The following is a 122,110-nucleotide window of genomic DNA, read 5'->3' on the forward strand; positions in this document are numbered from 1 at the left end:
CAATCACAGGTAGGAACTGACGTGAAAGCACCTGAAATAAAACACACTGTCAACATCCCTGGGATAATGCTTTTATAAAGATTTCATCTTAGAAAAAACAGGTCAAAGTGACTCCTGACAAAAGAAAACAGGAAACACGATGACACTGAAACGTCCAGAGAGCAGTCTGTCCGCGGGGTCTATAGTGGGCTGACTAATGGAAGGACAGGCCTGCTGAGGTAAACGCTGATGGCCTTGTGCTGATAAGAGTGGTGGGGGGGCGAGGGGCGGGGGGTCGGTGACAGCAAGACTGAGAGCACTGTAAAGGTCGATACTCGCTGGACAACTGAGGGAGGGGCTGGTGATCATAAAGGCACAGTAGGAGGGAGCAGTGAGTCATTTGAGTCATTTTTGAACAACAACATTTATTATATTTCTGGATGTTAGATAATCAAGAATAACACACCAGAAGTCTAAAGTGTAGGTTGAGCCTGAAGACGATATTACTGATATAATTTAATAGGTACAGAGATAATTGGCTCTTCACGATCCTCCTGTAAAGGTTGAGGTTGTTACTCCTCATGAATAATGATTGGCCGCTTGCAGGGGGCTTTAACTGGCTAATCAGATCTCTGTACCACAGGGGGGCTATCAGGCGGTGGGCTCTGAGCTCCATCGATCTCCAGCAGCAGCTGTGGAGGACGGATACAGCAGCCACGTCAATGATGGCCGAGTTCAAAGCCATCTTGGAGTGACAGTACAGACTGAACTTCTGTATAAGAGGTTGATGTTTTACACAATAACAGGATTACAATCATCATGACGAATCCAGATTTATTATAAAAACCTGCATGTTAATGTAAAACTCTGCATATAGCTGTCAATCAATCAGACCAGAAGCTGCAGCAGGAACAGCTGGAGGCTCTTCATCTCTTCTGCCAGAGAACACAGAGACCACCTGATGGGAACAAACACGTCCACCTGCATCGTCTGCAATCAGTCACCCTCAGAAACGACTTTTCTATCTCCATTTATTAACCGTTATTTAACCAGGAAGTGCCCCAAGATTACATTCTGAGGGAGACCAAGACCGCACTGCATTTTAAAAACTAAATACACAAGACAGAGAACACAGGCAGCACGCAACAAGGGAAAACTAAGTGCAGATAAGGTACTTGCATTTCTGAGATAGCCTACGTGTCATTTGAACACAGACCAAATGTTTTCCAAGGGGACTAAATGGGGTTTAAATGTAGAATGAAAACAAGCCTGTCGAATCAGACCAATTTAGAGTTTGCATTTTCGTTGCTTAGATGGTTCTTTTTGTCACCTCACCAGCTAATCGCCTGACAGATACAGTGATCAGATTTGACTATTTTACTAATCCAAACAGTTGCATATCATGCACACCGTCTGCTGTCTGTCCTTAAGGAGCTTATTTAGGCTGTGTGCAGTCACTAATGATATGTACCACTCCTGATTAAAGACAAAATCACATTGACAAACAAACAGCAGTCAGAGCGGGTTTATTATCACAGCAGGGATTATTAAAGTGAGGTCTATTTATAGTAAAGTGTTCTTATGGACAGAATAAGTTGTAGGCTGTGTGAGGCTGCAGCAGTGGAAGCTGTAGTTTCAGCCATGCACCGGTGTAACCTACTTACACTACCAGAGTCATTATCACAGCCTGATCCTCCTGAAACACGACGCAAATGGGCTCCCTTCACCATCTCGTCCTCCTTTGAACCCACACCCCCCTCCTCCCTTAAAATGAAGAGACTTTTTCCTCTGTATGTGCTGTTATGAAGGCTTCTGCGGCAAAAGACACTCACCTCTAGCAGACATGCCCGGTAGGTAGAGCCTCTCTTTCTTTCTTTGCGGAGATGAGCAGGAGGAGATGGTCCGGTGCAGCTCTGACAGAGAGAAAAAGACCGGTTGACAGCCTGATATTATCTGAACCCGAAGTTTCAGCTGTCATTTAGCGGGATTAAACGCAGGGAAACATTCAGCCTGTGGTTTGGTAGACTAGACTAGACTGCGCGATGGAGAGAGCACTTTCCAGCGACAGGGCGTGTCCTGGAACAGACAGCATCCTCCTGATTTTACAACAAGTTTATGTCCATATTTGAGCATAATGTCACAGAAATACGGAGATATAAAAAATCCTTCCCGGAATTCCCTGTTTGCAGAGCTGCTGTCGGCTCACCTAAACGTTAAACCGGCTAACCCACTTTTTGTCTGGGATGACTCTGCTGTTCTGCGCGCGCTAGTTGGGCTAAATCATAAAGTTGACAGGCACTAAGGACTCATTTTTTATCCATTAATCCGGCTACTTCAAAAAATAAAATACGTGGTAATCTCTTCATCACGTGGTTTAATCTTTATCCTAAAAGCAGGGGCACTTTGCAGAAGCAAACCTCAGAGAAAAAGCCAGCATCGGGGTTTTATTTGGGAGCATAATCGATTGATTTGACTATTTTTCCATAAAACACATATTGCTTTCTAATTGGATTCCAATACTTGCTTTTATATTTCAAGTTAACTTATTGATTGCTGTTTCCAAGCTGAAAATATATCGATCATCGCCCCTCTGCATGTATTGGTTGCTGCCTGTCTTCATCTGTATGCATTGATCGTTTTCAGTAATTATAATGCTGCATTCATGTGCGCCTCGGTGGTCCCAGTTACCGATCAGGGAAGTCGTTTTTCAGATTTCGGTGTGTTTACGAGTTTAAAGTCAAAATGTGGAAACAGCATGGGCGTTACAAATAAAATGTGTTGTATTTTATGGCAACCAAGGTAGGTCACTGCACGGAAAACAACTAATGGTTACAGCCTAATACTTCATTACAAATTAAAAAATGAGCCAAACATTGTTATTTCAGTATGTGAAGTTTTAGACCATCAAGCACAATTAGGGGTGACTGAATAGTTGCAAAAAGGGACGGTTATAGCAAGTCTTTGATGGAGAATTAATGCAGAATAAATACATGTGTAATAAAAGTTTGTTAAAATTATAATTCTTCTATCCTTCCTGTGTCTCATTTAAATATAAAAAGATTGAACAACATCTGTAGGCCTGTATTAATTTTAGGTAGGCCTATATTCAAAGCAAAAACCCCTAAAAATAAATAATTGATTAATTTTACTTAATGGATTAAAATGTATTTATCTTTTAATAATAAATCATACCGTAATACTATTCTAAAAACTGCCCCTTTTAAGACCTTTCAACCGTCCCTTTTCAAGGTTGCAACAACAGACTAATGCCATTTGAATCAATATTGTGAGCAATATGAATAGAACAGCAAAAAGTGTTGTAACCCCCCCCCTCCCAAAAAAATTCCTCTGATTTTCCGAGTTTGACGAGAATTTTCCCAATCCAAAACTATTTTTTCCTATATCCGATACCACGTAAATGCAGCCTACGCCTGTGTGAAGTCTCCTGCGCCCCCTGGTGGATGAAAACAGTAGCGTTTGGCGAAGGAAGTGCCACCGTGTCCAAAGTGAGCATACGTTACCTGAGCCTGTAGACGTCTTGTTTACAGTGGTTGTGCCAGGCCTGTGAGGTCGTGTGGCCAACAACGTGTTACGGTTTTATTGCTTACACCTTTTCTTTCGTTACAAGGGTCAGTATATGAAACCTCCAATCTGGATCGAGGCGGCAACAACAGGAAGAAGAAGATAGAGGAATTCTCTAGGTCTTCTCGGGAGAAAATAGTCCAGTCGAAGAACAAAATGTTCTCCAAATTTACGTCCATTCTGCAGCACGCTGTGGAAGCGGTGAGTTTTTAAACCAGACTGTATGTTGATCCATTGGCTTGCTGTTTTGTGTCGTTTATTTTGGTTAAAAAGGCCTCAGGTCGCTGAGACATCTCACCGTAACGTCAGCATTAGGGACACGGTACTAAGTAGCGAGCTAGCTAATTAGCGTTTTGTGTTTGTGTTGTCAATTTGTTTGTTTGATAGTTTATCTGTGGCTCTGTTTGTTTGTCTATACGCTCACGTTAACAACCAACGCGAATGCTTATGGTCGTTTACTTCATATACCAGGAATACTGTTTTTTCAAACGTAGTTCGGTAAGCTGAGGTAGTTAGCCGCTAATGTTAGCTGGTAATAGCATCAAGAAGCTAAGCTAATGTCGTAACGTTAGCTGGCTCTCGTTTCAAACAGCAGTCTAATCGTGATGCGTTATGTCGAAATGATTGCACAGCCTTGTTTGATGTTACCCAAGTGTTTTTTATCGGTGATGTTAAAGGGATAGTCTGTGGGTTATGCCACACAGATTTCTTAAAAAAAAAACCTTAGCTTTAGCTCACGCGTTAGCCAGCCAACCAGCTAGCCTTTACAGCCAGAATCCAATAGTACTTGCCTAAAACCTGTTCGCAGGATGCTTCATGTGAAGAGTTTCCAAAGTTGGTGTAGATGTTAGTTTGTAGGGAAATGCCTAACATTAGCTTGTTGGCTTCCTCGGTCCTGCAAGTTTGTTAGTGTGTATGAAGACAAAATCCATGACAAACCTTTATGTCACGAAAAAGTCAAATGTTTACCTCTTTGTTAATCATTTTGAGAACAGACATTAGAACAAGTGAAACAGATAATACATTTTTGAAAAGTTCAATCTTTTGCTAGAAGGAACCCATTTCCCCAGAACAAACTAGTCTCGTTCTCTTTCTAATTCTACCAGTTTTTATGCACGTAGTACCAAATCACAACAAACGTCTCAGGAGACTTTAAACACAGAGCACGTCTAGACTGCACTCTTCGTGATTTTATTTACAGAGACCAAATTTACTCTATGTGTTTGAGCTCTGAAAGTGTGTTAAACATGTTGTCATGCTGCACTGATTATTAGTTGTGTCTCACTTGGACACCAGTGTAAACATACGATATAATAATGTTTGCAATGATCTTTTTCAGCTTGCCCCGTCGCTGCCCTTGCAGGAGGACTTTGTCTATCACTGGAAGGCCATCACGCATTATTACATTGAGACTTCTGGTAAGAAACATCTGAGACTACGTGAACCTTTATCACAGTCATGATATCTGCAGAGGAAGCTTGTTGTGCAGGTTAACTTCAAAGCCACGTCTTTTGTACAGATGTCACATGTCTAATGCTTTAGCACAATGGCGGGAAATAAGGGTGTTCATACGTTTTGTAGCCTCCGATAATGCTTTATTCATTGTTTATGATTTTGCATATTTTTGTCAACAATCTGTATTAAAATAAAATGCTAAGTGCATTTTAACGTACAAGATCCAAAATAGTTGTCTTAGCTTGCTTTATTTTAAAGTAAGCAAGCGGCAAGATTTTTACGGTCTTAGCAGCCAGCAATTCAATATTTATTCTTTAACTACAAAAAGCAATCGATCTCAGTTGATAAACTAATTAATCGCTTGCTCGTGTGGCATCCAAAAATACAAAATGAACCATTCCCTTCACACAGCAGTGTGAAAGGAATCCAACCAAAGAGCATAAACGTAAAGTATGCTAAGAATGCCATACTAGTTGAGTTTGCAGTAGACTTCGACAACTCTGTCAGGGGCAAACGCAGCTTCAGATTATGATGTGTTTGCTCCGTGTTTGCCTGTGGGCTCTGAGTAAGTAGAGTCTGTCATCCTGCGTCTGTGTCAGATTGCATCTGAAATGTGCGTGTTCCCAGGCATGTCAAATTCTGACAGTTTTAGCTCGACCTACTGGTGCAGCTTCTTTTCAGCAGTTCTCCTTGTTAGGCCAGTTTAACTAAACTTTCTCTGAACAGCTGATGGGGGATTATCCGTGCTCGGATTATTATGCAGCTGAGCTTGTTTTCCAGGTGATTTAATCAATGCTTTTTGCAGACATGTGACTAAAAGGTTTTTGGGTGTTAAGAGTTTTTGTCTTCCTTTTTTTGAAAGCTGGTGTCTGATTGATCTGAAATATAAAGCCTCATTTCACTGACAATCATTTTTTGCCTTGTGTGCTTTCAGCAGAACAAGATGTATCCGACCTTGTTATTGAATTAAACTGTTTATGAGTGCGTAGTGGGTAACAAACAAGGCATTAATGTTTCTCATAACTGACCTGGGCTTCACCTGAAATGACTTTGAATAGACCTTTTCTTGTTTAGGGAAAAGCTTGCTGTAACATTCTTTCACTTGATGTGGCTCCAAATGTTTTATTTTGCATTGTCAGAATTCATGTCAAAGTACTGATAGGATTTTTCTGTGAAGCCATCTCGACCAGCAAGACGAAGCTAGTGCTTCCAGAACCTTGAAGATGAAATCAGTTATTACCTCTTGTGCAATGCACCAAAAGGCCAACAGGACAGATAAAAACATCAAATGTTGCATAGATGAAAAGGAACTTATAACAACTGGACTTACATGGATGCTGTGTTGTTTTAACTGTTGTGCCTTGGTTTGTCAGCAGAAAGAAAAAGCCTTGCAAAGAGGAAGTGGTTAGGCGAAGTGTGCAGAAGCTTTTAGTAGTATCAACCACAAGCTTCCAACATGATCTAAAGATGAGCAAGATCTTTTTCCTTCATGTTTCTTCTTATGGACATGCAGAGGTTCTGACAGGTGTTCTTCCCCTGTTAGATGACAAAGCTCCAGTTACAGACACAAACATCCCATCCCACCTGGAACAGATGCTGGACATCCTGACCCAGGAGGAAGCGGAGAGGGAGTCTGGCGAGACCGGACCCTGCATGGAGTATCTCCTACACCACAAGATCCTGGAGACTCTCTACACGCTGGGCAAGGCCGACGTAAGACTATTAGTAATTGTGAAGTATACCTGCAGGGAAAACTAACTCATTTTTAAATTGGATACGATCTAATTGAAATTGAAAATGAAAAGGAAGTTCAGGGGTTGGACACAGAAATCCGCTGCAGAACAACCACCGAATAAAAGCTTAACAATGATTGTATGTGATAAACTTTTCTGTTAACAGCACTTAATGGTAACAGCTGGATTTCCACACACAGTGGGGGCAGATATTTGGTGGACCACCCAAATAAATTCTAACGTGTTCTGTTTGTCTGATTTGCCGTCAGTGTCCTCCCGGGATGAAGCAGCAGGTGCTCACCTTTTACACGAAGCTGCTAGCACACATTCGTCAGCCTCTCCTGCCCCACATCAACGTCCACAGACCTGTACAGGTGGGAACAGTAGCACACTGGATTTCAGTCTATTTTTGGGGGTTCATCTAACTTCTGACGGTTATGTGACGTATTTCTCCCCTTTTCCATCCTGTGTCTGTCTCATCCGCGTGTCAGAAACTGATCCGGCTGTGCGGGGAGGTGCTGGCTGCTCCTACAGAGAACGAAGAGATTCAGTTCCTCTGTATAGTCTGTGCCAAACTGAAGCAGGACCCGTACCTTGTCAACTTCTTCCTCGAGGTGAGTTACTACGACTGAGTGAAAGTTGTGCAGCACATTCACAAATATTCATCTGTTTATTCTACGAGCATATGTTTGGAAAGCGTCCCTTACTTGTGATGTCATTTGCAGAACAAGTCAAAGCGGCCTGAGACAAAGAGTCCTGGAGGGACGGAGGGGGTGAAGGAGAACGTGCTGGCTCCAGACACCGGTCAGTCTCCGTCAGAGGATCACACAGAGGAGCCACCGGCTGCAGCTGCTGCCTCCACCTCCAGTCCAACCACCAACAATAACAACAACAACAATTACAATCTGGTCTCCTCCCTGCTCAACCTCACAAAGAGCCCTGTAAGTTACCCCCGTGCAAAGATGACTCACTGAAAGTTATGAATGCAATGTCTGGTCTTGATTTTATTTGAAAGTTTCTGTGAGTTGAATCTGTTTCTTGCTGCTCAGGATGGCAGGATCGTGGTGAAGGCATGCGAGGGTCTGATGCTGCTGGTCAGTTTACCGGAGCCTGCAGCTGCCAAGTGTTTAACTGAAAACACGGAGCTCTGTGACCTCCTGACCGACAGGCTGGTCTCCTTCTATAAAGCCCTGCCACAGTCCATGGACCCGCTGGACATCGAGACGGTGGAGTCGGTTAACTGGGGGTAAACACCTGACTTCACAGGGAGACCATAAAAGCATCTGTGAAATACTTTTAGTGGAAACATTGAAGGACAAACCTTTAACATCTCTCTCTCTCTCTCTGTGTCTCAGTCTGGATGTGTATAACCTGAAGGAGGACGCTGCTGTCTTCACAGGAAAGCGAGCTCTCATCTCCTTCCTGTCCTGGCTCGATTACTGTGACCAGCTCATCAAAGAAGCTCAGAAGGTCCTTAACAAACGCTGAGTCACTGTGATGTGATGCGTCACATTGTAGTCAGAATCAACATAACAAAAGAGCCGCTCTCAGAACAACTTGTTTTTGCATCTGAAAGCCACAGAAGGCTGAACGACATTTGTTTTTTCTTCTGTCTTCCAGTCAGCAGCTGCAGTGATGGCAAAGGCGGTGAGAGAGCGATTCTTCGTGTCTGTTATGGAACCACAGCTCATGCAGACGTGAGTCCTGCTTTGAATCATCGATCAATCATCCTTTTATTGAAACTCGTCTTAGGGCGTCCAGTTATTTAAAAACAGATTTTCTCCCCAAAGCTGCTGTAAGGACAGAGAGACAGCAATGATGAAACTAGCAGCGCTGATCTCTGCACAAACCTGCAGCCGCAGCGTCCCGTTTTATGTTCCATTGTGTTGATCTCTCTGCTTTGCTCTCCTTCAAACCTGCAGCTCTCAGACAGCCTCAACACAGCACACAGTTGTCATTCACAGGTCGACATGTACAGACGCTTTGTCTCGACCCTTTGGTGTCTTGTCCAGGAGGACGAGTTACCTTTTTAGTGTCTGTTACAGACAGACAAAAAGCAAGGGAGAGACGCAGTGTTGTTGAACCTGCAGGCTGTTGGCTGGGAGCTCAACACTCCGGCCCAGAAATGTCCCAAACACGGCAAAATAATGAGATAATACAGAGGAATGATTGTGTGCAGATATTGTGTTGTGACACTCCTTCTGCTCAGTAACTCGTGTTGTGTTTGTGGTGCACACAGGTCCGAGGTGGGCATCCTGACCTCCACCGCCCTGCTGAACAGGATCATCAGGCAGGTGACGTCGGAGGCTCTGCTGCAGGAGATGGTTTACTTCCTGCTGGGGGAGGAGAGGGGGCCTGAGACTGCAGCCACCATCGCTCAGAATCCACTCAGACACAGACTCATCGAGCATTGCGACCACCTGTCAGACGAGGTTCTTATCACTAAACTGTCATCACAGAGGAAGTTTAACTATCATCCAACAGAGGACATTTTAATCACACAAAACAGAGATGAATCATCCCTGTGAAGTTTGAAACTGTCACTCGTCAGTGAACAAACACTCTGCATGTTGCTCTGTGTGTAGAGTTTGAGTTGAGCCTCATCCTTCCTCCTCCTGTCCTCAGATCAGCATCATGACTCTGCGGCTGTTCGAACAGCTGATCCAGAAGCCCAACCAGCACATCCTCCACAGCCTGGTGCTGCGCGGCCTGGAGGAGAGGAACTACCTGGAGAACAAACCGCAGGAGGAGCGTGAGCCTCTGGAGAACGGGCAGCCTCATGATGCCGTGTAAGGAGCCGCCTCTGACCTTTGACCTCCCTGAGCTGCCTGAAAATAATCTGCACAAACACACCCAGTTGAAATAAAGTGAAGCAGGCTGTGTTTTTCAGAAGTGCAGTTCAACTTAAAGCGCTCCATAATGTTTCATGTGGGCTGATTTCTAAATGATGCTTGTGGAAAATGAACAGTTAGCTCGTTTGTTGATGATGTTACATGTTAAACACCAGCTCGCACAGCTGTGAAACTTGAAAGGTGAATTTGGTGCAGCCACAACAAAACTCGTGCACTCACTAATAAAGCAGTCCTCTGAATCAAACACGTTAGCAGCACGCTAACTGAAGCTTAACGCGGCTTCCAGCTGGACCACAATCATTGTTTTAGCAACAATAAATAAGAGGAGAACTTTATTTGTGAGTGTCAGTGTTTTGTACATCACACCAGTGTCCATGCAAAGGAATGAAGCCACCAAAGCAGCACTGCAATGATCAGTGAACAGTGAGATGAACATTTGAATATAAACGCATTCATTAATAGGACTGTTGAAAATGCATGTCCAAGTCATCTCTGAGCACACGTTCACTCACTTCACACACAAGAGAACTGGAAGAGACCATGAAGGCTCCAAGAAGCTCTCATCCCATATAAACTGTGACTTCCTCCTTTTTATCTACACACACACACGCCAACAAAGACAACGTCTCAAACTTCTAAACTTCTAAACTTCTAATGAACATGTGAACTTTCTGCAGAGACCTTGAGGAGGATCCTCTGTTCGGTGACGACGTCTCCCCTGACAGCCGCCTGTCTGGTTCTGATTGGCTCAGCTCGTCTCCACCTCAGAGTCCGGACCACTCAAAGTCTGACGGGAAGACTGAGGTCCACAAGATCGTCAACAGGTACGCAGTCTGCTCATGTTGAAACAAGTTGAGTACAGTCTGAACACTTAACCCTCTCAAACTTGACCAATATCAGGCGAGCAGTGCGAGAGTCCACGAGGGCTTTAAAGAGCACACAAAGAGGAATGTGATGCTCCGTTACCTGGAAACAATCCTCATTAAATACGAAGGAAAACTCCTCCATCGTGTGTTTGTGACGTGTTTCATTTTAGCAAAAGGTGGGAAAGCCATGAAAGTAGATCCCATGAAAGTAGATCCCATGAGGATGTTTGTGAAACATTTAAACAACAACAACAATAAATAAACAACAGACTGAAGCCAGAGGTTTTCACTTTAGCCGCGTTCCCACTGGTCCCAAAACCCACTAACAGCTGGCTGTATTGGTTAGTGGGACAGGCTACAATCTGCATTTAGACCTGGGTCAAATGACTCTGCAGTAGATCAGTCTCCGCCCCCTTTCCGGTGCGATGCTACTCTCCGTCGGTAACTTCTGCGACTCCTCGTCATCTGGGTCTGAAAAACCTGTGTCAACGCGCTGATTTCGGGGGGGAAAGGGGTGTTGCACACTTACAGACCTGTTTGTAGTAGTTCGTCCCCCCTTCACCTTCAATGCGTGCTTTGTGTTCATTTAGTGGGGAGCTGGACAACCTCGATTTTAACAGCACCAGTTTAGCTTTGAACTTTAGGCATGATTTACCACAGGACGCATCACACAGTATGTCATGTTTAACTGGAAAATGAATTTCCCTGCAGCTTCCTGTGTTTGGTTCCCGATGAGGCGAAGTCATCGTATCAAGTTGAAGGAACGGGTTATGACACCTACCTCAGAGACGCACACAGACAGGTGAGCATCATTCTTCATCATTAAACTAACTGCTGAGGGAGAGTCTCTTCTGATACTAATATTACACATGTTGATCTCCTCAGTTCAGGGACTACTGTGGGGTCTGTCAGCGGTGGGACTGGAGGGGAAATCCGAAGCCCTTTGAGAAGTGTAACCTGGACAGCCCGTTCTTTGAGGGGCACTTCCTCAAGGTGCTCTTTGACAGGATGGGCCGCATCCTCGATCAGGTCAGTCTCATTAATCAATCAGATCAGTTTCCTGCTGTAGGGATCAAACATCTGCTGCATTTTCCTCTCAGCAACACGGTACGTTTTCAAGGCATTGTTTTTGTTGATCCTAAATGTGTTCATTTAGCTTCACTTGTACTTGAAGTTGAAGTGAATAATTAAAGTGTTCTAAAAAAGAATCAGCACAGAAGTTTACTTCAGGTCAAACTTAATAAGATTCTTCACACCACAAACAGCAGATAGGTTTCAGCTGACTTCCACACATTAAATTCTCCCACGCACCCTGAAGCTGTTTACTGCTATGAAGCATGATGGAGGTCTTCTAATGGAAAGTGAGGAGATGAATGAGAGAATGCTAATGAGCTGCTGATCATGCAGAGGCCTTCAGTTTTTAAAAATAAAACAAATGATGAGCTCGAGCCGTAAAGTCACGTGACAGATGATGTTAGGTGCGTTTGTAAGGATGACGGATGGAGAGGCTGAAGTTTAATGCACTTTTTGGCAGCTCATGCGCTCCTCGTTGCATTTAGGGGATCAAATCCAAACAGGAGTTCTGTATTAATCCATCAGTCTGTTTATTCACAGCATCTCCTCTGCACACACACACACACACACACACACACACACACGTGTCTGTTCTGCTTAGTTTAACACCAGCTGTCCTCTCTGTCCTGCAGCCGTACGACGTGAACCTGCAGGTGACGGCTGTGCTGTCCAAGCTGTCTTTGTTACCACACCCCCACCTGCACGAGTACCTGCTGGACCCTTATATCAACCTGGCCCCCGGCTGCAGGTCTCTGTTCTCTGTCATCGTCAGGGTAAGTCTCCATACAGAGTTTACCTTTCAAAGAAAGCAGACGCTGCTCTGACCAAAGTTTACATCAGTGTTATTTGGGTGAGATTTCTCGCTCGTCTTGATTGATTTGTTTTTGTGTGCGTGGTATCTTAAAAGCTGAAGTGTGACTGACAGGGTCACTAGTTAGTCATATTTTAATATTAAATCTAATGTGAACATATGGATCTCACCCGACGCACACTCATTCACCTGTGATCACTTTCACACCTTCCTCTTTCTGCTCGTCTGTTCCTGTTTGTCTGCTCTCATCAGAAAGACTATGGACGTTTAGATGTATTAATGTAACCACAGTTAAACGTGTAGGGGACAAACCTACTTGGTAATGTTACCATATTACATCTTATTAGCTTCTATAAACTATGGTGTGATTAGGTCTCTGACTCCTCAGTTACAGGAGCTGCAGAACCAGAGAACATCTCTGCCTGTTTGTCTGCAGAGTTTCTGAGTGCAGCGAGGGAAGCTTGTTTGCTCGTTACGTAGCTGTAGATCGCAGATAGCCTCAGACTTTATACCATGAAAATGATTATTGACAAATAAAAAGTAAAGTCTGTGTGTTGCAAATAACAAATAATCTTGTTTAAGGCCGTTGTTTGGCCGCAGCTTTCTCAGTGAACCTCGAGCTGCTTCTTACGGGAGGAACTGCACCTGTGTTTGTTCTGTGCATCAGCACCTTTCTTTGCATGCTTCCCAGGTGCACATAAACGGCAGCTGGAAGGAGGGTAGAAGAAGCTGTGGAAGCTTATTTGTTTATGGAAACAACATTAATGTCTTCAATGAGTGTAGTAATGATATATATTAGTGTTGCACCTTCGCCCATTGATGGGAGCAGTGCAGTCCCGTTGTGCTTATTGCTTTGTGTTGTGTGTTTTAGGTGGTGGGAGATCTCATGTTGAGGATTCAGCGCATCCCAGACTTCACACCCAAACTGCTGCTCGTGAGGAAGAGGTTACTGGGACTGGAGCCAGAGGGCATCACGTACGTACTGAGACCTCTTTGTGTGTTTAACCTATATTTTATTTTAACTTGTTGGGTGGAGCGACCCAGAGGATGGAAGGCCTGAAAAGTAAATTTGCCACTCAAACTTTATAAAAACATAAAAGAACATTGTGACGGATTAAACCAACAACAAAGCTTTTCTATAAAGAGAGGAGGAAAAGGGACGCTGCTGTGTCAAATACAGAAACAGGGTCATCACGAGAATGCAAATGATGACACACGTTACTCACTCAGAAGAAACCGAGGTATTGATCCTGAATGTCAGTTAAATTGTTCATAATTTGTCCTTCCACATGTTTGTGTGCTCTTACTGAGTAAACTTTCTGCATGCACCTCTCCCCTCCGTCCTGCAGCATCGACCACATGACTCTCCTGGAGGGCGTCATCGTGCTGGAGGAGTTCTGCAAAGAGCTGGCAGCCATCGCCTTCGTCAAATACCACGCAGCTGCCTCCTCCTCGCCCTAATCCTCCTGCTGCTCGTCCATCTGCCTCGGCCTGCAGACAGGTCAGGATTTATCTGGGACGTTGGGGTGTGGTGACACCGGTGGCACGGGGTCGGAAAAACTTTACCACTAACTGCTCGTCCCCGACTGTTAGAGACCACCTGGGCGGGTTTCATCACTCCGCCTCCTCCGGCCTCTCAGGCTGAACCATTTAAAGTCTTTGGTCTGGTTTTATAGCAGGTCAGAGCGCAGACACTGCCCGGCCCTGAGAGGAGGAGGAGGAGGAGCAGGAGGAGGAGGAGGTGCAGAGAGACGATCACTGGACTCTTGAAAGTTTTCTCTCCCTCTCTTCCTCACCGGCCAAAAGACGACATCCTGTAATTATTCTGTCAAGGACAAAAAGATGTTTGTGTATTTATTTCCTGTCCTGTTATCACCCATTTGTAAAAGTCATTGCCTTAGTGTGGAGTCACACCTTTCAGTTACAGGACATCGTTTCCTTTTGAAACACTTTTATCCTCTCGTGTTGTCTGTTTGAAGACAAGAGGCTGCAGAGACAAAAGCCCACTACCTTCTCGTCCTGCCCCCCACGTACCTGTAGTTACACACATATTGCAGTGCAGTATTAACGATACTGCTCTCATGTTTTATATGCCAACTCCTCTTATTTATTTGCTTTCACGTTGCCTTTTAATGTCGTATTAAGATGAAAAGAATTTAAACGGTCCAATAAGGGCCGACTAAGCAGATCTATTTGTTGTCTTCGGTTCGTCTTTAAGTGTCTTCATCTGTAATCACCCAAAGATGTCACCATCATCACGCTCTGAATGACATGGTGAATTTGCACATAGTTACATTATTAAATTAATTAATGCTTTTTTTCTGTGGCTGTCGGGAATTTTCAAGTTGGCATTTGTGAAAAGAGACGTCTTGTTCTTCTGAAACGTTGTTCTCCAGACCCAGTGTTGCATTTCTCACGCACCAGTGTTCATGTGATCACAGAGATCGTGTTATTGTTTTTACACCATTTATACGTCTCAGTAATGTGTTTATTTTATGATGGGGGGGGTACAGAGGAGCAAACGGTGTGACTTTATTGACAGAGATTCTATAGATTTCAGCAAGTCACCATTTGACCTTTAGTTAGGCTCAGGGTGGGAGTGCAAACGCTGGCCTCATGTTTCACTGCTGTGTTCCTGGTGCCCGTCATTATACTGCTTCCACATAAGCATCAAGTAAAGAGAGAAAGGAAGTGAAAATCCAGACGGAGCTCTGGCCGTCTCTTACGGTCCTTTCTCAACTCACTAGCAAATGTTAGCTTTAGCAACACGTCCTAGCTAACATGCTCTTTGGTTGGTGTTACACATAGTGATAGGAAAGGTGCTTTTGTTAGCGGTTGTGACTCAGCGTTCAGAGCACAGTTTCCTCTGAACTGTCGTTTGAACTCGTAATGACGCAGAGCTTCCGTCTGAAACGCAGAGACGAGAGATCAGAATTGGACTTTCCCACCTCGAGTGTGACTTCAGAGAAAAATGGCCGCCATGTGAATGTTTCAGAACTTTGACTGTTGATCCCTCAAACAAAGCCGTCATCTTTGTTGTGCATCAACCAGGTGAACCAATATGTGATGTTTATCTCTCAGATCATATTTCAGATGATGAAAACTAAAAAACTTTTCAGTTGTGAAAAACCAATTCTTTCGCCCCCGGCTCAGAGTCTCCCCGTGTGTTGTCATGAATACCTCCTGAGGTGTTGTGTTTACCTGCAGTATTACCTTTTCATCCTTGAATAACAGAGATGTGCTCACGGTGCTGAACGGGTTGTTTGGATTCTGTAAAGTCTCTGAACGGTGAGCGTGTTCTGGGATGAGTTTGTTCATGTGTGAGTGTGACGGCTCCCTCCTCTTCCTCCTGCTCATCATCACTCGAGCACCTGAACTACATTATGCAACTGCCTGCATGGAGTCAGATTTGCACATTGTCTTTCTTCATCGTGTTCATCGTGTAAATACACAACAAAGCTTTTTCTTTAGTTTATAAAAAATGTTTTTGTTTCTAAACCAAAAAAAGAAAATCTAGGACGAACCAGGAGTTCGATTTTAACGGGAAACTTTTTTAAATCGTCGATCATGCACATTTTTTAATCAACTCTCTTTCTGTACATTTGTATATTTTAAGTGTACAATAGCAATAGAGATATACTACCTGGTGTAAATGCATGCTTCTACTTTATTTCTCATTGTTGAAGAGAAAGAAAAAAGGATGATTTCTCTGCTGTCAGCACTTTGAGACTGACAGGAGACTTGATGCCTTACTTCACACTGTGGATCTCTGAGGACTCCTGGAATCGACGTGTGAGCGCTTTCACTTTGCGTTGTGATCTTATTATGCCTCTCTTGTGTTACATACTCTGTTTGCTTTGTGAAGATGTACAGGACTCTGTCGTCAAAGATCTGATGCCAACTGCTTTCTTTTGTTGTGTCAGCTCAGACCGATCACTGTTTCTTTATGTCCGTCGCTGCTTCTCTCTGCTGGGACATGAGCAGAGGTTCATCCTTCATCAGTCTCACGGCCTGTTTGATTTTGTGATTGTGCGATGCATAATTTAAAGTTAAGTGCATGCTAGCTCTTCATGCCTCAGAGTAACTTCAGTGCAGTTCTCTCGGAGCCATTGGCTCTTTACTTCCCTCTCTGCTGTCTCCATTTGAACACTGTTGTTTCATTCAGGACTGAATGGTTTCCTTTAACATCCTCCGTCCCCATTAAAAGACAACATTCTTCAGCAGGAGATGTGCTCAGTTCATCGTGTTTCAACTGGTTTTTATTACAAAATGTCTGTACAACAAAACAAAAATACACAAAATAACCATTTCTCTCAATGACAAGGTGAAAAGCACAAATTCTGTTCAATATTCCCCTTTTAAAATATTAAAAATCACAGAATAATACGGGGAACTGAATGTCTTCAGCCTGTCCTCCTCCCTCTGCAAACAGCTCTGCAGGATGACATGAAATCATGTTCAGGACCAGACCAGAGTCAGGGAGCGTGACAGTGATGTCTTACCGCTGAACAGCAGTCGATAGACTATTCTCTTATCCTCCGTCAGGCTATCTTTGAGTCATCCTGCTCACCCTGCAGAAATTCATCTTAAATCTCACCCTCTCATCAGGTCCAGAGTCGTGTGAAGTGCTCTGGTTTTAGGTGAACTCCCTTGTCTTGCAGTGATTTAAAACCAGCCGTGGAGAAGAGGCACTACGGTGCAGAAAGAAGGCTCTCAGTCCGTCTCGTCCGTAACGACAGCTGAGGAACAAACCGAGTCAGCTCGGGTCTGAAGGACTAAATTCATATTAGAAAGCACCTGAAGTCACCGTTTTAAATGAAGACATCCTTCTTACAAAAATATGTTAAGAGCTTCCATGAAAGGAAAGTCTGGTGCTTTGATGACAGTATTTTAGTTGTCTTTACAGTGTCGTGTTAAATATGTGATTCATGTCGAATAGTCGGACTCGGGCAGAAGTAGAACCACAACTCAAAGTTCTGCAGTCCAGTGGAGGCAAATCAGAGCGACGGGTCCACATTTTGTTTTTTAGACTATTTTTAAAATGTGAGTTAATACGAATCAGTTTGGCACTCGAGGTTCATTAACCTGGAGGAGATTGAATCCAATTATTGTACAGCTTAAACAGAGTTTAAGGACAATAAGTCAAATGTTCAGTATTAGTACCAGGTACAAAAAAACAATAAATCAGAGGAGAAGGAAACATTAACTCGATTCTCACAATGAAGTATAAAAAAAGTCTGTTTCACTTCTTAATACTGAAAGTTTCTTTCCTAAAAATAAACAAAAGACTTTGTCCTGCTATTTTCTTAAAGCATGACAATGATTTGGATCCGGAGAGGAGGCCGATGGGGATTAGCGAGCGCTACATGAACACAAGCTGTCGCCTGATCAATCACAGCCGGGTCGCCTGGGCGAGGCTGTCAGGTGTTCGACCAGAAACATCCTACGACCCCGCGACACGTCACTGAAGATGTGTTCACGTGCGTCACAAGATGTCTTCTTATAATGCTCCTCTTTTTGTTCTTCCTGGTCCTAATAGGCTTCCGTACTTTAACAATATTAACTGTGTGTGACAGGTCATAATAAACTAATATTTATGTGCATAAACACACGAAATATACAGCTGACATTAATCAGATTGTCATTCTTTAACACAGCCATCAAAGAGCCACATCAGGCCTTCATTAGAAAAATCTCATGAGCACAATTCATACAGAAGCATCGTGACGTCAGCTGCTGCACTGAAGGAAAACCAAACGTTTACATCAATCAGAAAATGTTTTACACCCTTTGTGCGCCAGCTTCTCCATTCTGTTTAAAGGTCCGTCTGTGAAAACTCAAATCCAGCGTTCTCTCTCCGTCTGTGAAAACTCCAACAGCATTTCAAAATCAGATGGTGTATTAAATTAACTTACATATTCATGTAAATAATCCCTCAAATCATTTCATGTACATACAAAACCACGACGTAAAAAACAACTACATGCCGTCGCACAAACTAAACCAGGCTGAAAATACAATTAAAAAAAATATGTACATTTCCAAATGTCTCTTTTTTTTTTAAGTCAGAGTCTCCCCGCCCATTTACAAACCCCGCACACACACACACACACACACACGCGCTTGTGCACATGTCGCTCACACTGGAACATTCAGACACACACATGTCTCTTTGGCTGGTGTGAAGCTGTGGCACCTCGCAGTGTGTGTGTGTGTACACGTAATTACACATTTTCAAAAATCACACACGCACACGCAAAAAAATAACACCATCTAACGGCATAGAAAATATTCCGATGATGGATGTAGTGATATATTTCCTATGCATTTTCGAATATATATATATTTATATACCAAAAACATACCGTATAAGGGTCAGCCACACGTATGCCCTTGATTGTGTGTAAATATTCAAAGTCACATTCAGAAGAGTGAAGCTGTAGGAAGGCATCAATAAATAGAGATGTCTGTCTGTCCGTCTGTCTGTGGTTCTGTCTGTGGTTCTGTCTGTCCGTCCGTCTGTCTGTCTGTGGTTCTGTCTGTCTGTCCGTCTGTCTGTGGTTCTGTCTGTCTGTCCATGGTTCTGTCTGTCCGTCTGTCTGTGGTTCTGTCTGTCTGTCCATGGTTCTGTCTGTCCGTCTGTCTGTGGTTCTGTCTGTGGTTCTGTCTGCCCGTGTCTGTCTGTGGGTCTGTCTGTAGTTCTGTCTGTGGTTCTGTCTGTCTGTAGTTCTGTCTGTGGTTCTGTCTGTCTGTAGTTCTGTCTGTGGTTCTGTCTGTCTGTAGTTCTGTCTGCCCATGTCTGTCTGTAGTTCTGTCTGTGGTTCTGTCTGCCCGTGTCTGTCTGTAGTTCTGTCTGCCTGTGTCTGTCTGTGGTTCTGTCTGTAGTTCTGTCTGTGGTTCTGTCTGCCCGTGGTTCTGTCTGTGGTTCTGTCTGTGGTTCTGTCTGTGGTTCTGTCGTGTCACACAGCTCCAGCCGTCCGTCAGTCGCTCTTTGAGTTCTGTGTTGCGTCCAGGTTCACCACCTGCAGCTCCGTCAGGTTACTGCTGCTGCCGCTCGATTGCTGCCCAATCACCATCTGCAACACAACAGAGCGTCGTCAGGACGACAGATAGCCAATCACAGGCCGTCACACAACACCCAGCACAGACTGAAATCCTGCTTCACTGCATTCAGTTCATCGTGGAGGCTGTGATGCTGAAATGTTCTGTTGACTGACTGAGAATGAGTCACTAACTGTGACCTGAAGTTCTTCAAGATGTTTGCAGGTGAAAATAATCACAATATTTAAAAAAATGACAGCATGTCGCTGAAGCAGAAAATATTTTCAAATCCTGATCATTTACAGAAATCATTATAATCACACTCTCAGTAGATCATGGATCTTGTTTTAAAGCTAAATGTTTCAGGTTTTAATGTGACAGCTTCACGTTGATATAACGTGTAACCACCGTGGTGTGCAGACAGCAGCTACACCGAGTAATACGTTTGATTTCTTGTGTAAGTTAGTTTTATTAAATCCTTTCATGCTTGTGTTGACGATAGGCGTTTGGAAGAAGAATATTAAAATGCTCTGAAATAGAACTTCATCAGATTGTGACTGAGACAGTTTATCTTCACTTTAATGTCTCGCTTTATGAAAACATAAGTTTTTATATTAGAACACAATACGCTAATAAAAGAGTTAAAACTTTATAAGTTTGTCTGGTGTAATAACTTTGAAACGTTTCTTCAGTTCACTTCTGTAGGTTAGTTTTCTCTGACTGCTGTGGCAGAGACACATTTCTGTACTTGATAATAAAGTAATAAACATCATTCAGGTGCGGATCTTCATGCACGGCTACAGTGTGTTTTGTTAAATCTTTTGCACATGTTTTTTTTCTGCAAATCAAATTTAAAAAACTGCCAGCTCCTCGTTCACATTCATTCAAAGAGGCGGCAGGTGAAGCCCTGCAGCCTGGCTGTGCTGGTGCTCTGTTAGGATGCATTAGTGCAGTCAGGTGGCATGCTGGTTGCAGAGGGAATATGAGAGTTTCACTTGTAAAATGCAGATCTTGCCGTACTGGGTGAAGCTGCACCGCTGAGACGGGGATCTGCACCGTGCCGGGGGGTGCTGTGAGGAACACCTGAGGGACACCACCTGGGGAGAAAAGGTTTTTAGTTCTTAAGTATAATGTTAATTTAAAATAAGTAATTACAAATACATTGACCACACAGTGTCTCACCTGTGTCCTGGGCCTGTGCGTGGGACACCTGCATGGCCGAGGTGCCCTGTGAGAAGGCGTTAAGCACGGCTAGCCCCCCGTCAGCCAGCGTCGGCGTGGAGGCGTACATCACCGTGTGGGGGCTCGGGTACATCATGTGACCCGCCACAGACGTGGGCACTGACGAGGTGACGATGGTTGCTGGGAGACTCACTGTTGCTGGAGGGAGGAGGAGGAGGAGGAGCAGGAGGAGGAGGGAGGGAGAGAAAGCACATGTCACACTGAGGACAGAGGTATGTACACATGTTGGCCAGCAGATGGCGCTCAACATCCATCTATTTTCAACTGGTAAGTGACTACTCCAGTGTGTAGTGGAACAATAACTCCGTCCTTCAGGACTCGTTTAGAACAGAAAGAAAACGACATCATTTTTACAGGAATGTCGGTAAAAATCTACAAATGTTGTCAGGCACAAAGTGGGACACACGACAGGAGCGTTTCCACTCATTGAGATCGAGCAGAAACCTCCGAGGCTGAGCGATACATCCAAGAAACTGCAGTTCCTCTGGTGTCCACTTGAGGCTGCCTCCAGCAGTGAGTCAGTCCCCATAGAGCCCCATGTTAAACTTTACAGCAGAAATAAACATGTTTACAGCCTGGTACAAAAAACAGTTTGGGTCTCTATAGCTCATTTCTCTCTTCATGACAACTGTACGGGGAGAATCTTTATACAGCTCACCTGTTTACATTATATTAAGGCTTAAAGTGATGCAGCATTAGGGGCGTGGCCTCTTTGAGTGACAGCTGGGAGCTGCTAGCTGTCTGATAGGTGTCCCCTCAGTAACTCAGTTAATTGCCCTCTAAAAACACCTCATCATCCAGAGGGGTGTTAAGGAAACAAAGTTGAGCTGACGGAGACGACAGATGGGATTTGACCTACCGGTGGAGTTTGTGGAGGTGTGGGAGATCTCAGGGCTGCTGTCGCTGGAGGTGGACTGGGTGTTTGGGTGGACCTGGATAGCCTGAAGCTGCTGGGGAACCCCCGGACCTGTACACACACACGCGCGCACACACACACACACACACACAATGAAGCCACTACAGTGAGTCGTGAAACCTCCACACAGGGAAGAGCAGCAGCAGTAGGAGTGATGGAGTGCAGCAGTAGTACTCACAGTATTATATGCATGTTATTAGTCACAGCAGAAGAAGTAGCATTAGCAGTACAAGCAGCAGCAGCTCTATAACATCATATTCAGTATAAGCAGGCAGAGTGGTGCAGCGTGCAGCGCGGGTCACCTGTGAGAGAGACAGCAGCAGGGAAGCGGAACACAGCCTGCTGTCCCTGCTGAGGCTGCGGGGCGGCGGCCAGGGCCGGACCATGCTGCCCCTGAAGGGCCAGGGAGTGCTGCTGCAGCTGGCTCAGAGGAATGGTGGGGGTGCCGGGGGGGAGAGGAGTGCCTGCTGGAGGGGCACACATACAGGGAGGGGGGGTAAGACTAAACGCATAAGGATAGAGCAGTCTGACAAAGAGCTGATGTTCTGTCAGCAGGTTATTATTTGGATGATTTACAGGTCGGCGAGCATGTTGACATGTTTAATTTAAATACTTCCTGTATCATTTCCTTATTAAATGCTGCATGATAGTTCCCTCATCATGCGTCTTTAAAACGAGGCATCTCTTCAGACTTCACAACGTGACTGTGGAGCTCCTCGCTCACTTTCGGTCATATGCTCCACAGACAGTTGCTGCAGCGGGGTGGGCCGGCCCCGTCAAGCTGTCAGCTGAGGAGCTCTTACAGTGGGAGGGTGTGTTGTTCCACCTGGCACTGCTGCTATGTGCCAGACAGGTGGTGAAGAGGAGGGAGGGAGCGGGTGAGCAGAAGAGAGGGAGGAAAGAGAGGGAGGGCGAGAGAAGCGAGTCGAAGGAAGAGAGAGACAGAGAGAGAAAAAGGAGGCGTGGACAGAGAGACGTGTGTCCTTCAGCTGTCAGTCAGAATAACAGAGACGACCCTTCAGTGGGCATCGTGTGTGTCCTTTCAGCTGTCTGAAACAAAGACCTTCACTGGGCATGTGCAGAAGACGCTGGGGCACAGAGAGCATTTACAACTACAGAGGAAGCCATTTTCATTTAGCAATTTAATAACTTTAATATTTCCATTAAAGGTTTCATTTAACCACATTCTTTATGAGCAGAATTTAACTGAATGTTTTCTGTCCGTCACGTTTTTTTAATAAAAAAACAACTTTAGCTCTGAGCTAACACCGAGACGGAGAACCTGAGCGAAAGCTTTCATTGTGATTTTACATCTAACTTTGATATTTCAGGATGTTTCTTTATAAACACATCCGTCCCTCCACCAACAGCACTGGCTGCTCATGTGCAGTGAGAAATGAGCATTTTGTGGCCATGTACTTTTTGTCATGCAGTTTGTTCTCAGCTGTTTTGGCATCTTGACACAGAAATCAGCCGCAACAGAAGACAAACAGCTCGCTCGGCCAATAGATAATAGATAATATTATTGGAGTGATTGTCCCGGTCGATCACAGAGGGTGCGTCATGTGTTCACACCTTGCACTGTAACTTTAAAAAAACACCTGCTGTGAAATCGGACATTTTCGGAGGGATCATGTTTCCCTGTGACGTCATGTTGTTTTGGGATGTTTTTCACACGTGTGCATAAAGGTTTTATCATTAACTTAAACACATTAGTGTGTTTTATGAAGGTTTGTGTCATAAGGTCAAAGAAAGAATGAATTAGTTTTAATTTCACAAAGGAAGTGACAGATGTGATGAAACTGGATCTTGTATCTGCAGGTTTACTGATACGTATAATTGATTAGCATCTCCCATCCTCACATTACAGATCCATTCACTCCTAAAGTTTGTATTGATTATTGAAATTATTTCCAAACACTGCGAGTGTTCAGAATAACTGCTATGGCCTTTTACGCAGCTTCAAGCTCCAGTAGTTCGAGTGTTTAGCGTCACAGACGTCCCAAAGCACTGAGCTTCTTACATTATATCATATGACGTTAATGACGGTGAAATTCAAATATTCTTCCCGTCTGTAGGGGAATCGTGACCTCTGAACTTCCCCACATCCCTCTGAGACCTCAGATGTGTCCCCAGCAAAATCTACCAGGAGGAGGACGAGTGATGAAGGTGATTTAGAGACACTTTAGAGACCCGAACCTGCTTCCCCTCAGTCCTCACACAGTCTGTGTGGTAGAGATCCCCTGTGTTCAGAGCGAGTCCCCTTTAATGAAGGGTCATGTCTAGTTCAGGACCAAAGCTCTGACGCCTCAATTATAATTTCAGCACAAGCCACCGATCCCTCATTGAATATTCATGACTAATTACAGGCCGTGTTCGTCAGCCCTCATCGCCAGCTCCATTGTGTCCGTCTCACCTAATTATTCGTGTCCCCGAGTGACAATCAAAGGACGGGCCGGGCGCCAACAGACGTGACTCCCTGGATACGGGGGGCTTTGTAAAACCCGAGGGTGCTAAGTGTTGGGGACTTCTCTATGAAGAGCTGTTATGTGATGTAAACAGTTCGACGAAAAGAGGCTCGACCCCCCCGAGAGGACGGTGAGGTCACGCCGCGGGGCCATTCAAATTCTAATCAGCTAATAAGACAGACAACAGCGATATTAATGAAACATGAAGGCCTGCAGGAGGAGCGTCACCTCGATTCTGACGACAACAAACCAGAAAGAAAACAAAAGAAGAAGAAAGTAACACAGGAAGTCTGTCTCTCCTACGTACCGGGCATGAAGGTGAAGCCGCCGGGCAGCTGCATGACCCCCGTGGAGCCTCCGGCGGTCTTCAGGACGGTGCCGTTGGCGCTGATGTTGCTGCCCGAGGCGGGCGCCAGGTAGTTGGTGATGGGAAATGAGGATCCGCTGCTCACCTGCATGGTGGTGGAGGTGGTGGGCACGGTGGACTGGGCGGCGCTGGCGGTGCCGGGGAGGCTGGCTACCGTGAACGTCGGCTTCAGAGTGTCCTGAGGGAGAACAAGGAGAGTCAGGGAGTGTTGGATTCTGTCAAACAGGAGCTAAACTGCTCATGTTGATGAAGACACAGATACTAATGGATCCTGTCTATGTCTACTGATTCTTTCAGCTGCTCCCCTCGCTCTCCCCTTCCAAACGTGCAGGAGAAACTACGACGGACGCAACACTCACAAAAAACACAAAAGGCACAGTCCAAAGGCAGGGTTTGGTTTGTCTGCTCTGGGCTCCTGTAGAAACATGGCGGTGCAACATGGCTGACCTCATCCCTCTGTAGATATGAAGATCTTATTCTAATGTTCCATTTCAGCTAAGATGGCCGCTAACAGACCTCAGATCAGACACACAGATTTTAAACAGGATGGTGGAAACTGAAGCAGCAGAAGCTGAAACATCCAGAATTTATGTCTCTGGCATGAGTCAAGCTCCAGAAACACTGGCTCCTACAATTCCCACGATGCACCTGAAGTGTGTTTCCTTTGGCTTACCTTGACTAGATTAATAACGACACCTTTGGATCCCACAGATACGTTTTGTAACGGAGGCTTTCTAATAAAAAAGTCTCATGCTCACTCCAAAGAAAGTGATGACATCATCGGGGTCATCTTTACCCTGATGATGTCATCACTGCTCTACTCTGCTGCAACACGTTCAGAAACAGCTTTCTACACGGACACCTGAACAACACTACGAACGGGTCTCTTCCTCCTGAAGCAGCTGAACGCAGGATCATCAGGAGGTTTTAATATTTGTCGTATCGTCATGGATCAGTGGACGTGTGACAGAAACCAGAGATGGTTTTAATTGGCTGAGAGAAAACAACATTAACGAGGAGGAGAAACAAGCTGAGACCCTCCAACTGCATCCAAATGCTCAGCAGGAAGCAGAGCAGGGAGCGTCTATCACAACCAGTAAGATTCTTCAGTCTGACACATTCAGATGCATTTAGAGAGAAACACTCATTACATGATTTGTATTCTCATTAAAAGCTGTCTCTTCTGTTGAGTTAAACATGACATGAAATCATCAGGATCAGAAGCTCGTATTAAGCTCAGATGTGAGACGTAGCATCAAACAGAAGCTAACACGAGCTTCCATTGAGCACAGAGCAGGATGTGTTGCTGAGTGGGCTGCAGGATGAGAGCAGGGTGGGCGTTATAAAGCACATCAAACCCACCATGCCTGTTTCTACACACTTATACCCACACTTATCACATGATACTAATGATCTGTAATAGCAGAATAAGCCTACACATTCAGGAGGCATGGAAGAGCGTGCATGTCCCTGCAGGGTTTCATGTTCTACAACAAAGACAGAGACGGTTTGAGAAGCACTCATGGAGACGGAGTATTGTTCCATGTGAGTAAGAGGTGTGATCACACGCAGGGAAACAGAGACATGTAAGCATGTAACAGGATGTTCCTTTAAGAATGAATGGGAGCTACCCAGAAGCACATCCTCTGATTCAGCACATTCTGAAAGTAATGAGCGCATGAAAACATAAAATACAGCTTAGCACAAACTGACACAAGTAATGAAAGAAAATGAGCCTGAATGCAGCACAGGAACTGAAAGTGTTGATCTGTTTAAACATGAAAGTACGATAAAAAATGTTCCTCAGATTAATAAATAATCCTGATCAATACGAGAGCCCTGAACTCTGAACTCCATCTGACAGCAACTTCCTGGTGAAAATATTACATGTTGAAATATTAAAGTGCCAACAGCTGCAGTTCCTCTGGTGTCCACTTGAGGCTGCCTCCAGCAGTGAGTCAGTCCCCATAGAGCCCCATGTTAAACTTTACAGCAGAAATAAACATGTTTCACGTCCTCTGCAGGATAAACACACGCCGTCACACACACGAGAGAATCTGCAGCTCAGCCTTTTTCACGAGAACAGATTCAAACTCAGAAACCATATTTATTCACCAGCTCTGACTGTAACTTTCTTTTTATTCTAATCTTTTACACATTTTATTCTTCTGAGCAGATGCATTTATTTGACATTTTGTTTCCTTCATTATTAATTTGAGTTCTTGTTTTTACGGCACATTATTAGCTTCTATTCTTCTGTTCTTTTCTCCTGTATAGTAAAACACTTTGATTACTGCCCCTGTATGAAACATGCCGTATAAATAACTCTCATTAGGAGTAGTGTAGAAGCATGCTGGTCCAGCCCCTCTGAGCGGAGCACTGTTGGTTTTTATATGTGACTGATTACATGGGTGAGAGGTGGACGACGCAGCACTGATAAGACGTCCAACCACACAAACGTGAACGAGCTACAGGAAGGATTCAGCCTCATCACGGTGTGTTCGCATCTTAATGTTAAAGACCTGCTCTCGTGTGCGGACTACAGAGAAAGTCGATTTAATCAGAAGTAAAAAGTGTTTCAGAGGAGTCAGAGTGAACTCAGACTCTTCTGGGCCTCGTGTGCTGCAGATGGCTGAGCAGGTGGCGTCTTATACAAGCTGCTCTGATCCACGAGGACGACACACAAACCTCCACAGAGCTGAGCAGTCAGTGAGCCGCTCTGCTGCTCAGTTCTCGGCCCTGCTCGGGGTTTCTGACAGTCCAAGGTCCTTCGGCTCTTTAGTTAAACAGCAGCTGGAGCGTCAGAGGGGGAGGGACACACACAGTTGTTCTGCCCTTTCAACCTCAAAGAGAAACTGACGTAATTCACACAAGAGCGATCTGCAGGACGACGACGAGGCCTGTTGCTCATCTCAGAGTGATTTCTGACAGTCAGCTGTCAGCACGGCTTCAGAGGAGGCTTTCACATTCAGGTTTAAGGTGCAACAATGTTCACTAAATATAAACACGACTAATGGGAATCATTCTCTCTGCATCGGTGTCGAGCAGGACTATCGGAGGGACAGACATTTACATCCCTATGTCCGACCTGTAAAACACTTTGAATCTTAGAAGGGAAGCAGGATGTAGTTTTAATAAAACACGTAACTTCAATCCTTCTTTTAACCTGACAGAAGAACTGATGTTAGCCTGGTACGGCTGCAGAAGAGCGTGAGAGGTAACAGTGGTGTTGGCTGCTAGCACAGAGTGTGTGTGTGTGCAGGGGACCAGAGTCAGGACAGTGTGTGAGGTTCAGGACGGGGGGACGGGGGGACAGGGGACAGGGCGACGGGGCGAGAGGACAAACAGCTGAGGGCTCAGACAGCTGGAGGGAAACCTGAGCTCCTCTTAGGGGGAATTAACCCTTTGCAGGCCAGCTGAGGCAGCAGGAGGGCACGTGGAACGACGGACGCCATCTGACTTTCAGCAGGTCTCACCGTCAGGGGCGAAGAATGAGTAACTGTAACAGACTGAGACGCCTCACCGTGTTATATAAAAATCATTAATCATTATTTATTTGGGATCCTCATTAGTAATTAGCACACTAACAAGCGCTCTTCCCGAGGTCGTCACAGATCAAACCGTTTTCTGAAAGCGTGAGCCAGCTGACGATCAAAGTTTTAACCTGCGTGTCGACTCAAACCGACACTATCTCTGTGACCTACATACGAGCTTCCACTGACTCACTGCTTTGTTTGACCATCTCTGTGTCTCCTGCTCAACTGTTCGGTCTATAAACAGCGCTGGCTTTTAGTTCACAGTCAAGGCAGTGCATAGTAAACATAGGCAGCAGTGGTGTCATGCATTCCTGCAGAGAAGAAGTGAGAGCAGAATCCTCTCTGTGATCGTGTAACCACATTCAGCTCCGTCACCTCCGCTTCAGGTCCGTGTCCTGCTCACTCTGAAACATCAAAGCATCTCGAACAAAGTAAAGTAGCTCCTCTCCTGTGATGTTCACATGTGCAGGAGGTCTGAATAGTTAAGACACTACGATACATCAGAGCTGAAACTATTAAGCTGCATTTCCGCTGCAAGAACTTTCCACAAGGGTCAGGGACCTTTAGAGCGACTTCACCGCAGGCTCCAAATAAAGTCCTGTTTTAATCCCATAAAGGTTCCTGCTCCAGGGGTAGTTCTTCCTCAAAGTACAGGGACTTTGGGGTGAGCTTCTCAGCAGTGAACATGAACGATTGGTTGTGTCCTCGCAGCATTCAGAAGTCTAGATGTGTTGCCATACTGTGCTTACATATTTAAAACGCTCTGAGACAGTAGAAGCATCAGCGTCACTGCTTTCATGTGCTGGAGAAACATTTGAGTCCCATGGAGAGTAGCTCCTGAGAGTTGTGGTTACTTCTGGTGTAAACGCAGCCTCATTCGAGTAAACTGTTAATTAAAGTATCTTTAAGCAAAAGAGCCAAAAACTCTTTCTAGTTTTACATTTCTTTGTTGTCTCGTTGTGTCATTAGAATCGGATGTGCTGCTTTTCTTTGTCTAAAGATAAAGAAAATATTTAAAACGTCCCTCTGGGTTCAGATTAATAATCTTCATTACGACCACAGAGACTTATTTGCATCAGTCTGGGATAAAAGAAGAAGAGATGTTCTTTCTTAAAGACAAAAGTTAGTTTAAAATGTTCTTGCAGGATTCTCTGTTATCGTACCGCTCACATGTTACGAGATGTAACCCGAGTGTGACCTGGGGAAACACAGCACTCCGCATGATGAGGAACCAGAACGTTACGAATGAAGTCACAATTTATAGTCGTGCGAGCGGACGGCTGAGTCGTCTGAATGAGCAATGAATCCTCTGAACTGCACAGCCAGTGAGAGACGCCTACACAACCTGCTTACTGATCTATTGAATGAGAGACAGCGAGCTGTGAGGTGTCTGTCTCTTCTACCTGCACCATGGACAGAAGACAAATCCTGATATGAAACTGATCAGGAGGTTTAATAAACTGAACCACGCGAGACCACAGAAGTGTTGTTAAGATCTCAACAGGAGCGGCTAAACGTCTTCTCTGTAAGACTCCTTTCAATACGCTGGTTTCCAAAGTGTTCTGCTCCTAAATAGTTCTATATATGGTAAAAAAGAAAAGCCTCTTTGCCCTCCTTACATTCACCGACATGGGGCAGAAGACCTCTTTTAAAGGAAGAGGAAATGAGGGAGTGATTAAAAAGAGAAGGACACAAATGATGCCCTATTCATGAGGGATTAATCATTCCAAATTGAAGGTGACAACTGGCAGCCCGGTGCGGTGTTGGTTGGAGAGCCCATTGTGCAGTTTACTGGAGCCTGGTCCTCGTCTAATCTCCCATTTGCTGGCTCCCGTCTCCCAGTCTGTCACCCTGCCAGCAACATGGAATTTGCAGCTCCATTTGGGACTGCTAAAAAAGGCAAGGCAGCCCAAGTGGAGGAGGTGCAGCCAATGGCGGCTGACCTGTCCAGTTGCTTGCAGTAAAATAAGGGGGTGGAGGAGGGGTGGGGGGGTGGGGGTTGACATAACGTTGCTTTCCTCTGACACAGCCAACATGCTGCTCTGACACAGTCTGTGTGCGATAAGAGAGCAGCTCTGTGTAAATTCACTTTTCAGTATCTCATGTCGTCTCTTGTCACCTACCAACAGCCACAGCTCGGCCCGACGACACACTGAGACATCGATGCTGAACCTTTTACACTCACTGTTCCATGTTACTGTGTGGTGTGGCTGCACGAGGCGTTCATGGTCCTTTAAAAGCCTCTTTATACAGTGCAGCTAGCCACAGCCGTCTGAGGCTAATGTCACCCATGGGAACAATGAGAAATCTAAATGGTGACCAGAACTCTGTTTGTTTGAGCAGCCCAGAAAAACACAAGCAAACACCAACTTTAAAATACTTAGAAGTTTGATTTCAGTTGCAGTTGTTCCGGTACTTTCTGGCTCTGATCTACGGCGTGCCTCCGTGCGTGTGTAAGAACACAGACGTTTATAGTCACCTTGATGACTGGTGGAGAGAATAGATGTAGTAGACACTGTCGACAGAGCTACATAGCTGAGCTTCTGTGCCTCCTGTAGGTGATGCACCCTAAAACCCGTAACCCTATAGCTCATACAACCCCCTTCAAATAATCCAAACTATCCGTCTGTATATGACCAATATGAATTCACAATATGCACACATTATGTTGGACGAAGAGGCAAACAAAGAGCCACAATGCAGGAAAACAAACATGTCCGCTGGTGCGGGGCCGTGGCCTCAGTCTGGACCTTTTCTGCTCAGATGTGCCGTCACTACAAAGACCACACAGACAGTTAGATCTGAGCTAATGAGCAGAGCAACAAATACACTTCAGCAGGATCACAACACGCCAGCAGGGAAGAGAGCGATGATGGATGGAGTAAGGGAGGAAGGGGGAGAGAAAGTGAGGGAGCGAGGGGAGGAGGAGACATCGAGAACTGCATCCTAAAGCCAGATCCTCTGAGTAAACATGAGTCGTTCTCCTCCATCTCCTCCCAAAAATAACCAGAAAGCATAAAAACATGTGCGGTGAGGACGGGTCTAATATTAAGAAGCAGAAACAGAAGCTGGCTGAGGGACGCCACAGTGATGACACGGGTACCGTCTTCTTTGGGAAGTATTGACATTTAATTTAACACACGTCATGTCAGGCAGCACATTTCCCAGGATGCTTTTCTACAGACCAAAAGCTGCTGGTTAACTTCATGTCTGAGAGCGATGTAAAGAAAAGGTCGAGTCCCTCCACACAAAGAAAACCACACACCTTTAATTGAACGTCCTCTCTTCTGGTGGGCCTGATGAAGAGTCTGTGTTTGAGTCACTCTGATGACTGTGATCCTCTCACTTCATGATTACATCTTTGAGCTCAGGTTCCAGGAGCAGATTGAATCCGCCCATCAGCAGATGATTAGATGACAATAACATGACTCACTCTTTTCTCACAGCGTGAAACTTTAACAAACAATCAGCACCAAGTTGTTGGTGATACAAACTCACGACCCATTAATCACGTAAATCTATGCAGAAGCTGATTTTGATGAAGAGTGTTAAACTGTCGATCATTGAGCAGCTGAGAGGCTTTAATTCTGGTGGATTTGTTCCAGCGCCGATGCTGTTTAAGAACATTGTGTTTTGGTTTTTTTAAAGAGAATGTTTTTGGCTTTTTGCTTTTAATCGACAGGACAGCTGAAGACAGACAGGAAACGCCGAGAGGGGAGAGCGGGGGACGACATGCACCAAATGATCGGCAGACCGGGAGTCGAACCTGCGATCAGTGTGACGAGGACTGTAGCCTCTGTACGTGGGGCGCCCGCTCTACCAACGGAGCCAAACCAGAACATTGTGTTTTTAACTAAGTAAGGTATAGAAACTTCACTGTGCACTGATGTGATGACGTGATCAGAATCAGGAGAGAAGATGAGTGAACATTTTGACGCCACTGTGCTCGTGATGGGGTTTATTTATTTCACACCAGCAGAGTCGTATGGAAAGAGAACTTTCTGCTGTTACGTGATTTTATGAGCAAAGTTTCAGCACTAAATCACGTCTGCTTTCTCCTCAGCCTCTCTGTTGCTTTTCCAAAATGTCCTCCACTTCCCCCTCCAGCCTCTGCACTCTCCGCTCTGTTTAGACTAGCATGGACTATACGTCTGACAAACTGCACTCCTGATGAATCGTGTCCAGACGCTGCAGAGGTGCTCAGAGCGTCTACGGAGCAGACCTACTGCACAGACATGACGAGGCTGCAGCCATAGACTAACACAGAAAACAAGACTCGCGTTGATTAATGGATTAACATGATTAGAAAATACTTAAATATAAGCAAAGATGCTAAAAGGACAAGGCCACTATATTGATTTAGCACTGAAGGATAACTTCTCCCAGCTGCAGCTTAGTGACGAGCGGAGATACGAGGCAGGAGAGAGAGAGGCGGAGGCTGTTGCATTTAGCCAGAAGTCCTGTTTGTTATTTATCAGCTTTTATTTTAACAAGAATTTATACAGATTTACATTAAATGCTAAGGAGTCGTTAGCTTGTCCGCTGCATGAACTAAAAGCACAGACTGGTTTCGTGGTCAGCTAGCTGAGTTAGCGCAGTGTTACTAAAGAAACACTGCGCACAGTTGTTGTCGTGTTGTCGCTTCTTTCGATCACACGTCTTTCACATTGCTTTTTAAAGTTCAGCTTGTTGTGGGACAGTAATAACCTTCCATGCACAGAAGACAGAGCTCTGGAAACACTCATATGGATTAAACAGGTCTTCTAAAGTTATTATTCTCCTCGTGGAATCGTTAAAGCCCAAGAATCTAGAAACATCCTGTATCGTCTGTGTGCACCTGCCCTGTCCCGACCCAGCAGCACTGAACCCAACATGATGCACACAGGGACATGTTCGAGTGTGTCCCTCTGCGAGCTGTGTTCTCAGGGTCCATGCTGGTCTCCCACACTCAGAACTGCAGCGGGGTCAAAGGTCACCGCATCGTAAGCCAGCCACTTAAATAGACATCACATGAAACGGGAGTAAAGTATCGCTCATGTGTTTCCATTCCACCTGCCCGTATCTACATCCATACCTCCGCTCCATATCAATGCATGAGTGTGTTGTGTTGGGGGGGGGGGGGGGGGGGGTGGTAGGGGGGGGGGGGGTGGGGGGAATCACAGGACTCCAAAGACAGCTGCAGCTTATAAGGAATGTGAGGGGCCTCAGCCAAGAGAGCAGGCAGGGAAACCACACCATATATGGCAACAGAGGCCGAATCTAATTTTTATCAATGAGCAGAGCGGGCATGAAGAGCGGCTTAACAAGCAGAGGACCGTCTCCATCCCGACGCTGTGCGGAGCGTGTGAGAGGACGATTTATTAAACAGCACGCAGGCGAGCAGACCTCAAGCGTCCCGACGTAAGACGTGTAAACAGAGGACGACGTCTCTGCTGTCGGCACCAGATCGCACGAAAGGTGAGGACGGTGAAGCTTCTGATGACGAGCTGATCGCTTCACTTCAGAATCTCAAAGAGCAGAAGTTTAAGAGGAGTCACCGTGAGACATGAGAGACATTAAGGATATCTGAAGAAGGTAAAGCAGTTTGAAAACTGCGTGATATTCTGATGTTTTCAGAGCTGGATGTTCTGTTTAACTATCTCAGTGTTTCATCCATCCCAAAATCAAAGATAAACACCGGAGTCCTCCATATAGCCTGCTGCATGTTTCTCACCCTAACACAACCCAGACCTGCTGTGATTTATCTGCACCACAGTTACGAGGCTTTCCTGGATGAGAGGTCAGGGAGGTAAAGTGTAGACAGCTCCCTTCAGTCAGCGCGATAATACTCTGCTCAGTCCAGAGCCCTTTGAAGGACGAGTCCGTCTTTTAGGTTTAATTAAAAAAAGACTCGAAACACGCGGCCTCACATAAAGCAGGCGAAAGTTCAACACTGTGTTTACAATAGGAGAGATTATTTTCCACAACTGCTCCAGGATCTGATCTTCTGCTCTCCTTCGTGCCCGTCCGGCCTTTTTTGGAGCGATTTCCAGCTTTATTTATTGGTGACCAGAGGCTGAAGGTTCAACAGCACAACACAAATATCTGCACTTTCAAAACAGGCTCCTAACTTTAGCTTTAATGCATCTGAGGGGAATTAGTGATGACTTATTTTGCATCATTGTGCGTCTCCTTCCCAACACAGACTGACTTCAGCCTGAAGGTTTGAACAGTAACACACAGAAGAGCTGCTTCCTCGGCGTCTCCATCAGGTCACATCACACAGGACAGATTAACGTGAAGGAAAGGAGGTAACAGACGAGTGAAGACGAACACACAGAGAGGGAAACTGGAGCGTGGAGAAGAGGCGTCAGTGAAGCAGCCAACATGGCCGCCGAGCAGCAGCGACACATTCCCCATCCAACTGATTTACACACTGGAGCAAAGTTCATGTTCATTATTTTCACTGTGTTGTTCTTTGATCTGAAGGTCACATGATTTCAGTTTAATCGTCTCAAATATGAGGTTAGCTTCAGTTAGCTTAGCACAGAAACAGCTGCTCGAAATGTCCCTCAGAGGGACCCGTCTGACTTTATACTGAGAGGACGTTTCACAGCCTGGACGCTGCACTGATGCTGCAGGACAGAGACTCTACACACGCACCTGGACGTACACCTGAGCACACACTGTGTGTACTGTTGCTACCTCTGTTATTGACTCCACTGCGCTTTATCAGTTCTGCTTTTTTAAAAATTCCACTGCTTTCATGTCTCCATTAGAAAGCAGACAGTCGGTGAGTCACACATACTTTAACTGGAGCACCCTCGTTGCTGAAAGCAGGGAGACGGGCTGTTGGGGATTCACAGCTGCACCACGATCGTCCCGGAAGAGACGGAGCGTATTCTAAACTAATGTCGTTACTACCGTGAGGATGTTTATGATTCTCACCTTTGTGTCGCCCATGCTCTCCGACTCAGACACCTGGTAGGTGAGGTCCGTCTCCTCAAAGCCTGTTGCACTCATGCGCTGGTCCATGGAGGGATCAGTGCGTGGGGGCGAGTCTGGAGAGTTGAGGCATGTTTGGATCAGAGCTTTGCCCGTTTCGCTCGTGATCATGGGCTGGAGTTTACGGGTGGCGAAAGTGTAGACGTGGCCCGTTTCACTGGCCACAAGCAGCAGAACCTGCGTCCCCGTCAGGGTGGAGAGTTCATAGGCCTGGGAAGAGAAGAAGAAGAATCAAGTAGGGCTGCAGAACTTTCTTCATCCATTTATTTACCAATATTTTTTCATTTGACGGATCATTTAGTCCATGACATGTCAGAAAGTTGTGAAAATAAATAAATAAATAAATAAATTTCCCAGAGCTCACGGAAACAATCTAAAGAGCAGCTTTGGTGCCAAAATGTTACCTACACTTACATTTACTGAAGACAAACAGCTGCAAACACTCACATGGGAGAGGTTCAAACCATCCATCCATCATCCATCCATCATCCATCCATCCATCATCCATCCATCCATCATCCATCCATCATCCATCATCCATCCATCATCCATCCATCCATCATCCATCCATCATCCATCCATCATCCATCATCCATCCATCATCCATCATCCATCCATCGTCCATCCATCCATCATCTATCCATCATCCATCATCCATCATCCATCATCCATCATCCATCATCCATCATCCATCCGTCCATCATCCATCCATCCATCCATCCATCATCCATCCATCCATCATCCATCCATCCATCCATCCAGCTCACAATTGTTCAGGGCTGCACAGAGACAGAACCATTCTCGCTCACATTCACACCTACAGACAATTTTTCATCAAGTCGTCAGTGAACCGAGCATGTCTCCACACTCCACACAGAGAGACCCCCCGCTTCCAACCCTGGATTTGAACCAGGAACCTTCTAGCTGTCAAACAATAGTGCTAACCACTGCACCACCGTGCAGCACCCAGCAACGTCAGCAGCGACACGATTTACAGATCATAAAAATATGTAGTAATTAGTTTTCCTTCCATCGACCGGCAGCTCTGACTTCATGGATCAGACTTGAATTCAAACGTTCACCAAATCGTTGTTTGGATCAACTTCATGTCACAGAAAAAATCAGCTCTACTGAAAATAAGAGATTCCATAAGTGAACCAAGAAAACACTGGAATCTAAAAATACAGCTGTAGTGAGCTCTGACGTATAGCACGACTGGAGCTAGAGTAACTTCAGATAAGGTTCCCAGAATAGAGAGTGTGATATAGCTGAGAGACTGATTGCAGAGGGGGGGCTGGCTCTGTGTGAGGGGGGAGTGGCAGAGATCGAGACCTGACTGAAGACACAGGGAGTCGTTCTTAACACGCAGAGAGAGCCGGCGGTGAAACGTGAGGCCACTGTCACACTGTGCCGCCGTGTCATTCATTATACAGAATACACACACACACACACACACACACACACACACACACACACACACACACACACAGTGTAAAGGAGAACAATGACACACACACACACAGCGAGGCTGCACTCACAGTGAACCCCTGAGAAAGCCTTTTCATCTAAATGACTCATAAGTTATGTGGAGGATGCTCGAGGTGCTGTTCGGGCTCAGTGCCATCAGCGTCACCTTGGTGAACACAGAACAGCCGCAGCTCGCTGATGAATGTGTCATTGTGAGCCGGAGAGCAGCACAGAGCGGGACGAGACCAATCGCATTCAAATTAAAAGGTTTTATTGAGCTGCAACTAAACCACACATTCATGCTACAACACCGTGTTCATTATGTGCACTATCAGACCGACGCTCCATATCTGCACACGCTCATCACATAAGTGTCGTTTGTGTGGATTAACATGATGACAGGGCACGGAGAGGACACCACGAGCAGCTGCTGCTACAGCGGCTCAGTGCTACACAGCACGACTTTATCAAACCTTCATGACTGCGTACTGTAGGACTCACACAGGTGGAAACATCTGTAGGTAAGAAATAAAGCCAACACAGAAAAGCTGCAGTTCCTCTGGTGTCCACTTGAGGCTGTCTCCAGCAGTGAGTCAGTCCCCATAGAGCCCCATGTTAAACTTTACAGCAGAAATAAACATGTTTACAGCCTGGTACAAAAAACAACATGGCTGCAGCCAAAATGCAGAACTTCAGAAAGGCAGTTAACAATCCACATGGTGACGTCACCGTGCCCACATCCAGTTTTTATAGACGATGAATTCACCTCATCATGAACTGTTACTGCATCATTACAGCAGCAGGTAATGAACGCAGCTCCGGCTCTTCCACCACTACCTCCCTTCATTAGCTGTGCAGCAGCTGCAGAGGGTCTCCCACAGCACCGCCTGATGTTTGGCAGACGTCCAAAGGTAGAAACGAACTAATTTGTCAACTTAAGTGAGCGAGGTGGCAGAACAAACTAGAGCTACACTATGCTTTAATAAGTTTCTCTGCTCGGCTGATTGTCTCATAAATATTCATGACGGCTCCGGCTGTAATTGGCTCCTGTGCTGCACAAAACATCCTTACAGAGCCCATACATCACATACAGAGGGGGAACAAGATATCCTGCTGCATGCAAACATTTACATGTGTATTTGTGCCAATGAAAACTACAAACAGAGGCTTCTGTGGCCTTGTGATCAGTGCTTGCAGTCCAATCGAGCTTCTTCAAATGGCTCATTTTGCCCTAAAATACTAAATTCAAAATGATATAAAACAAAAATCAGCACGTAAAGATCCAGTGACTGTTTGACAATCACTCAGACATATAGACCTAATTTATTATCAATAAACTAATCAATTAATTGATGCATCATATCAGGAAAAGCTGAGGTGTAGGCCTAGACAATGAGATGAATAATGGCTGCCAGTTTTAGAGCCCTCCTACTGTGCATGTTAGCTCACTTACAGGCTTATTGAGCATCTAAATGGAATGGAGCTACGACATACGGGATGTTATCAGCACACCTGAGTTTACCTGCAAAGACAAGTCAAAATGTCCGCCGTGAAAAAACAAGATTAGAGTAGAAAAGGAAACAAATAAAAGATTTGCCAAATCTGAGCATCCCCTCGTTTGCCAAAGTAATGCATTCTGGGTATTTTCCAAGCAATTTTATCACTAAGAAAAGTGAAATACACACACTGATAAACGAGATCAGCTATGACAAACAATAACTATATCAATAACTATACGACGGAAAAGTGTGAACAAACTAAGTGCGACTCAATATATTAAAGGTTTAACAGGTACAGAAAAATAAAACAGGCTTTTACAAACAATATAAATCATCACGTCTGGGCCTCTATACGTGTGTGTGTGTGTGTGTGTGTGTGTGTGTGTGTGTGTGTGTGTGTGTGTGTGTGTGTGTGTGTGTGTGTGTGTGTGTGTGTGCAGACCCCTGTGAGACCCTTCCCTCTGTGTGTTGACAAAATGCAAGAAAAGTCCTCCTTGTTAAACCTTTAAGGATCCATCGACATGTTGAAGCTGGGAGTTTTTGTTAAAGGCTCGGGGGAGGGACACTGGGATAAAGATAATGAAGTGTAGCATTCATGTGATTTCTGCACCATGACATGACTAGAATCTGTATTTCCAGCAGTTTATTAACATGATGTTTGTTACGGTTTAAAAACATGAATAAAAATCGTTTTTGTTTTAAATAAAGAGCGAAAAATGAAACTGGATGTAACAGGGTCACGTTTGTAACTTCATCTCTCAGTCTCGTTAATGACACGAACTCATCCTGGTAGTAATCAAACTAATGCATTTATTTCTTCTTCTGTGGAACTTTTTATAAATTCATTTCGCCCACTCCCCCCACTTTAGTACCATTCCTCTGGTAGACTCCTACTCCCTCCCCTATTTATCATGTTGTTTTATGTATATCTTCACTTTCCACAATGTTATAATGTCTGTCCCAACCTGTTATTATATTAATATCATTTCATTTGCACGTTAAACTAGTCGTTTTAGGAGTGATTGCTGCTAGCTTAAAGTTATGGCAAACTAAGCTAACTGGAGTCATGTTGATGTATTCTATTGTGTAGGAGCGGCAGCAGACTGAACATGGAGGATCTGTTTCTTTATGTGTTGCTCATCTTTCCTGCATCGTACATCTTTAACAAACACAGAAGTCCACGATGACACGGACGTGTAGCGAACCACGGACGTGTAGCGAACCACGGACAAGTAGCGAACCACGGACGTGTGGCGAACCACGGACAAGTAGTGAACCACGGACAAGTAGGGAACCACGGACGTGTAGCGAACCACGGACAAGTAGTGAACCACGGACGTGTAGTGAACCACGGACAAGTAGTGAACCACGGACGTGTAGTGAACCACGGACAAGTAGTGAACCACGGACAAGTAGTGAACCACGGACGTGTAGTGAACCACGGACAAGTAGTGAACCACGGACAAGTAGGGAACCACGGACGTGTGGCGAACCACGGACAAGTAGTGAACCACGGACAAGTAGGGAACCACGGACGTGTAGCGAACCACGGACGTGTGGCGAACCACGGACGTGTGGCGAACCACGGACGTGTGGCGAACCACGGACAAGTAGTGAACCACGGACAAGTAGTGAACCACGGACGTGTAGTGAACCACGGACAAGTAGTGAACCACGGACAAGTAGTGAACCACGGACGTGTAGTGAACCACGGACAAGTAGTGAACCACGGACGTGTAGTGAACCACGGACAAGTAGTGAACCACGGACGTGTGGCGAACCACGGACAAGTAGTGAACCACGGACGTGTAGTGAAACACGGACAAGTAGCGAACCACGGACAAGTAGCGAACCACGGACGTGTAGCGAACCACGGACAAGTAGTGAAACACGGACAAGTAGTGAACCTCGGACAAGTAGTGAACCTCGGACGTGTAGTGAAACACGGACAAGTAGTGAAACACGGACAAGTAGTGAACCACGGACAAGTAGTGAACCACGGACGTGTAGTGAACCACGGACAAGTAGTGAACCACGGACGTGTAGTGAAACACGGACAAGTAGTGAACCACGGACGTGTAGCGAAACACGGACAAGTAGTGAAACACGGACGTGTGGCGAACCACGGACAAGTAGTGAACCACGGACAAGTAGTGAACCACGGACGTGTAGTGAACCACGGACAAGTAGTGAACCACGGACGTGTAGCGAACCACGGACAAGTAGTGAACCACGGACGTGTAGTGAAACACGGACAAGTAGTGAAACACGGACAAGTAGTGAACCACGGACGTGTAGTGAAACACGGACAAGTAGTGAACCACGGACAAGTAGTGAACCACGGACAAGTAGTGAACCACGGACGTGTAGTGAAACACGGACAAGTAGTGAAACACGGACAAGTAGTGAACCACGGACAAGTAGTGAACCACGGACGTGTAGCGAAACACTGACAAGTAGTGAAACATGGACAAGTAGTGAACCACGGACGTGTAGTGAACCACGGACAAGTAGTGAACCACGGACGTGTAGTGAAACACGGACAAGTAGTGAAACACGGACAAGTAGTGAACCACGGACGTGTAGTGAAACACGGACAAGTAGTGAAACACGGACAAGTAGTGAACCACGGACGTGTAGTGAACCACGGACGTGTAGCGAAACACGGACAAGTAGTGAACCACGGACGTGTAGCGAAACACTGACAAGTAGTGAAACATGGACAAGTAGTGAACCACGGACGTGTAGTGAACCACGGACAAGTAGTGAACCACGGACAAGTAGTGAACCACGGACGTGTAGCGAAACACTGACAAGTAGTGAAACATGGACAAGTAGTGAACCACGGACGTGTAGCGAAACACGGACAAGTAGTGAACCACGGACAAGTAGTGAAACACGGACAAGTAGTGAACCACGGACAAGTAGTGAACCACGGACGTGTAGCGAACCACGGACAAGTAGTGAACCACGGACGTGTAGCGAAACACGGACAAGTAGTGAACCACGGACGTGTAGCGAAACACGGACAAGTAGTGAACCACGGACGTGTGGCGAACCACGGACAAGTAGTGAACCACGGACGTGTGGCGAACCACGGACAAGTAGTGAAACATGGACAAGTAGTGAAACATGGACAAAAAGGAACCCAGAGCAGAAACTGTGCTGCAACAAACGGAGGTAACAGTTTGAGTTGTGTAAGTTTCTGCACGTAATCAAATCACTTCTAAGAGAGAACAAACAGGCCTTTTCTTCACTCACCACATGCTTCAATCTGAAACCAGTTTGAGACCAGTCTACTATGAGTCCTCCCACTCCACCCACCTGTCAGTTTGTGATGGCTGACACAGTGTGGGCAACAGTTTCTGAAAATCTCCATCCGCACACTTTGTCAAATAGTGCTCGTGTTGCCAAGAACCTACATAAAGACACCTCAGTTTCCACGACAACAGTCTGGGACACACACACACTCAAATAAGATAAATACTGCAGAGTACACATAACAGGCAAAATGAAGTAACACAAGGACAGATCCAAACTCCTGCACTGCAATAAAGAGCCGCTAATAACTGTTGATAGAGTCAGAATGAAAACACCTGCAGCGTTTCTGCTCATCAGCCGACCTCGTCCGCAAATCAACGACTTTAAACGTCTTAATACCAAACGTTACACAGCACTACTTTAATATGGAAGCAATACTGAGCTTAGGTTGTTGAGCAAACTTATTAAAGAGTAATGGAGGCAATCAGGACGTCCATGGAGAAAGACTGCTCATCTTTGATGTCAGTTGCTTTTGTCCAAAGACGCTGGCTGCTCCTATCAAAAAATAGTGTGATACAGAGCTGCATGAACTTTATCGCTAAGTATTTTGATAACTGACGAATCTTTTAAGTTGTTTTTTAAGCAGAACAACTGCAGGTTACAGCTCAGCCTGCACGATGAGAGAACAATCTGCAGAGTGGAAGCATTTCTCAACACTGTGATGACGACATGAAACAAACAACTGAAGCATGCAGATGAGCTGAAATATAAAGTTCCTCCGTCTTTCTGCAGCTCGGCATGTTTTCACTGTTTTGTTTGCAACATCTCTTCCATTTATTTCAAAATAAGTCAAAATTTCACAAGTTCTGTTCTTTGCACAACAACATCTGTATCGTCCACGTTTCTCTGGCTCTTAAGATAAGAGAACTCTTTATTGATCCCAGGGGAACATCTAGGTGTTGCAGCAGAACAAAGACCGAATAGCAAGCACATAAATACAGTATAAAAAAACAAAATAAATAAAAATAAAAATACAACTTCTCTCCTTCCTCAGATATCATGCTAGCTAACCTAGCAGTCGCCACACCAAATAACCGTAGAAGTATTCGTAGCTGACAGCTAGCAGGGGCTCCATCTGACTGGTGAATGCATGGTCCATGTATCCAAGCCTCCATCTGACAGTTCAAAGGTCAAATGTTTGCATGCTGAGGGTGAATGCATGGCAGGTGAACATCAAGAGTTTTCCTTGTCATGTTGTTTCAGGCAGGCTTTTGTGATGTGGTCATTGTGCATGTTTGCATCAGGAGAAGGTAAAAATGTGATTTATGGTGCAGCTCTAATTCCAGCTGCATAAATGTGAGATTATAAAAGAAGAAGAGCTTTTTTGGATTCTGACTGCTGGTTGGACAAAAGAAGGGCGTCAGAGACATCGCGTCGTCTCTGGGAAACTGTGAGGAGAATCTTATACAAAATGTTTACTACGTTATAGAAGATAAATCGATTAATCATTAAAACATTCAGCAGATAAATCGATGATGAAAATAATGGTTGGTTGCAGCATTGGTGCCATATTGTGTGCACAGACACCCCCCTGCTCCTCTCTTCTGTGTGACTGCTCTCTGACTGTCCTCTGATGCGTCTCCCTGAGGTTTAGTCAGCTGTTGGCACCTCCAGGCCGGCTGCCGCTCACCAACACATGGCTGCAGCCTGCAAGCAGAGTCCTGCTTCACACTGACAGAGAAACAGCCTGAGCACCGAGGGCTGCTGGGAGCCATGTCCAACAGTTCTAGGCCTGCTAGTGTGTGTGTGTGTGTGTGTGTGTGTGTGTCAGTTTATCTGGATATCTGTGTGTGTTTGTGTGTCAGGCCATGTGTGTGTGATAGTTGGGGGGGGGGCATGGTCATAAATAGAATAGTCATTTGCTCAGGTCTATTTAAAGCTCTTTGCCATCATGAACGTTCTGACTTCCTCTCATCCACTGAGTCAGTTTGTGTCACAATTGTGTCATGTCTTTAAAACTCAACAGTCAGTAGTAAACTGTAACTTAGGCCCAGTATTGAAAACATGTAACTGTAACTTAGGCAAACATGTAACTGTAACATGTCACTGTTGTAGGTATTCGCTGCAGCACTTTCCCCTATCAAGGTGTTACCTAATAATTTCGATGATTGACAGCACAGTTACCTGCAGCACATTCAGGCTAACAACATGTGTGACTCTGATCAAATGTTCCTGTCGCTGGATGAGCTCCAAACACGATCACCTGACTCACCTTTTTCATGATCCCCGTCTTCCTCTTGCTGAAGGTGGTGTAACGTCTCAACTTGTTGTCAATAAATTCCATCTTAATCTTCACGCGCCCACGTGTCTTCTTCCCCGGCTTTGCCCCGGCGACCCCTCCGGGCACCATGCCGTAACCTCCGGGAGGGACCCCCACCTCCTGCCCGGTCACTGCCGCCTCCATCTCCCCTCTCTCCCGCTTTACCCCTCTCCTGCTGTCCCCGAGTGAACCCACCGGGTCGTCATCATCCCCCGAGTCCGAGTCATTCTCTGAGCCGCTGCACAGCGGAGCGCTCTCTCTGTCCGGGTCGAACCGGGCTCCGTGAGGCAGCACAACTCCCGCGTTTAACGCCACCATGCCGCCCTGGACCGCGGTCTGCAGAGCCGTCACCCCGGTGCCGTTCCCCGGTCTCACACCTCTGGGACCACCTGGACCGTTCGCTCCCAGCATCCCGACCGCGTCCCTGTCCCCCTGTCGCCCCGCAGCCCCGGCGCTGTCGCTGCCCCCCGGTAAAACCTGCCCTGCTCGCACCAGCACGGGACGGATCCCGCTGCCGACAACCCCCGCCCCGTGTCCTGTGGTTCCTCTGCCTGAAGCGGACCCGTTTCCTGGTGGTGCCGATCCGACCCGGCTCGGTAACATTCTATTTACTGGACCGAGTCTGTGAACACCAGCTGAACCAGCCGGAGCGCGCTGCCAAATGAAACGCCGTTAAAACGCATGCGCCTGTGACACAAAATGTAAACAAACCGGGCAGGTCGATGGTTCGGAGACTCCAGGAAATAACCGAGACAAACTTTGGAAAGTGATGCTGCCCCCGAGACCCTTCAACCCCGCTCAGCGTGTTCACCCTCCTCCTCTATTTCCAAAACTCCGAGCACTTTCTCAAAAAGGAAAACGCGGAGAGCGCCCTCCATGTTGCTCCGCCGCGTCAAATAGTCCGCGGTATGACCCGAAAACGCAGCTGTTTCCGTTCTGTTGACATCCGTGTGCGCATAATTACTGCAACATTAACGCAAAAGGTCTCTCTTCGTGGTTCATGGACGCGTTCAAATGTCTTTTTTAAAAACAGCGTTCACGGCCGCGGAGTGATATTACAACACAGGAACTACTTTCCTCCTTATAAAGAGATACAATGTTTCCTTATTTGGTGCTGTCTCTCCTTATTTGGTGAGTCACAGCGTCGCCTATTGATTGGCCGAGGATTATCTGAGCAGCGCTGTCATTGGTCGATGAGGCGGGCTCATTGGAATAAATACCAAAATGGTTGCGCTACCGACAACGTCACTGAGGACAGGCTGAGGCACCAAAATAACAAAACATCCAACTTTTTATTCCCCTCAGGTTGTACCGTAACACACCTCAACACATTTAAACAGAGGTTTTACATCACGGTATCTCTTTACTGATCTGTTTGGGCCGAAAGACCTGAAATTATTCTGTCAGAGGAATTACATTTTAAGTGATAGTGGATTTTGTGCATCATAGCATTTAACTTAAGGAGTACACAGTATCTAATCAGGCTGTCAAATATTAATCCACAACATCCCTTCTTTTAAAATCAGTTTACAGCTTATATTTTTAGGTGGTTGGAGATTGTTTACTCGTCTCTTTCCTCTAAAAATAAATCTGAATAAACTCTCCTGTGGGAAATAATGACCTCTCTCAGCATGCAACTCTACAGTTCACTGAATGAGGCCTGTAAGTATTTCTACTTTGCAAACTGTATTCAACATGTAACAGTGCAACATACTAATGTAACCCTAGTTTTGCAGTGGATTTTTTTAACGTGCTATTTTAGGAAAAGCACAGGCGTCATTAATAACATTACAGGTGAATAAATAACATTAATGATTACTATTTTATATTTCTCAATAAGCTATGAAAGTGAGCCATTAGTCACAATAACAGACTCTAAAACTGATAGAGGTGAGTAGAAGTCAGCCATAATTAATAATGTTGTTTTGTAGTCTGTGTAAAAGCACTTTGGTATATTGTCAGTGTTTGTAGTGACGCAGCAAGCCCCACCCGTCTGGTGCTGCAGGCAGGTTAAAACAAACGCATCACAGTATTTGAAGACTCCTCATCCATTTGTCAGCAAGCTGCTGGGGGACTTTTATCGGTAAATTTGTCACAATATCTCCAGTTTAGCGAAGGGTGCCAAATTTAACATATTAAAAAAATGCATTAAACACTTGATACTGCGTCATTTATGGACTTTGAGGAACATGCTTCTCTGCGCAAGTCTGACGAGCCTCTGTATCCATCACAAGAAGGCTAAAGACCTCCAGGCTCCCACATATGTGACAGTGTAAGGGAACCTCTCGCAAAGTCTTAAGAAAATACCCATGATGCATCTGGACGAACTTAAATATCCACAGTGCGCTGCTGAAATCCGTAGAGGCCCTCAAATTAAAATAAGACATTTTAAAAACTATCTTAAAATGTCATGTTGATGACCTCCCAAGTGTGGGAAAATATTTAGCAAGCATTTAAAGTCAGAGTTAGAAAACCATCACTACAGAGAAACACACCTACCGCCCTCTAGTGGTCACTGACTGCATTGACAGAACATGAGGATTGTCGGTGCTGTTACAGGTCCAGGTGGTTTTACTAATTAAAGCACATTAAATATGCTACTCAGAAAAAATAAAGGAACGCATTTTCATAATAAAAAGTCCATAAAAGTGTGAGTTTATGTTCTTCCTGTATGGATTCAGATTTCTGAGTGTCTCTTATCTTACACTCAACGATTACAAACCATGCACAGCCTCTTTGGTCTTACTACACAGAAGAAAATATTTATGTTTTATCCATTTCTTTAACATTTTAGAGCAGTGTATCAAGGCATATTTTTTAATGATTCCTAAGCCCACACCATCAGCTCTAAAGTTCAGTTTGTACCTGCAGGCAGCTGTTGTTTACACAGTCTGAACGTCAGCCTGCAGAGACTTGCATGAGGTCGGTACTACACCTCAGTGAACATTTCGTCACCTTTATTATTGTTACTGAACATTATACTGTGTAGTTATGCAGCTACGAACAGGAGCCGTCAGGAAAACTCTTCAGGTGGCCGACAAGGGGACACATTTTTAAGTTTCACAGCATTGTAGTTAGAGTTTGTCTAATTTCCGTGTATCTAATGCTCCCCGATGCAACAGACTAGGCCTAAGGAGAATGCTGAATTCATCTCATTGGAGGCGACATCATTGTAAGAAGTAAAGAAAAAGCAGATAAAAGTGGGATATTTTGCTGATGTGGTTGAATGCGTTGCTTTCTGCAGCATGAATCACGACACAGATTAAAAACACTGTGAACCTTTATTGACAGCAGCATGTATACTTTGTAAATATCTGGGATTACTGTGAACATTTGCTGAAGCAGATTAAAAAAACACGTCTCGGTGTGAGCGGCTAGCATTCATAAAAAGGAACATTACACTAAAAACAACGTATAAAAACAGGTTCATAAACAAAGGCCTTTGCATTTGATTAGATAAAGTAAAAAAAGAGGGAAACAGTAAAGATAATCCTTCATTTAGCAGGCACTTAAACGAGCACTGGTGACCAGCAGTCACTCTTTTGACCTCTTTGTACTTTGTGTTAGCGTGTTAGCAGCCTGAGCGCTCACTGAGATGGACCATGAGAATGAAACACAGCATCAGAAGTACCTTCCTATGAGAAACAGTTAAAAAAGACAGGACCTTCATCATAAATAAACAGGCACCTGCATGTCCTACTACACAACACGAGAGAGAAACACAAGTGAAGTTAGTGCATGGCTTCTACATTATGTACACACTGCCCGCTGTGATGGTCCTCTCTGCAGCTTTGCACAAAACGATTGGACCGAGAGGGAAGCTGTGATTGGACCTCTGAAGAAATGATGTCACAGGTTACACACAGTGATAGGCTGCATCCCTGCAACATGATAATGTTAAAATATCGGGTGTTCTTACCCATAAATGGTGACTGATAAGCACCTTTAAAGTTAATACAAGAACAGAACACACTCATAAAAACGTACAAAGCCCAAACTGGCACAATCTCATCTATTCAACATTTTCCTTGGCTATAAACGGATCTTTTTTATGTTCCTGAAGTTTTTAGGATGATTTTTCCCACAAGTGTCCTCACGCCGCAGAAAACAAGTGTAACAGACGGCCAACCTTCATGCAAACCCCCATTCCACTTCTTTTTTTAACGTACACTGGAGCATAGGAACACACACACACACACACACACACACACACACACACACACACACACACACACTGGACAGAGTAGCTTGTTGTCTCCTCCAGAATACCGGTGGCAGACTCAGGTAGAACTTAACCTAACACATTGCTAATTGATAAAAAGTTAAAAAATGCACCATTGAAGTCACATTTTGCAACGTTTCCTTCAGTTTTCTTTCTAGTTTTACAACATTTGGGACAAAAATTGATCCTAACATTTCCACCAATGATGTCCATCGACCTGAGCCAGTGAAACGTGTATCTAACATCCCTAAAAAGCCGTGTGGGGTCCAGGTGTGTGTGTGTGTGTGTGTGTGTGTGTGTGTGTGGAGGGGCAGAGGCACTGAGGTTGTGAGGCTCGTGGATCAAAGTGTCTCTGGGACAGAGCGGCTGCAGGCAGGGTCACAGTGGAACCACAGGTCGGGACTCCGGGGTCGGGGGTCGTCCATGCTGCGGTGAAGGCAAACGTAAACTCCTGACTCTGCTCACGAGAAGCCGTCCGCACAAACTTGAGTGTGTTCTCACCGATTTAACAAAGAAGTCTCGTCCACACGCCCACGGCTTGAAATGCATATAAAAAAGTGTTCCTCCTCAACCCTCCTCCCTGAAATGTGTGAGCGAATAATCCAGCATCCTGTCTTTGTTTGGGGGGAGGGGGTCGGTCAAAGTTCCCCTCTGATTGGGCGACGGCCCTCTCAGACTTTGCTGTCAGACGGCAACTCTCCCAGCGCGTGGACGATGTCAGTGAAGGACGGGCGCTCTTTGAGGCTGAGCGCCCAGCAGCGACACATGAGCTTGTAGATTTTAGAGGGACATCCGTCAGGAGGGGGCAGCTTCAGCTTCCCTGTCTGCAGAGCTGGAGGGGCAGCAGAGAGGAAGGGGTTAAAGGTTAAATAAAAATCATGGAGATTGCAAAACGTAATGGATAAATAAGCCGTCCCCCACATGAACACGATAACACAGGAGCAACTCTCCTCTGATGTTTATACGACTTGCAACCAGGAACACAGCAGTACACATTACAGCAGCTTAGAGCTTCCCACCCTGAGCGTAACAAAGGAAAATGGCTGCACCTCTACGTTTACCTGACAAGTCAAAGTAATCTAAAACAGAAACAGGGAGCTCTTTTCTCCTGACAGGCCTCCTCGTCTCGTGTCCTGAATCAGGACTCACAGTGAGCCTCGAGAGCATCACACTGACCTTCCAGCACTTCATCATCGCTGAGTTTGCTGTGTGGCATTTCCCCATGACTGAACACCTCCCACATCAGCACTCCAAAGGCCCACACGTCAGACTTGGTGGAGAAGTCGTCCTCAAACACCGACTCTGCAGGGAGCCAGCGCAGCGGGATCCACGCCTGTCTGTAGTGGTAGTACTCACTGTGTACGCGTAGGCCGGGGGAAGACGAGGAGATGGAAACAGTGAGACGGGCTGAGTTTAAACAGGAAGTTTATCGCAGTGCATGAATATCGTTAAAACATCGCTCCTTTGCTATCAGACCTGTTGTAGACGTCCTTGCTGAGGCTGAGCGACGACACCTTAACACGCCTCTGACTGCTGATCAGACAGTTTCGGGCGGCGAGGTCTTTGTGAACGAAGCGGTGATTGGACAGATGCTCCATCCCATGAGCCACCTGGGCACAGATGGAAACCTGAAGGGCAAACAGAGAAGGTTAACGAGAGTCCAGGAAGTGAGCGGCCAAGACATTTTAAAGCTCTCCAGTCACACCGTGAGGCAGACAGAGGATGATGTGAGCTGTCAATCATTCAACACTTACTTTGGTCTTGGTGCTGATTGGCTGAGATTTGACTTTGTCATCTTTGCTTTTGGAAATTCTCAGGAACTGCTTGAGGTCTCCCTGATATGATAAAAGAGAGGGAGCATTAAAGCAGATAAAAAACAGCAATCTTAAATAGCGTGTGTGTCTGTGTGTGTGTGTGTGTGTGTGTGTGTGTGTCTGTGTGTGTGTGTGTGTGTGTGTGTGTGTCTGTCTGTGTCTGTGTGTGCGTGCGTGTGTGTGTGTGTGTCTGTGTCTGTGTGTGTGTGTGTGTGTGTGTGTGTGCGTGTCTGTGTGTGTGTGTGTGTGTGTGTGCGTGTCTGTGTGTGTGTCTGTGTCTGTGTCTGTGTCTGTGTCTGTGTGTCTGTGTGTGTGTCTGTGTGTCTGTGTGTCTGTGTGTGCGTGTGTGCGTGTGTGCGTGTGTGCGTGTGTGCGTGTGTGTGTGCGTGTCTGTGTGTCTGTGTCTGTGTCTGTGTCTGTGTGTGTGTGTGTGTGTGTGTGTGTGTGTGTGTGTGTGTGTGTGTGTGTGCGCGTGCATGTGTGTGTGTGTAGTTACCAGGTCGTAGTACTCCAGGATCATGTAGTGGGGCTCCGCCTCCCTGCACAGGCCCAGCAGGCGGACCACGTTGGGGTGGCTGAGCTTGGCGAACATTTCGGCCTCTCTGCGGAAGTCGAGCTGCAGCTGTTCGTCTCTGGTCTGCAGACTCTTCACCAGAACCACCGACTCCTCCTCGCTCTCCTCGATGCCTTTAGCTTTACACAGCAGCACCTCCCCAAACTCCCCTTTACCTGAGCACACATCCACACAGCACGGAGCACACGTCATCCTCTCATGCTCTGATCGTCTGCCTCCTTGTTTTAGAACGTGAAAGAGTTAAATGAAGGAGGTTACCTAAGGTCGTGATGGTCTGCAGGTTCGCTCGGGGGAAGTGGAGCTTGTCGTTGTTGACGTGGCTGTGGCGTTTCTCTGTTGTCGCGATGGTGCCCATGTTGGTGAGAGCCACCTCCTCCTGGATCTCAGCGGTGGTGTGGCCATTCTGCTGAACAGTCCCTCCTGAGAAACACAACACACACGTTTGTTTCCTTCTGTGCAAACTCCTCCATTCACCTGTTCACAGAAACACTGCATGTATTATTTGCCTGTTACTGTTTGAAGTGTACCTTTTCTGTGTGAATACTTGCATCACTCACTCAGATTGTGCTCAGGATTAGTTTAAACTGTAAAACTAGGACAGATATCGGAACGTAAAGGTGTGAACTTGTGGCATTTTACCTGTCAAATGCAATACCAAAGACAACCACAAGATGGCAGCAGATATCCTGAGAAGACCATGAAGTGAACATTGACCTCTCACAAAAGCTGCTGCTTAACCTCTGATTTATTTTCCAAGCGATTAAAAGTTGGATACGACTGTGGACCATGTGAAGGATGCAGAGGATGTTCTTATTTACAGGAGTGCTGGTCTACATGAGAACCTTACTGGTCTCCATCAGATCCTTACTGGTCTCCATCAGCTCCTTACTGGTCTACATGAGATCCTTACTGGTCTCCATCAGCTCCTTACTGGTCTCCATCAGATCCTTACTGGTCTCCATCAGAACCTTACTGGTCTCCATCAGCTCCTTACTGGTCTACATGAGATCCTTACTGGTCTCCATCAGCTCCTTACTGGTCTACATGAGATCCTTACTGGTCTCCATCAGCTCCTTACTGGTCTCCATCAGATCCTTACTGGTCTCCATCAGAACCTTACTGGTCTCCATCAGATCCTTACTGGTCTCCATCAGCTCCTTACTGGTCTCCATGAGAACCTTACTGGTCTCCATCAGAACCTTACTGGTCTACATGAGATCCTTACTGGTCTCCATCAGCTCCTTACTGGTCTCCATGAGAACCTTACTGGTCTCCATCAGCTCCTTACTGGTCTCCATCAGAACCTTACTGGTCTACATGAGATCCTTACTGGTCTCCATGAGAACCTTACTGGTCTCCATCAGCTCCTTACTGGTCTCCATGAGAACCTTACTGGTCTCCATCAGCTCCTAACCGTGTGTTTGGTTTCTCAACATAATATCAAATATAACGCCAGTAAGAGTGCTGTTGTGTTTGTGGCACCAAGGAGGATAAAACGTTCCTGACGTCAGATTGTCTGATATTAACTTCAGTGTTTATTAAAGGATGAAATATGTTGCACATATCTGCATCCTAAGATGTATGATTCTGCAGACTTGTGGAAAGAAAGCAGCTTACAGAGACTTAGTGATGATGCTATGAGAATACTACTTAAGAGACTACGAAGGTTTAGTGCAAGTGGATTTTTTTGTACTTTCTTATGTTAATCTTATGTATCCTTTTTTGCCAAATTAAACTCTAACTTGGATTGTAATATATTCCTTTTAATATCGAGTCAGTTATCTAAACCTCGAGTCTGTCAGAAGCTTTGACATCGGTACCGTTGAGACACTCCATCTCGGGCTCCTCTCCGTCCTGGCCCTTCTGCTGCCTCTTGGCGTTGCGTCTCTTCTTGCAGTAGAACATGAGTCCCAGCACCACGATGATGTACGCCACCGCCGCTCCCACCGACAGGCCGATGGTTTGGATCATCTTGTAAGGAGCCCGGTCCTCCTCTTCATCAAAGGCGGGATAGGGTTTGTCTGTCGGGTACAAACAGAGATTAAGGTTAACTATCTCAGTGTTAAATCAGCATCACATGGCGTGTTACACAGGTCAACACTTTTGGTTGTTTTAGCACCAGTCTGAGTTTAGTTAGCTGTATACTCGGATCACTCTGAATCACATGATTCACTTTGTCATAAATCTGGACAGTTATGTTTTGCAGGTTTAAATTCATTCTCAAACGTAAAGCTGCACAGATCAATGGATTCTTGATCCAACAAATATGAATCGCAAAACTTTCTGATAACAATGAATCGTTCCTGTGATTCTTCGAGCAAAAAGGTCAAAGATCTTCTGCTTCCAGCTTCGCAACGGTGCAAGTAAAGAAAGTGTCAGGCTGATTTTTACACAGATTAAAGCAATAAAAAGATTCAGTGAAAGCGAGTTTGCCTGCTCACGCTGACAAACATCTTAATCTGATTGTCTCCAACTGTAATCTGAAAGACCCTCCTCCTGCTCTGGGAGAAAACGAGCTGATATGGGACACTACAACGAGTGTGTGACTGTAATTTTCAGCGTCGGTCTGCAGACAAAGCTCCTCAGAGTGTGAAGCTTATTAGATCGAGCGTCTGCCCAGTCCCTTCAGCATGTGACAGGCGTGGCGTCAGAGAGGAGGTCGAGGTTATTAACCTGTCGAGACGATGACAGGCGGAGGGTGAAGCCTTAATGAAGGCCTTCATCCTACACGCCCCGTGTGTTCACCTCTGTGTCTCATAAAGTGTAAATATGATGTGTGTGTGTGTGTGTGTGTTAAACTCACCTACTACAAACAGCTTAGCCACACGGTCTTTGATGCTGCAGCTGTTTCCTGCCACACACGTGTACCTGCCCGTGTCGTCTGTGGTGACGTCTCTGATCACCAGGGAGCCGTTCGGCATCTTCTGGATCCTGGAGGAGAGAGAGGACGGGACAGGTGAGGGAGGAGGTCTGCAGGTACACAATTCATAACAGACAGGAGGGACACAGAAGGAGGAGCTCCGTCTAACATGAATCACTGTTTGATTCTAAAACTAAGATTCTTTTCCTGCTGAATTCTGTGAGTCTCTCTTTCCCTGCAGATAATCTGACATGCTGTGTCGCTCTTCTACCTCCTGTTCTTGCTGATGTCCAGCGTCTTGTCTTTGACCATCCAGTGGATGTGCGGCTCAGGGTCCCCGGTGGCCTGGCAGTGCAGGATCGCTGTGTGACCCTGGTACACCGTGGTGTTCTCCGGCTCCACCTTAAAGCGAATGTACACTGTATGCACACACACACACACACACACACACACACACACACACACACACGCTCATCAATATTACCCTCACACCACACTTCCTTCACAGGCTGTGGTGACTGTGGTTAACGTCGTCACTCTGAAACCAGATCTAATTCCTCATCAGGCAGTAAACGGCTCCAAACACAGCGGTGTGCGATCGGACCATCAATCCACCTTCTTCACACGGCGGCCATTTTGCTCTGATGTCACGGTCGGGTTGCGGCGCTCTGTCCCTGATTTTCAAGTCGTTTTTCTGACTCTGGTGTGTTCACGTGAAAAACATCGACACAACTGTGTGTGTGTTTGATTTTACTGCTTTAATCTGGAGCTAATGTCAGCAGATATTCACAAGACATGTTATGAAAGCATTCTGCTCATTAACGTGTATTATGATGTCAGATCCGTTCTGTACACGTAGAGTGATCTACATTAAACAATGAAACAACACATTATCTTTGCAGCGTCCGTGTTGTCTCCATGTTTCGACTTAAAGCTCGTGAACACGCAGAAGTCGGAAAGACGACTCTTCATTGGGACGTCAGAGGACGATGGCCGCTGTGTCAAAGTGGTGACTGACTGTCAGTTTATGAAACAACCTTCAGATGCACTACGACAACAAGTACTACACTGTGAGACTGATGACTCATATGTTAGCTTGAACCTTTCTTTCATTTTCTGCACTAACAGGATCACAGGTGAGCTTCTTACCGGCCACAGTGAGCGTCACCAGCGCTCTGATCTCCCCCTGCAGGCTGTTGGAGGCGATGCAGGTGTAGTTCCCGGCGTCGCTGCGGGTGACCTTGGTGAAGTGAAGCTGACCGTTCCTCTGCTCCACGCGGGGCGGCAGCTCTCCTCCGTCTGCAGGGGGCGACAGAGACACACAGGGAGGAGGGGTGAGTGTGGAGGTGTGTGTGGATAAATGGACTCCATCACGGCACACAGAAGGAAGAGGAAATGATCCATGATGATGAATCTTCCTCACACTCTGTTTATTACTCTGTTCATGTTTCTGCAGTCTTATGGAAACAGTATTTATCATCATTAGCATGAAGGAATGAGAGCCGCTGCATGGAGACGAGATATTTCCTTAAGACAGGTTTAAAACATTAGTTGTACAATTTCAGCTGAGATGACAGGACATGTTTCCTGCTTGTTACGTCGTCTTCCTTCGCCTGTTGCTGATTGTTCATGTCGTAACACTCGTTGTGCTCACCTGCTTTGGTCCAGCGGATGGTGGGCGGCTCTCTGCCTTTAGCCGAGCACTGGATGGTGATCTCGTTGTCCAGCTCCAGGCACTGAGCGGGCTGGGGGGTCGGGGTGAACTTCAGCTTCTCTGGAAGTCAAAACACACACACACGTTACACACGTGTAAACACAGGAGATGTCAAAGCCTCTTTGTGCAGCTCACACTGATGATGAAACAACACGAAGCTGCTGAGTTCATGTTCAGACACATTCAGGGAGATGCAGCCACACGTGTGACAGCCTATCAGAGGATGAGATCACACACACAGAGACGTCAGGTCGTCGATCACAGCAGCAGAGCCTCTCTGACAGGGACCGATCATGTGTTCGAATAAAGCTGCTGAGCGTGAGTCTGCTCCTGCACCATCATGAAGAAATGTAGAATCGACTGTCGGATGAATAAACTTCTTTGCTCACCGAGAACAGTGACTCTTGCTTGCCCGGACAGCCTCCCCGCTGCAGTGAGAGTCTCACAGCTGTACATCTGCCCGTCGTACACCTCCACGTTGTTGATCCTCAGCGTGCCGTTAGAGAACAGCTTAAAGCGAGAGTCCTGGAAAAACAATACGGCTTTATTAAAGGTCTGTTCTGCTTTGTTTGTTCTTCTGTTATGTGCAATACAATTCATGTGTGAGAAACCCACTAATGACTCTGTATGTGTGTGTTTGATATCTGACCTCTGCTGTGATCCCCATGCTGTTTCTGTACCAGGTGACCTCCGGCTCAGGGTTGGCCTGAGTGTGGCAGTGAAGGTAACCTGGTCTTCCCTCCTCTAAGAGGCTGTCCTGAGGCCTGGTCACCCACACCGGGGCGGCTGAGGAGACGCACAGAACAGACTTAACATCACACGGACAAAGAGACACACTCACGTAGAAAGTGTGTAAATAAGAACTGTTTGGATTCGGGCAGGTTCTCTGCAGTGACTCAGAATCTTAAGCACCTAAGTAAGCTCTGAAAAAAGGATCCTACATTTCCTGTTTAAAACTTTATACATCAAAAGGCAACAGTTCTAACAGGAGTCGTTCTTGAGACCAGTAAACCAAACTTGGGGAAATGTCCCTTTAACCCTTTGAACTCTTTAATAAAATGTAGTTTTTATTTCAGATCAATTTAACTCACTGGCCACGGTGAAGGTGACCTCTTGTATCCTGCGTCCCGCCTTGTTCTGGGCCACGCAGGTGTATATCCCAGAGTCTCCCCCCTCTGTGGGGCTGAACACCAGATCCAGGCCGTCCTGGTACACTCGCCCCTCTGTGGGCACCCGCTGGCCCTCTCTCTCCCACCACACCTCGGGCTCAGGTCTGCCGCGCGGGGGGCGACAGGCCACCCGCTGCAGGGTGTCCGCTGTGAAAACCTTGGACATCTTGGGCACCATGTCCTCGATCTCTGCGCAGGAGAGAGAATACTCAGTGTGAAGCAGCAATTTCAAAGCTGAAATGCTTCTCGTTCACACACGGCCCGTGATAATCATCAATCTGTCTTCAAAGCCAGCGAAGCAGCTCTGATTTTATATTTCATGAGCGGCCCCCAGCACATTTAACTCCCCTCACAGTCCTGTGAACAGATTTCGTGTCTTGTTAGGAGAAGGCGTCTGAGTTACGCAGTAATGAGAGAACAAAGCGCACAGGAGGAGAACCGAGTGTGTACGTTTTATGGGAATTAAGTCGGCCTGTGTGCGGCGGCTCATATCAAACCTGGCAGCCCCGATACACAAAGTGGAATGTGATCTGTGAGACTCACAAGACCTCCCACCACTGTGTGCTTTAATGCTGAGTGTGTGTGTGGAAGTCATTAATACTCTATTGGCCAACAACACTGTGAAAGCTGGTCAGTGGCAAAGACCTTCTGCGAGTTCAGGATCTGAATCAATTAAAGCGAACAGACGAAAACCACATTTCTCAGCAGATGAAAGAGAAGTGGAGCGGGGAGGGGAGGAAGGGGAGCGACTGTTTAAACTTCCCTTAATGCTGAATTCTACTGTGACACAATCCCCTATAATGCCTGCAGGGATTACCATCAGATTAAGTGAATTAAGGTATTTAAATGGAGCTGTGGTTCACTGGGTTAAAACTGCAGATACAGTCGAACCTCGTTAATCCTGAACCCCGGGGGTAAAGGGGCTGTTTGAGACCAATAAAGCACTCGGGACACGGAAACACATCCAAATTCCAGCCCTGAGCTTATTCTAAATATTTGACTTGCATGCACTTGTATTTCAAAATGCTGCATGATTAGTAAGATGAGAAGATACTACAGCCTGTTCCTGCTCTAAGCTCAGCCGCAGCCGCCATTCAGGAAGCTTTCATACAGAGCGCTCCTGTTCTGAGGTAACAGGTAGACAGACTCTTTAACTGAGTAACACTAGGCCTTCAAAATAAAAGCGATATAATCCAAACTCTTTAACTGAGTAACACTAGGCCTTCAAAATAAAAGCTATATAATCCAAACTCTTTAACTGAGTAACACTAGGCCTTCAAAATAAAAGCCATATAATCCAAACTCTTTAACTGAGTAACACTAGGCCTTCAAAATAAAAGCAATATAATCCAAACTCTTTAACTGAGTAACACTAGGCCTTCAAAATAAAAGCGATATAATCCAAACTCTTTAACTGAGTAACACTAGGCCTTCAAAATAAAAGCGATATAATCCAAACTCTTTAACTGAGTAACACTAGTCCTTCAAAATAAAATTTATATAATCCAAACTCTTTTACTGAGTAACACTAGACCTTCAAAATAAAAGCGATATAATCCAAACTCTTTAACTGAGTAACACTAGACCTTCAAAATAAAAGCGATATAATCCAAACTCTTTAACTGAGTAAAACCAGGCCTTCAAAATAAAAGCCATATAATCCAAACTCTTTAACTGAGTAACACTAGGCCTTCAAAATAAAAGCGATATAATCCAAACTCTTTAACTGAGTAACACTAGGCCTTCAAAATAAAAGCGATATAATCCAAACTCTTTAACTGAGTAACACTAGGCCTTCAAAATAAAAGCGATATAATCCAAACTCTTTAACTGTGTAACATTAGACCTTCAAAATAAAATTTATATAATCCAAACTCTTTTACTGAGTAACACTAGACCTTCAAAATAAAAGTGATATAATCCAAACTCTTTAACTGTGTAACATTAGACCTTCAAAATAAAATTTATATAATCCAAACTCTTTTACTGAGTAACACTAGACCTTCAAAATAAAAGCGATATAATCCAAACTCTTTAACTGTGTAACATTAGGCCTTCAAAATAAAAGCGATATAATCCAAACTCTTTAACTGAGTAACACTAGGCCTTCAAAATAAAAGCGATATAATCCAAACTCTTTAACTGAGTAACACTAGTCCTTCAAAATAAAATTTATATAATCCAAACTCTTTTACTGAGTAACACTAGACCTTCAAAATAAAAGCGATATAATCCAAACTCTTTAACTGAGTAACACTAGACCTTCAAAATAAAAGCGATATAATCCAAACTCTTTAACTGAGTAAAACCAGGCCTTCAAAATAAAAGCGATATAATCCAAACTCTTTACCTGAGTAACACTAGACCTTCAAAATAAAAGCCACATAATCCAAACTCTTTAACTGAGTAACACTAGACCTTCAAAATAAAAGCGATATAATCCAAACTCTTAAACTGAATAACACTAGGCCTTCAAAATAAAAGCGATATAATACAAACTCTTTAACTGAGTAACACTAGGCCTTCAAAATAAAAGCGATATAATCCAAACTCTTAAACTGAGTAACACTAGACCTTCAAAATAAAAGCGATATAATCCAAACTCTTTAACTGAGTAACACTAGGCCTTCAAAATAAAAGCGATATAATCCAAACTCTTTAACTGAGTAACACTAGTCCTTCAAAATAAAATTGATATAATCCAAACTCTTTAACTGAGTAACACTAGACCTTCAAAATAAAGGCGATATAATCCAAACTCTTTAACTGAGTAAAACCAGGCCTTCAAAATAAAAGCGATATAATACAAACTCTTTAACTGAGTAACACTAGGCCTTCAAAATAAAAGCGATATAATCCAAACCTTTTAACTGAGTAACACTGGACCTTCAAAATAAAAGCGATATAATCCAAACTCTTTAACTGAGTAACACTAGTCCTTCAAAATAAAAGCGATATAATCCAAACTCTTTAACTGAGTAACACTAGTCCTTCAAAATAAAAGCCACATAATCCAAACCCTTTAACTGAGTAACACTAGACCTTCAAAATAAAAGCCATATAATCCAAACTCTTTAACTGAGTAACACTAGGCCTTCAAAATAAAAGCCATATAATCCAAATTCTTTAACTGTGTAACACTAGACCTTCAAAATAAAAGCGATATAATCCAAACTCTTTAACTGAGTAAAACCAGGCCTTCAAAATAAAAGCGATATAATCCAAACTCTTTAACTGAGTAACACTAGACCTTCAGAATAAAAGTGAAATGTCCCACACAGATGTCATAAGGGCAAACAATAACGTGGTAGCAGGTGGTGTCTTGTCTTAAGCGACTTCTCCTAAAGTATCTAAACTGGACAGCCTGAACGTTATTTTCCGTGTTGTGATTCACTGCAAAGCATTTCAACATGACGGCCCTCGTCAGCACGATGAGGTCGTCAGAGTTTAATCACCTGACCTTTTACACGAAGTTATTCATCTGGTGTTAGATGTAAATCACGTGGGCAGCTTTGATGACATTTAACTTTTACAACCTCATAATTACGCTGCTTGTTAGCGTGCTTGAGTCATTGTCTAATGGTCCTTGTTCATCCAGGTGCTGCTACACGCCGGAGGAGGCTGAACCAGGCTCTGCAGACAGCTGTGGACTGATGGAGGAAATAATACAGAGAGGAAGCAGGAAAATGCTGCAGCGCTGAGAGTGTGTGTGTGTGTGTGTGTGTGTGTGTGTGTGTAGTGGATACAGCTGGGCCGGATGTCAATAAAGGAATGTGATTATCATGGCGGATCTGACTCTAAGTGAAAGAGACGCAGGAGGGGGGGCAGAGAGAGATGGAGGGCAGGATAAATATGTAACCCCACCTCACGCTCAGATTACACAATCACAGGTGTTTATCTCTCGCCAGGTCAACAACTGACAACATGTGTGTGTGTGTACCTGCAATGAGGAGGGAGGCTTCCAGTGTGACCTGCGACCCGCTGACCCCCCGGCCGACACATTTATAGGTCCCTGTGTTCCTGGGTTTGACCTGTGTGATCTGCAGCGTGCCGTTCGGCCACAGGATCACTCTGTGGAAGAGAAACACATCACACAGTGAGGGGGGTCAGTACAGCACGTGAGATTTATCTCTATCATAAAGCACAGAACACTTTCCCTAAAGGTGTTTCCATAGTCTCTACAAACATGGTTGCATTAATTCTGCAGCATTTAAATATTTTAAACCCTGCAGCATGAATTTGGCTGACGACAGCAACTTTCACAGACAGAGTGTTGAGGTTCATTAATTTCTCTCTGAGGTGGACAAGAGACGCTGTTTTGCAAGTCACAAGTCAGTGTTGGGTCTTGGCTTTTAAGTCCCACTTAAAGTTGATGCAAAAAGAAGTTATAGTTTATCTATAGTAGTTATTTATAGATTCTATTCTTGATGTTTCTGTTCTGCACTGCCAGAAACATCTCCTCCTCCTCTCACGACACGACTAGCTGCTGCGTTTGCAAGTCGAAAGGCTGAAGTCTATTTTCAGGGTTTTTCCATCACACATTTTAAGGATGAGTTTTATTTAATCTAAAGTTAGGATCGTTTATAAAAACTAAACACAAAACGGAGCATGTTAAAAATCAGGGTTTCTCCGACGCCTGGAAGGCTGAGAGCAGAGCTACCGCTAACGTTAGCTCAGCTGCTTTTTAGGTTAGGATTTCTTCAGCGTTATGAGCCAGGCCGCACAGCAATCACAGCACTCGTAACACATCCAGGTTTAGTGGTAGTCTGTATATATTCTTTAACACACTGGGGTCGGTGAGGTACATGCTATCGGTCGATGCTGAACGTTTCAGTATCGTATAAAAAGTGTTAGAACGTCTCTTTGGAGAATAATTTGTTTTGTCCTGTTCGGAGCAGCAGACAGAGATGCTCTCCCACACAGCAGAGTAGAATTAAGTCCAGAAAATGAAGGTCATCTTTGCATAGGCCTACTTTTGAAAGCTTGGCATGTTACCTGACGCTGTGTGAATGGCCCTGATTCACTGAAACCATCTGCTGCGCTAAATAGGTTAGAGTAAATGCTAAGAATGTGTCCACAGAACACAGAGAAAAGTGACCTACTTAGTGAGTTAATTTGAAAAAGTCTTGTGCTCCTGGCAGGCTGCAGGGAGAGTCAGTGCCATGATGGGCAGCAGGAGGAGTAATTAAAGGCTGACCTTAAGCCAGCTTCAGGGACGACAGAGCAGGAGACGCACCGCACGGAGTCTTTAAGAACGTAAAGCAGAGAGGGGTAAGAAAAGGGAACACTGGATGCAGAGAGGACGCTGTCGAAGAGAGCAGTTTTCTAAAAGCAGGATTCATCCAGGACTGTTCCCGCACCACATTCCCTCCGGACGGTTGATATTTCTGTGTCATCTCTTCTCTTCTTTCTGTTAAACAGCGGGAGGGAAATGAGCTTTGGGAGCTTGTGATCACTCCCACCCGAGAGCTGCAGAGGAACAACACGTCCCTCTAAAACAACCACGAAACAAAAATGAACAAAGGCCGATTTTATTTAAAGAATCATATTTTTATCTCCGCAGGAAGAATTCATACGCTTTCTTTGTTTCCTTCCAGAGTTGGTCGGACCCACGGGGAGGAATTCTGCTGTCTGCAGAAACAGCCTTGAGCTCAGGCTGGTGTATTTGTTCTCAGTTTCACACGTATGAAAATAATCTACATCAAACACTCACACGTTATCTAAAGGGGGGTTTGTCTACACGGTGCAGGTGGGAAACAGACGAGCTGCATTCCTCCAGCATCGTATCAGCCAGGATCAATAAACACACACACACACACACACACACACACACACACACACACACACACACACACACACACACACACACACACACACACACACACACACACACACACACACACACACACACACACACACACACACACAGTGTGTGTGCGCGTTTATATTCACACTTCATCTCTCTGTGATCCTGCTGCTGAGTCAGCACAGTCGAGGTGACTGAACCCGCCTCTGACGGGCTCATTACACACGTGACTAAGTGCTGATATCAGACTGGTTCTCCTCCATCGATCACTGAGCTCAGCAAAGCTCTCGATAAATGAACGCGTCTGCAAACATTCAGATATATTTTACTAACTCGTGAAATTTGAGGACTTTTATAAATGTTGAAATGTGATGCTGTGTTTTGTTATGTCTGCTAATCGTCCTGATAACAGGTGCGTTCAAGAGTAAAAACATGCATGTGTATAAAATATGTTCGGCCATTTTTTATTTACTTATTTACTAACATGTATTAATAAAGCGTACAGAGTAATTCCGCTCCCTCTCTGTGTTACCCGGCGTGTACAGTGTGACCATGTATAATCAGGTGCCGGACCCTGAGCGGCTCCTGGGATACAAAGTGCTTATTATCTCGTGTTCATGTGTTTGTGGAGACGTGCTGGTGAGCTGATTGTAGCTCGAGGGGGTTTCTGCTCCAGGGTACTGAGAGCTGTATCCTCCTCTGTGATTGGCTGAAAGAGAGAGACTGTAAAGTTTCTGCTATACATCACTTGAACACAGTGTTGTGTTCCAGTAATAATATTCCTAATGTGTAATCCATCCGAGGGCTGAGCTGTAACAGGATACGGAGCCAGAGGAAAAGGCTGCAGCTGAACGGGATCAAAGGAAAACCTGACGATGGAGCTGAGATAACAAGACCTTTAAAACCTGAAATTAACAACAATAAGTTTACACGGCTCAGTTACTTCTGAGTCATTTGATTGGCGCTGATGAAGACTTGGCTCCAACAGCACCACTACTGTATCACTCCGCCTGAGGTGTTCTGACAACAATTAGTGCCTCAAAATTAAGTTTACAGCAAATTGTGTCCTGATTGTAGCAAACTCTAAACTTTCCTCAAATAACATGAAAAACTTTAAGATAATTGTAACACGTACGCACACAAGCAGCAAGTGTAGACGGCCGTATGAAAGTATCTCAGCGTGTCGTGTCGTGAGCACAGCTGAGATAAACTTCTTATTACAGCTGCTCTATTAGTCAGCACAACGGCACAACCTTTGATATTGCTGAAATAAAGCTCTTATTGTAAACTTCCCATCATGCATCACTTCCTTTTTAAACTGGTCAAATATTCTTCACCTGACTGGTTTGAGTGATCGCTAATGCTCCAGATCAACGTGCAAACCGTCAGTGTGCGAGAACATGCTGCAGATGTTCTTCTGTGTGACTGAGAACATTTTAGTACTCACGTTAGAACTCAACACTTCGTCCCTGCAGGTCACTTTTAGCCATGATTACAAACTACTGCGATATTGAATGCAACCTTTACAAACTGTGCCCTGCTGTATTTTTGTGTATGTATTTGTTCTGTTATAATTGTACCCTCAACATAATTGAAAATGATCCTTGAGATTTAAATAAAGGTGGAATCATGAATGAAAACACTGTTTGTAAGCGGAGGGAGAGCGTGAGGCGCTGCAGAGGGGACGATGGAGCTCTCAACTTACCGGGACTTGTTAGCCAGCAGCTCTTTTTCATGGTACCACTCCAGCGCGGGGGCGGGCACGGCGGTGAACTGGCAGTGAAACGCGGCCTCCTCGTTCCTCAGAACCACCTGGTCCTCCGGAGTGACCACCGGCCGAGGGAAGCTCTTGTCTGCGAGCGAGGAAGACAAACATCTGCATGATTACATCTGCAACCATCTACTGGAGCTTTATTAAAAGCTGCCAACAGCAGCGTGAGGCCGGAGAGAAGGCGGCCTGCAGGTGGAGAGGTGTGTGTGCGTGTGTGTGTGTCAACACCCTGGGGGCTGGAGGGAGAACTAATGAGGTCAGTGAAGAGACCCTGCAGCTTATCTGGAGCCTCGTCTTTCACTTTGTTCAAAGCAAATAGAAATGTTTTATGTGCATCTCTCTTTGTCCTGTAACGTAAATCCTCTGACTGCCTACAGATTAGGTTCAGTAAAACGTGGAGGTGAAGACTTTAACACAGTGTTGAGCTCGATACAGGAACATGAAATTCCTCTAATCCTGGTTTATTGTGTGAGAATTTAAATCTAAACAGCTAACGGAGGTGTGGTGCCAGCAGCGATATGGGGATAAGGCTGCCGGCTGGTGTGAAAAGAAAGAAAGGTGAGCACACCTGGCCCACCCAGGACGTCTGTGTGAGCCCTTAAAGATCTGTGACCGTGCTCTGAAATCCCTCTCAATCTGTCAGCCTCTCCTTCAGGTGCAGCCCTGCAGAGGAGCCGAGGGTGGCACCACGGTAACTGAAAACTCAACAATTACCCATTCTTCCTGCAGCCAGGTGCTAAGCTAGCGTGCAGGTGGCTAATTAGAGTAGAACAGGGCATCAGGTTTCTGGCACAGATGTTCTACTGTACGTACAGTGCTGGCTGACGGGAGACCTCAGGTATATACTTTATATGTTATTGTATTGTATGAACAGTAGGGGCGCTGCTGTTTACTCTGTCTCCTACGTTTACATGAAACCTACTCGGCCATAAACACTGATTCGGTTTCTGACCAAAGTTAATGAATTCAGCGTAAACCAAAGTGCTCTGTCGCTTCGTATTTCCCCTCTCTGGATGTTGTTGTTGCCGGGCGGATGTTTCTGATGTTGTTTCTGTCTGTGTGGGTGGAGGAGGAGCAGGAAGGTGCTAACACACTCTCAGGTAATCACATTAGGGACTCCATCTCTCTCTCTTCCTGCTCTCTCTCACCACTAATGGTCCACACACCTCCTCGTCTTCACAACACTTCCTGTCAGGCGTGGAGATGTGGGGACGAAAACACTTAAAGCTGAAAATATCTTTTTAGGATTACAGGAAAGTCGAGCTGAAGGAATGAGACGCAGAATTAATTAATTAACTGATAAAAATCATAAAAAGTAATCAGCACGTCGCTGCAGAAGGTTAATGTGTCACACACAAGACGTCTTCAGCTTCTTCTTCAGCTGCTTCTTCGTCTTCTTGAAATCGTGCGGTGGGTTTTAAAAATGCGTTCTGATTGTTTCCCTTCGTAATAATAAAAAAAGACAGAAAATAATGGATTCAATGATTAAACAATGGTGTAAAATAACTGTGAGTAAGTGTGGGAGAACAAAAGCGATCATCACAGCATTAGCAATTATATTTATATATCTAACAGCCGAACTGTATCAATTCACAGACGCCAAATATTGATCACTTACAGTTTAATTATTAGGGAATATTTGTTAAAAAAATTTAACTTTTTGCTTCTTAAAAGATCAAAAACAAACTCAGAATACCTGAAAGAGTTGGACTACACAGACTGTATGTAACATCTACTGCAGGTGAGATGAACAGACTCAGAACTTTAAATTATCAGATAAAACTGAAGTTGGCATTTTTTCCCTTTGATTGTAGTTGCAGAACCACACACACGCAAACACACACACACATGCAAACACACACACACACACACACCTATGATGTTGAGGGTGAAGTTGCTGTTGCTGCAGACGTGCCCGGCCGCGTTCTTGGCGCAGCAGTAGTACAGGCCGTTATCGTCCGGACTGGCGCTCCTGATGGTGAGCGTCCTCTCCTTGTTGTTGATCTGATGGCTCTTCTCCGTCAGCTTCACTCCGTCTTTGAACCACTGACACGTCGGCCTGAGAGGCAGAGGAGAGAAAAATGGATGATTGGGGAGAGAGAAAAGGGGAGGAGAGGAAGAAGGGGAACATAAGGGCATGAGAGAGGCCAGTAGTTTGTTCAGTACAGTCCCCATCATCATCCTTCACCCTGTGAGCTCTGAACCGGAGGTGACGGAGGAGGAGGAGACTCACCGGGGGTGTCCATCAATGTGACATCGCAGCGTGACGGGCGCAGAGCTCTCGATCTCTCCCTCTGATGCAGGCTCCTTCAGAGTCACCCCGCCGCTCTCTAACCCTGCAGAGGAAGAAAACAGAGGAGACAGTGAGCGCGAGAGCGGCGGACAGGAGGACGAATGGAGGAGACGGACAGGAGGGAAAATTGAGTTAAGTGGTCGTCCTGTCGTCCGTCCTTGCGGGGATGAGGGCAGAGTCAGAACATCGCAGTGACAGCGCTGTGACTCAGGAACAGAGCAGAGAGCGACGACTTCACTGGGTCAGCTCACGTCCTACAAGCCACTGTCCTGCACCAGGAGCAGCTTTTTATGGACGTCTAATGGACAGTTCACTGACTTCCTCAGTTTAAAGGAGCCTGCTGCAGTCAGAGCAGCTAATAAAAGTCATGTTAAGTTACTTTATTTACACAGAACATATAAAACAACAGGAATTCACCCAGAAGTGCTTCACAGGCGATGCAGTCTGCAGCAGAACAAGTTTACATGATGGAAGACACAATGCAATAAAACATATGTCTACTTGTTCCACCATGAGCTCGATGCATGCAAGAGTCCGCTGGAGCAATAAAGAAGAACTGGACAAGTCGTCTCGTTCAGTCAGTGACTCGGTGTGTGTCTGACAGGCAGCGTCAGTGTGTGCGTCGCTGGAGTTCCCCTCCTCTGCTTATTGTGCAAACACACTGCATGAGAACCGGAGCTGATGTTGTTATGTGATGATGTGTAAGCTGTGGTTGCATGACATGATTAACTGCACACTCAGCGTGTTTGTTTGGGTTGCCCTGAGTCCATGAGGGGTTTTTCTTGTGTGTGTGTGTGTGTGTGTGTGTGTGTGTGTGTGTGTGTGTGTGTGTGTGTGTATTAGTGTAACAGATTCCACCAGGCTGAGCTCCGTTCTTATACCCTGGGGCTGAATTCTGCGGCTGCGTCTCTGCTGATGTTTGGCTCATCTATGAAATATGCTAGGCATGAGATTCCACCTGAGAGAGGTGGAGAGGTGAGGGAGGACGAGCACCACTGTGAGGTCACAGGGAGCGCTCCATGGAGCTGTACAGAAAGCTGTTACAGAGGTTCAGCCTCGTCTTGTCTCTGTGTCAGACAAACAGGATTATATTGTAGAACCAGTCGGGACCACACCTGCAGGTGAAACACTCGATTACCTGTGGATCGTCTGATTTATAACAACATTACTGTGACGGGCTGCTTCAAGGACAACTCGACTTATTTCTAACGTTTTATGTTTGTTTAGTTAACAACTGTTTAGAGGGAAGAAGCTAAAGCATGGGGGACGTGAGGGTTCATTGAGGGTACAGGACATGTGATGACAGTTACACTTTGGCTTGTGATAAACAAAGCGACGACAGACCACACAAAGCTATGTAGCTAAGTATATAACCAAACATGAACTTTAGCTAATGTAGGCTCCAACGTGAACACTACACGCCTCGCCTCAGCTCCCACTCTCAGGTGAGAGATCTAGAGACCTGACAGCAGAGTGAAGAGCGAGTGAAGCTGTAGGTGGCTTTGTCTGGCCGTTAGCACACGAGACGTGAATACGAGGATACGCAGATACGCGGCGTCTCATTTTGAGTTTGCAGCTCAGATTAAATTGTAACCAAGTCAAATCTTGGTGCTTGTATATTTTGAGTGACATGGACTTCTGTCTTTCTGGCTCCATCAATCATCCAATCTACACAATCTAACTCTTTTGTGTTAAAGTTCAGTCCCCTTAAAGTTGATAGTTTTTTTTTATCGTTAAAAAAAAGAAGGTAACTTGTTGGGAGGTGAAAGGTAGACTGCACGTGTAACACAGTTTAATTGTTTTCTGCTTGTGTTTGTTTGCTCGTAGCAAACAGGAACATTCCCATCTCTTAAATCCACCTCTGCAAGGCGATGATTCGTCATGACACACACGCACGCACGCACGCACGCACGCACGCACACACACACACTGTGTAGGCCACATATATCATTATAATCTAAGAGGTAAATGAATTGCGTGTCTTTAAGGGAATGTGGATCTTTCTGCTCGGGCACTGGCCTGGTCTTGGTCTTCATACACTCAACACTGGTGCTCGAGGAAGACCTGTGAATTACACAGGAAGCTGGCTGTGCTCTGCAGCCCCAGGGGATCATGGGAAACCATCTCTATAGTAACATGGCCTCCAACCCTCTCGCTAGCTTATATCTCCATCTGAACCAGGCGTCTCTCATTAGCTTCCTCCAAACACAGATGCCCCAACAACTGTGAGTGTGTGTGCACATCATGCTACAGTGGAACATGTGCCCCTGAGCATGAACGCCTGCAAATGTACTCAAATGTCTGGCAGAGGATGCTAATTTGTTGTGTGTCTGAGTCAAGGTCGCTCCAGTAACTCAGTGAGGAGGAGGAGGAGGAGGAGGAGGAGGAGGAGGACGAGGGGATGGAGGCCATCCCAGCTATGTGGACCCGGGGCCAGACAGTGAGACAGACCTGTTATTAGAGCACTAAGAGCATAATGAGCCCAACACAACAAGAGGAGGAAGGAGTGAGTCAGTGAGGAGGAGAGAGGAGAAGTATCACCCGCAGAACGACTCACAAATAAAATCAAAGAATGTGTTGTGACCTGTCGGAGGAACAGGTGGGTGTTTCCAGGATCAGGTGGTGTCAAACTGTCAAACTAAAGAGACGCAGCTGAGTTCGAGTCCGTGCTCAGACTGATTGCAGGTTTTCCTGTTGTCTAACTCCAACTGAAAAGAACTGTACCTGGAATTTCTCTGTGGGGAAAACCCTCCGACACCTTTTACATCTGTAAGAAATACTTTCCATTCCTGCAGCGTGAGTCTGTGATGACACGCAGTGTGTGCTCAGGTATACGTACAGGTGCGTGTGTAGAGTCTCTGTCCTGCAGCATCAGTGCAGCATCCAGGCTGTGAAACGTCCTCTCAGTATGAAGTCAGACGGGTCCCTCTGAGGGACATTTCTAGCAGCTGTTTCTGTGCTAAGCTAACTGAAGCTAACCTCATATTTGAGACGATTAAACTGAAATCATGTGACCTTCAGATCAAAGAACAACACAGTGAAAATAATGAACATGAACTTTGCTCCAGTGTGTAAATCAGTTGGATGGGGAATGTGTCGCTGCTGCTCGGCGGCCATGTTGGCTGCTTCACTGACGCCTCTTCTCCACGCTCCAGTTTCCCTCTCTGTGTGTTCGTCTTCACTCGTCTGTTACCTCCTTTCCTTCACGTTAATCTGTCCTGTGTGATGTGACCTGATGGAGACGCCGAGGAAGCAGCTCTTCTGTGTGTTACTGTCCCAAACATTAGGGTTAAAATTCCTCCTGCTGTTGGGATGGAGGCGCACAAATGATGCAAAAATAGAAATAATCAATAATTCCCATTTTCTGCTTCCTGCTTGTTGAACGTGAGGTTTTGCTGCTCTGTCTCATCTTAAACGACGTCCTCGGGTTGAGCTGAAACAAGCCATCTGAAGACGTCACTTTGGGATGTTTGATTCGCTTTTTTCACAACTTTCTGATATTCAGACTGAACGATTAATCATAAAAATACTTGTCAGATTAATGGATTACAAAGTAATCATGTTTTGTGGCTCCAGTTTTCACACACTGACTTATGAGTGTCTAAAGTTTCTATCGCTCGTCTCTCATTTGCTTCTCGAGCAGCTTAAATCCATTTCTCGGTATCGCTTCGCTCCCGGTTTGACCTGGATTTTCTGTCACTCATTCTGACCGCTCACAGCTCCATTCACAGCTCAGGTTTCTCCAGCTGTCCCCTCCACACACAGAAGGCGCTCTTTCATAACCTATTAGTGGCAAATTCTTCAGTAATCCCTCCCAGAATGCATGACTAAGTGTTGGAGCGGCCTGGCAGCTCGCGCTGTAATTAGGGGCGGATAATTATTATGTTGGAGGCAGAACAGGAAGCTCCATCAACACGGGATGATAACAGATGAATTGGGAGGATATTGTAGAGGCAGATGTTTGGACCAATCATCCCTCACCGTGCCAGGATGGAGCTCTGTGTGTGTGTGTGTGTGTGTGTGTGTGTGTCTGTGTGTGTGTGTGTGTGTGTGTGTGTGTGTGCGCGTTATCCAGAGGAGTGCTGGGAAATGATCTGACTGACAGCAACATATGGGCACAGAAGTAACTTAAACATGTGCCTGAGTGGCTTCATCGTATAAACAGACCAATCAGTTCCCTTTTCAGCTGATGTGATCAAAATATGGTGAAACTATTTCTTCCTTTCGTTTGATCAGAAACAAACTTCCTGCTTTCTTCTTCTTTAATAATAAACAGTAGATGTATTTGTGTTTTCCTGTTCATGGTTAACGTTTGCAGACATCAAAGGATGTCAGAATTTACTGACCGCAGACATTTCTCCCCGTTATGATCCTGTGACTATACTGAACTATTCTACCTTTAAAAAGGAAATGAAACAAGCTCAGAGACCCAGCTTGTTTTAGTCGAGGTCTGCACGACAGAGGTCAACCGGCCGGGCGGCAAACTACGGCAACTCAGAGGGATGCTGCTGTGACGAGGCAAAAAGAGGAGAAAGAAAAGAGACACTCTGACGTTAAAGCAGAATCATCTGCAGGAGAGGAGCTGACGGACGGAGGCCGGGTCATTAAGCAGGAGAGGAGCTGCACTTTGTCAGCTCAGAAACACGAGACAGAAACACGTCAGGTTGTGTGAATTCAAACAGGATGTGAGGGAGACGAGATGGGCCGATGATCTGCTCTAAATGCATCTGCTGAACAAATGTAGGTTAAGGACACGCTGAGTGATGAATCAAGAGGCCGTGCAAAGTGCCTCTGCGATTTGAATGACTGAAAAATGGCAGAAAATTTGCCTGCATGCTTTTTTATTTACCTTAAAGCTACGACACGGAGCTTTGAAACACAGTCCGACTGTTTTTACTGAGGTCGTCGTTTCCTCCACGACGAACAAGCGTGCTTTAGAAGAGGCTGTCGGGTTGTGCAGAAGGTGTTCCTATCTCTTTCACTTGTTGTTGTGTGCATGTGCAATGTATGTTGTGTGTGGTTGTGCTTCTCAGCTAACATGCTAACAGCTGTTTGTTTCTATAGCATTTGATCCGTTAGCTCCACAGTGCAGAAGCTAAATGTTTGCAGCATTGGAGTCGGACCTAAAGTAAACAATAAAGTGCATCGTATCGTTTGCTCACAATAGTTAGAGTCTGATGCCTGTGCAGGACGCGGACAAAGGGGCGGGGGGGCAAATCCTCTATTAGTAAAAACGGGGGGGGGGGGGGGGGGGATAATTACTCTGAATAACTCTCAACTGGCAGGACTGGCCCACCCACCATTGAGAGCAAGATAAATTACCCCTCTCTCTGCAGAGGGCGGGGGGAGGGGGGGCAATCTACTCCAGTACAGTCCATGTACAGTACATATGTAAACCCCCCCCCCCCCCCCAACCTACATTTACGGGGACGCACGCAAACTGGCACACACATGAGCGAGCCCACATGCAGGATTAAAGCCGGAGGGGGTCTTTACTTTAAAGCCGCGCTGCTTTATCGCCCGTTAAATGTGTGTTGGCGAAATATGAGAGCTTCTGTCACAACGCGGGCTGAGACGCAGAGACGCAGAGAGACCTGTGCCACACACACACACACACACACACACACACACACACACACACACACACACACACACACACACACACACACACACACACACACACACACACACACACACACACACACACACACACACACACACACACACACACAGAATCTTCCAGCTGAACGTTACAGTCACACGTGTCTGTCTGACTCTCAGCCATGTATCTGCTCCTCATATCTCTCCTCTCTGCAGTCTGTATCGACCTTTTATCTTGAATGGAGAAATGTGTTGTCACTGTTCCTGGTGTCCTTCACGTGTTTCTGCACCGTTTAAAGTTTGCATCTCAAACTTGGCCTCTTCTAAAAACAGACTTTAAAGCTGCTAAAAGCTCCTCTTTGTGTACCTGCCGGCCTCTGTCGGACTCTGCTTGCTTTAAGACTAAACACAAGCTGAGAGGAGCTGCAGAGTTCACTTTCTCTACCTGCAACTTTGATTCCTGCAGCTTTAACGCGCCGCCTCAAGAGAACAAAAATCAGGTGTCTGAGTCTTGCAAAAACTTTGGTAACAAAGTTACACCTAATTTAAAACACCAACTGTTTCAATCAGGCATCCATCACTGATCAAAGTCTGACCCACTCACTGTACATGTTCATGATTAACTGTTCAGAAAGAGACACATTAACACACCATCCTCCTTCCAATGAAAATGTTCCTCCTCTGCAGTGCGTGGGAAAACGAATGACCTGGCAGATGATACAGTTTATTCTGGGTCACGATAGAAGCTCTTAAGAACTGGTGCTTCATGTCTAACTCGTTTCTCTCTCTCTAATCTGTGGGAGTGAGAATGACACACTACATCATGTGTTATTGCAACACATAAAAGCAGCTCCCCTCAGAAAAAAGATGCTCTTCTTTGTTGCATCTGGCTGAAAATGTAAATCATTGAGAGTCATTGCTCGACGTCACGGACCACAAATCTCCAGCGGCGGAGACGCATCACAGAGCAGGAGATACGTTTCTGCTTCCAGGAGGTCCGGACACTCGTCTGTTCTTGTAATCAGCCCGCAAAGACAAACCTCCCGGATGGATGAGGCTGGAGAGGGCAACGTCTTCCAGATGGAGACACTTTTCTCTCTGCTTTGCTTTTTGTTTCTGTTCTTTCAGAAACACACGGCACCTGAGGGCCGCCCACAACACGGGGATAAGGTTATTCATCCTGAAAGAGTTCCCGTGCTCTCAGACGAAACTGCCAGTGTGTTTCTCCTCGACGGGACAAAAAGTTTAGCATGATTAAAAAGCTAAAGAGAGAGGGCAGAGTTCACCTATAGCTGAAGGATCAGCTACAGAGTGAAGGACGCTGACTGTAGCTCTCAGACAAAAGCCTTTTGATAGTTTGTGGGAAAAGAAAAAGTTACACAACAGAGAAAAAGAAGCAACTGGAAACACATGCTTGTTGGCTCACAGATCGTGTTTCCTCTGGAGCGAGGGAGAGGAAGCAACAAAGAAGAAAGCAACAAGCTGGAAACATTCCTGCAGCTCATACTACCTGTCATCTTATCCGCGCACTTTGTTTGCCTGTTTTGATCCTGAAGCTGAAACACAGCCTGGTTTCATTATGAAACCCTGTCAGCTGCAGCTCTCACAGAGTCACAGAAAGAGCTTTGAAATGAAGCACTCACACTTGATGTTGAAGGAGGCGTTGGTGGAGAGGAGCGTCTCTCCTGTCGTCGGGTTTTCCGCTCTGCACTTGAAGTTTCCGGCGTCCAGCAGCCGATCCACAGCCGTGAACTTCAGGTTGCTTCCCTCCTGGAAGCGCCGCTCGTCGTTCTGCAGGCGCTGCCCGTCGTGAAGCCAGATGTACCTGATGCCGATGGGGTCGCCAACCTCGCAGCGTAGCATGGCGCTGCGGCCGTGCAAAGCATCTTGGGACTTTGGCTCCTTGGTGAACTGGATGGAGAAGGTCTGGATGGACAGGACTGGAGGGGGGAGTAAATGACAGAGGATTAGAAAGAGGCTGTTAACATTTTACTGCTTTTTCCGTTCATTAAGAGTTCACCATGACGACCACTTAGCCGGGAGCAGGAATGTGATGTTTAGACAACACTGGCTCGCTGTGAATTATTCTGTCGTAAAATCATCAGAGCTAACGGGAAGGGAAACACTTTTATTTTCCGTAAGTGAGGGTACGATGTGAGTGCGCCAGCTAACACACACGCACGCACGCACGCACGCACACGCACACGCACACAGTCATGTGACATCGGCTCAGACAGACTCGTCTCTCAAACAAGACGTGATGTGTTGCACACTCGTCCTCACGCACACTGTAATCATTCATTTCTCCTCATGATGCCGAGCGAGAGACGAGTTTTCTGCTCTATTTATCCACAACTCAGAGACAAGCGTGCGACCCGGACGACAACTGGGGAAATACAGTCAGTCACAGTCAGTGAAACGCTGCTGCGAAGAGTTCACAACACGCAAGGAACCAAAGCGTGGAGCAGACTCAGTGCGAACAGACGAAGCATCTTAAACTCATTCTTTTGTCGACCTCGTGTTAAAGACCAACAAAGGTCAAGCTACAGTTAGCTTAGCTTAGCACAGACAGCGGCTCTCTGCCTTCTTCTTTATGAACTCCTCATCAGTACATGTTCACAGTGTGTGACCGCAGCCCTCATGCTCCTGAACACAATGTTATCATACCTGATGTCAGGGTTTGTTATCACAAGGAACGGTCCACCGCTACAGTCGATTAGGCACACCTACACCTGCCTGGCGGTGTGTGTGTGTGTGTGTGTGTGTGTGTGTGCTTCTCGCAGGACTGAGGCCAAGTAAAAAGGGATCTTTCAATAAAGTTAAATCAAGGAGACTGTTGAAGATGAGCCAAAGTTATTCCTCCATCTTTGACCCTCCTCACCCGCCCGCTCCGTCCTTCACCTGCCTGTCCACCTCCTCATCAGGCTCACCTTTGTCTCAGCCGCAGGTGGCTCGAGCTGACGGGTGGGCAGGCAGGAGGAGAATCAGCGAGGCAGAAAGGCGGGTCAAACAAGCGAGAGGCAGAGAGGCTGAGGATAGAGCTAAAACTCGCCCTGACATGTAGCTTTACAGACAGGAGGAACGACAAACTGAGGGAGAGCTGAAAGGTTAAAGGGTTAACATGCAAACATCAGAGTAATGTCAGCAGAGATCAGACTGAGCCTCAGATACACAGAGAGTAGGGAGGTATGCATGCAGCCAAGAACAAGAGGAATACGTGGAGTGTTCTTGAACATGATATCTAAAGTAGAGACATATCTGTTAACTCAACACCTCCCACACTGATGACACCATCACTTCTGCTGAGGCCAATAAAAGGCTGAATGCTTCCTAACGCAGAACGCCAACACCACAGAGACTGTGCGAATAAAAGATGTAACCATGATGTGTCTGCAGGAGAAAGCCAACCACAGTCCTGAGTCCCTGCACGGACACAGGTACACCGATGCTGAGCACGGACACAGGTACACCGATGCTGAGCACGGACACAGGTACACCGATGCTGAGCACGGTCACAGGTACACCGATGCTGAGCACGGACACAGGTACACCGATGCTGAGCACGGTCACAGGTAAACCGATGCTGAGCACGGACACAGGTACACCGACGTGTCACAGCTGCTGGACTGAGATCAGAAATGCTGACGGGTGATGAAAGAGCGATGGGAGACACCGTAGGAGGCGACACACTTCTGTCAAAGTTTTCTCAAAGAAAATCTATTTCTACGATCAGAAAAAAAACTACGTTTCTGATGAAAGCTTGTTTTAAGAGACGCCAAAGTCGGGGATTTCCCGTGAGGTGTCCCGACAGGCTGCTGCTGTCTGACAGAGGAGCGAAGCAGGAAGATGGAGGACTCGGCTCCTGCCAGTTGCCATGCCAATGTTTCCTGATAACAAACAGGGAGCGGGCTCTTTGTCAGGTTTCTGCAGAGCTCTGTCCTCCTGCCGTCAGCTGAGACGTGGAGAAGCTGCAGAAGCTGATAGTGATCTCTGAGGTTCGTCATAATGAGCTCGTCCTTCTCTCCGTGCAGAGCGGGGCTCCCCCACAGTAAACGCACTGACATCCAGCGTCAGTGTGTAAAAAGGCTCTGCTGCTTTGAGCGAGGATTTCAATCAGAGGCAGAATGAACAGAATAAATCACTACCTGGGGTCAGTGTGATGAAATGAGACGGCAGGGACTCGTTCTTTGTTCCTTTGATCGAGCGAGGATGTTTCTGTGATGAGGGTGAACACTGTTCATTTCGCCACCTTGTATGAAGCTCTCATGTCATTTATGAAAGCATGAAAGGAAACCCTGCATACACCGAACTCTGCGAGGCTTCATGGGCTGGATTCATGCTGTAATTATGGATTATTCCATCAATTCATCAGCACAAAATCAATCTCCTTCAGGTCGTGTCATCTTAGAAAGAAACAGTAAAAACAGTAATACTTAGTTACTGCACGCAGTCAAGACAAAGTCCATTACATAAGTAGTTTTTATGCTAAGCTAAGCTAGCAATCTGCTGGCTCTAGCTTCTTCTCCAGTGTAGAGACGTGAGAGAAATTAAACTTCTAAGGAAGCGTTATCCGTCCTGAAATGTCTACATGTCTAACACGGGGTTTGGGAAGGCTCCACCTTTCAGTGAATATATCAATTTATTTAATCAATGACTTGATTAATCAATCATAGTCTTTAACTGCAGCCCCAACTCTTCTGTAACTCAGCATCAACTAATCCCATTAAAATGCCTCTTGGAGAAGTCAAAGTGTACACACGCAGGTAGAGGATGATAAAACATTTGACCTGGTCTGACTCCGTCCCGTTTAACGTCTCTGCTGTCGAGGTCAATCAGACGTCCTGACCTCTGCGGACCGTTCGGCCTCACGCTCGGCTGATTTCTCTGTGATTCACGTCAGAGATCAAACTCTTGCTGACACGCAGCGTTGTTAAAAATACTGACCAGGAGATCAGCGGAGCGTTAAAACACACTGCAGGAAGAATAAAGTCGACATCAGGAGCGCAGATGAGCTTCGACTCTCCTGTTCACAGAGGTTCACTTTTTATGTTGCTCTTTTTAATTCCACAAATATAAAGTGATGAAACATTCTCCAACGTTGTGCTGCGTGCATTCGTTTCTCTGAGACTCTCACGCACGCACCATCTTTACTTGTACATGTCTCTCTGTTTTCTGCTGCAGATCAAGTTGAAGTTGTGATTTGTTCATTAATGAAACAGAATATAGTTCATCCTGCAGCCTGGTCTTTGTATGCTTTAAGGTGTTACTGATGCGTTTGAGGGACCATGAACGCTGCCCGTTTCTGAGGACGATCTTCAGCAAGAAGGCAGCTCAGTCAGGGGAGGACTGAAGCGCACGTCTGTGGTAGTCTGTCGACAGGCAGTGACAGCTCTGTCAGTGGGCCTCGGTGCTTCCCAGGACTTTAACCTTCATCCTCGCTCTCATTCGTCTCCCTGACGTCTCGTCCACAAACAGCTGAGGCTTCCTTATCTGACGTTTGATTTAAAAACACACCCACGGCCTCTCTGTGCTCATGATGACATGTAAACCCAGCTCTGATATTTGAATATGATATGAGGAATTGTTGTATAACATTTTAATGCCTGTAATATGGTCACAACTAATGACGGTGCATAGAAAGGAAGAGATAACACATTCAGTATTTTAGTGTCTCCAAACAGATTCTACAACATTAGCAGTAACAGAAGCTGTTTTAAAAGTATTCAGTTATAACTTGATATCATTATTATAAAGTATTGAGTATCAAAGTATCTGTCAGTGATGGTCCTGTGTGCCACAGCCCCTCCCTCCTGCACGCTGAAGAAGCTGTGATATCGTTGAGATATTGTTTCCTCGGTGCACACAGGAAACGCGTTTAGACGAAGATGCCAAACTGCTGCGCTGTTGTTCTGATGCCTTATTAGGGAATCTTAATGAGTCAAAGGTTTCCTGACTTTCAAACGAGTTCAAAACAAGATATTTTATTTATGACACAAGTACTGTTAAACAATACTGCAATAAATGACCTTTCGATAAGCATGTTTATAGCAGCTGAATCCCTGTGTCGACACAATGCTGCCACAAACATCACAAGGTGTAAAACCTGTCAGGAGTCAGAAGCTAACTTTCATTAGCACGTTTTACGTGCTGCGTCCTGGTCGGCTGTCGGTTCATCTGATGATGCACGTCCATCATCGTCATGTGCATTCTCCTTCCTCGTGCTCCATCAGTCTGGTTCTGCTCGAGCTTTCTGTCCGTTACAGGAAGTGCTTCTGTCTCATGACGGCTTCATGTTGGTCTCTGTAGAGGACCTAGCACACAGCTGTAGACCTGCTCTGTGTCCTCAGATAACTGTTTGTGATTTGCTGCTGTATAAATAAAAATGATTGATTGATTTAGGATGAGTAAAGACCTGAGGAGGGATTTTCATGCTCTCATTTCTTGCCACTGTTTGATGCTCAGACACGTTTCACCTGTTTACTGAGATATTAAGGATTCATTTAAAGGTGCCACGACTTTAGGTTCATTCTGATGCCTGTTTAATATTCTGCAGCTGGCAGTGAAGAACGTCCTCCTCCTGCTCCCTCTCTCCCTCTCTGTGTTTGACAGTCCATCCCAGCAGGAATGCTAACACTGTTAGTTTAGCATTCCAGCTGAGCAGCAGGAATCTGCAGCGATTGCTAAATTTCTGGAAGTAAAAACATGATCTGTTTTTCTCCTTGTGTCCGCTGCCTGCATCCCGATTTGTTTAATGGAGCCTTCCCAGGATGAGCTCATTACCTGAGCCGGAGCGAGGAGGGCGATGCACTCTGAGTCTGGACTGAACAGCGCTGACCTCACGGCTGCTACAATAGATGCTTTTAAAGAGCGAGTCCTCATCCCTCTGCATGCTGAAAAATTGATGCCATGTTTTTCCAGTCTGTGCTCACAGTCTGCCCTCCTGACTGCAGCTCGCTAAATAAGATGTTTTCTCTCTGCAAACTCTGCCGTTGTAAATAATTGATCCGATCACAGTCGAATCGCGTCGGCTCCACTTCCCGTTGGTTCTCTTTTGAAGTCGCCGTGTTTGTCGTCAGTGTGCAGTCTGAATGAAGACGTCTCTGCTCGGAGCTTTAATTGGGTTATGAAGATTTAGAGGATGAAAACAGAGAGATCACTGAGAGAGGTTGTTATGAAGAGTGGCGGAGGAGAAGGAGACCACTTTGGTTTGTGATGTTTTCACAAATCAGACTTTAAACAAATGAACGTACAAAAATGCCCATGTGATAAAACAATCCCGTCTTTGTTTAACTCTGACAGTTTTTATTTTCACGTTTGACTCGACATCTCGACATCTCGACATCTCGTGCGTTTAAATGTTGAGTTTCTGTCTCACGCCTCGTCAGCATCATTTCTGCGACTCCGAGTCTCCTCGTTCTGCTCGCCTGTCACTCGCAAACATTCCCGAGCAGCTGTCTCGCTCTGACACGGTCCATCGACATGCTGCCTGTTACATCTCACACACACACACACACACGCGCGCGCACAAGGGGGCTATTTGAGCTCCACAGTCTGCAGATGATACTTGTGGGTGCTGCTGTTGGTGTCTGTGCATGCACAGGTTTCTTCCCGTCGTCGCCCTGCAGCCGTCTCAGAGATAATGTGTGTGTGATGGTCTGATGGAGACACGGAGCTGCTCACACGATCTTCACTGATAAGAGGAGGTCGTTTATCTGCAGGGTTCAGCTTCTCATCTTCTCTTACAACACTTTCAAAAGTACATCAGATTTTTTTCAGAAGAGTCGTCAGTTTGGAAACGCTAACTTTACCTGCACAGCTAAAACTGATGTCACCTGCATTAGCATCAAGCAGTTTGTCTGGATATTGATTATGTTGTTAGATAAACACTCTCATGGGGCTGCAACAAACCATATTTACACTACCAATTTATATGCAGATTATTTTACCCTTTACCTCGACGACGATAAAACGATCAAAATAGTCGCAGATTATTTTTCTTTCCATAAATGTTTGCAGCTCTTCCTCTCTGTCCGAGCTTCCTCTCTGCTCCTCCGGTTTGTGCACCTTGCCTTCTCCGTATGCTGATTTGCTGATCGAGTGCAGCTTCTCGTGCTCGTGCCAGCAGACTAAGTTTAGAAAGATGGAGGCGTGTGCTGCTGATGAGACCATTATTGTGGGTCCTGGCTGTCGGGCTGCCTTAAAGATGACTTGAACCTGTCAGCGCTGACAGCCGAGTCGGGCTTAATGGGGTCGTCGGTGCAGCGAGTCGAGGAGGAGAATCCCTGAGTGCAGATTTTTCTCCCTCTCAGCAGATTCTCTCTCCTCCGTCTTTAACCTACTTTCTGTCTCCAACTTCTTCAATTCTTCCATCCCGATCCCGGGAAACTCTAACTATTTTTAATGTGAAGAACTATTAATATTTCATGCTGCTCATCCGGCTGCATTAGCGTATCTGTTGTGAGTTTTCCCAGAAAGTGCATATTGATCGTATCAGAGCCAGGACTCTGAGACGGAGGCTCTCTGGAGACGGGCGCTCACGCCTGGCACATTTCTCTACAGCTTCGATTCATGAAAACATCCTGTTTGAAGCTTTCTGGTATAAATATATAAAACTTTCCATCAACAGAAACTTCAAGGAATAATCAATTATGAAGATTTTTATTGATCAGGCCAACTGTCAAGCAAACTGCTTCATATTTACTCGTTCGGACTTCTCAAAAAAAACAAACATTCGAGTGTGTCAGATGAAATGTTTTTGGGTGGTCCGAACAGGTAAACAGGAGACGCGACTCAAAATGATATTTTATTGACTAAATGATGAATCTTTAAAACATCTACGACCCCTGACCCTTTGGTATCACTTCCTGTTTCTGAAGAAACAGACTGTGACAGGGGGAAAGTCATGTGACCATGTTGGCACAAACATCCTGTCACACCTGAAACAAACTCATCAAAACTCTACCGGGCCACATCTCCTCAGTCTACCCGACATATGTATCCTTCATTATAAGTCTTTGTTCTGAGTCAGACTGCAGAGGATTCGTCAGTCTGTCCCGAGTCTGTGTCACAGGGACAGTCCCGTCCTCCGTCCTTTAACCTCACTGTTTGTTTCTATCTGTTCCTCTCCCTTCTAAGCGCTCTTACTTTGAAGGGCTCTCAGAGGGAGTGTGGATAACATTTGCCCCTCTTATCTCTTTGACATGTCACTCAGAGCCGAGCCCAACATCTCTTTTCTTTGTGTGACTCAGTGAAAGCAGAAATAAACTGTATTGATTTGGTCACACAGACGTTAGAAGTGTTTGTGAGCCGACGTCAGGGTGGTGGAGGCGACCGGGGGGGTGCCAGCTGCAGCTTTGTGTGTATGACTGTGTGCTTTTTATGTGTGTGTGTGTTTATACTGAGCGTTGGTGAGGCGGGCTGCTGACAGAGATGTAGGTCACGGTGCCTCTCTGTGTGAACAGTACAGTAAAGTTGGCAGATTCCCTCACGTGTGTGTGTGTGTGTGTGTGTGTGTGTGTGTGTGTGTGTGTGTGTGTGTGTGTGTGTGTGTGTGTGTGTGTGTGTGTGTGTGTGTGTGTGTGTGTGTGTGTGTGTGTGTGTGTGCGCCGTCTCTGCTGGGGCATCTAAACACACACACACACACACACACTGCATGTCAACATGCATCTCAAATGAAAGCATCACCCTCTGTCCCTCCACTAAAGCTCGTACCATCAGCGTCCTCAGAGGAGCCTCAGCGTGACGGCGTTGGCAGCTCGCTCACACCCAGCTGTACGCTCGGCGAGCCGTCTGTGAACATCACTGATTGTTTGAGGAGGATGTCGGAGACGACTCTGCTGCTGCTTCAAACGCGTCTGCTGCTTTTTATCTCAGTTTCACTCAGATGGAAGTAATTCACTGCCTGGCAGGGAGAAGTTAGAGACCACTTCCTTTAGAGGAAGAAGATGGAGAGATTCTCTGTGCAATAAATCCTGGAGGAAATCATCCACAGCTCAGGTCAGACGATGGAGGAATGATTTATGATCCAGGTGTAGCTAATCAAGTTTTAGATCCATAATCAATGAACATCTCTATTATTTCTTTATTCACATAGATTCATTCTTTGGTCTAGGGCAGACCTCTTTAACTGGTGGAGCCTGGGCCAAAAATCTGCCCTTTAAACATCTCAGTCAAAGATTAAACACACCACAGATATCAGAGGCCAATGGGACGTCTTTAAGTTGCATATTCGCTTCAACGAAACCGTCCAAAAGCAGTAAAACGTCATGTTTGAGAAGCTCGTGTATGTCTGTATAACTCGTGGATTTTTTAGATTTTAAATCACGTTTGGAAATGGAGTGCTGCGGTCTACGTTGCATTTTTTAAGGGCAAGAGGTGAAGTTTCATCCCAGGTGAGAAAGTCCGCCTGATACACCAAAGTCAAAGCCCACCATCAGGCAGCAGGCGTCTCTCCTGGAGCCTGTGAATTTCTCCTCCACAGTGTGTTTACAGCTGAAAGAGAGGCCACAGAACCACAACCTCTGATACAGAGAGCCAGCTGAGTCTAAAAATACTCCCCAAGGAGGCCATCGATCCACCCGGCTGTCACACCTGCTGGTGATAAAACCAGAGATATGATGGACGAGAAATAAAAACACTGGAGTGTCGAATCACTTAGTCACGATTCTGTTTTACCGAGTTAGAAACCTGCGACCCAGACGGTTCCTCCGTGATACACGAGCACGGCTGCAGAGGTCTGACAAGTTCAGTAGCTCCTCCTTCGATTGTCTCAGTATGCATTGTCTCTGTATGTGATCGGCACAGAGCACAATGATGAACATCAGTAAGAAGATGTGCACATGCCAGAGTTAGCTAGAGCGCTCATTTACATCCACACATGATCTGGCAGCCGTCAGCAGGGTGTAAACATTAGCACCTGCAGCCTCTCAGGCGCGTGTGAATGTTGGCTCTGGCTGCTAATGAAAGATGATATACAGAATTTAATTAAATATTTCTGTGTCAGTTTTAAGTCACTCATTGCTTGTAATCGTAAAGAATCCTTCATAAACTGCAGATTAAAAGCTGGTTGTCCTGCAGACGCTCAGTGACCCGCCTCACAGCCACACAGGAACACACTTCATCACAGACCCCGACTGTGTGAACCAGCCGCCGCCTGCCGGCACACCTCCACCTTTGAATAAAGACGTGCTCCATATGGTCGCCATGACGGAAAAATAACAAAACATGCATGTATCAGAGTGTGTGTGTGTGTGTGTGTGTGTGTGTGTGTGTGTGTGTGTGTGTGTGTGTGTGTGTGTGTGTGTGTGTGCGTGTGTGTGTGTGTGGGGGGGGGGGGGGTCAGCCATAAATCTCTTCATAAGCACAGCAGGAAGCCGATCAAAGGCTTGTTTAGACTCCACCTAAGACTCAGTTTAACAGACCACCCAACCCCGACCATCAGCGCCTCATTAATAGTCCTACAGGAGGCCTGCAGCGCTTCGGACTGGGATGAGGACTGGGACCAGTTTGGCTCCACGGAACAAGACTACGGATCTCACATTTCACATATATTAAATATACTGAATGATTAGCATCAGGTAACTGACTGTTAGCTCCCAAATACAAACACAAACATGTCCTTTATAATAGACTGTCTTATTCTAACTTACTCACAGCAGGTTGAGTGACATCTGCCTGGCTCCGCCCACAACAACATCACATGTTCAATCAGCTTGTTGCGTCTTTAATGTTTGAGTCGTCCGAGTCAGAATCGGAGGAGGAAGCTAAAAACTCTGCTAACCACATCATAGCTAGCAGTTAGCATACACATGCTACAAGCTATGAATGCAACTCCTAATGATGCTCTGCAGTGTTAGCTAGGGTTGTATTATCAAGACTAAATTCCATCCAGTGGCGCTTAACATCCGCCGTAAAAAATAGATCCTCAACTCCTGCAGACGTAAATACAGAACCACGGTCGACACTCGACACCTGCAACGCCACAGCGACTGTTTGACTTTGACCATCATTGCTTTGCTGAATTAATTGCATCATTTTTGCAATAAATATCCGAGCTGAACCACGGCCCGAATCAGGAAGGCTTTTAGAGACTTACATGAGAGTATCTCCAGTTTGGATCAAATGTAGGACGTACAAAACACACTAAATTAAATCTTTCGAAGGCGGTTGTTGATCAGCTCTCCAGGAGCTTTACCTTGAACACAGAGCACGTCATGCTTTTCCTTATTATCCCATGATGTATAAATGGCAGCTCACAGAGGATGATCTGCATGTTTACAACAGACGGAGCTTCACTGCACGAAGATATGAGCCTCATCTCTCAGCACCCCCCGCTGCTGCGTCCCTCCACACCTCGCTTCATAACTGTCAGTCCGGATCTAAAATAGAGACATCTGAGCACGGCCAGCTCTCACCGAGTTTCAACACCCACTCATAAAAGGCTGACAGTTGAAACACAGGCGGCCTGATGCGTGTGTGTAACATGGGAGGGGAGCGAGAGAGAGAGAGAGAGAGAGAGCAAAGAAAGAAGCACTAAGAACACCTAAACGATGCTGCATGCTGGCCATGAAAGGGACCATGGGTATTATTATTAAACTGGAGCCTCGGCCGTCCCCTGCAGCTGTGCTCCAACGAGACACGGTGAATATGGGAGCAATTATTAGATTAAGACGGATTAGGCTGTGCTCAGGTAAAGAAGGCCGGGTCTCTTTGGTCCTGAAACACTGGGCTCTAATCCAGTAATGACTCCACTTTCAGAGGAAAAATGTGGAGTTTCTTTTATATATATGCAACAAAGACTCTACACACAGCCAGCATGGAGACCTAATGCAAACGGTTAACATAGTGCTATAACTAGCCTGAGAAGAGCACAAGCAGACATTAACAGAGGATTTAGAATCAAACTAAATATAACGGAGCAGTAAACGTCAAACATCTGGGGTCACACTCGGCAATATTTTTCCAGCATTATGAGCCAAAGATGGAAGATTAAGTCAGAGTGGAACAGAGGAGCTCAGCAGTTTGCAGCCAGGCTAAACACACGGCCTGATAGATGTTTCAGATGAAAGGCTGGGCTGTTAAAGTGGGAGTCACAGAGCCGAGTCTGGCTTCATGGTTAAAGCTCTCTGTGCAGGCCTGGAGACGCCGCCTCAGCAGAGATGTATGACAGATATGAGATGAAGCAGAGCAAAGAGGTGGGATTGTTGTTTCCAAGCGTCTTGCCTTCTGAAAGATGATCTGTGAAGAAGAACAAGTTCGATGGATTAAACAGAAAGAGGGGAAAATGCCTCAACTGCACAATCGAAGCCAAACATGCCGGCTTGGGACGGAGCAGCGATCACAGGACAATATGTCTCCAGAGTGACAGGAGCTGCTTTTCGCATCAGTGGAGGTAATAAATGATGGTTCCCTCTCCGGCTCTGGCAGCAGATGGGCGCTCGGTCTTTGGCTGCCAGTGTCGGTCTCTTCTCTGCAGGCGGCTCTGGCTAATGTCTGCACCTCGACTATGTCCAGACATGAGTGCCAACCAGGAATGTGGTGGCACTCCACAAGCCGCTGGCAAAATACCAAGAATGGGGGGAAGTGAGCCGAGATAAGAGGGGAGAAAGAAGAGGAGACATTCAGAATAAAGAGGAGGAGGAGGAGGAGGAGGGCCTGAACCGAGCAGCAACCTCCAGGCTGAGAAATGAGAGCCTACGCAAACCTGCAGTTCCTCTTGTGTCCACTTGAGGCTGCCTCCAGCAGTGAGTCAGTCCCCATAGAGCCCCATGTTAAACTTTACAGCAGAAATAAACATGTTTACAGCCTGGTACAAAAAACAGTTTGGGTCTCTATAGCTCATTTCTCTCTTCATGACAACTGTACGGGGAGAATCTTTATACAGCTCACCTGTTTACATTATATTAAGGCTTAAAGTGATGCAGCATTAGGGGCGTGGCCTCTTTGAGTGACAGGTGGGAGCTGCTAGCTGTCTGCTAGGTGTCCCCTCAGCTAACTCTGGGCCGTGTTTGTGCTGCTGGAGCCTTTTGGAGATTTGAGACGGTCCAACAAGTCTGAGCTCCACATGGTTAACTAGCTTATTAGCAGCTAATACATTAGACACAGACACAGACTGTTAAATTGTGTAGCTTCGTGTTTGCTAACCCCTCGCTCCAATCCAGCTCCACACTTCCGCCTAAATATGGTCGCTTCTCGCTCTAGGAAACCAACATGGCGACGGCCAAAATGCCAAATTTGAGGCCTCAAAAAGGCAACCGATCAACCAATGGTTGACGTCACAGAGGCGTTCTCAATCATTCATACTGTCTATGGCCCGAGTGCTTGTTTAAGTCTCTCTGATGACAGCTTACATTCAGTCTGTTGTGTTCACGTCGGCTGAGTCTCTGCTCCCGTCATTATCTCACACTGAGGAGGACAGGAGACTGAGTGAAAGATGAACTGAGTGTTACGATCTCATTCTAGGTCAACCCAGTGCCACATTTCTGCTGCGACATCCCACTGCTAATCTATTTAAGCAGGATGATTAACAAAGAGGTTTGGATGCAGATTCCTCTGGTGTCGATTTCAGGATCTAATGAGACGGATTACAAAGAGGAGGAGATGGAATTCTTCCTGATGGACGGATGGAGGCTCATTCTTCAGAGTTGGATTCTTTCAGAGTCTCAATGGGACTCCAGAGAACAATAAGGACTCCATTAAACTCTCTCATTCTGTCATGCTGTCTCTGTCCATCACACGATAACAGCCCCTCTGCATTTGGCCTCGGAAAGTGTGTTTTTAAAAGCTTCCTGAATCCCTGCTGGAAAAGCAAGCGGCAATATCCTGCATGTAATGTATTCTTTGTGTTGTACTGGATGCACCCTGAGGTGGAGCTGGGCGATGTGAGGAAAACTATGATCACAGTATTTTTCTATAAAACAGTGTGAGGACCAGGCCTATCCTGGTAATGAAGGAGGTCACAAATTCACCGTTTTTACGTCACATATTTTTAAGGCTGTATTATTTTTAAAGATTGTTCTACCCAGTAAAAGCGCTGAGTTAAGCAGTTTCACGTCTCAGTGCTTCTCCGACTCTCTGCAGAAGACATCTGGAGTCAGTCAAGGAGGTGTTAGCCAAGCTACCGCTAGCATTAGCTCAGCTTGTCTCTGGGAGTTTGGCTCAGTTGTACCTTTAGTTTTCACCATTTACAGGCTTTTTAACAAGAACCAAAATATGTGCAGAGCTTCCTCTGACATCCAAATTATTTATACCATGTTCCAGTTTTCGAGGTTAACCGGAGGTCAATTTTGCGGCCACTTTCGTGCCCTGTGATTCACTTATACTTTTTCCACTTTCTTCACCTGCAGCTCAAACGATGCTTCACAGTGAGAAGTAGGCGTGCACTCCAGCGTGCACTCCAGCGTGCACTCCAGCGTGCACTCCAGCGTGCACTCCACATGCAAACAAGAAGCTGCAGAATAACTGGCTGTTGTCACTTTTCCTGCTGTGTGATAGGCTGTTTGATACATCCATAGAGTAAAAATATCTGCTTACAAACTGTGTCATTGCGATCCCCTATCGAGATGGTTTTATCGCCCAGTCCTAACAAACTAGACCTTTGACATACAAGTACATGAGAGCAAGGCACAGATGCACATATACCCTCCTCGTTTCACTTCGAGAGACGGATTTCAGACATGGGTGGCCTCCTCTCCCTCTCCCTCTCCCTCTCCCTCTCCTCCTCTCCCTCTCCTCCTCTCACTCACACAAACACACATGTTGATGCTGGCAGGAGGGAATCAAACAAACCTGGCAGCCTGGTTGTTTCCAGGACCCGGCAGCTCTGTGGTGAAGGTTTCCTAGCAGAGCTTGGCCGGCTCTGCAGAGTGAGCTCAGCGAAGTCACCACAGTTTAATTAGCCTCAGACTTCTTCTGTAACTGCATTCAGAGAGTCTCTGCTGCTGTAAGAAAGGCCCCTCTGACTGCGGACCACAGGGGCGCAAGTGTGTGTTTCTATGAATCGACTGACTCTGAACACCGGGGCAGAAAGATTCAGAGATCTGCAGCGCTGCGATCTCACATAAGAAAGGCAACACACAAACCTCCTTCAGCCTCCATAATTAAAAACAGAAACAGGCCCAAACACTGATGAGAAGAAAGATCTCTCTCGGAGCAGACGTGACACACGAGGAACTAATCGTGCCTTTAATGAGTTTGTGTGTCATCTTAATGAAATCTGACATCAAAGCTCCCATTATGAGGCTTAAAGAGCCGCGAATGTGCCGCTCCGACACCGTTCCTGATATTCTCCACGCATCTGTGACACAAATGATTATAATTAGGTTGTATTATCTTTTAATTAAGGAAGGCGATCTGTGCCGTCGTGTTTGAGAGCCAGCAGGTGGTCCGTCTGCACTGAGACGAAGACACGGAGGATTAAGAATTTTCCTGTTCCTGACTTTATTTTGTCGTCGCACTCGGGATCTGTCTCAACGCTGCGTTCTGAAGGTCTTTGTCTCATCTCAGGTTTAGACTGTAAGAAGGGGTGCAACGATAAGTCAACATTGTCGGCAAAAATGGATGACAAAAGTAGTTGCCAACGTCTTCAAATGATCTGTAATAGTTGGTTACGTGTTTTTCTGGGCACGGACATAACATTGTTTTCCGGAGTTGCTGAGGGGTGAGCCATCTCTCATCGTTACTTTCTCTAATGAGAGAATTAGAGAATGTTGAGGGGCGCTGGTTCAGCTCAGTCGGTAGAGCAGGCACCCCATATACCGAGGCTACAGTCCTTGACGGACTGATCACAGGTTCGACTCCCGGTCTGCCGATCATTGGGTGCATGTCATCCCCCGCTCTCTGCTCCCCATGTTTCCTGTCTCTCTTCAGCTGTCCTATCTAATAAAGGCAAAAGGCCAAAAGATAATCTCTAATGAGTGTTGTTCATGCAAAACAGCGACCGGGAAGGTTAACAAAACAAAACAAAATGGCGGCGGCCGATGCAACACCATCGTGTCCTGAAACTTCTGAAGCCTGGGAGCATTTCAGCCTCAACGCTGCAGAGAGAAGGATCAGCTGCAAGTAGTTAAAGCGGACCTGGCCTATCAAGGGAGGACATCAGTAATGTGCAAGCACTGGAGGAGCAGGCGTGTTGGACACTTTGTCTGTCGTTGGTTTTAAATGGACAAAAATTTCATATTGAAAAATCAGTGAAGAAAAACCCTCAACATCGTCCCCGAGGTTCAGAGTGCAGAAAACCGTCAGCACTTTAAATGTTGCTACAGTGGTCTGATTAAAATATGCTTCCTGTGCTTTGGGTGCACTGACACCAAGATTTAGATCCACACATTTAAGACTGATAGTGCTTAACTTCATGCCCAGTAACTGCCCAGCATCAAATACAACATTCTTAAGCAGACAAACCTGCAAAGATAGACCTTTAAGCAAATCAGTTCTTCTGTGCACATGCAGGAGAATATGTGTCACTGTATAAATATCAGGAGAAAGCCATTATAAGAGCCACTCTCAATCCCCACAGGACGCCTGCGTGCTGTAGGGGGTTTATGGCATTTGCAGCACCTCAGAGTATTTGAATAACAGAGGAACGGGCAGGATGCAGCCGACCCCCTGTGAGCTCAGCATTTAGCTCTGAAAGCATGTTGGTATTAGCACACAGAGAGAGATGCATCGACTTTAAAGCTCAGAGAAGGGAGGAGGGAAAACTCAATTTTTACTGCCAGGTACGTCGACTGAAGCTCTGACGTGCTCCCATGTATCACCTGTGTTATATGAATCAGGCGTGTTCGCGTTAGCGCAGGAATAACTCCTGATGAAGGAGAACTCACCGATCTGATTTTTCATTTCCATCAGAAAATTTTAATTTGACTTTCAAAATAAGATTCGAGTTTCTGCTGAATTCCTTTGTTGTAAGTTTTAATGTCACAACCTCGCACACACTGACACACACTCCGCCTGCTATTATGAACGATCACACACTTCAGGCTGCGTTACTTGGCAACAACCACCACTTGTCGTGTTTCCGCCCACTCACACTGAGCTGAACACTGACAAGGTGATTATGTTGTTTCTCTGAACAATTCCACAGCTCGCTGCTCAGCCTTCACACCTGTGTGTGAGGGAGAGTCTTTGTGTTCACTCATGCAGCTCTGCTCCAACGACTAAAAGCAGGTTACTGTAGATCTCAACGGCTCTGTAGATCAGGGATCTGTGCACAGGAGATGAAATGTTTTGTCTCCCAACATGATGGAGATGTGGAGGGTTTGTGCAGGTACGATAGCCATCTAGACATTAACACACTGAGATCAGAGATAGGAGAGGAAGAGAGACTTCCTGAGGGAAAGAGTGAGCGAGAAACACCAACACAAAGAGGATTAACCTGAGGGCTGCCAGAGGAGGAGAAGTCCTCATTCAACACTCAAGTACAAATACAGATAAAACTGTCGGTCGTGTCCTGCAGCATCAGTGCAGCGTCCAGGCTGTGAAACGTCCTCACAGTATAGAGTCAGACGGGTCCCTCTGAGGGACATTTCTAACGTTTCTGTGCTTTAAAGAGTTCTGCTTAAGGATGTGTACCAGCCGTAATGTAGATACCTAATGAACACGCAGTCACTCTGTTAACGCAGGAATAATGTGAGAGACGCTCTGCAGTCTGATGTGGAGACATTTAATGCTCAGCTCGCTCGCTCTGCTCTCGTAATGCAGAGATGCTGTCTCCTCCTGAGAACAGGAAGCTCTCCTCTTTACTGCCTCCTAAAAAGGAGCGTGATGAGAGGAAGAGAACACACTGCAGAACGAATGAAACAAGTCTTCTTCTCTGCTCTACAACAGGAGCATACACAGCTTTAACTCCTGGAGTCGTCCATGTGAGGACAACAACGACAACGACAACGACAACGACAACGACAACAACAACGACAACAACAACGACAACAACAACAGTGCAGTGCTGACAGAGAATTTAATGCCAGTTTCACAATGAAAATCAGTTCATCTCCGACGCTTTAACTGACACAGCTGCAAGCTGAGCTAGCGCTAACATTAGCTTAGCTTATGTGTAGGTGCTCTGCATGTTTTAAGCTAATGATTTAGCATTTGTCCTTTCGGGGGGGTTTTAACAGGAACCGAATTATCAGCAGGAATCCGAACACCTCTAGGAGAGACCATGAACCTGACCCAAATACTCTAAATAAATTTTAACTCAACATTGAAAAGTCTGTGGGAAACACACACACACACACACACACACACACACACACACACACACACACACACACACACACACACACACACACACACACACACACACACACACACACACACACACACACACACACACACACACACACACACACAGGACCACTACACGCTGGTTTCCTCTCCCCTTAGATGTAAACAGCTTTGGAGACCAGCGAGGCCTGACCGGCACAAAGGCCTCCCTCCGAGTGAGCTGTCACTCACACTCAGGGGAGAGACACTCACTGCAGGAGGTGGCGCGACCTCCTGAGACTTAACGAAATGACACCTTCACACACACTAACACACACACACACACACACACAATCACAGACGCACAATTATACGCTCTAAGGCCACTAATTGGCTTGCTTGGCTGTGTGTGAATATAACTGGGAGCAGGGCAGCAGCTGTTGTTGGAGGCAGCTCTCTCAGAGGTGAAGAGGAAGAGAGACAGTGTGTGTGTGTGTGTGTGTGTGTGTGTGTGTGTGTGTGTGTGTGTGTGTGTGTGTGTGTGTTTGGAATAAAGAATCAGGTCCCACGCTGTTTCGTCCCCGGTGCTGACAGCCAATTACCTGTGTGAATCTGGAGCCCTCCCTGTCTCTCTGTCAGACTCTGTCTCGTCTTAAAGCTGATTGGATGATGCTGCTTCCTGTCTGTCTCCTCCCTGCTGCCTGTGAGACCGTGGCTGCCATCCCATAATCGTTGCCATCTTTACCCACCCCACACAGGCCACATCAGTCTCTGCTGGTGCCCTCTCAAACATTTCTGTTCCCTCTGCCGAGGAGACACAGCCGTCACCACAGAGGGATTCAATGTTTCCCTACATACAGTCGTGGCTGCGCTGGGCGACCTGCCCGTATATTCATAAACTTCTGAGTATATTTGGACCTATTTTTAAGAGACAGTCTGACGTCATGGAAGTGAAGTTGATTGTCTTAGAGTAGGCAGCCACTTAAAGCGTTACACAAGATGCATGCTAAAGACAAACGTTAGTCGATGAGTCTTAGCTGGGAAAGTTTTTATTGGTCAGTTAGTCATAGAAAAAAACCTCTTACTCCATCCAGAAACTCGTCGTCTGATCTCCCAACTACATTAGCTAGTTAGCAGCTACAAGCCAGGCTAAAGCTAACCAAACTAGCCCAAAGAAACCAAAGGTCTCCAAACAAAGTTAGCTTGCTAGCAGCTATGAGCCAGGCGAAAGCTAATTGAAACATATTCAAGAAACTAGAAGTCTCCAGACTATGTTAGCTTGTTAGCAGCTAGAAGCTAGACAAAAGCTAACTTAATTTGACTCAAGACACCACTGGTCTCCAATCTAAGTTAGCTGGTAAGCAGCTATGAGCCAGGCTGAAGCCAACTGAACTAGCCCGAAGAACACAATAGGTCTTCCAGCTATGCTAGCTAGTTAACAGATACAAACCAGTATTAAGCTAATTGGACTAGCCAAAGAAACCAGAGGTCTCCTAACTATGTTAGCTGTTAACAGCCAGGTTAAAGACAACTGAATTAGTAAAAAAAAAAAACTAAGTCTCCCAACTAAATAAGCTAGTTAGCAGCTATGAGCCAGGCTACAGCTAACTGAATCAGCCTGAAGAAACCACAGTTCTCCCCACTACGTTAGCTAAGTAGCAGCTAGGAGGCAGGCTAAAGATAGCCTTTTTGATGACCCCAGAAATATATAAATAAACATCTAAATATCATCATAAACTTGTAACTGCTGGTCAACTAATGACTTAAACTAACTACTAATTATCTATGAGTAAAAACTCATCGTGGGCAGCCCTTCAGCTTAACCTTTAACTTTTCACATTAATAAATATCTCTGCACTGACGTACCAGAATATTAGCTTCAGGTTTTCCTTATTATGCAGCTCAAAACCACAAAACTTTAAGAAGTCCTAGCTTTGTTAAAGAGACCAAAACGGAACTAATATCTTCATGTTGAAATATTGAACACATTTAAAATATAAACAAGCAGAGATGTTAACTGTTGAATTAGTTATCAACAACGTGTGCACAAAGACAGCAGTGCAGCCTCCTAAACAACACTCACTGGACAGAATGGAACAGGACATAAAAGAAAGTGGATCTTCAGACAGCCTCCAATCAAACCAGGCACTCATTCACCCCCACTACGTTTAGAGAGCTTCATTTGCACATGAAATGATGTCGCCTCTTGTGTCTGTAATTGCTCTGTTTTGCATTCACGAGTGACTTATTACTGTGCAGCTTTATTTCATCTACTTTTCTGAATCCGTGTGTTCAAATGTTTCCCGGCTCTGGTCGACTGTTTCATGAGTTTTAATGCAGCTAAAAAACCTCCTCCATAGACATGATAGCTTGCAGAAATTAAAGTTACAAGTGAAGTTCCTCCAAGGACAGTGACTGAAAAACTGGATTAGCTACAAGCAATTTCAGGCAGCCAGTCCCTCATTAACTGATTAGTCAATATAGCCATAGGAATCATGTGCTTCTCAGTCACACACTCTCACAATGTGATGCTAACTGATCAACAGCCAACCAATACTGAAGCGACAAGTCTAACAGTGAAGCAATAAGCCAGCCCATGATCTTACGGTACATGTGTTTGTTTGCAGGAACAAGAGAGTGTAAATATATCCACGCTTACCTTTGATGGAGACGGCAGCAGTGGAGGAGAACATGAGGAGAGAAGGAGACAAAACAGGAACATTAGCCACAAACAGGAGAGGTATGTGTCTGGCAGCATCACTTTTTCTGTTTGTTTGAGTTTGACCCTGAAGGCAACACGAACATTTCTATCTCTGAAAGTGTGTCTTTAATGTACTCTCAGTAAGACGCCTCCTGGAACATAAACCTCTGTGCGTCTGATAAATCAATCCAGCTGTAAACATGAATCCATCTCCTCATCCTTCATATATTTCAGCTCAGCGATGCGGCCACGATGGATTTATGGTTTAGATCGCTGGCGGTAAAAACCTCACCGGAAGAGCAGACATATACTCGAGGGCCAAAACAAGAGGGCTTCTGGGTAATGCTTTCATCCTGGAAGGAGTGGTTCAGGTCAACACATCTTCCTCTCTTGCCATCGTTCTGCCTCTAAGGAACGATCTATGAAAAGGTGCACAGTTTCCTAAAAGCCCCCATGAGCAGTGAAATATAAATCTATTTTTCCCTGCACTGTTTCTGTTCTGGGCTCCTCTTGGCTCCGTCTGACGCCACAGGAGGAGAGAGAGGACAGGAGGAGAAGCTAAAGAACAGATAGAACATGAAAAAGTGGATATCCATTCTGCAGCATCTTAAAGAGCAAACCTTTGCCCCTGCAGGAGACCCCTCGCCCTCCTGCTCACCCCCTGAACCTCACGACATGCTCACAACACATTGCTTTATCGCCTGTAAAATAGACACACTGGCCTATTTATAAGAGGATTAAGTGAAGAAAGAGAGACAGCAGGAGGGTTTCTGTCTCTGCCAGCACTCCCAGCCTGAGGGAGAGGACCCATTACAGCACAATACAGCACATACATGAAGCCTGACGTGATGTGCAGCTCAACAGGGAGCTCAGCCAAGGTGAACTGATCCAGGACACCATGTGGTGAGCAGGTATATGTGTGTTCTCTGAGGCAAATGGAAAAGCACAAAGTAAAACAGGCTCACACTGCAGGAGCTTTAGGATGATTTCAGATCTCCCGACAGTCAGAGAAGAGAAAGGTGGTGTAGTTAAAAGCTATCTATGCCTTAATAAGCCTCTGAAAATCCGGCTTCAAATAGTCAAAATGCAGACATGATATCAAAGTTGAGTCTCATGAAGCATCAACAGAAGTCTGAGAAAATAAAGCATCACAACTGTTCGAAAACCGTGTTCAAAAGAAACTCATTTTGGCCTTTTACATCATTTCTGAAGACTGTGTGGGCGTGGCCAATCCTTTGTTTGATTGACATCTGTCTGACTCCGCCCACAACACGTGTGATCAGCTTGTTGCAGCCTTATATGTCTGAGTCATCTGAATCATTTCTGAGTTCTGAAACACTTTGCTATCCATATCATAGTTAGCAGTTAGCATACACATGCTATGTTAGCTGAGATGCTCCTATTTGTTCTCCAAGCTGTGAGTGCAATGCTACATGATGCTCTGTGGTGTCAGCGAGTGCTGTATTACTTCAAAACTAAACTTCCTCCACCAATGCAAAACATACGCCACTGAAAATAGATCCTTAACAGCCTGAACTAATCTGCAGAGGAAAATATTTGGCCTCAGACGATGCTAACTCTGGATGTAAACAGCCAAATAGCTAACGTGACCTTTCTGGCGATGGATGCAGAATTAATAAAAAATCCGAGCAGAACGACGCCCAAGCCCAAATCAGGAACACTTAAGGCTGAAAACAGTTTCTAACACGTTTAGATGCTAACCGTGATGCACATCAGAATCTTTATTTCATAGTTTAAAGGCCAGCGTGGATTTGGGTTTCCAGAGGCTTTAACCAGCATGAGCAGGACCCACCTGAGTCCCACCGCCTCCAGTTCATCTTTGAACATCCTCAAAAGGACGTCCAATAAATCTCAGCTGGCCTTTAAAGGTGTAAAGGAAACCCTCGTTGTTAACCATCATGTGTGTCTGTCTCGCCCCCACCCGAGTATCAGTAGCACAAAGAGCAGCTCTGCCTCTTCACTTCAATGGTGACCGCTGCCTGCAGACCTCCTGATTTAATGATTTCTCTCAGGCTTCAGCTGCTGGTTGTTCTCGGTAACAGATCCTCCCTTTGACTTTTAAATCGTCTGTTTGGACCAAAAAGATCCCGACTGACAGAAAAACAGAGATGTGTTACCAGCAAACGCCAAACAATACCAGATCGTGTTTCACAGTAAAAACAGGAGTTTCTGCATGTCTAATTTCAGCCCCTCTCAGGCGTCCTGTAGCAGTCTGGTCCAGCCTGGTTAAAGGGCGGACACAGCACAGATCTCAGGTGTCAGCTCTATTGAATTGAGTCTTGAAGAGAAGGGGGCTCTGTAGGGAGTAAAACCCCTCCTTTACAAGCTGTGAAACTCGCCCGGGAGCGGCAGGGAGGAGAGAAACACACACTGGGTTTAGGGATCATTCCCTCCTTGTAGACCTTAACAAACAGCCTGTATTGTTTCCATTCTTTCTTTCAGCAGGATGTATTGATCCGCAGCTCGATGCAGCTCAAGGTCTTGTCCAGAGGACCCAGACATGCTCTCGTAATGGGCTGACAGGCTTACACAGGGAGGGGGATGTGCGCTGCATCATAAAGAATCCTCCTCTGGTTATTGGAGAAGCCTACAGGTCATCAATCGCCAAATAAATGGATCATATAATTTGATTCTGCAGGCACAACCAGATTATAACCTGTACATGGTTTGTGTGTATACGCAGGGCTGGTTGTGTAACAGAACAAAAGGTGGGCGGGGGCGACTCGAAGCATCCAGAGCATCCCTCATCTCTCCGCACACGCAGCATCTTCCAACAGGCGTTTCCACAGAAACACGGCAGGATGATCCTCCAGGGAGGAGGAGCCACAGCAGAGGTCAAAGGTCAATTAAGGGTAATTTATTTTGCTGAGAGAGGTGATGATCCTCCCAGCATGCTTTGCCTCTGAAGGCAGGAGAGTTAATATTCATCACACTGACACACACGAGTATCTGTCCCTCTGCTCGAGTAAAGAACGCTTGTTCTTTGCCGCGTCTGTAGAACAAACGGTTTGTTAAAGCAGAGCAATAACAGGGCGGTGTTCTTACACTGTCTGACCTACATCTCAGAGGCATCCATGCTTCTTCTCCCTTTATGCGTCTCCAGCACTGTAAGGACAATCTAACCTCAATCTAACATGAAGTGACCTGAATCAGCCTGAAGTCGACACGATGCCCAGAGGCTGCTTCACAGACGAGAAATCTGAGGCTGTATCAGCCGTGTGGATGTAAAGTGTCCCCGGCCCGGCTCCTCTCTGGGGTTAAAAGGCTGCGGTGTCAGTGAGGGGCAACAGTACGGCGGTTCGATGCCACATGAATGTTAAGGAAGCTTTTGACAAAGCAGCTCTAAAGTGACCTAAACCCCCGGGCCAAGCAGCCAATAGCAGAGCGGCTCAGTGGGCGACCTGTCTGCATCGTTTATTAAACAGCAGCACTCAACAGAACATGAAGGGGAATCACAACAGGCCCAAATATTTCTGTAAAAGCAGCTCTGCAATCCGCCAGCATCAGGAGATACTATACGGCTAATGCAGGCAAATGACATTTACTGAGGAGTTATTTAGATGCTATCGGTGGCTCGGGTCTTTGTGCTGAGGGGATTAGCGCCACCGTGCCCGCCGCTGAAAGGCGTCTTTGTGGCCGTAGTCTTTAGCGGGATGGGAGAGCGGCTCGGATGCCGGCGTGGAGGGTGTCAGTTATCAGGGATCCTGCCATGCCCCGCTAATCTCTGGCCCCGCAGAGTTCCTGAACCCCAGCCAGCGCGTCCTCCGCCAGCCTCTCGAGTTCCCTCAGACCGGAGGGACAATGATCGGTATTCACAGAGAGAGCCGCTGGACTGTAGAGCTCCTCTCCTCGAGTGAGCAGCATAAGAGCAGGCTGCAGGCTGAGGGATCTAAAGCACCACTGTGGGAGCACTCAATGGAGACAAGCTGCACGCACGGATCTGCACAGGGAACCCACAAGGATTGTCATTGTCGACGAGGAGTCGTCAGTTTCAGAATAGTCATCTTGTCGTTGCATCTTTATGCTGTTAATTAAAAAGGACATATTTCTGTTTCTGGGCTGACAAATAATTCTATCAACACTGTGAAACATCAGAGAAATACACAACTGTGAGTACACACAAAGCTAGCTCTCTGTTCACAACGAAGCTAACGGCTAACATGCTAATGTTAATGATGAAAAAACCAGCAGTGAAACTGAACTTTGTTTAAACTCAGGATCACATCGGCGCTCCCCGTTTCCGTCCTCCGTGCCGTATTTTGGACACCGCTAGTTTCTTTACGCTGACTCTGCTTGCTTTAGCTTAGCTTCTAGCTGCTAACTAACTAACTAACTAACTAACTAACTAACTAACTAGTTAAGAATGGTCTTGAAAGGTTGTTTAAAACCGGAGCTTTACTCGCTGAGGTCAGTGAACACAGCACTCTGCTCTTCTGACTGTCACTTGAGTTCATCGGGACACTTTGTGCTGTCACAGAACACGTGACATCATGAGCATCACTGTGTCTGTGCTACATTCTTCTACTGTTATTGACACCACAGACCTGCAGACTACATCACATGCATACATTACCCACAATGCTTTTTTCCTTAAACGTATAGGCTCACCTGGCAACACTACAGACAGATCTAACAGACGCTCAGATAGCAGACGAGGAGCAGGAAAACTGATGCTTTTCATTTTCTCAGCTAACCCACCAATAAAAAAAATCCCCTTACTAAGATTCTTTCCATCCAACGTTTGGTCGACGATAAGCGGGCGGCCTCACCACCCAAAAAAGGCAAAAACCACTGTGAGGGCCTAAAGCCGTCGTTTTTTCTGCTTGCAGTGAGCTGCTGGACGAGCTTAGAGAGGTTTACTGAAACTTAACAGACTAAACCAACCACTTAACTAACTCTTGTTACACTAAAACATGACCCGGTTGCTCTGTTTGTACAATAAAACATTAATGCATGTTGTGTAATCCCACAAACACTTCAACTTTTATCCGAGTGTTCTATTAAACTCTGCTTGATGCTCGAGGAGCTTCTTGCACTGTGCAGACTCGTACAATTAAATGTTTTATTCATGAAGCACTTTTTTAAAATTCTGACGTCTAATTGTTCACACCGTCCTTCTAAGAATCAATTAGTGCCCTCACCTCAACTCTGCACACAGTCCTTTGAAAGTCTAAGAGATGTGCTTAAACGAGGAGGAAGAAAAAACATCATCACTTCTCGTGTACTTCAAACACAGGAACAGCTTCATCTGTAAGAGCTGCCCACGGTATCTACACCAAGCTACACTCCTGCAGGGTTCAGCCGTTAATGAAAAAGTGGGTCATAGAGACACAGCGCCAAATGTTCCCCAAAGATCGGCTAAGTTTCACACTCCTCTGTTATCTCTGATGTTTTAATGAAACGTAGACGAGGAGGAGGAGGCGAGGAGGAGGAGGGAGAGAAATGCAACACAGCTGAAATTTTCTTTCCAGACGTCCTGGAGATTTAAGAGTTTGGATAGCATGAGGGGGGCAAAAAGAGGGGGGAGGAAAGAAGGGGGGGTAGAAGAGAGAAAGAGGGGAGGAGATGAAGAGATGATTCACTGAAATGTTGAATTAATTTGCTGCTGTCAGTTTCTCTTTCACACCGAGGTGTTCATGGGCTCGGGTATCGGCCCCCACCATTCCCTGGATCCCTCCTCTTCCTCCACATGCCTTGGCTCGGCACGGCTTGGCTCTGCTCGGCCCTTTATGGCCTCCTCTCCACTCCGCTGAGAAGCAGACATGCAGAGGAACATCGTAAATGCTCGGTCGCAGGACTTCACAGAGCAGCGTCTCCTCTCCTCCTCCTCGGGTCTCTATTGTTCTTTAACCTGGTTTAACTGACACCACCCCCCCGTGTCAGCTCTTTCCTGGTTCGGCACACATCATCTACCTCTTTCAAACATGCTAAGAAGTGGGCAGATTGCGGTCCAGGGTTCATTACAGTAAGTCGAGTCCCTGAAGGCAAAGTTCAAAAGTTCTCTGGCTTAAAAAGGAGCAGCAAGAAGTGAGGCAGGAGATGAAGCAGCTCACTGCAACAAGCGAGCAATAAAGAGGCTGCGAGGAGAAACACTGCCGAGGGAAGGTGAAGGATGAGGCAGATTCTGCTCTAGTTTAACACTCAAACCACCAGAAGTTTAACGTTAGAAGAACAGCAATGGCCGTCTGTTTGGCTGCTCACACATTTTGTGCATGTCATTTAAATTATCTATATAAAAAGCGTCAGGACAGGTAATGCAAGAGCCTCAGAAAGACACAGCAGAACACACATTTATACTCTGACGAATGTAAAAAAACATCCAAAGGACATGAGCTCAGGTTCGATCATACCAATAATTAACTTTGTAGAAGAAAAACTGATCAATACCTACTTGGATACCAAGGTTTAAAAAACTTGTCACTTGTATTTAATCAAAGTAAAAAACCTGAAACATGAAAGCTGCAAAAACATCTGAGCTCAGGAAAACTGATGCAAAGATCCAGATCGATCAGATTGTGGTTTAGCTCAAAGCTAAAGCTAAAACATCGACAATGACTGCGCTGGTGGCTGCAGCAGAAGCTCAGAGATCACGACGCTCATTGGTTAACGGCTTTGAAGAAATGTAATTATTGTTTCACTCAGAAATCTTTGGGGACGCGGCACGGTCAGTCATTGGGTTACAGCAGGTCTGAGGCGTCCCAACAACAGTCTCTCACACACACACACACACACACACACACACACACACACACACACACACACACACACACACACACACACACACACACACACACACACACACACACACACACACACACACACACACACACACACACACACACACACACACACACACACACACACACGCCTCCTCTTGGCACTGCGGTGGAATGCAGCCGTTAACAGCTCGGACCATCTCGGTGCTCCCTGAGCAGCTGAGCACAATGTCTCCTTTCAAAGGAGACGCTCACATGAAAGAAGCACAGTTAATTGCTGTGACCACAATAGAAACCTCCCTGTAAGGCCGGCCCACTTCCCCTGGCAATTAGGGCCGCGTTCCCCCGAGTACCCGTGAACAAGACGTGGGGTCCATGCTTGGCTTGAAGACCAGATTGGTCCTGTCATCATCAGACGATTTATTACTCAATCAATCAATCAATCAATCAATCAATCAATCATTTTTTCAATGTAGCCCAGAATCATAACTAAAGACATCTCAGGAGCCGACACGCTGAGCACCGCATGGATCTCTGCCCGGAAAGCCTTCGAGACTTTAAGTTACCGATGGTGAAACAGGAAGCCTCAAGAAATTGACCGTCACCCCACAGGGTTATAAAAGCCCCTTTCACACACTCACACACACACACACACTCACTCACACTCACACACACACACACACACACACACACACACACTTCGACTTTATGCAGACGTTTTCCTGCCAGCCTCCTTCTTTAAAGGAAGAAGTTGAAGAACAAAGATGTCGGACCGGGCCGATCTCTGGCAGATATCTCTGACACACTTCAGATGAGTCAGAGAGGTTATAAACGGGGGCATCCTGAGCCTCCTCCTCACCGTCTCACTGGGAACAACAAACCTCTATGAACAATAATTACACGGTGAGGCCGCTGGTTAACCGACTGCAGCGCTGAGCCAGCAGCCAGGAGTTTTCTTCTATGATTAAAGCTGAATAATTAGCTCTAATTACTTCCTGTTTTACACACCAGCTCCTTCAGGTCATGCACTCCGAGGATGAACAATGTTTTGCTTTTCCCAGGATTCAGTCCGAGGGGGGAACGGGGCGGGAATGAGGGGGTGCAGGCGAAAGATGAGGGGGGCTGAGACGAGTTTGTGCTCAGCAGACTCTCAGAAACACGAGCACTGATGGAGGGCAGGAGAGATGAGATCTGCAGCACTCACAGCTTTTAATAAGGGGGGAGCGTGGATATGAAACGTGCACACACACACACTTTAAGGCGGGACGGACACGCACACGCGGGCACACAGAGGGGTTTGTTTGCCAGATTAAACTAAGAAGGAATTGAGTGACAAAACCACCTATTATGGGCTCATTTGTATGTACATCACAGCGCCTCTTTGTGCTGGAGTAAGACGTGTTGAGGCGCTGCTCTGCTCCTCAATGAGAGAGTGACAGGCCTGCTGAACCCACCCCCCTTTAAACCCCTTCAGTGAGCTCTGTACAGCAGCTCCACTAAAACCAGCTCTGCATTAGCATGGCTAAGCGCTCGCTCAGAGAGGGAGGGGCGACACACATGGCGTGGAGAAAACGCAGCAGAGAGAAGGGATCAGAAAGAGCTAATGAACTGTTCAACTAAACAGCTGCACTCCAGCAACCGCCATCATGTTCCCAACTAACAGCCAGAACATCACTGAATTAATTAAACTAGCTGTGATTACATAATCAGGCTGCATGTATTCATCACCAGCACTGATCATGATGATTACCAGGAGAACATGGAGTCCAGAAACGCCTCGCGATGCTGAATTACAACATTTATTTTGTTCACATTTAGCATCAACTGAGGAGGAGGAGCTACATGTGTGCAAATAACCCTACATGATACTCATCCTGCGCTCCTCCTGCCGCTGCAGGCAGTCTGTGTCCTGCAGCAGGTCTGTCCACTGAAGTCCAGGTGAGTCCGGGTCACTGCAGAGCTCGAGGACTCTCTGACTCCCTGTGCGTCTCATTCACTGATCAAAGCCTTCCAGACTCACAGCTCACATTCCTCTGACCTCACTGCTGATATTAACCAACCCAGGAAACCACACTTCCCCCGCAGGACCGCCTGACACTCATTGTCTGTTTCTCCCACATCTCCCAGCTGCACGGCCACAGGTTAAGTGTTTCAGTGTGTCAGTGTTTAGCTGAAACACGGAGGTAAACACTGAGAGAGCCGTTAACTACGACAAACACACAGTTATGTGTTGGAAAAAGCATTAAAGTTAAACTCACTGGATCCCGTAAGTCACACTCACATGTCCTCAAGCTGACGTGCATTTCTAAAGAATGATGTGCTGTTCATTGAGGCGCGCAGGGTCACAGTGAAACAGGAGTGATTGTGTGTGTGCATGTTTGTGCATGCAGGGATCACTAAAAGCTGAGGAGTCCAGGACACGCTGACACCGAGAGCGACGGTAATGAGCCTCCACATCACCTCAGCAGTCCTCGTCATCCATCACTGACACACAGGCAGCAGATTAGATGGACTGCAATCATCACCTGACGTTACACGCTCCTCCTGCAGGCTGCCCTGAGTCTCCTGTGTGTGTGCAGGAGTTTCTGTGTGTTTGTCAGGAGACAACACAACAGGGAGAGTATGAATGTGCCCGCGTGTTCACTGAAGTCAGATCTGTGACCCGTGAGAAGTGATGCTGGGTGCCTAATAAAATGAACCACTCTGTACACACAGATAATCACACACCAGGAGAGAGGGGACAGAGGAGGTTTACATGCAGATCCAAGGAGACACAAGGTCAGAGTTTCTCTGGCAGCAGAATTCATCAGAGAGTACAGAGAGGTGCACAGCCGAGGGAGCTCGTTAGCAATGTTAGCGCTAACATACCTGTATCTCACCTGCTCGTAACCGCGGCAGAAGCCTCAGCCCGGCAGGCCGGCTGCCCCCATCCACAGGGCCGACATTAAGTCTTAAACTTAAAGTTAAACTTTCAACACCGTTTAAAAAAATCAACATGTATGCTGTCTTAGTCTTGGAACGGTGCATTTTCAGATCAAACACATTAAACTGATTCTAAGTAAAATGTGAGAAATGTTTTGCTCTTAGAGCTGATCCCGTCCGGACAACAAAGAAAAACATTCGATGAAGCAGCGAGTGTTAGCATCTCGTCCTCATCGCCTCCAGTACTCTGCTTTTTAGGCTTTTTGGGGTTTACCTCTTCTGTTTGGCCGATTACATCCTGTTCCCACAGGAAGTGCTTAAAAAACATCTAATACACACTTTTTTTAAATCCCAGAAGCTTTGAGCCGCAAGGAGTCAGCTGGAGCCCGACGGGTCAGCTGGAGCCCGACGGGTCAGCTGGAGCCCAACGGGTCAGCTGGAACCCGACGGGTCAGCTGGAACCCGATGGGTCAGCTGGAGCCCGACGGGTCAGCTGGAACCCGATGGGTCAGCTGGAGCCCGATGGGTCACCGGGGTCACACTGGAGGAAACGCTGGATCACTAACTGTCTGCAGTGGCTCCAAACATTTGTTCTCTAAAGGGTCTCAGACGACGGCTCTGTGATGCATGAGGCGCTCATGTCGGTGGAATTCCCAGTTTCTCACAGCAGATCGTGACTGGTTAAAAGAAGAAAGTCTTCCTCTTTAATCTGCGTCATGTCTTTCGATTAGTCAGGCAGATTTTCAAAGGGAACTTTGACCTCCCAGAACGGCTGCTGTGTTTCACAGACAACAAAGGAAACTGAGTTAGACAGAAATTAAAGAGGAAACTGCTCATTTTAAGCTCAACAGCTGTTTTATCTTTGACAGCGAACAGTTTAGGAGCTTAAGTATAAGCTCAAAATTATATCAACTCTAGAGTTTAAGTTTCCCACATTAAAGATCAGAGAGAAGATGTTTGCTGGAAATCATCCATCCTGCAGCCAGACAAAGAAAAACATGCTGAACGACTCATTGATCAGAACATCATTCATCACCAAATCATTTCATAACTGAGAAAAGTCTCCATTTTCATTTGAATAAAAAGTCTTTTATTTTGAAATGTTCGTTGGACAAAGGAAGGGCTGAGGGACATCGCGATCGCTGTGGCTTTTCATCGACTCCACACTTCATAAATTGTGTTTTATCGATTACAGTAAAAAGTTTGTTGCAGCCCTACAGGTGGTTTTTTTTTATTGTGACACGTGAATTTAAAAAAGGACTTTACGTTCAATGTTCCTAAAATCAGCTGATTGATGACCCTGGTTCACTTCCTCAGCTCCTGAGTCTGAGAAGTATTGATTGAAATATGATTATTAAACAGTAATCCTCTTTAACAGCAGCTACTCAAATCTTTTCACCCCCCCCCCCCCCCCCCCCGTGTCACCCAGAGGCATCTCCCCCCGTAACATAAAGCTCCTCCCCCCCTCCCCCCTTTTCTCTCTGCCCTGTTTAAAGTCACAGCCCTGAGAAGCTGGCAGAGAGGCGGCTCGCATTTCAAGACAAAGCCCGATCCTCTGTCAGAAAGGAGACACTTTCCAAACCGGGCTGCTATTTATCAGCAGGAACCTGTTTTTCTGCCTCCCCCCGTCTCGCACCTCCCCGGTGAGGAGCTGGCACGCCGCGAGACTAACGGACGAACGTCAGGGATCAGGCTGTGCACGATCGAACAATGAGCGCATGCCACCCGAGTGATCTCTGCTGTGTCCGCCGGGCTCTGAGAATGATGCTTTTTGTTGACAGAGTGGACAAATCACCTGTTACAGCGTGTGAAGGTATGTGAGGTGACAGAGCTCTGTTTGAGTTTCACACAAACAGACAGAGAGGGGCGAGGACTGCGTCAGCTCCGTGTTTAGTTTAGCAAAGATCAGATCGACTGTATTTTCTGAGACTTTCAGAACAAAGAGCAGAAGAAGTTACACCCTGAGAGGCCTGAGCTCAGAGCGGCCTGAGCGCAGAGAGGCCTGAGCGCAGAGCGGCCTGAGCGCAGAGCGGCCTGAGCGCAGAGCGGCCTGAGCGCAGAGAGAGTCCAGCTCCTGTCTGAGGAAACGCAGCATGTCGAGCAGCAGGTTACAGAAAAGTCAGATTTAAACCTGGTTAAACACAACATGGCCGCCGCTGGGTCAGATGGTGTTTCCTGTGTGAAATGACGGGGTGGGGATAATCAGATAATGACCCAGTTAGGAGCAGATTTGCTCTGTTTAAAAAGGTCAGAGGTCAAGTTATACACAAGTCTCAGTGTTTCAGGACCTGAGGTTAAAACATATGTCGTGACCTCTGATCAGAAAGCTCAGACTCTGTGACGTGTTTGACACCCGGGGTCAGGCTTACAACTACAGGGGCTTTGGAGGGTCTAAATACACGTTCTCCAACTCCTGGAAACAAAGAGGATCTGATCCCTGCAGCTGAACGTGTGAACACGCTCACAGCCGCTCTGCACTGCATGCATCCATGAAATACCTCACAGCTCTGTGAGTTAAAACTCTGCAGAAGAGAATAATTTGTTTGAAGCATTTTAAGTCTTTAAAACATCTTTAAAATAATCAAGCTGTTCACTCAACCAACAACTCAGGAGCGAGAGCGAGCGCTACACGTGGAGGGACAGATCTACAGGCTGAAAGGGGGCATGAGTAGTTTCTCGTTGACTTTGCAGAGCGAGCTGTTGTTTCTTTTGGATCAACATCGTTCTGTTGGAAAGCAGCCAAAAGAAACAGCACATGAGCCGGCACAAATATCTTCACTCAACATATATTCGAGAATCATGCAGCCACCTGCTCACGCTACACGTGTCAATAAAGTTAAAGTATAACTAGTGATGCACAGAAGGGAAACTCAGAGATGCTCCTGTCGTCTCTCAGAGGAGGCTAAAGCTGCAGAAGGTTTTCCCAGGATTCACTCATTCATCATTTTTGCAGCACGTCTACGCAGGGAAACCAAATCGAGTCAAAGCAGCAGGAAACAACGAACATCTGACTTTAAGTGAATCTTCTCCGGGATCTGGTTTTCCTCCTGCAGAAATATTCCATCGTAAAACCTGAAAACGGTCCTTTGTTTGCGCCGTGTAGCGAGCTGTCTGGCAACGCTACATTTAACAGGATCTAAAACAAGAAAAGCATTTACACCAAATCAGGAGCATATGGTTTCACATTCAATTACAGCTATTTTCTCTCCGGCTCACATTTAACAAGAACCTCTTGTTCACCGCTGCACCACTTCTACAGGCAGCATCCCTCCGCGCGGCTCAGGGTGACCTCAGGAAGAAGCCACCTGAAAGCAGCCCTCATTCATAAAAACAGACCTCAGAGGGACTTCAGACACGCCACAGAATCCTGCAGCGCGTTTCCCTTCAAGGCACAGAAAGAGTCACGTTAAACACTGAGTCACTACGAGGGCAGTCAATCATGTTCGCCTCGTAAAAACTGTGAAAACGGCCGCGTGTCAGCGTTAGATCTGACTGCAGCAAACTACAAACAACTTCTGAGAGTTAACGATAAGAAATCTTCTAATCTCAAATCCAACTTTTCGACACATAAGAGGAACTCTCTTTGAGTAATCTGCGGCACACAAACGTCGGCCTAATACTCTGGAAATCCAAAGAATCATTAGCTCGACTCTGCACGCAACTCCTGAATGAACGGTGAACGGCTCAGAAAAACCTGCAGGAAGTTACAGCTTCATTAGGACTGAATATATTTAGTTATAACACATGCAAAGTTATATAAACGGGGTCATTGTTGTGTTGCAGCAGGAGGTCATCCAGACGAGCACTCAGGAAAAGTTCACGATTTCAGGGACAGAGACGGGGAGTAAATACTTTCAATGTTCTTATTTAAAAAGCCAGACAGAAACTAATACACCACTTCTGCTACACATGGTTGTGTTTGAAGGGATCGCCATCATGTTTAGAGTTTATTATTTAATTAATCAATCTGGGAGGACGTTAGAACGGGCCCCGACTCTCTCACATCACCTGACATGCAGAGAAAATCAGATCAGGATCACAGGACCAGGAGGGAGAGAGCCGGAGTCCGGGACAACAGAGCGACAGAGCTGTCTTTGTCCCAAACACACGGACACTAACACATGAGGCCGTTTTATTCATGGAGGGAGGTTCAGGGTTAGCTTAAGGACAATCCTGTGTCGACTGAAAGTTTGTCCTTGAGCAGAGAGAGTACGACCATCCTCCATCCCTCAGATCACAGCTGGACGTATTTGCATCATTCTTCCTCCGCAGAAAATCTTTGGAACATCTGTAAAAGTAAAATTAACCCTTACGGTGGTCGTCTGTTTGTGCTGCTGACCTTTAATCATTCGTTAAAGCCGACAGGTTCGACTCACACGTCCATCTGTAGGGTCTAAACACGCGTCTCTTTCTCACTTTGAATCAGGTTAAAGCTCGTTAGAGTCCATCTGCACTGAAACCTGAGCAGGTAGCTGGAAGGGTGACCTTTAACCTCTCTCCCTCCTGGCCTGATGTCCTCCAGCTGCTAAAGTTACCCACAATCCCACCTGAAATGTAAGTTTTCATTGGGACAAGAGACACGGTAAACTGTGTTTGATTATTTAAACGGACCAACACGTACGTCAAACGTCCTTCGCCATGCAGTCTGACGTCAAACCTTCAACTGCTCTGATTTCAGCGATGACGTGATAAAGGACGGAGGCAACCACAGGTTAGCCATTCATCTTTGTCCACTGTCTCTTTGAAGCCTTGTGATTAGCTGTCACCATGTTGGTTTACTGGAGCAGGAAGTGACCATATTTGGACAAGAGGGTGGAGCTGGAGAGGAGCGAGGGGTTAGCAAATGCTAAGCTAGCAAAGCTAAACAGCCTGTGCCCGTAGCTAATTCATTAGCTGCTGATGAGCATCCAAGAACCACCATCTTTTCCACAGAATGAGATTCTGTTTGTGGTTGTAACCAGGACGGTCTGTTCGTCCAATAAAGCGCACACACAGATTATCTGTCTGATATTTACATGAACAAATCTCCAAAAGGCTCCAACAGCACAAACTCGGCCCAGAGGTTACGTTCAGTGACTGAGTTAGCTGAGGGGACACCTAGCAGACAGCTAGCAGCTCCCAGCTGTCACTCAAAGAGGCCACGCCCCTAATGCTGCATCACTGTAAGCCTTAATATAATGTAAACAGGTGAGCTGTATAAAGATTCTCCCCGTACAGTTGTCATGAAGAGAGAAATGAGCTATAGAGACCCAAACTGTTTTTTGTACCAGGCTGTAAACATGTTTATTTCTGCTGTAAAGTTTAACATGGGGCTCTATGGGGACTGACTCACTGCTGGAGGCAGCCTCAAGTGGACACCAGAGGAACTGCAGGCTCCACTCGGAGGCCTCTTTTGTCCGACTTGTAGATGAAAACACATAAAAAACCTACCGACTTTAAACTCTGAAGTGTTCGTGCTTTATCTGCTTCCATATATCTTTTAACTGACGTCACACCGGGGCTTCATTAAGACTCTGATCGTTGGCTGCATGAAACTGTTGTCTTTGGCTTTATAAAGTTGTAACAGGGAGCCAAATGTGGTCTCACAAAGCAGAAAACAAAGCCCGAGTGCACTTTTTCTTCCTTCTATAAACATTTACATAATATAGTGACATTTCCAAAGTAAACCAACCATTTACCAGAAATAAGGCACAAAGTAATGACTGCAGGAAATGCACAGACTTTAAAGAAACCTCAGAGTAACATGTTTCTGTAAGAATAACGAGCGTGAGTGTGTGAGTGTGCGAGTGTGTGAACGCGAGTGTTTACTGAGGGAAACGAGGTGCAGAGGCCGGCTGCTCGGGGAGGCTCAGCTCTGTGTTCTGGCTTTAATTCTCTCTCTCACCGTTTCCCTGCACGGAGGAACTCGCTCATGTTTAATGCCTTTTGAACAGCCAGAGTTTGAGAAAGAGTTACAGTGCCAGAAAAAAGATCAAACAGAGAGGGAGGAGGAGGAGGAAAAGCTGCAGGACATCCAGCTCGCTCCCTCGTATGAGATGAGAAACATTTGTGTGAGTGTCTATGAATAGTCGAGCCTGTTTAATTCATGACCGGCTTCTTCTTCCTGCGAGCCGTTGGAGCGCTGACGTCCCGGCTGGCTGAGAATCTGAGGACTTTCTTTTCTAATAAGTTGGCCTGATGCAAGAATAACTTCAGCTTTCATCAGGTTACACGATGCTCTCGCTCTTTAACATTTAAGGGGATCAAATAAAAACGTAGCAGCGTTTTAAGCTAGCAGTGAAAAGCCGTTTCTTTGTCAGGTGTGTGTGTGGTCAGGTGTGTGTATGAGTCAGGTGTGTGTGTGGTCAGGTGTGTGTGGTCAGGTGTGTGTATGAGTCGGGTGTGTGTGTGGTCAGGTGTGTTTTTATTTATTGTGACATCATTGCTTGGACTATTGGAAGACCTAAAACCTGTAAGCTTTCTAAGCTTGTGGTTTTTATTAGAGATTATTTCCAACAGGATGATGCAGACGACTCCCACAGCCGGATCGACCTGTCCCTGACCGGCCGCATGTTTCACCACATTAATTGTCTTTCCTGTTAGTTAGCACATGCTTAAAAGAAGCTCACGCTACACTTAAATAGATAAGAGACATCAAGTCATTGTGCAGTTCATTATCTTAATAGTCGATTAATCGCTTCAATAATCGATGCCTAGTCAGCGATCAGCAAAGTCCTTCAACGTGATCAGGCAAAAGACGGAGCTTCAGCCGCCTGCTGCAAAAAGAACGAAGGCTCGAGTTGTTTTTAATTCAGATCAAATCAAACTTAAATCATGTTAAAAAAACGCCCTGACGAGGTCCATCTTCAAACGGTTAAAGAGCCGTCGCTGCGACACTTAAACGAGATCAATAACCAACAAGAACACAGCCTCCCGCCGTGTGACACATTTCCTCCTGTTGGATTGATGGTGAGAGAGATGCGGAGACGAGGATTCGATTGTCACACAACACACGTACAGTTGAACATGACATCTTTTGAAAGCAGGCAGAAGGGTTTCTCTCTCCTTTCATATCAGACAGTGAGGCACTCGCTGCTCCAGTCAGAGAGGAGTTCTCTGCCTTCAAAGAGACATCGCCGTGACCGTGAATGTGTGCGAGAGAAAAGGAGAGTGAGGGAGCGAGAGGTGCACCGCGGGGCTCGTGTGTCATCTGACCTCGTTTTAAGACGGACCTGTGAGGTTGTAGAGGAGGCAGCGGTGTCGCTTTCACTGAGACCTTTTCTCTGCTTCCTCCTAAATGACAGAACGAGAGGGCGACACAAAGAGAGCGAGACGCCCGCTGGAAGCCGTCCACAGAGAGATGAAAGAGGCACGGTGAAGTCATGGAGCAAAAATGCAACACGCAGAAACACACAGCTCAGACTGTGGGCGAGGGAGTTTTACCAACAATACTGTACGACACACATCATTAGTACATGTCATTATTTATGTGTTAGGTCCTCCTTCATGCTAATAGGGCTAAAGGCCAGGGTGTGTCTGAACAGAGCCAGTTTGTATGAGACGAGAGGAGAAAGAGAATTAAAAAAGACAGATATGAACCCACACACACACACAGACACACCCCCCGCCCCCACACACACAGCTGTCCTGTGGGGCGTCTGTCTGCGTTTGTGTACTTTTACATTCCAGGGGCAGTGAAAGCCGCGTGTGTTCAGCAGCACGACAGCTCCATCTGCAACACAGGAAGTCAACAGCCAAACGGCCACCGGCCGTCTCCTGCCACGGCTGCTGTCCAGACCCTCAGGGAGACCCCAGCCTTCGCCCTCCATCCTGACCCCACACACACACACACACACACACACACACACACACACACACACACACACACACACACACACACACACACACACACACACACACACACACACACACACACACACACACACACACACACACACACACACACACGGAGCAGAGACCCCCGGCCACACGGTTCACAGTGAGGAAAGACCATGGCCGTGAGTCTGGGTCCTCACCTGGACGAGGGAAACAAAGCAGCGCTGAAAGATGACGCGATGAACAGGAAGGACTCATCCGCTCTGACGCGATGCCAGGAGGAAACAACCTCAACTAAAAACATCTACTTCCTGTCCTCTGCTACAGGAGGAGGGGGTCAGACACAACACGAGCATTTCCATGTGTCCTGTCGTCACCTCAGGAGATAAGGACAGGAAAGACTGTCCTGTGCTGCACCTGCACAGAGCTCACTATTGTACATGTGTGTATTAATGTGTGTATTGTTCAGTGTGTTGTCCTGCGTGCTGACCGACGGACGATCGACTGATGACGTGTTTTTGGGGGTAAATTAATCATATTGCTGACTGAGCCTGGTGCTACCAGGAGATCATAACAAAGACTGGAATGTACTTTTCATTTCAGCCTCTGAGAACAGAAACATTACACAAACATAACGTAACACAAACATTACACAAACATAACACACACATTACACAAACATAACACACACATTACACAAACATAACGTAACAAAACATAACACAAACATAACATAACACAAACATAACGTAACACAAACATAACGTAACACAAACATTACACAAACATAACATAACAAACATTACACAAACATAACATAACAAACATAACACAAACATAACGTAACACAAACATTACACAAACATAACACAAACATTACACAAACATTACACAAACATAACACAAACATTACACAAACATAACACACACATTACACAAACATAACACACACATTACACAAACATAACGTAACACAAACATAACGTAACACAAAACAAACATAACGTAACACAAACATTACACAAACATAACGTAACACAAACATAACGTAACACAAACATAACGTAACACAAAACAAACATAACGTAACACAAACATTACACAAACATAACATCACAAACATTACACAAACATAACACACATAACGTAACACAAACATAACCCAAACATAACGTAACACAAACATAACAAACATAACGTAACACAAACATTACACACACATAACGTAACACAAACATAACCCAAACATAACGTAACACAAACATAACACACATAACGTAACACAAACATAACCCAAACATAACGTAACACAAACATAACACAAACATAACACAAACATAACACAAACATAACGTAACACAAACATAACACAAACATAACGTAACACAAACATAACACAAACATAACACAAACATAACGTAACACAAACATAACACAAACATAACACAAACATAACGTAACACAAACATAACACAAACATAACGTAACACAAACATAACACAAACATAACCCAAACATAACGTAACACAAACATAACACAAACATAACACAAACATAACGTAACACAAACATAACACAAACATAACGTAACACAAACATAACACAAACATAACACAAACATAACACACACATAACGTAACACAAACATTACACAAACATTACAGTGAAACCTGCAAGGACACATTCACACCGGACACAATTACTACCCACTGCACATGTGCTGTTGTATTAAGTGCAGATCTTCAGTGTCTTCATACTCGGACATTTTTATGTGAAAAAAAATCATTAAAAATTCAAAGAGCAAGTGTCCCTCTCAAGACTTTTATTTTGGCGGTGTATAAAATCCTGTTAAGCAGCCTTCAGACAGTGCAGCACGTAAACTCTGCGTGCAGAGAAGTCTACTTGAGTTGAGATTAAACAGCATAGATCATATCTGCTTCATCACCTACCAACAACTAGTGTTTTAGAGCAGCACAGGAGGGCAGAGCGCAGCTAGCAGAGAGGGTAACGTCAAAGCTAGCAACATGTCGTAAACCAGTGTTTTCTACATGTTCAAGGCTGAATGTTTTTACATTTTAAGTTCAAGTCAGTAAAGAACTTAAATACTGTAAGAACACAAACATAAAGCAGTTTGTCCAAAGCTCTTTGGGGGACAGAGGAAGCCTGGAGGGGCCGCTAACGTTAGCTTAGCCTTTTCTCTGGGTGAGGATTCCTCAGCGTGCTAATGAGGCCTCAAGAATGAGAGCAATCACAGCTGCATGAGTCGATCAATTAATCAAAAGACAATTATCTGGCAAATATTTTCAGAATTGATCGTTTTGTGATTTATCAGGAAAAGTATCGAACATTTTCCGGTTTTAGCTTCGAGCATTAAGTCTTCAGCTTTGAAGCTTTTCTTTGAGTTCTGGAAAATTTACTAAACATGAACGGATTTATTGTAAACAAAATAATAATCAGTAGCTTGATTGATAACATGGATAGAGGTATAGCCTATACAGCAGTTAGATAATTATGTTGTTGTTGTTTTCATACTAGTATTCCGGTGGTCTTGCCAATATTCAGGTGCAGGTTAAAAAAAAAAAAAGGTGAATCATTGAATCATCTCAGAAAACGACAGAATTCCCAACTCTGAGCTCATTCCAGCTTCGTTCCCATCCGGAGAATCTCCCCGAACATCCAACAAAGAGGTTCAGATTCACTGAAACATCGTCATGCAGAGAGCATCCTCAGAGTGCCACGGCTCTGTCAGGACTGATTAAAAACCACACGGAGGTCTGCCTGAACGCAGACTCAGGGGGGGTTCAGAGAGAGGACAGCAGAGGGAGAGGACGGGGCTTTAGAGGGATTCAGTGTTTGGCACAGTTTGTGAAAGTAGAACGAACAGAGCGAGGAGGAGGTGAAGCAGAGAGCGGGCGAGGAGGTGAAGCAGAGAGCAGGCGAGGAGAGGAAGCAGAGAGCGGGCGAGGAGAGGAAGCAAGGAGGACGCTGCCGGTCGAGTAATGAGCTTCTCTCTGTGCTCGGCTAATTACCGACTACTTACACAGAACAATAACGTGCTAATGCTGCCGCTGCTCGGGCTGCGGGGGGGGGGTGGGAGGGTGGATAATCGTTAAACATGGCTCGGGTCAGCAGAGGCTTCAGGTGATTATGGAGCCCATTGATTAATCTATTGATCAATCAGCTTTTCTTACAGGAGAGATTCAGAGCAAATGGCAGAGAGCAAAATAACTGGAGTGATTCTTAAAGAGGAAAAATGAATCCTCTTTCAGACCTTAGACAGGACTGTGACGTCTTAGAGGTTTAATCCTGGTTTAGTGTCCACAGGGCAGAACATGAACCAGCGACTCTGTGAGCCAAACCAGGAGCGTCCTCCACAGACAGACGCTGTTAGAGACACAAGATGACATAAATCAGGACTGTGCTGTGCAGAGGACAAAGAGCTCAGACGTTTACCGAGCGTGGCTAATATGAAACATAAGAGACGGGGGCTGTCGGGGTGAACATTTTGAGTATCAAACACTTGGTGAATATTTCTGCATCGTTTTATGTTTGGAGACGTAACCTGTTTGTATGTTCATCCCGTGCCTGTCTGCTAACAGATACATTCATACATTTTAATACATTTACAGACGCCCTTTATTGATGTGTTGCAGCTGCCTGCAGGTACGAGTGGAACAATCTGTAGGTACCAGCACAAATAAAGTCACACTGATCATCAGTTTTGTGGCATAAACTGTGACGCTGCACAGTCATGAAATAAAGACGTCGTTATCTTTGTTAATCTCGTTAAATAAGGTCGTATGTTTGTCTCCTCACAGCAGCACAGAAAACTAAAATAGTGCACAAACTTTTTATTGAGCACGATCCCTGACGCGTCTCCTTCTTTACAAGCTAGCTGCTAGCTGCTAGCTGCAGAGCTATCAGATGATTTCGTGTGTCCTACATGAGGCTCTCTAATTTAAACAGAGTAACTATTGAACACTGAACATAACAAACATGGTCTGAACTGTTATGATTATACTTCACGCTAACATGGCACAGAATGAAAGACTGAGGATGACTGCTTTAACAGAGTTTACAGAACGCTCTGTGCTCCATGAGAGGAGCACACACAGACATGAATGAAGGGAGGCCAACCGAACCACAACAAATGGTTCTGAGTTCAAACAGCCGCTGGTCGGCTCGAGGTCTGACATGTAAACAAAAGCAGTGACCTGATTCAGACTGAAGGAACACGTGATGACTCAGACCGACTTCAGACGGCACCGTCACGGTGAGCACAAAGGACTGTTCGTTATGGAGTCCAATGTCACATCAGTTAATCAACAAGTAGATTCTTTATTCCTAAACAGTAGAAAAATGTCCGAGAGTGAAAGACAAACACCTTCCAGGGACAATATCAAAGAAGCCCCTTTCAAGACATGTTCCTGTGGGAGAAGATGCAGCCATGACCTCCAGCCTGAGAGAACACCTGCAGGAGCGTGGCACCTGGTTCAGATCCAAAATGTTTGAGGCAGGATTCAAATAAACTCCGAAGCTCTGCAAAAGTCCCAAGCTGCCTGCACCGAGAGCTGGGAAAGAAAGGCACCACCGTGAGTCGCACATTACGCTGGTGTCCTTGTACGTGGTTAATCTCAGCTCCACAGGTGTTATCAGGTACCAGCAGCAGGAGGCTAACGCTGCGAGGCTAACGCTGCGAGGCTAACGCTGCGAGGGTTATGGTTTGTCGAGCAACAGAGAAGAAACCGGACGATGTGGTGACGTCTGAACTACAGAAGGTAAATACTCTCTCCTAACACTAAGCGGACCCTCTGCAGGGTCACTTGTAGCCAGCTGACCCCTTTCATTAGCAGATCAAACACAGCTGAAGGCCGAGCACATTAAACACCAGCAGCCTTTCAGCCTGTTTAAATGTGCTGCTGCTGGGAGGAGCTGCGGCTGATTGAGAGCTGCCTGGTGTCACTCCGCCTGTGGCCCGTCGCTGCGATGAGTTCATTCAGCCTCGGGACACAAAGAGTTAATGGCTGCTGGGATTATGCAACGGCATGCCAGACGCCTTTCTCCTCTCCTGCCCTCCTTTCTTCCCGCCTCCCCTTTAAAACGGGCTGAAGCTAAATGAGGCATTCCTGCACGTTTCCATCAGATGCATTTGAATGCAGCGCTGCGAATGCTTTGGCACCGACGTGGGAACAAAACAGGGATTTGGTTTCACTGTGGAGGCGAGCGTCCCCTCAGCAGGGCCTCACACCTGCCTGCAGGGAGAGTTGTTGTAAAGTTTACAACCGTCAGAGTGGTTACATCCAGCCAGCATCAAACCACCAAAAACATGAAGCCAGAGGTCATCGGCACGTAATCCAGGAACAGCTGATTAGACTGGGCCGAGGCTGCAGACAGAAACAGCATCTGATAGAGAAGGACGATGTCACATTCCTGAAGGATCAGTGCCACTAAACACATCAGACTTTACCTGCCAGGTTTCAGTCTAAAGGTTTACCTCGTTCTTATATTAACCAGCGGCTCGTTCCCTCGACTCACACCTCCTCATGGAACTTTTCTTTTCTGCTTTTTTTTTCAGGGTCCAAGTCTGGGACAGGATCTGGTACTTTTGGGCGATAACCTTGTTTCCAAACGAGGTGAGCTGGTGCGAAACACGAACAGACTGTACACGTGACTGGTTAGAGGAAACCTTCACTTGCAGGGCGACCTGCTCAGTTTGGCAATCTGGAGGCGAGGGACGAGAGTGTTGAGTCTGAGGAGGTCTCTGTTTGTCTGATCAGGTGCATTACCGTTTCAGCAGGCTTTGGTTGTATGCAGGGAAGCTTTGAGCGGACAGGGAAGGAAACATCGGACAAAACACAATCCTGGAGCCAGTCGGCTGTCACTGAGGAAAAATCTAGCTTTGTATTAATGAAGAACCGCTGGCTACACCAGAAGCCACAAAGCTCTCCCAGAGGCTGAATCCTCGTCAAAACAGAAAGAACCCAAAAAGAAAACTTTAGTGAGCGTCACACAGAGCCAGCAGCCGAGCCGGATCAGGCTGCAGACAGAGACAGAGCTGTGCAGGCCGGCACCGACTCTATAAACAACACAGATCCTCCAGACGAAGCTGGGAACCACGCGGGGCAACAGAGCAGCCGAGACAGAGAGACGGAAACAGAGACAGAGCTGCTCAAGACCTGACCCCAATCACAACCACAGGGTCCAACAGCAGAGCCAGAAAACCACCAGCACATGAGCCAACACACACACACACTCTGTCACACGCACACACACAGCAGAACAGTCCACGGGTCATTGGGTGCAGAAATCATTTAAAGCGAGCGGCTCGATCGTCGCGGTGACTTGTTTATTTGTCTTTATTGATGATGAGGAGCCGACACAGAGCAGCAGTGATTATGAGCCTGATGAACGCCACATTAAAACTCAAAGCCTGGAAAATATGAACCGACACAACATCTCATGAGTCTCACATCCATCTCTCTCTCTCATTAGCCTCTCTCGCTCTCTCGCTCTCGCTCTCTCGCTCTCGCTCTCTCGCTCTCTCGTGAGGATGGAAGTTATGTTTATGGAAACTGATGATCAATCACTTCACAATTATTTCAATCAACAGATTTCAGAAACGTGAACATGAAGCATGTCTCTCCTGTGGCTCCACCAATGTGTTTGACTTTAGCACAGCAGTGACTAGAGACAAAAGAGGGTCATTTACAGCCCTGCGTCCCTCCGCTGCTTTCCTTCTGTCTTCCATTACTACCTCCTTTGCCATCAGAGAACAGGTGAGGTTTGGTGAAGACATGAAGGTAACGTGTATCTGCCCACAGACTGTATAAATGATGGATAAAACCCCTCATTGCTTTGTCGACAGCCTCTCTGAAGCTGCTAGTTTGGTGACTGCCATGTTGGTTTCCTGGCGCCAGACATGACCATATTTAGACGAGAAGGCGGAGCGAGCGGTTAACCTTCATATCATTTAAACAGGTGAGTTATATCATCACAATCAGTATGACATGTATGAAAGCTTTGCTTGTTTCTAACTCTTATCTTTACCTCAGAGCTCTGAGCAGCTTCACGTCTCCAAAGATGGCAGACCGTCATCGACGGAGAGCTAAGGGGAGACGTGAGCGTATCGACCGAGACCCGACAAGCAGCCTAAATGTGAGCTATTGGTTCTCCGTGGTGGTGACCTCTGAGAGTGAAAGAAGATCCTCCCCTGGGAGAGGAGCCTCTATGAAAGGAGTAAGTGCAGACTGCACATACCGGCTGTGTGAAGGAGAGAGCTCTCCGGTTCAAAAGGTTTAACCTAAACCTGAATAAACACGCTCTGATAAATGACCAGAAACCAGAGCCATGAAGAGCTGGAGACGTCCTCCCCCAGCCTCGCTCCTCGGGCTGCAGGTCGAGCTCTGTAAAGTGCACCAACACACCGAGAGGAGGATCTTGTTGTATGAGTCTATTCATCACATTGTTCTGCTCGGTGCTTTGTCTTGTTGTCAGCTCGACTCTGAGCACAGCTAGCCGTTAGCTTTCATTTTTGGCCTCGTAGGCAGCGACAGTCTGTAAAATTCAAGATAACACGATGCACGGTACGACGTGTCGGTGCAGACCAACTCGTCTTCATTCGTTTCTTCACAGGGCTTCGAGCATCCTGTCCAAACAGGTGAACTCTCACCACACAATCCAACATGGCACCCCCGACCAGAGCCGTGTGAGAGTTTGGAAATTAATTCAACAATAAAAATAAGAATATTTCCCAACATTTTTCATCTCGTTGTACTTTAAATATAACTTCTATGTGTATCTTTGGGAAAATAATCTTCCACTTCTAACAGTGCTGTATAGTACTGCATGCCATCGAGCGTGTCCCTGCACACCTTTGAATCATCGCTCATATGTTTTGCACAGAATCCAGATTCTGGAGGCAGCAGCAGAGCCGAGATGCAGATCTGCTGCAGCGTGAAGGAGATCAAAGAGGAGCCGAGTGTGTGAGGACGTTACTGAAACATCTCGTCCTCCATCAGCACTCTTTTTAAATAAACACTTCAGGGTGAGATTACTTTGATGAAGCAGAGAGGTGGGAGGAATGTAAACAGTATAAGAGGAGGAGGGAGGGTGAAGCAGGAAGATGCTGCATTAACATGATGGACATTAACTCCATTTGTGGCTTTCATGCTCTCACAGAGCTGCATCAAGAGGACGCCGCTGCTCGGCTACAAATAGAAACATATCTGTGGGGAGGAAAGCTAACGTACAGGAAGGCTAACAGATGGAAAGGTCTGGAGAGAAACCTTTGTCAAGGCAATGAACCATATTTGTTTGAGTGTAAGAATAAAAGCACCATGAGCTAAAGAGAAGGTGTTTCCAAAGCATTATCTCAGCTGCACACCTGACTTTGTTTTTACAACCAGAGGGGCCAACAGTTACCTGTACAGTAGGCCCCTTTGTGCAGACCGTCCGTCCTTTGTTTGAGTAACAATTGCTGTAACGTTACCGTGCTGTGTGCTATCAAACATATTGTATGTTCTGTTTATGCTCCATACTTTGGATCATGGCTCTACGTCATGCAAATAAAATGCAGACAAGAAATGAAGACACCAGATAAAAACCAGGAGCAGCTCAGGAGCAGCTGAACAGAGCGACGACTGTAAACTCAAAAAAGATGTGCAAATATTTGAGCAGCGAGTTTCACATATTCAGATCCTGCAGATCAGAAAACCCTCCAGAAACATGGTGGGTTTGGTGAGGACGCTACGATAACACCACAATAAGAATGTTGGCTCATTCGCCGCCATTGCTGCCCCTCACACAGTCAGAGAGGCGCTTTAAAAATAGCTGATTTCTCCAGCGTGAGGCTGTCAGGACAGAACCTGGCTCGGCTCTATTCATGACTCGTATAAACACAAACCCTCCGTCTCCTGCTGCTGCACACAGAGGACACATTCATCCCACAGCAGGCTCCAGGAGGAGGCTGCAGGGGGGGGGGGCACAGACACTTCAACTGAGAGGAATGCTTCAGACTATCAGGGCCGCGTTGAAGGCTCAGGAACAACACAATCACAATCAGTCTGCATGTGGAGATCAGATAAACGTGAGTGAGCTGTGACATGATGAGCGGGGAGGTAATGACTCTGATGCTCTGCAGGATAACAGAGCATTCCTCACACCAACGAAGAAGAAGCTTTGCTTTCCTTCCTCGCCCTCTGCCGCGAGGTGATGAACTTTAAGACAAAGTGGCAGGGCGTCAGGTCGTGTTTCTGTGGCTCCTCACAGCTCTGCTCTCTGTGTGCACATGAATGACTGCCATAAAATCATGCCAGGCCGGAGCTCAGAGAGACAGCCCCAACATGCAAACAGACTTATGAATATGATAATCAGAGGCGGCGTGTCCAATGTGTGAGGATGGAAGTTCACTCCTGGGAATACTTAATGACACGGCTGCCTTCAGCGAGAGCTGCAGACGCACCATCATGCTGTCATTCCTCTGCTCAGGATGAGACATTTAATTACTGTTTAACTCCAGTAACATGCACACAGACGTGTTGATGTTCAGTGTAAAGTGATGTTTAAAGAGTCAGAATCAAGATCGGGATTTAAACACATTAGGTTTCCATATAGGAGGAATTTCTCTTTCTCTCTCACAGAAACAGAAAAAGAGATAAAAGCAGGAAAACAGCTGAAATGTTTCTGTAAAATAACAACAACATATCTTCTGTTGGCACTCACAATCTCCCACTTGCATTCACATTCTTCTCATTTGCAGCCATTTTGAAAGCAGAAGCTTTTACAAAAATGCAGTTGTTGTTTTTTCCCCCCAAGCTGGGGTCAATGGGGGAGGGGGACGGGCGCCCCACTTCCTCCGTGGACCCCAAACAAAAAGTACTTTTGTAACTTTTTCAGATTTCATCTTAAAGAAATCGTTTCTCTGAAGCAAAGGAAGGAAAAGCAGCAACTTTCACTCCCAGAAAAAGCGAATGACTCCGGCTTCTCTCACAGTTAACCAGCATGAACCAGCAGCAACAATCCTTAAGAAAAGCATGGAGGTCAATGTCGGGGTCTGCAGGAGTAAGGGTCTGCAGTTTGCACGGTTGTTCTTGTATTCAGCATGAAGTGAACGGAAATAAACAGAAAACTGTGTGTACTCTGAGTATGTGATGTACAGCAGCTTGTACCAACCTTGGAGGAAGATTAATCCGACGGCGAACATCGTCTTCACCGGTGGTTTCCTCCTCCTCATCACCGCGGGGGTCCTCCTGCCTTCCCCCCGCCGGGTCTCTCTCTCTCCGGGTACATCCATGGCCGTCCTGGTGCTCTTCAGCTCCCCGGTTCTCTGTGTTCTCCGGCGGCTACGTGAGAGCCGTGGGGCGAAAGGGGAGCGTCAAAGGTATCCGTGCGTCACCGTGTGCGTAAAGGTAAACCTAGTCGCGTTACCTGCCCAGGTCCCCGGGGAAACCACGGCCTGCTCACCTGGTTGTTGTGGAAACTAGCAGGAACGAGGCAGAAACATGTGGAGAGGACGCTCCGGTTAACAGGCCAGACAGACGGACGAGTTCAGCCCGAGCAGACCCTTCGAAAGTTTGAAGCGAAGTTTAAACGTCCAGGTGTTTCACGGGCCGGGGGCTCGGTGTGATTATAACCGGCAGAGGTTCATCACAGCCCGGTGTGTGTGTTCGCCGTCCGCCGCGTCCAGATCCGCCGACCGCCGGTCACTTCGGTCCGCAACAAGAGCGAGTTTGTCTCCGCGGTGTTTCCAAGTTGGCTTCCTCCCACCCGCCTGTGAGATTTTCTACACCAGCGTCAAGTGGCCCGAAACAACACGTGACTTCCGGTGTGGACTTCCAAAATAAGTGTCTCAGCCAACTGCACATCCTGAAAACAAAGTACTTTATTTTTTTTTGTATTCGTTTATTTATTTATAATCTGACGGTTGTTTTATTTAACGAAACATCAAGGAATCTAATAAAGTATGTGTAACTGTTTTAAGCGCAGTGAAGAATGAATATACAGGACATATATAGATGTATATATATAATTTTGCAACTATGCAAGTTGTACAGTCATGATATATAGTCATGATTTTCATGAGCAAGTTTTATTGATAAAGTTTTCAGTCATGCTTTGATTTTGTCAAATCAGCTGAGCTCCTTTTAATGAAATTGTACAGACACAGAAACCTCAACATTCTTAATATTCTGTTCAGTCCAAAAATAAATATTAAAATAAAATAAGTATTTTGTTTTGAAATCCAAACAGCACACTTCCGCTATCAACCTTTGTATCTCTGTTTGCTTGACAGTATCCCCTCTTCTCCACGGAGGAGCTTCCGGTGCCTGTACCTGACCGCGGATAGTAGGTACAACAACGCCACCACCTGGTTAACCTGGTCAATGTTTGATTCAACTGAAAACATGCAGAACATTTTAATACCATGGACATTATGCAAATTATTAAAAAACACAAG

At 45.9% G+C, this 122,110-nt stretch overlaps 4 protein-coding genes across 8 annotated transcripts; 2 read left to right on the plus strand and 2 right to left on the minus strand.

Annotated features, from left to right (window-relative positions):
* Positions 1–3,464: 3,464 nt before the first annotated feature.
* Positions 3,465–16,915, plus strand: fhip2a (FHF complex subunit HOOK interacting protein 2). Of its 2 annotated transcripts, XM_069658168.1 has the most exons (18): positions 3,465–3,485; positions 3,608–3,762; positions 4,901–4,979; positions 6,560–6,729; positions 7,019–7,123; positions 7,241–7,363; positions 7,475–7,690; positions 7,799–7,995; positions 8,105–8,219; positions 8,370–8,446; positions 8,989–9,181; positions 9,375–9,538; positions 10,279–10,425; positions 11,179–11,269; positions 11,353–11,496; positions 12,174–12,314; positions 13,224–13,327; positions 13,702–16,915. In XM_069658168.1, exons 2-18 carry the CDS (start codon positions 3,718–3,720, stop codon positions 13,811–13,813), a joined length of 2,223 nt encoding a protein of 740 aa, XP_069514269.1. In that variant the 5' UTR covers positions 3,465–3,485; positions 3,608–3,717; the 3' UTR covers positions 13,814–16,915. The 2 variants fall into 2 exon arrangements, 1 of the variants encoding a protein (XP_069514269.1); XR_011307815.1 differs by lacking the exon at positions 3,465–3,485 and having other exon boundaries at positions 3,622–3,762; positions 13,224–13,593; positions 13,702–13,789.
* On the minus strand, positions 16,596–44,270 carry srfb (serum response factor b). 4 transcript variants are annotated; one of them, XM_069658172.1, is made up of 8 exons: positions 43,406–44,270; positions 34,850–35,116; positions 24,327–24,564; positions 21,854–22,015; positions 21,495–21,602; positions 20,576–20,773; positions 20,414–20,490; positions 16,596–19,428 (listed from the first exon to the last, which is right to left on the minus strand). In XM_069658172.1, exons 1-8 carry the CDS (start codon positions 44,054–44,056, stop codon positions 19,333–19,335), a joined length of 1,797 nt encoding a protein of 598 aa, XP_069514273.1. In that variant the 5' UTR covers positions 44,057–44,270; the 3' UTR covers positions 16,596–19,332. The 4 variants fall into 4 exon arrangements, with proteins under 4 accessions (XP_069514273.1, XP_069514272.1, XP_069514274.1 ...); XM_069658171.1 differs by having other exon boundaries at positions 21,854–22,018; XM_069658173.1 differs by having other exon boundaries at positions 20,389–20,490; positions 21,854–22,018.
* Positions 40,339–41,056, plus strand: LOC138588287 (300 kDa antigen AG231-like). Its single transcript, XM_069658309.1, has 2 exons — positions 40,339–40,346; positions 40,387–41,056. The coding sequence occupies exons 1-2, from the start codon at positions 40,339–40,341 to the stop codon at positions 41,054–41,056; spliced, it is 678 nt and encodes a 225-aa protein (XP_069514410.1).
* Positions 44,271–46,715: 2,445 nt separating the features above from the next.
* On the minus strand, positions 46,716–121,409 carry ptk7b (protein tyrosine kinase 7b). Its single transcript, XM_069659057.1, has 20 exons — positions 120,826–121,409; positions 72,921–73,217; positions 65,617–65,719; positions 65,258–65,442; positions 63,318–63,465; positions 59,747–59,877; positions 55,729–55,995; positions 55,287–55,423; positions 55,027–55,162; positions 54,578–54,697; positions 54,073–54,222; positions 53,195–53,342; positions 52,867–52,994; positions 51,884–52,084; positions 50,322–50,483; positions 49,986–50,218; positions 49,430–49,510; positions 49,152–49,303; positions 48,852–49,030; positions 46,716–48,507 (listed from the first exon to the last, which is right to left on the minus strand). Exons 1-20 carry the CDS (start codon positions 120,944–120,946, stop codon positions 48,347–48,349), a joined length of 3,240 nt encoding a protein of 1,079 aa, XP_069515158.1. The 5' UTR covers positions 120,947–121,409; the 3' UTR covers positions 46,716–48,346.
* Positions 121,410–122,110: the final 701 nt, after the last annotated feature.

The sequence above is a fragment of the Semicossyphus pulcher genome, unplaced genomic scaffold (assembly GCF_022749685.1).
Source record: "Semicossyphus pulcher isolate SPU_LCO1_2020_fin unplaced genomic scaffold, fSemPul1.0.p SCAF_12, whole genome shotgun sequence".
Taxonomy (NCBI): Eukaryota; Metazoa; Chordata; class Actinopteri; order Labriformes; family Labridae; genus Semicossyphus; species Semicossyphus pulcher.

Excerpts from the sequence above, each read along its gene's own strand:
- fhip2a (XM_069658168.1), top strand. The coding sequence starts at position 3,718 with ATGTTCTCCAAATTTACGTCCATTCTGCAGCACGCTGTGGAAGCG. Across the intron at positions 4,980-6,559 it reads TTATTACATTGAGACTTCTG|ATGACAAAGCTCCAGTTACA; the intron begins GTAAGAAACATC and ends TTCCCCTGTTAG. Across the intron at positions 12,315-13,223 it reads TGTTCTCTGTCATCGTCAGG|GTGGTGGGAGATCTCATGTT; the intron begins GTAAGTCTCCAT and ends TGTGTGTTTTAG.
- srfb (XM_069658171.1), bottom strand. The coding sequence starts at position 44,056 with ATGTTACCGAGCCGGGTCGGATCGGCACCACCAGGAAACGGGTCCGCT. Across the intron at positions 24,565-34,849 it reads AGAGCATGGGCGACACAAAG|GACACTCTGAAGCCGACGTT; the intron begins GTGAGAATCATA and ends GTTCTCCCTCAG. Across the intron at positions 20,491-20,575 it reads CGCACAGGCCCAGGACACAG|GTGGTGTCCCTCAGGTGTTC; the intron begins GTGAGACACTGT and ends TTTTCTCCCCAG.
- ptk7b (XM_069659057.1), bottom strand. The coding sequence starts at position 120,946 with ATGGATGTACCCGGAGAGAGAGAGACCCGGCGGGGGGAAGGCAGGAGG. Across the intron at positions 73,218-120,825 it reads CGGATTAATCTTCCTCCAAG|TCCTGTCCATCCAGACCTTC; the intron begins GTTGGTACAAGC and ends TCCCCCCTCCAG. Across the intron at positions 63,466-65,257 it reads CTTCACCCTCAACATCATAG|ACAAGAGCTTCCCTCGGCCG; the intron begins GTGTGTGTGTGT and ends CCTCGCTCGCAG.